General features: G+C 30.6%; 14 protein-coding genes and 1 non-coding gene across 24 annotated transcripts; 8 read left to right on the top strand and 7 right to left on the bottom strand.

Moving 5' to 3' along the window:
• Positions 1-45,447: 45,447 nt before the first annotated feature.
• On the bottom strand, positions 45,448-52,349 carry LOC108567930 (AT-rich interactive domain-containing protein 4B). Its single transcript, XM_017928740.1, has 14 exons — positions 51,932-52,349; positions 51,751-51,861; positions 51,528-51,687; positions 51,299-51,467; positions 51,021-51,239; positions 50,768-50,963; positions 49,490-50,713; positions 49,255-49,429; positions 49,025-49,191; positions 46,789-48,965; positions 46,605-46,729; positions 45,842-46,111; positions 45,645-45,785; positions 45,448-45,580 (listed from the first exon to the last, which is right to left on the bottom strand). Exons 1-14 carry the CDS (start codon positions 51,932-51,934, stop codon positions 45,546-45,548), a joined length of 5,172 nt encoding a protein of 1,723 aa, XP_017784229.1. The 5' UTR covers positions 51,935-52,349; the 3' UTR covers positions 45,448-45,545.
• Positions 52,350-52,935: 586 nt separating this feature from the next.
• LOC108567934 (diphthine methyl ester synthase) lies at positions 52,936-54,003 on the top strand. Its single transcript, XM_017928746.1, has 4 exons — positions 52,936-53,131; positions 53,192-53,546; positions 53,599-53,727; positions 53,790-54,003. Exons 1-4 carry the CDS (start codon positions 52,997-52,999, stop codon positions 53,972-53,974), a joined length of 804 nt encoding a protein of 267 aa, XP_017784235.1. The 5' UTR covers positions 52,936-52,996; the 3' UTR covers positions 53,975-54,003.
• A 465-nt stretch (positions 54,004-54,468) lies between these two features.
• LOC108567932 (synaptic vesicle 2-related protein) lies at positions 54,469-57,907 on the top strand. The gene is made up of 11 exons (XM_017928741.1): positions 54,469-54,701; positions 54,832-54,991; positions 56,101-56,197; positions 56,251-56,375; positions 56,430-56,493; positions 56,549-56,674; positions 56,732-56,946; positions 56,997-57,184; positions 57,337-57,448; positions 57,506-57,680; positions 57,740-57,907. The coding sequence occupies exons 1-11, from the start codon at positions 54,554-54,556 to the stop codon at positions 57,902-57,904; spliced, it is 1,575 nt and encodes a 524-aa protein (XP_017784230.1). The 5' UTR covers positions 54,469-54,553; the 3' UTR covers positions 57,905-57,907.
• Positions 57,908-57,960: 53 nt separating this feature from the next.
• Positions 57,961-63,397, top strand: LOC108567933 (WD repeat-containing protein 37). 3 transcript variants are annotated; one of them, XM_017928743.1, is made up of 9 exons: positions 57,961-58,038; positions 58,694-58,940; positions 58,998-59,111; positions 59,169-59,360; positions 61,487-61,659; positions 61,718-61,853; positions 61,925-62,011; positions 62,067-62,205; positions 62,886-63,397. In XM_017928743.1, exons 2-9 carry the CDS (start codon positions 58,724-58,726, stop codon positions 63,256-63,258), a joined length of 1,431 nt encoding a protein of 476 aa, XP_017784232.1. In that variant the 5' UTR covers positions 57,961-58,038; positions 58,694-58,723; the 3' UTR covers positions 63,259-63,397. The 3 variants fall into 3 exon arrangements, with proteins under 3 accessions (XP_017784232.1, XP_017784233.1, XP_017784231.1); XM_017928744.1 differs by lacking the exon at positions 57,961-58,038 and adding an exon at positions 58,110-58,567 and having other exon boundaries at positions 61,724-61,853; XM_017928742.1 differs by lacking the exon at positions 57,961-58,038 and adding an exon at positions 58,111-58,567.
• Positions 63,398-64,827: 1,430 nt separating this feature from the next.
• On the bottom strand, positions 64,828-66,470 carry LOC108567913 (E3 ubiquitin-protein ligase RNF139-like). The gene is made up of 3 exons (XM_017928700.1): positions 66,378-66,470; positions 66,198-66,316; positions 64,828-65,596 (listed from the first exon to the last, which is right to left on the bottom strand). Exons 2-3 carry the CDS (start codon positions 66,237-66,239, stop codon positions 64,838-64,840), a joined length of 801 nt encoding a protein of 266 aa, XP_017784189.1. The 5' UTR covers positions 66,240-66,316; positions 66,378-66,470; the 3' UTR covers positions 64,828-64,837.
• Positions 66,471-67,116: 646 nt separating this feature from the next.
• On the bottom strand, positions 67,117-75,716 carry LOC108567925 (ERAD-associated E3 ubiquitin-protein ligase HRD1B-like). Of its 2 annotated transcripts, none has more exons than XM_017928732.1 (4): positions 75,448-75,716; positions 73,726-73,905; positions 68,297-68,415; positions 67,117-68,236 (listed from the first exon to the last, which is right to left on the bottom strand). In XM_017928732.1, the coding sequence occupies exons 1-4, from the start codon at positions 75,542-75,544 to the stop codon at positions 67,421-67,423; spliced, it is 1,212 nt and encodes a 403-aa protein (XP_017784221.1). In that variant the 5' UTR covers positions 75,545-75,716; the 3' UTR covers positions 67,117-67,420. The 2 variants fall into 2 exon arrangements, with proteins under 2 accessions (XP_017784221.1, XP_017784222.1); XM_017928733.1 differs by lacking the exon at positions 75,448-75,716 and adding an exon at positions 75,229-75,350.
• LOC108567929 (neuroparsin-A-like) lies at positions 72,505-88,558 on the top strand. Of its 4 annotated transcripts, none has more exons than XM_017928736.1 (4): positions 72,505-72,822; positions 84,225-84,332; positions 86,481-86,607; positions 87,844-88,558. In XM_017928736.1, the coding sequence occupies exons 2-4, from the start codon at positions 84,268-84,270 to the stop codon at positions 87,991-87,993; spliced, it is 342 nt and encodes a 113-aa protein (XP_017784225.1). In that variant the 5' UTR covers positions 72,505-72,822; positions 84,225-84,267; the 3' UTR covers positions 87,994-88,558. The 4 variants fall into 4 exon arrangements, with proteins under 4 accessions (XP_017784225.1, XP_017784226.1, XP_017784227.1 ...); XM_017928737.1 differs by lacking the exon at positions 72,505-72,822 and adding an exon at positions 81,715-82,261; XM_017928738.1 differs by lacking the exon at positions 72,505-72,822 and adding an exon at positions 83,837-83,925.
• On the top strand, positions 77,763-78,898 carry LOC108567927 (uncharacterized protein C4orf22 homolog). Its single transcript, XM_017928734.1, has one exon. It carries the CDS (start codon positions 78,155-78,157, stop codon positions 78,851-78,853), a length of 699 nt encoding a protein of 232 aa, XP_017784223.1. The 5' UTR covers positions 77,763-78,154; the 3' UTR covers positions 78,854-78,898.
• Positions 78,971-80,329, top strand: LOC108567928 (uncharacterized protein C4orf22 homolog). Its single transcript, XM_017928735.1, has one exon. The coding sequence runs from the start codon at positions 78,971-78,973 to the stop codon at positions 79,664-79,666; it is 696 nt and encodes a 231-aa protein (XP_017784224.1). The 3' UTR covers positions 79,667-80,329.
• A 2,779-nt stretch (positions 88,559-91,337) lies between the features above and the next one.
• Positions 91,338-91,410, top strand: Trnaf-gaa. Its single transcript has one exon. It is a non-coding gene; the product is annotated as a tRNA-Phe (tRNA).
• Positions 91,411-92,198: 788 nt separating this feature from the next.
• Positions 92,199-108,680, bottom strand: LOC108567936. Its single transcript, XM_017928748.1, has 2 exons — positions 108,404-108,680; positions 92,199-92,777 (listed from the first exon to the last, which is right to left on the bottom strand). The coding sequence occupies exons 1-2, from the start codon at positions 108,518-108,520 to the stop codon at positions 92,592-92,594; spliced, it is 303 nt and encodes a 100-aa protein (XP_017784237.1). The 5' UTR covers positions 108,521-108,680; the 3' UTR covers positions 92,199-92,591.
• On the bottom strand, positions 108,637-113,106 carry LOC108567935. Its single transcript, XM_017928747.1, has 2 exons — positions 112,027-113,106; positions 108,637-108,708 (listed from the first exon to the last, which is right to left on the bottom strand). The coding sequence occupies exons 1-2, from the start codon at positions 112,948-112,950 to the stop codon at positions 108,691-108,693; spliced, it is 942 nt and encodes a 313-aa protein (XP_017784236.1). The 5' UTR covers positions 112,951-113,106; the 3' UTR covers positions 108,637-108,690.
• Positions 113,107-113,648: 542 nt separating this feature from the next.
• On the bottom strand, positions 113,649-121,407 carry LOC108567888 (protein PFC0760c). Its single transcript, XM_017928606.1, has 8 exons — positions 121,269-121,407; positions 120,279-121,007; positions 119,955-120,008; positions 118,794-119,912; positions 116,262-118,673; positions 114,378-116,192; positions 113,913-114,167; positions 113,649-113,680 (listed from the first exon to the last, which is right to left on the bottom strand). Exons 1-8 carry the CDS (start codon positions 121,405-121,407, stop codon positions 113,649-113,651), a joined length of 6,555 nt encoding a protein of 2,184 aa, XP_017784095.1.
• A 224-nt stretch (positions 121,408-121,631) lies between these two features.
• LOC108567887 (putative leucine-rich repeat-containing protein DDB_G0290503) lies at positions 121,632-127,258 on the bottom strand. The gene is made up of 5 exons (XM_017928605.1): positions 126,482-127,258; positions 123,885-126,431; positions 122,791-123,644; positions 121,717-122,736; positions 121,632-121,658 (listed from the first exon to the last, which is right to left on the bottom strand). The coding sequence occupies exons 1-5, from the start codon at positions 126,672-126,674 to the stop codon at positions 121,632-121,634; spliced, it is 4,641 nt and encodes a 1,546-aa protein (XP_017784094.1). The 5' UTR covers positions 126,675-127,258.
• A 936-nt stretch (positions 127,259-128,194) lies between these two features.
• On the top strand, positions 128,195-132,914 carry LOC108567948 (claspin). 4 transcript variants are annotated; one of them, XM_017928768.1, is made up of 16 exons: positions 128,195-128,402; positions 128,508-128,758; positions 128,815-128,961; positions 129,016-129,242; positions 129,297-129,962; positions 130,024-130,238; positions 130,292-130,440; positions 130,492-130,672; positions 130,727-131,473; positions 131,524-131,658; positions 131,718-131,898; positions 131,952-132,067; positions 132,125-132,252; positions 132,310-132,468; positions 132,522-132,668; positions 132,726-132,914. In XM_017928768.1, exons 1-16 carry the CDS (start codon positions 128,276-128,278, stop codon positions 132,846-132,848), a joined length of 3,699 nt encoding a protein of 1,232 aa, XP_017784257.1. In that variant the 5' UTR covers positions 128,195-128,275; the 3' UTR covers positions 132,849-132,914. The 4 variants fall into 4 exon arrangements, with proteins under 4 accessions (XP_017784257.1, XP_017784256.1, XP_017784255.1 ...); XM_017928767.1 differs by having other exon boundaries at positions 128,457-128,758; XM_017928766.1 differs by having other exon boundaries at positions 128,195-128,453; positions 128,505-128,758.
• Positions 132,915-144,179: the final 11,265 nt, after the last annotated feature.

Raw genomic sequence — 144,179 nt, 5'->3', positions numbered from 1 at the left:
TTAAACAGAAGACCATTATCTATTTATAATGCGGTTTTTAGCAGTAGCCGACCAGCCCAGGTATACACACACATACACCATATCTCCTACTACTACCACTACTACTACAAAATGGAATCACGTAGTAACTCTCCAGTCCCCCCATTATATTTTTGGTTTTATTGCGTTTTCATTCATAAAAGTCTGCTGTTGTTCTCTCGCCGCGTGCAACTCCATTGGACACTTCATAAACACTCGAGTAAACATACCTACTACTACTACTATTACTACGACTACTACTATACCGCTGCCACTGTTTACAACTGCCATTACGTATGTGTATTTAAAAAAATATATATGTAATATAATGTAAATGCCGTTTAAGTATTAATATCTTCGAGTTTAATGAGTGTCAATGTCATTAAAACTTCGGCGGCAAATTGCGTTTACAATCTAAGCACTTTTATTTATTATTCAACGTTGCATTCTTTTTTTATTTTTCATTATTTATTTACTTACTTTTTCCCTATATTACGGCTCGTTTACATAATAGCGCGATTTGATTTTTGTATCGTAATATTTATTAAGTGCAGTTATGAATAACAGATTAAACGATGCGATAATTGCTTAAATACATATGTTAAATGTATCGTTTCATGTATGATTTACAACCGACAAAAGAAAGTAAAAAAAAGTAGTAATAATAATATTACATTTCCAATTATCATTGTTTTTTTAGATTCTTAATTGAATAATTCTAAGTTTGTATCATTGCTAATTCAATTATCATAGATAATAAAAGAAAACTTTTCAAAAGTTTTCTTTAAATTGATTTTATTTATATCGCGGTATAAATAAATATTTCGTTTTTAAAGTAAATCCACAAGTAAGCCAACATTAGTTTCATCAAGGTAGACATAGCTAAGGTCAGCACAAGATACCACCACAGGCTAGAGAATCAATGTTTGTTATTTTATATGTGAAGTGTGGTTGCTGGATCATCTCTTCATTACGTCCTTTTAATTGTCCTTTTTCTCTCTCTGTCTCTTATTAACCAATTTGTAAAGCTTGATATTTATGAAAGATTGCTTTAATAATACACTCGTACAAATTTTCTTCTAATTATTATAATAATTAGCGTAATTTGCATTGAAAATGTAAAAAAAAAGCAAACAAAATTTATGAAAGTAAAATAATTGCAAACATTAAAACAATTATGTAGATATGCAATTTGTGCAGTAAATCAATAAAAATTATTTTTATTTTACGATTTTCTACATTATCTTTCATATTATCTAAAAAAATCTTAGAACATTTGTGAGAAACCTGAAAAAATTAAGTATTTCTTTTATATCAGAGTTGAAAAGACCTTAATGGGGAAAATATTGTATACATTATACTTTTAAATATAAACCGCATAAAAAAAACGCACAATTTTTTTTTCGAAATTTTCATAAATTCTTAAAAAATACGTCAAAGATTTACGAAATACATTTTAAAAACATTTAATTTCTCATATGGAGAAATTTTCAAAATACATAATTTACTGCTACTCGTGATAATCCATCTTCTTGTGATGAATTGGTTCAAAATCGACTACCATAATCGTTTGAGCAGGCTGTACATATGCACACTGATAGAATGCATTACAATGGTACCAACGCCGTTGGAATTGGTTGGATTTCATATACCGTAAAAAAAAAGACCGCACAAAAAAAGGTTTTACTGCAATTAGCAAAAAAATCATGCAAATATTAGTTGGAAACACAACAATTTAATTAATTTAACACAACATATGCTTTGATTTTAATTTATTTTATATAAAAAAATAAACTTTGGAAATTTTTGTAAAGTGATATTTTTTTAACTAATTGTTTAAAAAATATTTTATTTCATTTGATTATTTGCTTCGTATATCTCGAAATTCTGTATTCCAGTCAAAATCAAACAACCAGCATTTTTTTTGTTGTTTCAATATAGAATATCACTAAAATTTGTATACAACTTTGTTTTATATAAACAATAATTTTATATAAAAATGTTGAAAAAAAAATGTGGAACCCTTTTATTTGTTATTTAATTTCTAGTAACATTTAATAACACTTACATTTCTTTAGAAATATGATTTTTTTAAATCCAATTGTAATTATTTTCTTTATAATTAATAGTAGTAAAGTAACATTTATTGTGTGCATATAAAAACGAATGTACAGTGGAATCTCGCATAACGAGCATTAAAGAACTGATGACAGTAGTCATTCTAATTCCATCTTAGTGTTGTTTGTGATCACACACATTTTCAAACATGTGTTCGGTCATGTTATTTGTGATTGCATGTCTCCGAATAAAAAGCCAAAGAATTAAAATAACAATAGAAATGAAAAGCAAAATAATTAAAATGCTTCAGCATTAGTTTATATGGGAAAAATTGTTTCATACGAGTAAAAATCTGAAAATTTTGGAACGGATTATGCTTGTTAAGCGAGGTTCCACTGTATATTTAAAATATTGTATAAATAAATATAATTACAATACAATTATCATAATATTTACATTTGTACTTTTAAATGTAGGAATATGCGGTGCCAGACTGAGGAACGCTGAAATAATGTGACCTTGAAATAAATAAATAAACAAACAAAATAAATAAAAAAACATACACACACACAATTACGAGAATCTAAAAATACGGCTTTTGGTTTCATTCATAAATGCGTTCGAGCGAGCGAAAGACATAATATATTGTGTATATTTCGGGTGTTCATAAATAACGCATTATGCAAATGCCGAAAATAAAATATCGCGCTGTGAATGGGAAGAGGCAACAGAGGTAAACTAATTTCAGGAATTTGTAACGGATATAAAGAGAGAGTATGTATGTGTGTGTGTGTACATACGTGTTTGTAGTGTGTGTGTGGGTGTTCTTTTTTTTTCATTGTTACTTTACAATATTAAGATTATGTTTTGATGGACGTAAACTGCTTTATGCAGTCTTTAAGGAACAGGCAAGTATCACTTGTAGGGGCGTTAAAGTGGGCATTAAAAATTGTGTAAGGTTATGAAAATAAATTCGCCCTTTACGCTTTATTTGCGCGGCAATGTTGACTTCTTCGTTCTCTGCTCGTTCTTGGTTTTTATTTTCATCGCGTTTAGAAGAAGAAAAAAAGGGGTAAGTTGGGTCGAGGGTTAATATAAAAGTTGAGAGTGAAAGTGTCGAGGAAAGCGCCACCACCTTCCTCCTCATTTCCATTGTTGCTCTCTCGCCTCGTCCTTCCTCCATCCACTCTTTCTCTCTCCTCTGTTTTGCTCGTTTCATTCATCCCTGGCCCAGCTGAAATGTCGCTTCAGTTTAAAAAATATGTTTTCACGTTCAAGCGCGTCCGGGCTTTAAAAATATATTGCACTTTTTATTGTTGCTCGAAAAGCTCGGCTGTAGTGAAACAAAAACAAAATAAAAGAAAGTAAAAACAAAATATGGAATGTATAACAAAAGCAATGTGGATGCATGTCCTGTACGTAGTGAGTGGATTAAGTGTACCAGTTTCGCTCTCACTCCATCGCGCTTTATCTTTACGATCCAGCTCTCTCATTATCTTCACCGTATATTAAATCTGCATAAATCATCGTTCGCCACTTACCAACATCATTTAAACAAATTTCATAAGCTTTCGTGAGATCAATTTAAGTACCACTTTTCTTTCTACAAAATAAAACACTTTTAACAACTTATTACATAATTATTAAAAAAAACTTTTATGTAGTCAATATTTTAAGGATAATTAACAAAACTCATTACGTAGATATTTATTTATGAAGTTATTTTTATTTCCAAATAAATAGCTTCAATATATTTATGATATGTCAGTTATTAAGAACGAATGTCTTATATACATATTTCCTTGAATATAAATCAGACTTGCTTAACCTGTTTCTCGTTGCGATCGATTTTTATATTAAGGTACGTACTCACTAAATAAAACTTATACTTCCTGTACCACTGATGCACAATGTGATTTGATAAGTTAAGTAGCAAATCGTCTATAGTGTGTACGCACCTTTATATAAATAACGGTGAAACGGAGATAAATATTTATAGTATTCACAAAAAAAACAATTGAATTAAGTCTATCAATTTGAAACGTTTAATAATAGAAAAGTATAAAATGAAAAATCTGTATTTTATACAGTTAAAAAAAAAGAAAAATAGAGATTTGAGAAGAAAATTGTTACTAGTTTTAATATTTCTTATATTATTCATAAATAACATATATATTTTTATACAATATCAATTTATATGAGAAATCTCATTACTAGTCATTGAGTTCTTGGAAGAAATTATGATAGGCTTTTAATTTAAAACAAATAGAAAAAAAAATCTAAATCCGTGTTCCGATTCAATATAGTCCTGTTTGAAATTTAAAATCAAACTAATTTTAATTAAGGAAAATTATCCTCAAGATTTTGAATATATAAATATTTTTTTTTTCTCCTATAATCAAATCTCTTTCTGTAAGGTTCTGTAAGTCCAAGATATTGGCGAAAGCGTTTACCCAGACTATGCGGGGTATTACTGTATTACAAAATATCTTCGACTAAAGTCTTTCAGTTTGAAACAATATGATGAATTTTTATTTCAACCGTTTTACAAAATTTTTCGTAGAAAATTGTCTATAAATTTAAGTTTATTTATTATTTATTTGAAGCAAGTGTGCTTCTTGATGTGTAAAGGAAAAAAACTGAGTCATTAATGACTGAGAATTAGTCAATTTTTTGTTGTCCATGTCATAACGACATCAAAGATAATCGAACTGTACCAAGTCTTATAAAAATATATATTTTGATCGATTTTTTCCTTCTTTACAATCAAGTCTCTCTTTGTGGAATTATTATTGTATGTATTTAGTTCCTCGATTAGTCCGGTTTCAAACAGTGACGGAACCGAGTACCCGATTTTCCATATATGTATAAAATGTCAGTAAATATGTAACAATATCCTGTACATAATTATTTTATTAAAAAAATGAAGGTTGTTTGACCTGTTTTTCGTAACAATTATTTTTTATATTATTGTATAAACAGATCAGTTTTATTTAAATTTTTGGTAGAGGGTTATTACCGATGGTTATGTTACAATCAACAAAATTAGGAAGATCAATGATCAATGTGCTTTGTCAAAGGCTCCAAGTGCTGCACGTGATGTCTGTGTCCCAGTTTGAATTGGCTAATTATTATTGTATTAACTAGATTGCATATGGGGATGTTCGGAATGTAGATCATCTCATGGTCCCTGGGCAGCTAATATTCTAAACAGGGAATTGCTGCAAGTCATTTCATCTATAAATTAAAAAAATCTATGTACTGTAATAATACCTCGCATAGTGCGGCTTCGATTAGTCCGGATTCAAATTAATTGAGCTAAATAAAAATAAAATCTATAAAAGTATACAAAATGATATTTAGTTCCTTCATTAGTCTGGTTTCAGATTTGCAGAAGTTATTACCCGCACTATGCGAGTTATTGCTATATAATATATATGCAGTAATTGTAACGATTCAATCACTAAATTATTAGATTTATGGTTACATAATCATATATTCAGCGTTAAAATTTCATAGAAAAATAATTTAAATAAAAAAAAACTTGTATTTAAATTATTAATGAAAATTAACATTTCAAAAAGAAGTAAATAAAAAGTTGTTTCTTTATATACTTATGCTATCATTAATTTACGTCTAGTAGATAGGAAATAAAAGTTCATTAATTATTTTAACTTTTGTCGGATTACACCGAAAGTTATGTAATCCTATATTTAACGGTTAAAGAAAAATCTCCTTAACCTAATTCAAATCGCCTTGGCATAAATGAACACAGCCAGAACCTAACCTATTTTTACACAAATTTCACGCATTATTTTCGTCTTACACAGAAGCCGTGTGTTAAAAGAAAACAGTGTAAAAGTTTATAATTGTATTTATTTCCTCAAAGTCCAGGTAATTTCAGTAATACAGAAACCGTATCTGATGACATTGACAACTGTCAGAGTTCTTCGTGTTCAGGTGCATGTCAACAATAGAAGAGCATTTGTTTGTTATTGTCGTGCTTTTGTGATTCTCCCATTGATGTACGTTTATTGTCGAAGAGTTTCGCGCGCGAATTTCGACCGTGACCCAAAGAACCGTCTCGTTCGCCGTAAACTTGAGGTCTCTGACGTTAATGTAAAACGCGTCAATCAAAATCCATAATTTCGCATCTGTCGCCGCAGAGAGCATCGAGATTTAAATCTTTACAGCATAAAGCGTATTGTCATTGCGTGCATTCTCCAGTCACGACGACCTCAACATTGAAAACAATTATGAAAGTGAATTGTAATTGGAATAACAAGTTTTAAGAGATGCTTAAAAACAATATTTTCTTTGTAAATACTAATTACGAAAAGAATTTAATTGAATAAGGAATATCGATGGAAGATTGTATAGAACAGTGATTTTTTGTTAAGAACGCGAGCCAAAATTGGATCACGTCATATTTTTTTTGGGTCGCGAAATGACAGCTGTCACCTTACGTCAAAGCGAACAACTGCTGAAATACTCTTAACAATGGGATCACAGTACAATTACAAACAAATAAGTCTGGTCGTATGGCAAAAAAGTTGAGAAACGCTGGTACGAATCATGTACAACTATTTTTAATATGAATAATAATCAAATAAAACTTTTGCATTGTTTTAATATATAAAGTAATTATTTATAATTATATTTTTTTAAATATATTGTATTTAATTAATTATTTGAATATTAATAATAGGTTTCATAACTAGTAAAACATATTTTGTTTATTTTTAAATTCACAAGACAAATGTTTCAAATTCAATTAAGAAAAAAATTTGATAAAAGGTTACCTTTTACCTCGCATAGTGGTTCCGCCTACATCCTGAACTGTTTGAAACCGCACTAATCGAGGATTGGTTTATATACAAAAAAGAGTCTGTACAATATTTTAAACAAAAACAATATTTTATATATAATAAATACTATATGTGTGTACTAATTTTTGAAAATTCGTTTATATTTTTCTCAATTACAAATCCATTTCATTTGAAATTTTCAAATCGTACTGTAGTAAATCCATACTGATCCATACATGTCGCATTATGAGAGGTATTATTTAGTTTTTTTATTAGTCCGGTTTCAAACAGTCCCACACAATGCGAGATAATGCTGAATTTTGGGAATCTGGGAATAATATATTTTTATTTAATTTCTTTAAATGATATTTTAGCTCTTTGCATATGTATTTTTTTTAATTTGTAGCGAATTAATGATATACATGATATAACTAGAGCCCCACGTTGTGCGCCAAACTACATTTTATCAAGATACAATTGATGCAATAACAGTGATAATGTATGTAAAATAAATAAGGAAATAATGGAACGTGCTTCAGGGATAGATGCAAATGAAGTTAAGATGCCGAATTGTTTGGCTGTGCATTGAATAAGGTATATATAGTAAGTATAGTATAGTAGAATTTTTGTGCGTCGTGGTGAGATGAAAGGAAGTGTGATAAATAGCGGAGATAAAAGTAGCAGCACACAAATTAATTATTCAGTGTTTATCTGAACTATCCTGACCTAAATTACCTTGGCCAAACAAACAAAATGCCCCCGACCTAACCTAAGCCGATGCACCTTGACGCAATCGGAGCGCAATCTCAGAAAACCTAACATTCCATTCCGCCTGTCAAAACACAATCTACCGATTTATCACAAAACGTCGGGCGCGAAAGTCCAACTGGCCGGAATGAATGAAACCGTTTCCGTGCCGGGACCGTGCGAATATGCAACCATCGCTGAATCTGAAGTCCATCTCTGAAGCTGAAATTGAAGAGCTAAAGCTGAAGCACGAGATATTAAAGAGGCAGTGGAGAAGCAAGCGAACGTTTCCGGATTCATCAAGAAATTTGAATACTCCGATTTTTTCTTATATAGATGCAATTTTATCTTCCCGAAAAGGAATAAATGCAAAGTGCAAGTGGAACATTGCATAATTGTTCCTGGTCGCAGGAACGAAGATTAATGACACGATAATATTTTGATCCGCACAGTTTAGCGCGTTTCGCTCGCAATGAAAACACATATGCACACACACACACACCTCCGGCCGCCGTCGAAACCGAAAATAAAAACGATAAAACCGAGAGTGAAAATGATACAAATATAATTCAGCAAAATTTACATTTGGATTTTATGCATATTTATGATCCCGGTTCACGTACATATTTTAACGTTGAAACATCGTCGCGCGCGCGCTTTTTTTTTTCGTGTCACAGCAGTTACACCTTTTTTATTTGTTCACTCTTTCTGCTTCATTGTCGACACTTGATTATTGACTTAATTTGACATGATTTGTCATTTTTTTTATTGCAAATTTGCGATATGCTGTATAACATTTAGTGTCACAATGTGTCAGCATTCATTTGCCAAATCGACAAGTATTTATTGCCACAACCCACCATTGCCATAAATACACCAGTTGCGTTCTTAAGAAACAATTCTTGAAACAAAAAATTACATAAATAAAAAACAAACACTTTATAAAATTTTAAATCAAATTTATATGAAATTACGTAAGTACAATAATATGAAATGTTTGTAAATGTGTTGAATTCGAGATATTTTGCATTTAAATAGAATATTGATTTTTATCATGTACGATATAAAATATGTTTTATATATTTATTAAAGCAGATTAAAGATCATTTGTTCTGAAATAATATTTATGTTATGTACAATTATTTTATAAATTTTCAGAAAGCTCATGATTTATAAATATATATAAACCATAATCTTGTATATATAATAAATTAGTTTTGCACTAATAAAAATATATTTAAAAACATGATAAACTTTAGTTTGATCTGTTCAAATTCACTATAGTGTGGTTTAAAATTTTCAAAACAAACTCAATTTAAATTGAGCAAAATATAAATAAATTAGTATACAATTTTTATTATACAACAATTATTGTTTTTATCTCTTTATACAGTCAAGCCTCTTCTTGTGCTTTATTTACTTTCAAGTTTATAAAAAAATATTAATAATTTTTTTTTCTTGCACAAATTTCTCGAAATTTTATATTTTTTAGAATATTTTTCCGACGGTCTGATAACGAAACTTCGATATAACGATGTCAGTAATTGTCAGGAAATATTGAAATTTATTGGAAAGAAGTTACTAGGAAATCTTCAAAAGAAGTTTGGCGAAAAATATGGCCAGAAAATGAAAATAACTCCTACAAATTAAATTATCCCTTCAGCTCAATCAATAGGTTTATAAAATGACGATCAAGAGGATGGTAACAAGTTGTTCAATGCAGAAGATGATGTGTTTATAGTGGAAGATTCAGAAAACCTTGTTAGCAAGGAAGATAAAGAAAATTTTAGCATTTTTTTATTGTTAAACAATCAGCGTTAAATTAAAATACAGTATTATTTTAAATATTTAATAAATAAATTCAGAATTTACAATGAATTATACTGATTATCCGATTGCAGCTTTAATTTCCTAAATATGAGATGAATTACACAAAGTAATGTATTTTTATTTAAAATCATGTAATTAAAACGAATTTATAAATAAAATAGTCGAGTATCAATTGTTGATTTGTTAACAAATACTTTTGTATGTGAATTGAGTCTCATGTTATAATTTATAAATAATTTAATGATTCGATGAATATCAATGAATTAAATACAGGTATCCATCCCCCGGCTTACTAACTAATTCCGTTGCAAGTCGAATTTCTTCGTAAGTCGGGGGAATTTTAATAATTTCAAAATATACCTATCGTTTATCATGGTTTTTACTTGTATATATGTTAATTTCCGTATTACTGACTCCATAAATTTGAAAAAATATATTAAAATAAACAAAATACATACTTTTTATTGTAGACATCATAATTATTTAACAAAAAACGACAAAACAGATAGTACATCTTCCAAAAATATTATATTTTATTAAAAAAATTATCAATTTTTTTTTGGACAGTTAATTTTCTATCACTATATGTAATAAGTTAGACTCCTTGTAATAAGTTAGAGCTTTTATAATTTTGTTCGTAAGTCCTGGTGTTCGTAAGTCGGTGGATACCTGTACTTGTTCAGATTAGATTAAATATATTTAAACATATTTATTGGCTCAGGACTATCGACCGACGTCTTTCCACCAGAAAACTAATAATTTATTGGAAAAAGTCATAAATAAACAAGTAAAAAGTTAAAATAAAAAATATATTTATGTTACAAAGATCTATTGATCATAGGTCTTTATTCCCGTTAATTATTTTTTTAATCCATTCGGTTGTTAGCTAATGGCTAGTTCTTAATTATTTTTTTCTTATAATTATAGTTTTATTACTAGAACTAATATTGTGATTCAATTGAAAATCTACAAATTGAATCTTAATAAGCAAAAAAAAAACAATTTATTTAAAGTTCAAGAGATACTTAACAAATCATAATGGGATTAGATGAGGAATCAACTAATGTAAAGAATTTAGGTAAGCTTGGAAACATCTGTTTTAACAGAAAAGAGAATAACAACAAATCGTTTGATAAAATTTACAAATTATTCTGAAAAAAAAATGATTTAAATAAAATAAAATGACAATTTAAAGTTATTAATCATTGAAATTTTCCTTTTTGACCAATTGCTCAAACCTTAATTTTTCATTTTAATCTTGTCATGTCTTATTTCGATATAAATTTAGAAATTCTAGTTTTATGAGTTATTAATCTAAAGTAAATCAATATGATAACTTTAATAAAGATATATACAGCAATACCTCGCATAGTATAGCTTTGTTCAGTCCGGATTCACTATAGTGAATAGTGAATTTGAATTGAGCATAATAAAAATATATTAGAATACAAAATTCTATATAAATTATCGTATTTCTTATTCTATTTTTTTTAAGTTAATTTCGTCTTTTTGTGTTTTATTCTTAATGTTTTATTCTTAACAGTTTGTTTAATACCGGATTGTGTTGATATCGTTGAAACCGATTATCCGCACTATGAGAGGTATTCCTTTATTTACTTTTATGTTATGAATATTAAGAAATAGTAATTTTCAATGTATTGAAAAAACTGTAAAATTTGAAATAATTTTACTGTTATTGAAAAGCAATGTAAAAGTTTTCTAATAAATTATAGTCTAATTATGAGAGATACAAATTTGGGAATATAATTATAAGTAAATCCACGATTATTATATGAAGGATAAAACACTTAAACTTCTATTAATGATTGGAAATAATAACCAGAACTTTTTTACGTTTTATTTGATTATGTGTTTTATTGAAAATGTATTAAAATTTTCATTTTGTTTACGATAACTTAAGTATATTAGGAATAAATGGATTTGACTTGGTGATTAAATATTACAAAATATTTAAGACTTCTTACAATAGTTAAGCAGAGCGCATCGCGAATTCCACTTGAATTAAAAACTTCTTTTCCATACTCTAATCAAGCGTATGTGAATTTACTATATCTATAAGTCTTCACATATGCGATATTACTTAAGAATGTTTTTGGTTAACTGTCATTCGATGAAACGAAACAAAAAATCGTATTCAAGGCTTCTTTCCATCGCGTTGCGGTATTAAGACAATCCAACAAAGGCTTCATTGTTGGATTTGTATATATTTACAAGCGTAACGTTCGGTGCATTTTCAAGTTTCTTTTTTATTTTTTTAAATAAACGAAAAGTAACGTCAGTCGACAAATCGAATATGTTAGAAAGAACATCAGTCAGTTTGGCAATAGGAATGATAGGATGGATACGAGACAGTCTACCTCGTAACACATTCGGTTCCGTGCATGTAACGCTTTTCGAAAATCCGCCGTATGACGACTCACGTCACAAAATTCGTAACGTTCTTGGGAATTTCGTTTCTAACGATGTAGAAAGTTTGAGGTTACAGTTATATAGCGTTCACGCCTTCGTAGAATTCAATACGTATACAATTCACAATGGAAATATTTCGAACTCGCTTAGTAGTGTAGCGTCGATGTTCCTTTCTTTTTGTTGCTAGCTCTTTATTTAGCCCCTCTCTTTTATTCTAAATTAAATTGACCAATCGAAATAAACATATGAGAATTATTTGTTGTGTGCATATTTCATAATTAAATTTTGAAAATTATCCAAAAACTATATTTTTATTATATTTACAGTCTTAGTTCGTAAGTGAACATAATACAAAAAATTGTACATCTATACCTTGTATAGTCCAGCTAATCGATTGCGCCAATATCCTGGCCTGTTTGAAACCGGACTAATCGAGTAACTACATACATACAAAAACTAACAACGCAGAAAGAGACTTGCCTGTATAATAGGCAAAAACCCAATTAAAATATAGTTTAGATATCATATTTTCAAACCGGACTAATTGAAGCCGCAGTATCACGCTTAATAGCGTCTATGTTCCTTTCTTTTTGTTGCTAGCTTTTTACTCAGGCCCCTTTCCAAATTAAGTTAACCAATAGAAATAAATATATGAGAATTATTTGGCGTTTGCATATTTCATAATTAAACTTTGAAATTTATTGAAAAACTATATTTTTATTATATTTACAGTCTTACTTCATAAGTGAACATAATACAGCTATACCTCGCATAGTCCGGGTAATCGATTATGCCAATATCCCGGACTGTTTGAAACCGAACTAATCGAGGAATTACATATATACAAATATAATCCACACAGAAAGATATGTCTGTATAAAATGTAAAAACTCAATTAAAATTTAGCTTAGATATCATATTTTCAAACCGGACTGATAGAAGCCACGGTATCTCGCTTAGTAGCGTCTATGTTCCATTCTTTTTGTTTCTATCTTTTTTATTCAGCGACTTTCTTTCCAACTAATACTAACCAATCGAAATAAAATATGGCAATTATTTCATAATTAAATTTATCGAAAAACTATATTTTTACTATATTTACAGTCTTAGTTCATAAGTGAACATAATAAAAAAAATGTACAGATATACCTCGCATAGTCCGGATAATCGATTACGCCAATATAATCTTTTAAACCGGCCTAATCAAGGAACTATCTGCATATAAAAATAAACAACACAAAAGAAGTCTTGACTGTATAAAAGGCGAAACTGATTACTTATGTATAAAACTAATATTTTATATACTCATGTTTAGAATTTATTTTTATTTTTCTCAATTAAAATTTAGTTTAATTTTCAAACCGTACTGATGGAAGCTCAAGTGTAATACCATATTACTATTCATTTACATTTAATTTCATTTGAATAAATTTGTTACTAAATTATTTAGGAAATATTTCGAGTGTTTCGATTTTTTTATTATTACAATAACAAACAAAATGTAATAATCATGACTTAAGATTTTTGTATTAAGATTTAGTGTGGTATGATTTTGTGCAATTAAAATAATTAATTGGATGCGAAGGGCGCCTAAGATGCGGGCTAAATGATTAAAGCAAAATATGTACATTATTGGTTGAGTACAGTTTATTTAACTAACGAAATTTCAATATTTTGGTGTTTTTTTAGAGTGATATCGATAGTTGTTTACAACAAAACCTCGCATAGTGCGGCTTCGATCATCCATACTGATCGAAGCCGCACTAGTATAGTCCGGTTAAAAAAATAGTACACAAAATTATTTATTTATACCATTTACGGTATTAATTCTCTTTTTGTATGGTTTTTATATTCATTTAGATTAGGCCGGTTTCGAACAGTCCAGAATATTGGCTATATATTGGCAATAGCTTTTGTTTCAATATAACGAATTTTAATTTTTTAACATAGTGTGTTTTAATATAATTTCACGTTCAAATTAATTAAATGGTTTAACGAATTCAACTCTATTATTTCCATTTGAAAAAGCAACCTAATAATTTATAATTGTTATTATTAAATGCTAGTGATTAAAAAAAACATAATTTGATGTACTTTACTTCTTTCTTTGTTCAAACTTATGTACTTTTTATATGCAATAATTATTTCTATTAATTATTTATGTTATTATTTTACTGTATACATTTTTTTTTATCAAAACTATCACTTCGGTTTATTAAGCTAATAAGATACATTTTTGAAGATGAAAAGAAATAAAATGTAATTCATGCTTTTATTTGGTATAATAGCTCATGCTACTTTAGTGTGAAAGTTAGAGTAAAAAATAACCATAGTCATACTTCAGTTACCTCTGATAACAGAGCTCCAATATAACGAAGTTAGTAATTTTAATTAAATTTAATTGAACTAGAGGAAATTACAGCTATTTTTTTTGGAAAACATATACCATTAAAAACATTGATAGCTTTTGGAAAGAAGTCAGTAAGACATGATTAAATGAAGTTTAACAAAATATGATCATACGTTTTAATAAAACACGAAAATAATATCCAAGAAATTAAGTTATCCAGATGGCTCAATCAATAAATTTCGAAAATGCCAATGAAGAAGATGTCAGACATTTATTGAATGCAAAAGTTGATGGTTTATCAGTAGAAGAATTGGAATACCTTGTTAGCAACGAAGACAAAGAAATTCTTGCTGAAAAATGTGAACAACCAATGATTTGTAAAGGTTTTTTAATTACATTGAGAACGTTTTATTTTTTTAGTTAAAATAGGAAGAATTGTTAATGTTTAACGATGAATAACTCCGTAGCCAATTGTTAAATGAAAGAGAAAAAAGCACAAATGATAAACTTTAGACACATACTTTAAAATGTGACTGCATTTAATAAAACGTATATTTGTATAAAAGTAAGTTTCGCTTAACTCAGTAAGACTCTTGAAATGCAACCTATTCGTTAATCAAGGTAAAGCTGTATAGTAAAATATTTTTTGAGTATGACTTAACAAAATATATATGAAAAACTGTATATTAATCACAATTTGTAATATAGAGATTGATCACATTCTTGGAATATGTTTTTTAATGAAAAACCCTCTTTCATTCAAAAAATTCTTTTAACCAGTACAAACCCAATCTTTGCATCATAACACTTCTAAGAAATTGTTGATTTCATCCAAAAATATCTAAAAACAGATATGAATTGAAATTTATTACATACTCTTCATTAACCAAAATCACAAAACTATCAATTTGAAATTAATTTTATAAATTTCTATTGTCAATTCTGAAATCTATATAGATTTACAAATTTTAAAATGTATTAGCAAAGTCAACATAAACTGTATCGAAGATTAGGGGAAAACGGAAGACTATAATATTACATAATAAACTATAGTAGGCTTTAAAAAAGGATGTAACAGAAGAAGGTATCGAAATAAACAGTAGTAGATAACAAGATATTCTTGATTGGTACATAAATGTTGTAGCCATAAATCTACTTGACAACAACTTAACAACCCAAAGACTGAAACATTTCTAACCGCTGGATCTACCTTTAAACTTCCTTTCATCAAGATCTACCCTGTACATTAATATTATGTAACTAAATGAAATTAAGTAATGGAATGTTTCTACCATTATCATAATAATTTACAGCCTCGTGTAGTGCGTGTAATCCAATATCTCAGACTGTATAAAACCGGACTAATCCAGGTACTAAATACATGCAAATGAATTAACTATTAATTGAATGTATTATTTTTTTAGATTTTATTTTTCTCAACTAAAATTTAGTTTATTTGGAAAATTTTAAACTGATCTAAACCGCACTATGAAAGGTATTGAGAATAAATCATTTTTTGTATATAATAATAACGTGATGATCAAGAAATATGAGATATTAAACATCGGCAACATTTGTATTTAGTAAATGCATTTATTAAAACTAAGTTATTACTCTTTAAATCTAGATAATGACAACAATTTCTGTTGTTTCTGTACATTACAAATTAAAGATCAAATTGAGATGTATTATTCAAAATATTACATCAATTATCATATGCATAACTAATGGGATATTTGTATGTTCATTTCACGAATTTTTATTTTTGTTAATAAAAAAAAATCAATAATTTTCATAATAGTAAAATTTAACAAGAATCAGAAAGTATATATTATTAGAATATACTGGAATATACATTACTTTCGTGGACGTGGGTTTAGGAATAGAATAATTCTAAAAAACAACGTTTTTCTCTCTACAAATCTGAATATGTTTATGGTAACAAGGACACAAGTTGAATGAGTTTCAATCAAGCAAATGCAGTATTTTTCGTTTGCGAATAAGTTTTAATAATATGTCGATGATGATCCGTGGAAGGGAAAATGAATGAGTTGCTTGCAGCGAACCGGATATAACGAGGTATTAAACATTCCACGAAATAAACCACAGATTTTGTGGCTTCTCAGGGCATAAGCAAGAGGTAGTGTGTATGAAATTTTTATAATTCATGAAATTCGTTGAAGTACCAATAAACAAAACGACGCTCGACTTTATCTTGAATGTCAAAAAAAAACGTCATCAAAGTTTTGCTGGAATCGAAAGCGGTGTTTCGAACCGGAAATCGATAGTACAGCTTTCTAGTCTTGACATTATTCAAAGCAATTAGACAACATTACTTTGAAAAGGAAATTCATTATCAAGATATTATATAGTAATCACAATATAAAAATGTTAATTAATTAATTAATAATAAACAATTAATGTAATAATTGCAATTTTAAATATTTGGGATAAACAAAAACGTTTTCCATGATATATCTCATCATGAATATTACTATCAAAATTGGATAATTTTGTATTCATAATTTTCCAATGTAAAATAAATAATATTTATTTTCGTAAACTGTCCAGAAAAAATACTAAGATTTGACATAATTATTATTTATATCACAAATGAATGATTGATAATTACCGAAAGAGTGACAGGAAAGGGCTATTAACATAAAAAATAAAAATCATTTAATTGGTATATTTTTAAGAAAAGAGTTTGACAGAAGGAAGAAGACAAAATTACAATAAATAAACAAATGTAATAATATAGTAAATACACTTACATGTCGTTTTTAATAATTAATTGATATTAATTAATAGTGCTGGACACTTGAGATAATCATAATTTTATTTATGATAACTTTTATTCACAATACGACTACTGAATAACTAATGAATTGATATTGATTTAGTAGTATACGACTTTTCAAAAGAAATGTCATTTTTAAAGTTGACAGTAAATTTACTTGTTTATAGCAAATATCAATGTCAATTGCAACAAATGAATGTCCGATGTTACTTGTTATAAATATAATGTGATTTGATTCAAATAAAAAATGTCAAAAGCAAATAACAAATGGAGTCCGATTCTCAATTTATTAAATATTTTTATTGGACACAATTATGACCAAAGGGATATCGATCAAAATCTTTGCGTCCTCAATTTATTCATTTATATTCATATTTTTAACACAAAATATATCATTCTTTTATGGACTTTGCAAATGTTTTGAATTTGTTTAAAAATAATAGGAATAATACAACATTTTTTTTTAAATGTAAATAATTTGAAAGAATATTATAGAAATTTTTAAAAATCTGTAAAAAAAAAAGCATAAATAAATTGGATATAAATTAAATAAGTTGATGAAATTTAGAAATGAATTATTATTTATTGTGTCTCTTAAGGAATATACTAATAAAATTGATTAAAAAATGTGATTGTAGATTAAATTTAGAAATTTATTTGTTTATAGTTTTTTTATTAAATGGTAAAAATAAGGATGAAAAAATTGAAATGAATATATTGTTATTTATAATGTTGTTTAAAGAGTTTTGGTGGCGTGTGAACGAAGAAGGTTCTTTGAATCACATTCCTGTATGAGTGAGTATTGATTTCGTAGTTCCAATTTGATAATTCGACCAATTTTTTTGAATTCGTTAGAAATTGTCGAAAATTGTGTTTGGTTATTGGCGATCTTAATGTCGCGTTAAATTCGAGAGGGAAAAAAAAGAAGACAATTGATGGGTTATTTGGGAGGGCTGATGGAGTGGGTGGTGGTGGTTGTGATGTTGGTCAGGTGGAGGTGGGCTGTGTTGGGTTGTAGGTTCGGTTGGTCGGTGGAAGTTGTTCTCGGTACCAGCGTTGGTTAATCAATGTTAACAAAATCCATAAAAGTTGCGCTAACGTAGAGAGCAATCGCTAACTTATTATCAATTACTGTGACTCAGCCGTTCTGGGCCGGCTCAGTATTCAACGGCGCGCCGTCTGTCTCGTTCCCGGCCGACCTCTCCCTCTATTCCGGCATTCGGGTTGAATATTGATCCGGCCCAAGTGTGGTAACGCCGGGTCGTTCGCTATCCCCACCGGCGGCGCGTCCAACACACCGAACGCCGCCCCCGCCGTCCCGCCTCGCCACCGCCGCCGCCACCGCTCTGACGCTCCGCATCCAGCGCTCTTCGTTCCCTCTCCGTCGCACCATCGTCCAACATCCATGCTTTCCGTCTCTGTCGCACCCGCTCCGGTGACGTCACCGTGCGCGCGCTAGGCTACACTGCACTGCTTTCACGGAAACCTACCGTCGTCCCTAGTCTATTTCTCTCGCACAGTCGGCCAGACTGAGTCGTCGTGACGCTCGTCGCTGCAAACAAAGCGGACGACGACCGCCGCTTCGACGGACCGCTGCGCTAGTTACATATAACCATGGAATGGATAATTTCGAAACTTCTACTCTGTATTTCAAGCATAATAATGGAAATAAGATAATCAAAATTTGCGCGTTCATAAAGCCCGCCTAAACATCCAACCGGCATCCCTCAAAATACCAACGGCCGGCCCAAAAATACCCCAAAAAAGTGGTGCCACCCCGACGAAAAAAAAAAGAAGATTTTTTTATTCTTTTTTTTGCTCTCTTCTACAATTCTCCCCGAGGCCTTCCCCCTCGTGCATTTCTACCCGCTGCTCGTTTTTACTCTCTTCCTCTTCTCTCGCTCTCGCCCTTTCTCACGGTTATGCTTTTTTCCTCCTCATTCCAAATAAACGCGTGTATTACGTCGTCCTCTCTTATATATATACATACACATACCTACAAACAAATACTTTAGAATGGTCAATTCTAGTTCTGGTCATTTTATTTACTACTTTATTTAGTAATAAATTTACAAATACGGTTTTTAATAAATAATTACTATGAAATATTAACAAATCATTAATTTCATATATGAAGCATCAAAATATTTTTAATAAATTATAACAAAAATATCAACTTTTTTTTAATTATATTAATTTCACTCACTTGTTTATTTTGTGTCAAATTTACAAATACGGTTTTTAGTAAATAATTACTATGAAATATTAACAAATTTATAGTTTCATTCATGTATGAACAAAAATATAAACTATTTTTTTGCATTTTTCATATAGTTATTTTTTTCTTCCTAATTTCAAATAAACACTACTTACTTTATTTCGTCCTCTTTTATACATACACATAACTCACACACAAATACTTAACGAGTAATGGAAACATAAGAATGTCAAATTTAGTTTTGACAATTTTCTTCTGTATTTGTACCAAATTAAAAAAAATATATAAAATAATTACTAAGAATATTAATAATTTGTTTATGTCATACAAAGAATATCATTTGAAAATTAAAAAATATCTTTGTAAATGTAAATTATTATAATACAAATATAAACTATATTCTTTCATATGGTTATATAACAATAACTCACATAGTGGAACGGATCCAGATACATTTCAAATAAACTAAATTTTAATTGACAATTTCATTTTCTGCTGTTTTTAAATCCGCGATTTGTCCAGTTTCAAACAGCCCGAGAAAAGATTATGCGAGGTATTACTGTATATTTTCTTCCTAATTTCAAATAAACGCGTGTATACTACGTACTCTGTTATATTTACATATCCCGCAACGGGTAATGGAAACTTAAGAATAATCATTTCTAGTTTTGGTCAGTTTTTTTATACTTTAATTCTCTTTTTAAAACAATAATTATTAAGGAAAATTAACATTTATAATATTCAAAATATGAATATAAAGTTTATTTAATTGAAGGAATTAGAATTATCTACATTTACCAAAGTGAAATACATATATTAGTTAAATAAATAAAAAAAAAATACATATTTATAATTGTTAAAAAAATATTGCAAAGGGCTACTGTCCATAGGTTTGCCTATTTGTAGTATAGTTAAATTTTCTTTTTTAGGTGTCCTACATTTGGACGTTCGTCTATAACGAATCCACGTGTATGTTTGTTATCACTCAACATTCTAATTAAAGTTTACACACATTTATCAAAATCTACTTTCCACACTTTTTCAAGTAGTAGTTGATTAAAGTATGTTTTTTAATTAAAATATTTCTAAAAAAAAGATTGTTACTACATGAAAAATATTGTTAATACATGAAAAATAATGAAACTACAGATCTTAAAAGTTTGTATAACAATATTGTAATTATCATTGAAATAAGTTTTTGTCTCATTTTCAAAGAATGATATATTCTGAATGAAAACTGTTCCGAAGTTAAACTCGCTCGACTAAGTGCATACATACATATTTAAATAAGTTTTCAAGTTACAGCGACATTGAACTTGCAGTTTTGGCTTAATGTAAAAATTGTATAATAAATTTCCGATTTCAAAATAATATTCATTTGCATATTACTCTCTGTAAAATAAACAAATATTATGATTAATGTTCAAATTAGCATTAAAATAAATTTTCTTTTCATTCAATTTCTTCTATACTTCTAGTTAAAAATATAAATTGTGAATATTTGTTGCTAAAAAAATGAAAGTATTAATAAAAGTAACTTAAAAAAATCTTGAATAATTTAAAGAATTATTAATAGTAGTACTTCAAGAAATCTTAAATAACAATTTAGATTCCATAATTTATTGCTAAAAAGATGCGTAAACACTACACGACATGGCAAGAAGAAGGTAATGCGCGCGCATATCTCATTTACCTCAAACTTACAATGTTTTCATTCTTTTATATATCGTTAAAAATAATCAAATCATCGATATTTAGCAATTACTAAAATCTATGATTTTTATTTAATATGAAAGTTATAAATAATACTAGCGTGAGTGTCAGTGTTAATGACACAATTAGACACTTCAGTAAAACGAAAATGATGTGCAAATGGTAACCTAGCATAAATACAAATAGTATTTCTACTGTTTCATTAATTAGTAAATATTGGATCGATTATGTGAGATTGCCCCAAATAAAAATCGCTTAAAAATAATTTGGATCGATCACGTTTAATCACAGAAAAACATATTGCTAATAATAATCTATATACATATACTATATATTTATTTTCTAATATAGTTGCCGTAGAAAATTAAATATATTGACATAAATTTATTTAAGTTGTTATACAAGGACATACATTGCATATGTCACCGAAATATTTGATAACCAACGACTACCAACTGTAAATGAAAGCACTAGATATTAGTTGGTACACCTTACATACATTAATGTCTCATGAGACACATGGTGCGGATGCTGTATTAAGTAGATGCAATATGCAAGACCTATGTATAAATGCGTGATTTAAAAGAGAAGATAACCGAGTGTTGTAGCTGTAGACAAAAAAAACATAGTGCGCACAGTAGTAGCTATGGTCACTTTGAATATAATCCTGGTCACGCGGCGTATGCGCACACCGAAATTAATTACAATAATTACACCGTTCCTCTTTCCCTCTCACTCCAAACAGCGCGAATCTCTCCATCCTCATTCGACAACATATTTTTAAATATTGTAATTCCCGTTTATCGGGGATGTACGCGGGAAAACACCAACAAAAGAAAACGGGAACAACAACAAAAAAAAGTCCAATGATCAAAGTGGCCACAAATCAAATAATGTCAAAAGTTCATTTCATTTTGTTTTGCGTATCCTCGCTCTATCCCTTTTCCTCTCTGTTTGTCCCGCTCTCTTCTCTCGTTCCTTCCCTCTCTCTATTTCTCTCGCACACACACATACACGCTCGAATCTATCGCTCTTTGAAACAAACAAACTCGTTCTCTCTCGTTTCGCTCTCTCAGTCGCATGCATTCGAACGCTTTGACTGAACACCGCTCATTACATTTCTGTTTTCGAACTGTCAAATTTATTATAATCACAGCCTACAAAGTATTTACTAACAATAATGCCCCATGTATTTGGTGCGTTTGAAAAGTAATTGATGATTTTCTATAGAATATTACCAATTATTTATTTCTCATTTTACAATTTTCATTGTTATTCACCTACCGAAAGGCTACTGTCTACATCATTCGGTTCTTCCATTAATGATGAATTAAATAAAATGCAAATACTTCGCAAATTTACAAAACCTCGCATAGTCCGGGTAATGCGTTTCGTCAATATCCCAGACTATTTGATCTAAATACATACTAAGTTGTCAAATGGATCTATAGTGAATCCGGACTATGCGAGGGTTTGCTGTATTATTGACCGCAGTCATAGTAAATTTATCATCAAAATATACAAATTCATAAACCCAAAAAAAGTAACAATAGTTCTAAATAAATAACAGATGGACAACGTTATTTATTATTTTAATTTATTTAATTAAAAATGATAATTTATTGAAGTAACCCTCGATTTGGAAACCCACGATTTACGTATAAAATATAAAAATAGAAATTATTTGTAAATTCAGAAGTACTTCACATAGTCCGAGTAATCGGTTTCATCAATATCCCGGACTATTTAAAACAGGATTAATCAACAACAAAAATTTAGTATGTTTTGACAATTTCAAACCGGACTATAATGAATCCGGACTAATCGAAGCCGAGTAATTGCTGTATTTTGTGTTTTATATCTTCGAGATACATCTTGAAACGATATATAAAACATGTGTATATATCATATATGAACCGGATACCAATTGTATCTTACTTTTGTATACTCAAATAACATTAATATTTGAGTGAGCTAATAAATAAATCAAATGACTGAAAAGTGCAGTTTGATGCATATTTTAATCAATAAACATATATTTATGGCATTATATTTTAATTTTTTAGGGTTTAAACATGCATATTTCATTAAACAAAAGTGTTATAGTAAAAGCGTGTACATAGAAATTGGAATCAACAAATATCAACAAAATATTTATTTGTATTGTTTTAATGTTCGTTTCATTCAATATTTTATAGATTTGTCAAATAATGTAAATGAAAAAAAAATGGCATTAAACAAATATTATTGTGAAATGAAATGTTTGGATGTAGTGGCATAAGTATTATTAAAAAAAAAAATTAAAAATCTATTTGTTACATTTTGCTGTTTTAGTTATTAGTGAGAGACTTTTGTTACCTATACATAAAAGAATCAGTATAAGTAAGTAAGTATAAGTAATAAAACTTTAATGACAATATAATAATTAACAGTAACTTTTGTAACTTTATTCATTTTAATTATAATATTTTTCATATGTTCGAATTGTAATATTTCTTCTTTGATTCATAATTGGATTATAATATAAAAAAAAAGCTTAATTAACTTATTTTTCCCAATAATAATGTTTATAATTACATTTTTGGACAATCAAGTTGAAATTATTTCTTCTTGCGTTAATGCACAATAATTTCAATTTCATTACACGTACATAAAACGTATTTTTCATAAATAATTACTACACACATTTCATTCTCAATATACAGCAGATTAACTATAGTTTAGTAACTAGACTAAAGAAAATTGAATAAAATATAAATAAATTCTAAAAAAGTTAGTAGACAAATTATTTTAAATGACTGTTTTTGTTTTCTACTTGAGTTCAAACATTCTGTATATATTTATTAATATTATTGATATTTGAAACTGCATTCAAATGTCAATTATTCTAGGCTTTATGCAATTACGCACCGAAACGTAAGCCAATTATTCCTAGTCGAATCTTTGGGGCTTTTCTTTAAGCGCTAACAACGAAATAATGTCAAAAGTTCAATTCATTTTCCTACACATAAATGTGTATAGCTACGTAACGAAATGATAGATGATGTCGGTTATAATCAAATGATATTTTGAGTCATAGCGTGTTACAATTCTTCATTTGTCTTCAACTTATTTGATAAATAGTCAGAACACGCATTTTTAATATTAGTATTATTTAGAGTTTCTTGAATTTTATTTTCAAATTATTTATACAATTCTATTAATAATAATTATTTATTAACAAATTGATTTAAAGAAATAAATATGGATTATAAAAAGTAAAAAAAAAACAATAATTCTATATAATTAACTATGTATATTGATTATTCGGAAAATTGGTGATCATCCTCATTTCAGTAAAAACAATAAAAAATATGTTCATCGTAGTTCTTTGGAAACATTTTAAATATTGCAAGGTTTTTGTTAGTAGTCAGTGCTGTCCGGCGAGGTCATTCATAAGAAAACAAAAAAATAACATGTTTCGGACACATGTTGTTTACGTTGCCAGACGAAGTAGGTAGGAGGTGCTAAAATCTCTATTCCTTGTACTTTTAACATGTTGTCCATTATTTAAGTACACGTTAAAGTTTCTCGTGTTTTGTTGGAACCTCCCTTAACGAGCACCTCGGATAACGAGCATTTCGCTTAACGAGCAAAATGAATTGTAAGAAAAATGATTCGATAAAGGAGTGACGATGAGAATAGAAGTACCGGATTGCGCGTCTGCTACATCATTTTTAAAACTTTTGAACACATATTATGTGTATTTTTGAATATGTTCCACTATACGAGAAATCCAGAAATTTTGGAACGGATTAAACTCGTTAAGAGAGGTTCCACTCTAGTTTGTTTTTTATATAATTTATTGAATTTATTGAGCAATATGAAATGATGTAGTTAAGTAAATATTTTTTTTATGTCGTATAATTATATTCACAATCTATTAATCAATGTCAACATTGAGTAAATTGAAGATCGCGGTTGACATGAGGTAGGTAATCTTTCCTGGTAGATAGTTACCATTATGATGATTTTTAACTTTTAACTTGTCGGTTAGCTGTCGTCTTGTAGGTTAACTTCAGTAGTATATTGATGCTCTGCGATTCAACTATTTCCTTTGACTGTGAATCTGCTGCTATCCTTAATACTGTCATTGTCCATCGACTTAGCTGAAGGACCATATGCTGAAACTCATTCATTTCACTGTTCATCTGTGATGAACGATGGCCCTATTGCTCAAGCAACGAGAGGGCTTACAAATGGCCTGGCTTGACCAGGATTCGAACCATTCGGCTATTAGTCGCCCTAAGTAAATAATTCTAATAATAATTATTATATACACACGATTAATTAATCAAATAACTAATAACACTTTAAACCAAAATAATTTTGCATTTGTAAAACTGAATAAAGATCAGTTAACGAACAGTTTGGATTGCGAACAAATCGGACAACGAACACTTTTCTGATTTGTTATGGTAACTGTCATCTTATTGACGTTACTATTGGAAGAAAGTTGAACAATTCTGAGCGTAATTCAACGAAAATTTATATATCTTAAATTGTATTCCAAATCAATACAGTTATGTGACTTTTGATCAAATCAATGAATTAAAAAAGTAAGAATACTGTTGAGAAGTTGGGTTAATCATTTCTTTTTATAAATTAAAGTAAAAATTACTTCAATAGAAGTTGAAAACACTATATGGTTACTTCGTGCACAACCGTCGACTCATGTTGCAAATACTTTCGTACAGATAATTGTACTTTACCTCGCACATAATCATGTACGTATTATCGAACTTACGTTAAAATGATGTAAATTTACTGAAAATTGGATATATTCCAATTTCGAAAAGAATGTTGTTGAATCGACTGCAACAGTTATTATCAATTTGTTATGAGTTTACCCTTTCGATTGACCATTGATCAAATAGGTTAGTATTGTTTTAGTAACAATTCTATTTTCTTTGTATTATATGAAAAGTAAATTATTCCACCATATTGTTTTTATATGTGTTACATATGTACTGTTACTAAATTATTTATTTTTATACCAATCCCCTCAATGCCAACATTACAAAACCACACGACAACATGTATTGACAGCATTGAATCATATATTGCAGAAAGTGCTTGATCATAAACTAGAGTTGTCATATCTATCGACTTAGATGACAGTTGATGTGTCAAAAGTTTTGAAGAACAATAAACGAATCGATCGTATTATGTGTCTGGGTTACATAACTACTAAATTATTTATTTTTATAGCGATGCCCCTCAATAGTAGCATTACAAAACTACACGACAACATTTAATATATCAGAATTTTTGCGCGGCGCAAGTCAAAAGATTGGTCTTGCTAATAGTAGTTTTTCTTCAATTTTTGCGATGTCGCGCGGAGCACACTGAGTTTATGTGTCAAAAGCTGCGAAGAAAAATAAATGACTAAGATATTATTGTTATTTATGTGCGTTGCAAAATTACGTATTTATTTATTTTTACAGAGATAGCTACAAGATAGAACAAGAATTGCTAGAATTGAATTATAAACAAAATAAAAACGAATGCTTGATCATGAATTAGAGATATCAGATCTATAAACATAGTCAATGAAGATGTCAGTTGATGTGTCAAAAGCTGCTAATTTATTGTTAACTGCATATAATTACCGCATACCGATGATGAAGATTAATGATACGAAAAACATTCTCAAAAGAAAACTGAAAAAAAATAAACCTCGGTATTTCTACTACTACGAAAGAGTGCTTTCCACACCATCCTTATTAACATCACCTCAAATTCATACACATACAACTATTTTTTTCGCTATTCTCCGTCTATACTCTTTACCATCCTTCAGTTTTCTCTTTCTCTCTATGTTTATTACATTCTAATTCCTTATGTTAATTAAATGATAAAATGCAAATCGGTTTTAATTCGCCTGGGAATGCCGGGAACGCGTAGAATGGGGAATATCAATGGTGTTCAGTTAAAGGTCGAAATAGTGGAAAGGGAAATTGTTAAGAAATCAGAGATGAGAGCGAAGTTCGCTCCAGATAACGCCGGCTAATTAATTTACGAACAGGTCTCTCGCATATCCTCACGCATGCGAAGCAAATAACACGACCCGATGTGCCCTTCCGGCATTTTTACCCGTGCAACAGCAGCAGCAGCAAGCAACCTTTCATCAACGTCAAAACATTGTCAAAACTTTCTGTTAACTTATCAAAACAATAATTATATTTATCGGGCCACGTTCCGACGAACATCATTCACTTAACAATTCAAAATCAAGCAGACAATAACTTTAAACTTCTCTTTTTTTTTAGAAAACTTGAAATGTCCATTCGCTTTATGACCTAAATAAACCAATTATTTTTATTTAACGTAACACAATAAATAAAAATATCTACAAACACTTCTTAGAATCGAAGACAATGAAAAGTCATATTCTAAGGATTCTTATTATTGAAAAACGACGATTTTTTCTAAAAAAAACTAATAGAAATCTTAAAAAAAACAAACGTATACTTATTGGTGTTGGCATTTTTCTCTGAGAACGAAGATTTACATAACAAAGTAGATAATTCAATGTAACGAAGTCCGAAATTGTTCTTGGAAACAAGCCACAAAGAAATGAAGTTAGGCGAAGAATATGACCGGAAGTTGTACTAGAAAAAGACAATAACATCCAAAACATTAGATGTCTAGATATCTCAGTCGATTGGTTTCAAAAATGATAAATGAAATGTATCAATTACGCCATCTACATTAAATGTCAGTAAACTTATTGCATAATAATTTACTAAGCAAAGTTAATATTATATTAGATAATACTCAAACGGATGACCATTCCTTTTTGACATTTTGAAACTATAAATATATGAATATTTCAATAAGATAATTATAATAATGTTGTATTATTTAATTTTACTAAATTTGTACATTTTTGTTTATGTCACTAACATGATAATATTGATTCTACGCAGTACTTGCCAAGTAACATCTAGCATACTAGTCGCATTGTGTGAGTTGTAAAAATAGACAAATTTCTCAGTTTAGTACATTTTTGTATTAGTAAGTAAGTTTCTAAGATAGTGTCATTCTATTTAGACCTAGTTAATCCATACCAGTCATCCATTCACGGTTTGCTCTTAACCTACGTTACTTAAGTTATCAATAATCAGTTACACGTTAGTCGTAATTGAATAATTTTGGAATAAATATAAATGATGGCAATTATTCATATCAAAAAAAAATACAGTTCGAACATACTATTAACATAAAGTTCAAAAATTGTAAATAAATATTATTTTATTGATGTATACATTTGGTAACTGAAACCATTGTACATGTACATACAAAGTATTCATTTGCCAGAGCTCACATACCCTCTATCCTCGCATGCGGTCCACTAGCTTTGAAGTTCGGTAAAATCAAAGCTTTGGTGCACGTGCCGACATCAAATTTGTAAAACGTATCAATTAGGATAATGAACGAAATACCGAATAAGTTAATAATTAGGAACGTTTATTATTAAGTTACGCAAAAGTACTGCGAGATTTATTATTAATCATTAGAAAAGCGAATTTTAATATAATTAAAATTAATGTTAATGTTAATACCCAAAATGTCAGAACTTTTTAACATCAACATAATTATGAACATTCATAATTTAAGTGAATCTTAATCATGTATAATGTAATTTAATAATATTTCAAATATTTTTAAATTTTGTAAAATAAATGTTGATAAAACTTAATTGGATTTTAATTGATGTACATAGTTTAATTAATATATTGTAGTTTATAGTTATATAAGAATAGCTTAATTCTACACGTTACCATAGAGATAATAAATCAGTCGATTTGAACTACTTCAGAGTGAAACAAAACGTGTAGTGTGTATTACTTATATTTAGTTCACTTTCTCCGAAGAAAGTATCGCAGATATTTGGATCTCGGCTGAACGAGGAATTTGCAATGCATGAATGAAATCCACTGTATATACACTAAATATAAATATATATGTGAGTATTTCGATGTACCCATTCATTTCCTTTCCGCCGGTCCCCAAGGGTATATCTACATGTTAATCAAATTTTCTTTGCGTGTTGTACACGCATTGATTAAATGTTACATAAAAGCGAAACCGCCCCCATTCAATTCCGAACATTATTGGAGTGCATTTCGCCAATTCAAAAGATGACACAGATCATGATTATATAACAATTTTGCTTTCCAAATATTATTTTGCTCAAGTATTGTTGAAAACTTAATTGCCTTAACTTACTGAACTAAATTAATCGAGTGTAACTGACTCATAGAAACCCTACTTAATATGATGTATATTTACATTATAAAGTACATGCAATTAGAAATCGTTTCTAAGTTAAATGTTAATAATTACGGAATGTTGCTTCGCAATTTTCAAATTTCTTTTTAATATTAAATTGGCGTTTTCAAAGTCTAATGGGAATGAATAATTTTGAATAAATTGGGGAAGTATATTAGCTGAAAGATTAAGTTAATTGATACAAAATTATGGTAGATATCAGAATATTGACTTTTTGTTGTTTATATCTTAACTTCTCTAAAGATTAAATTATATTTTTAAGAAGACTTATCGGGTTAAAGAACTGTAACTGTCTCGAATATTCATGTCAACGAATCTATCGAAACGGATATATTCACTGAATACTTCCTGCCTATACCTCAACAAATTGATTAATCGCCTATCTTTGACATCGAATCAAACCGCATTCCAATCCAAATATTATACGATCCTCGCGCGCGCTTCATCATAACCGCCCCGAGTATTTGCACAGAATTAACTGCGACGATTAAAAATTAACGGACGATACACTAGTACTTTTGTTCATCCTCACCTTGCCTTCGACGTTCTCTCTTTATTTTCGCTTTGGTCTCGCTCCGTTCTTCGCTAATTAGTGAAGAATTTAATATAAGCCAGTTAATGGGTTAGGCCGGAAATCGAACCCAGTACTCCGGGGTTCCTGTTCCATTAACCGTCCGACCAAGACAGTTGTGTCGATTTTATCGTCGCGGGGTGAGAAACTGAATTCCCCCGACGAACGCATGAAAGGAAGAAGGAAAAAAAAATAATAAGAAAATTCCCGAAGCGGAAAATGTCTCACGCAGAAAATATTAATATTTAAAAAAAGTTATACACTAGAATCCTTTAATAGGTTAATTGGCACTTAAATATTACTTACATTTATCTGGAAGATCAATTAAGATTAGTATAACCAAACTTGCGATAATGGTACAATCTCCAATTCACATTCGAATTGCTCAATTAAGTATGCAGTGAGCGCCATAAAATTATATTGTATATTATTATTTACGATCCTTGTTCAAAGTAACGTACACATATTCATACGAACGTACAACGATGCCAAGTGACATTATTTCTTTGTGTGACATATGTTCTAGTTATTTCTTTATAATGTTTATATATTGTTTTAGGAAACAATAAATAACATCGTAGTCTCATTGATATATTAATCTATATTGTTAAGTATATTTCAGACAAAGAGTACTTCATGTATATTGTTCAACAATATGGTTTATTATTTAAGTTTTCGTCCGAAGTAAAGTACGAAAATGAATATGTACGTACAAAGATATCGAGCTATATGACATATTTGCTAATCATTTGTATTATTATTTCTATGTCGTTTTAGAAAACAATAAATAACACTGTAGTCTCGTTGATATATGAATCTATATTGTTAAGCATATTTCAAACAAAGAGTACGTTCTTATGAACTTCAAATATATTGTTCAACAACATGATATATTAATTAAATGTTTGTCCGAAGTAAAGTACAAAAATGCAAACGAACGTACAAAGATATCAAGCTTCATGATATATGTGCTAGTCATTTGTTTTATTATTTCTATATATCGTTTTAGGAAATAATAAATAACATCGCACTTTCTCTCAAATATAAATGAAATGTGTATATGAACATAATTCTGAAATAGTGTACGTTCATGTGAACGTCAAATATATTTGTTGGTAATATTATATGCTTATTTACGGTCTTTGTCTGGTGTAACGTACAAAAATTTGTACAAACATACAAAAATGTCAAGCGACAATTTATTATTTATATTTCTCATTTTACATATCGCAAGCTTTTGACAAAGTTTGGCATCTCGGAATACTATACAAAATAAAGAAGAACTTGCAATATAATTATTTTAAAACAATAAAATCATACCTCGATAGTAGAACAAACGTTCTATTATGTTCTATTAGGTAAAAATGGAAAATACATTACTTATATACAAAGTAATACTGAAACCAATATGGACGTTTGGTATTCAATTACGGGGAGAGACCAGTAAATCAAAAATACAAATTATACAAAGGTTCCAATCACAATGCCTAAGAAATATTATTACGACTCCATGGTTTGTCAGGAATAAACAAATACACGAAGATCTTCATATAGATATGGTCGAGGGTGCAATACCAACATTTAGTAGTAGATACCAAGATAGACTGGAGTCACATACATAATGTTCTGGCTATTGGCCTACTCGACAACAGTGAAACCACAAACAGGTTGAAGCGTTGCAAACCTCTAGATTTAGTATATAGATTTAAGTAATTATTAATGTTCAAATCATCATAATGTCAACCGCGATCTTAAATCTCATTTTAGGGCAATAAATCAATAAATAATATTACAGTCTCAAATTATGTATAAGCATATGATTCTGACAAAGTGTACGTTCATATGAACTTCAAGTATATTTGTTATGAACGGTATTTACAAACAATATGATGATGGGAGTGCACTGTCCGGTTAACGTACTTTCGCCTAGGATTCATAAATATGTCTTACTATACGCATAGTATATGTTAACTGACTAGTACTGATAAAGTTTGTTACCTTCTTATAAAATTAATTATTTATTTTATATTTTACATTATTTATTATATAAATTAAATGAAATAATAAAATTTAGGAGTGATGGTAGGCGCATCAGAGATTTATTTTACTGACAAAACATTTCTAACCTATTTGAACATGTCCATCAATCAAAATGCTCTTGAAACTATCTCCAAAGTGATGTCTAACAAAGTTGTTCTTGGTTTACTTAGAGGTAGTAAGACCAGTGCGGAATATTTACTGCACGCTCCAATACATCTGAAACTTTTGTAACGCACGTGATTGGATATGCGTTTAACTTGCATCTAACGTGTATATGGAATGCGTTGCACACGCGTTAAGTTCTATGTAAATGATGCTACCATTTAATAAGCATCGGTAATATGTCAACAAAAGAGAACCAACGTCTTAATTTGGAATGTATGTTTTGACCAAGCAATTGGTGATAAAAGCTATAGTTATAACAAGCGACAATAATAGATTAATCAAGCGTGAGTGTTATTTGCTATATGACAAATTGTGAAACATTTTTATTGTTGTTCAACAGCTAATTAATTAATTAGGTAGCGGTTTTGGTGCATAACGTCAAAAAATATTTTAGCTCTATAATGATAGAATTTAGCGTTAAAGAGGCTTCGCGAATTGGCTTAAACCGTGCTGCATTTAAATAGGCATTTCTGTATTGTATGGTGAATAATTTAATGTATAATATTTCTCATAAGAAAAGTGACTTTAAAAATTACTATAAACTGGAAGAAAACAAGTTTACTACTGCTCCGGCAATGAGCCCGTCTCTCTCCATCCTGTTGAACCGGCTGCAGAAACTCGTATATATAGAAATATACACACATATACATGCATGCATATACACTCATACTAAAAATAAACGCAATGAGCGGGAAAGACCGAGGGGACCGAATGAAAATAAGTAGCCGAAGCAAGCAGGTCGAGTGAGAACGCATCGCGAGCCGAATTCGAATTTGCCGCGAGAAAAACGACGAAGAATGCACACACATCGAGTTGGCGGATGCATCATAGATAGGACATGTCCTCTAGGGTGGATTGCGACAGTAGTTGGTTGGTAGGTTTGGAGTGGAGCCCAGGTTGCGCTCTCTCAATACAGAGGGCGGTTATTGGGTTAATCTATTTATAGGCGGTTTCTGTCCGTCCTCTACGTCGTTGCAGTCGTTTTCGAGAAACAAGAAAAGAAAAAAAAACGGGAAGGATAAGAAAAAAAAATCGAGAAAACAAGAAAATTCCGCTCGCAATTGCATGTATTTATTCTTGTTCCTTCGGTGTTATTATCATCAGCGTAGCTGAAAAATTATTGTTTCATAATGTATCTCTCTGTGTATCGCATTCCAGATTCTTGTTTTAAATGTTACCGAGCTGCCGCCTCTCGCTTCCATTTGGTTTGTTGTACAACAACACCTTGCATTTTCATAGATCAATCGTATAATAATTATATTACAACTACATTTTTTTGGTATTTATACGTTCGTGATATACGTTAACTTCTCACTCTTAAATAATAAAAGAAATATAGTTACCAGTGACCATGCTTCAATGTCAAGCTTTATTTCAAATGACCTAAAAGTAAATTCGAAAAAGAGATTTATTTATACTTCATTTTGTTGAATTTTTGTTTACTAATATAATAATGTAATTATTGCAATAAATATAATTATTATTTATATGTACCATACACAACAGATTTCATACTACAAAAGGAGTATCAATATAAATTACAAGTTACAAATAATAAAAACTATTACGAAATTTTTTTGTATATATTCCTCGATTAGTTCGGTTTCTATCACTAATTTCAATACTATACGAACTATTACTGTATTTTCTTCTTTAAAATATTTTTACACATAATAGATTAAACCAGATCATTTTTGATACATTAATATTTGAATAAAAACAAACAATTTGTTAGTTATAAAAATTAAATTAAACTACAATTCATATAAAATTGTTTAGCGAATGTACGTTAATCGAACTGTGAATGCATGCCGACTTTTTGTACAGAAGTTAGCTTCGTTCGCACGAACGTACTCACCTTTCATATCAACGTACTCTCATAAGAAATAACATTTACTTTTTAATAACGTCACATTACTTTTAAAGAAGTCAAATGTACAATAAAAATATTTCGTGTTTTAAAAAATATAGTTGATATATTAAAGTTTATATGATAAACTGTAACATATCAATGTAATCTTACATATTTTTAATTGTAAATTTTGTAGTATGATATTGAAGTTTTAGGCCACCCAGTATACTGAACAAAACAAGGGTGTATCCATCGAGTTCAACGAGAGTGGGAGAGGTATAATCGCAGCCCCCTATTCCTCACTTGAAATCGTCAATGATACATACATATACAGGGTTGTTCGCAAATGAACTCCACTCATTTCCAGATAATTATGGAACAAATTTAATCAAATTACAATACAATAATTTAATTTTTTAAACGACACTAAATAAAAACGAATTATATTGTACATATTTATTTATTTATGACTTGAAAGCGAAAGAAAAATGTATCAATTTAACTTTTTTATTATTGTAATTTCATATATTTAATATATATATATGCAAAGTATTTTTTTATTCGTTTGGTAACCTGATTAAGGGTTAATTATTTTGCAAGCTAGAGAAAATTGAATTATACTATCTCTTTACTTTGATGCTATGCTTTTAAACATGAAATACAATTACATGGAACTTTGTCATTAAAATATAAGACAGAAAAGATTTGATGGATCTTACAACGAAAAAAATGTTTTTTTTTTATTATAAATATGAATTAGGAGGTTTTCCACTCTTCTGACTATTTGAGCCTTAAAACGTGTATAAATATAAATTTAAGGATTTATTTCCATTTATATTTATTGTTTAATAATATTATAAATACTTATGCTATACATTTTTCAAATTTTATTCACGCAATAATATATACACTGAAATACCTCACATTTACGGGTTACGCCAATATTCTGGATCATACTATTTAAAACCGCACAAAAAAAGACTTGAAAAAATAAATGATTTTTGGGTATGTTTTTCATTTTTCATAATTAAAATTTAGTTTAGAAATTATCATACCGGTTTGTAGTGAATCCGGACTGATCGAAGCCGCACAACAATTATAACAAAAACATAAATAAAATATATTTATTAATATATATGTTAAGTTTATTTAGAAAACTGCGACTTATTTATTATTTTTACTAATAAACTTTTTTTCAAAAAATAATACTGCAAATTACATTTAATTTATATATTTCTAAAGTATTTGTTTTTAATTTTAGTTACATAATGATGAACATATATTTAGTAAACTTCTTTTTGTTATGTATTACTTTTATTAATGATTTAAAATATATCTGTGACTTAGAAATAATAATAAGAAGAACAATAATTAAAAATTTGATAAAAATATTATTTTTTGTTAATAATCAGAATTTTATTATTATTGTCTTTTGTTATTGCATGTGTTTTTAAAATCTATAATGTTTTGAGTACAAAGCGCACTTTGATAAAAAAAAAGTCAATTCATGTGATTACCAACAATACCTTCTATATTACGTTTAACTATAATATTACTGTCATTATTGAAATGTCACTATTTTTATTTCTTATGACAAATATTGACCTTCTTTCATTTTTTAAAGTGGTTTTATTTTAATGTTTTCTGTTGAAACAAGAACGAAGATTTTCAAATTTATAAATAAATAGAACTATGAATTTAAAATTATGAATATTATGAGGATAAGCAACTAAAACATAGTCTTTAATATATTTTTTTATAGAGTTATACATTTATTGTATAATTAAAAGAAATGTTTTTGTAGGTTAGAGAAAATTTAACGTATAATTTCGTAATGTTTGAGAATGAGAGTGTGGGGTTGAGGAAGAGGGTTGGGGTTGCGATGGTTGGAGCGATGCGGCGCGGCGAGCAGGGGTGGTCGGCAGCGGCGGAGGAACGAAAAGAGGGTGAAAATATAGATTTTCGGAGGGGGCCCGGTGCTGCTGCTGCCGCTGCTTCTCCTCCTGCCTTCGCCTCACTTCAGCCATCCACGAAGCCGCCCCCTCACCGAAAGCGCGTAATTTGCGCGCCAAAAAAAAAGTCGGCGTCTCGTAATTCTCGAAATGCGTTGTGGTGCCTCTTCTACGATGATGTTTTTTTTTATTACTATTATTTTGTATATATTTTTCATCGCGCGAATAAGAATGAACATTGCTTTCGCACCAGAAGCATCGCATTTTGATGATGTTTTTACTAGTTGAGGAAGAAATAAAATAAAATACGCGCCAAAACGCATGTGAGCGTACACGGAGGAGAAGGAGGTCTTCGAGTCCTTCGCAATGGTCCTTGCATGTACCAGCATCATCGTCGTCCTCCAGTCCAAGCTGCCCCTCTACAACCTCCTGATTACCATCCTCCTCCTGTTATGACTCTACCTTTCCTTTCCTTCTGCTTCTGCCACACAGGTTTTTGTCGGCGCGTCTTTTCTGTGCCAAGCGGTAAGCATGGAACGGTCGAATGAACAACAGATGCCGAGCGGCGTGAGAAAGAGGAAGACGACCATACCAACGCTCACACACTTCAACAACCGGCTGTGCTGCACACCATCAAGGCAGACCTCTCGTACACTTATGTTAGACTTTCAAAAACACAACCAAAATACAATAATATTTACGAAACCATTCATTATTTAAACAATATTAAGACTTTTATGTGAACTACTATAATAATATCCATCTACAAAACAATAATAACTTCTAAATAAGTTACTTCAACATATAAATTATAAATTTGCCTAATTGAAATGAAAATAATAAACAAATCTTGACTTATTTTCTGATTTAGTCTATATTATTGGTAACGCAATAAAAATTATATTCCATAATTAATACAAATTTTTAATTTTTAAAATGTTTTTAATTGTATTGAAATAATATTAAAATGCTATTGGTAACTTCATTACTACCTCATGACGTCTATAGAAGACTCCTTAAAATATTATCAAATAAGTGCGGTTTTAAAACCGGGTTATATTGAATCCGCACTAATCGAAGACGCTATATGCGAGATATTGCTGTACATTGATATCATTTTTTGATTGCTATACATTTTGCAGATAATAAATATGCGACTATAAACCACACCACAAACTTATGAGACAAGTTCTAAGAAAAATGTATTATTATAGATAAAAAAAACATAAGATGCACCCCAATTCTAAGCCTTATGATTCGAAAAATATGGTATAAATATTAAAACATTACATATTTTCTAAATTGATTAAATAAGTCCTAAATAAAATCTAACATTGAAAACATTTTACATATTTAAAGTTATCACTAGGATTTGTATTTTAGTTTTTATTAAATTTAACCAAAATTGATCATTTTATAATTACAATAAATAAATCATTAAAAACGCAAAATTTTAATATTTAAAAGATCTCATTGTCTAATTGTCTAATTGATAAATATTAAAATAGAAAATTCGTAATTGCAATATGAATAATTAATTAATAATGTATCGAAAAAAATAAAATTAATTAAGTTTTCAGACGTAGAATTTGTTTATAAAAAGAGATCCGATATCTATAGAACTCTCTCGTATGTTGACTTATCAATTAACATGATAACTGTTACTTTAATTGTAACAAAGTAAATCCTAAATATCATTACAGAAGAAGTAACAAACAATAATAAAAGTCATTACTGGTTTTGACGTTAAGTTTCTACGTTGGATTTATTGTTATACGCTTTGTCAAAAAAATAATATTTTTTTAAGTGCAGTGAAATATAATTTTTTTGTTGAAAGTCTTGTTATTGCAAAAATATGGATACACATTTTCCAAAATTTGATATATTTGTGGGTCCGGTGTTGTTTTCGAGCGAAAATATAAAAGTTTGGTGCGGTGCCAGAGGCTGGTCTATGAAACATTTGAGCGATAGCAGCTATTTTTGTACGTCCCTTCACAACTACAGCTGACGTCAGCCGAGTGAGACGGGTTGATGGGGGGCGGCGAGGAGTGGAAACGAGAGGGGGCGGCGCATCGGCCCCGGTCACATTGTGAGCCTGTGCGCGCGGTATAGCAGCGAGTATATAGCAATCGACCAAGTACATAGTGGACCAGCGAAATCGAGACTCGTGGTTCGCCTCTTTCGGCGGAGCATGAGAGCGCAACCGCGCGGTCTTTGATTTGTTCCTAGGGGTTGTTGTAGTATTGGGTAGTATTTTTATAACGCAACCTAAGTCTTCGCTCAGCCTCATCGGACTATGACGATGACTGCGATGATGATGATGATTGCATAACAGACGTCAAGTTCTTCAGCATTCTGCTGTCCTCTGCTCCTCTCCATCCCGTTTTAATTCCGTCGATGTGTATGCTTGTATGTGTGTGCGTCTTCTTTCTTTTTCTTTTTTTATTTTCCGATCTGGCCTTTCCTCATCGCCAGTTCGGAGAATCGTCGCGCGGTGCGGTGTGTATGCATGGATGCATGCTCTCACCATCTATGTAGTATGTATTTTAATAAACGCTGGTCGCAGCGGTTTCCTAATCATATCAAAAACGACTTAGCCATGCACTTTTGCCGCCACTCGTCCGCAATTCATACGTCCGCTGTATGCCCTTTTCTACACACATTCATTTCCAACTCAAGGAAACTATACTCGACCGACCGTCCAACCCCTCTGCGAATCATTCGAAACGTATTCAGCGTTTTCCAATAGCATTCGAGAATTGGGTTAGCCATCTCGCCAATGCAGGCTCAGGTTTTATCTGAAGTAGGTTATCCACCAATCACAGATAACCCAAGATACCTGACTTAACCCATCTACTTAAGCTTATTTAAAGCACATTCTTATACCAAACAACAAACAATACTTTTATACAATTATTACTCTTTAACATTTATAGTTTTCGAATAATATATATATGAGATGGTACAAAATAGTAAAATAATTGATTATTAATAATTATGTGATTACTTATTTTACCAATTGATTATCATAAAGATGACTTGTTAGATTATTTACTGAATACATTTTTTTACAGGTTTTTGTAATATATATTAAATAATAAAGTATAATCGCAGAATTGATTTCAAATAATAGAACATTATTTCATTTTCAATGTATTTCTTTGAAAATAATAGGTCCAAGAAAACGTACAATTTTTAACGTGCAAATATGAGCTATAGTTAAATAATTTACAAATACTTAGATTATTTAACCAATATAACATAACTTCATTATTACGTTTGTTTACCAATTGTTATTTAGTTATTTCTTTGCTTGCCACCTAAGTATATTTGTATTTTAACTAAATAATACAATAAGAATATGTAAAAATAAATATATTTTTAAATGTTTCTTATCATTCTAATAACCCTTTCCATTTTATGCTTTATAAAAGCACTTTTTTAATTACAAAAAAAAAAACATCTTAACTGATTTTTTTTTTCATTATTCAGCATTACCTGCTGTTGAAAATACATCTAGCTTCAATTAACATTAGTTGATGCCAACAGTTTTAATAGTCGAAAGACAAAGTTGAATTTAGTATTATTGATTGCAATTGGAATCACAGGGATGAAAAGGGTTTTATTATTTATATTCTAGTGAAGATTGTTTGAATGTCATTTTATCTCGACGGATTTTAATGATCAATAAGTTATTCAATTTAATTAATTTGGATTCTAGATTAACTTATTCATTGTTAGATATTATTATATGTCTGTTTAGGTGTATTAAATTTAAATTGTAATTAAATAAATAAATATAACTCAAATACCTACATTTTGATGAATTAGATAATTATATAAAACAAATGTGAATTTTACATACTCATAAATAATATTAACAAATATTTGTTGATCGATCCAAACAACTATAGTATTAAATATTATATTTATTCTGATGAATGATAGAAAACTTATAAATTATTTGAACAAGTCTTTGAATATATATTATATATTATGCAATTAATACAAGTTTATATAATATTGTATTTCTAGATATTGTTATCTTATTTTTGCAATGGTTTCTTAGAGATACGTGTATTCTGTACACTTTTTTTTATTATTCCCTTCTTACCATAAAACGTAAGAACGAAATGAAATATAATTAAAACTCTGAATTGAATGTGTGTGAATGTGAAACTACTGAACGGGCCAACAAAGAGGAATCTTAGCGATGCTTTTTCCCATAGGCGAAGAGGAGCGCGCTACTGGATCATCACATATGCTCTTATCCACTAGTCAGAGCCATAGAGGAGAGTTTGGTCGACGCAACAAAACGCTCTCTCGTCGTCGTCGCTCGTTCTGGTTGGTTCTGGTTTGCAGCACACTTGGAAGGAATGTGTCTGTACGCTGTGTGGAAGAGGAGAGAAGCGTTCGACTCTACGAGGCTTTTTCTTCTTCTGACTGGCTTTCTACAAACTGGTGACGCAGCTGCTAACGGTACGCCCGGTACGACCAGAGAGACTGGCTGCTTAGGTCGCAACTTGGAACACCAAGTAAAAAGCTACCAATAATATATATATGTATATGCATGCTTATGTGTATACACACTGGCAAACGGAAAACACACTAATGCACGTACGGACTACATCTAGAATAATGAAAAATATCCACGGAGAAACAAGCCTTTTTATTTTCTTGTTGTTGTTATTGCAAATTTCGCGTTGCGTAACTATCCTCTATCCTTCGCGTCGGTACAGAAGTGGATGAAGGAGGTGGTGGCTCGACACTAATTCACCAAAGCACGTTGCTGCTCCCCTTTGATGCACACATAGGAGCATTGATTGCTTTCGACATTTTCCACACATCGAAAATACAGATGGAACTTGTCCAAACCATTGACCATTTATTATAAAATTCCATGTAAAAGCTTCCGCCTCTGTACACTATCGAATTACGATCATTGCGCCAATTAGTTTTAATCAAACCCAACAAAAAGAAAATCGATAACCACTATCAAGTATTTTTAAATACTCACTGTTGCTCACTATTCCAAGGATTGTTCAGTGTATTGCATATAATATATCTATTTATATGCAATAATAATCGCTTTTCATTAAACCTTAGCACTAACTTAAAAAATATGTATTGTTCTATACATATTAGTCTGTTCACATTCTAACAATTAGAAATACTTTTTATTTTAAGTCACATGATAAATATTTATAATTTAATTCACTTTTATAAAATGCAATATTGAAAAAAAATTACATAATATTATGGATATTTATCAAAATGTTATATTTTGACAAACATTACATATATATAATATTTAAAAAAATATTGTAGTAAGTTTTCAATTATTTTGCTTTATTATAATATTAAATGTATTAGTGATATAAATAATTATATTTGTACGAAAGTTATTTCTGTATGTAAATATACATCAACTGAATTATAAATGTAAGGGTTGGCAGTAAACAAAAATACTTAATTTAAAAGTAATGTTATGAATGAAACGGAAATTTTATTCTCTACTTTAATTAAGAGACACGAGTAAATTAAAAAATATAATAAACTTATATTTCTGTAAATTATTACATAATTCTAAAAATACTCTAAATATTTACAGTATTATTGTTAAAGAATAGTAATTGGATCATTGGTACTTAATAATATTAAATAATATTAAATAATACATCATAAACTTTTGCATATACTAATTGCACTATTGAAGAAGTTGTCAAAAGACACAGCAGTTGATATCAAGATGAGTTTGATTTCCTGTAAATATTTAGACTAATACGCGTGTCTTATAGTCATAAACCAATTTATAATCGATTCTAAACTCGTACATATTAATGAAAAGATAAACATTTTTATATACTTCTTAAACTAAATTCAATTTTAATATTCATATATTTAATGTAATTTAAAAACGTACATTACATCAAATATTGGTGATTGGTAGTTTATTCTTAATTTGATTTAAAATAATTCAGTTAACAGTAAATTAAAAATATGGTGTCGATATATAGGCAACCAAATATACTTTATTTTACTAATCATTAGATATTGCTAAATGTCTCAATATCAAAGATTTATTAAAGATAAACTTAGATTTATTTTACAGATATTAATTGAATATAGTGGAACCTTGTTTAATAAGCACCTCGCATAACAAGCATTTCTCTTAACGAGCAAAATGACTCTTAATGACTCATAACGAGTGATGATGAGAAGAGAAGTCCCGGATTGCGGGCCTGCTATATCATTTTTTAAACTTTTGTTTGTATTTCACTATACGAGTAAAAATCCGGAAATTTTTCAACGGATTAAACTCGTTAAGCGAGGTATTACATTCTGAAGTCAACAACTAACTAATTCGATCTATTAATATGGTTTGCGGTCGAGCTGGATGTTAAATTTTGTCTTGATGTAGAAATGGATTAACAGCGCAACACGAGCATTTGCATTAATGTTAATTGACAATACGTATTATCCGTAATATTCCGATGATTGCTAGATTTCCTTTCAGTTACGTATTGAGTGATGATTTCGAACATTAATAATATAAATCAACGATCAAATTTGTATTGAATTCAATATAAATACTATAAAATCTTAGGAGAGGAAGTACTTTTGTAATATATACACCAATTAATTAATTTAATATTTTATTAATATAATTAACTGTGAATTAATTGAAAAATAATACACATTCATTCATGTTTAATTATTTTCATCAATATATGTTTTCAGAGTACACTCGGTCCTCTTTTTATGCGTTTTTGAAGTTATGCGGTTTTTATTTCAAGAAGCATTTTTTTAAATAACTATTTTAGGCTATTTTGACACGTTTTGACACAAATTGGCAAATTCAAGTTTCAACGCGAGCTTCAGAATTGCATTTCTGGATATCAGGAATTGTACAATAAAATAGCAAAGCCATTGTAAAGTTTAATGACTGATTATATTGTCAAAGAGAAAAAATCAACATGCCAAGTTAAGACTAATTTTACTTGTGAAGAATCATTAACTTAAGGGCATAGATCTGATATGCTGACTATCTCTTCTAGTGATGAAAGTGATTTCGAACCAGTTCGAAAATTATGCCGAAACCTCTCATATAGCGACGATAATTCTAAAGAAAAAAATGTGAAGAAAGATTAACTTTCATAAAAAATTTCTGTATTTTTTTTGTAAAATTTTTCCGTATAATTGTTAAGGTTTTTTTTAAATTATGTATAAACATTTCAGAAAGAATGTAGTAAGACTAATTATTTTTCTGAAATTTAATAAACCCTTTTTATGCGATTTTCGGTATATTTTAACTCATTGATTTAGTTTTATGCGGTTTTAAAAAAATATGGAACGTATCCTTTATTTTTATACGTGTGTCTAGTCCTTTTTTGTGCGATTTATTTTTATGCGTTTTCCTGTGGAACGTATCTACCGCATAAAAAGAGAACCAAGTGTATTATAGATGACGACTATATTTTGCGCTCATATGCAATACGAGCGTATATATCGCAAGTCCGACAACCGCAAGACCGTCTATTGAAATCCCGACGTTCTAAATCCCGACTATATCAAAATCTCGATAACCATAATCCCGACTGTATCAGAATCTCGACAACCATAATCCCGACTATATCAAAATCCCGACTATATTGAAAATCGAATAATTTAAAAATGTTATTGAAGAGATTTTTGATACAGTCGAGATTATGGTTGTCGGGATTTTAATATAGTCGGGATTATGGTTGTCGGGATTTCGATACAGTTGAGATTTCAAATTGAATTATTTAGAACAAAGATACAACTCTTTACTGGATGTCAGAGTTCTACTACAATAATGTTATAGTTTTCTGTCTTAGAATTTCAATTCTGTTACAATAAATTACACAAACAATACGATTGCAGAATAATTAACCCTTTATTTTAAGGTTAGCGAAATGTATTTGTATCATTTTGTATAATTAAACTATGATTTTTGCAATAATTGGGGATGAAGGTAACTAGAGCTGCCGGCGACAAATAATTATTATGTTTGTTGAACTATAGAGCAAGCAAACAATGCTACCGCAATTCAATGTGACGCTAATAAACTTTGACTATTTATTGGTATGGCCTGGTATCCCTCATTTACATACCAAAATTTATCTGTGCAATGCATTCATTATCAAACACTATCTACCCTTCATTGAATCTATTCTTTATTAACTAATTGGGAAAATAATCGCAAAATAGAACTAATTATCAACATCAAAACGGAAAATCGATTGAAAGCTATTTCTTGTTTTTTCTTTTATAACAATCGGTTTTCAGTATATACAGCAGTTTATACATTATTTTACGAGTTAACGTACATAATGCGTGCAGAAACAAAAGGACTGCGAATTCCTCCGATATATTGATTTTGTACATTGATGTAATAATTAACTACTAATGGAATATGAATTGAAAAGTCACAAAGACCTATGGTAAATAGCTCTTGAATTCATTTTATTTCTTGTTATTCTCTTTTTTTAATATGTACAGTAATATTATGTACGTTAATTCAACAATACATAATAAGTATACAAACTGCAGTACGTTAATCGGAACATTATAAATATGAGATGCACAATATTAATGCGTGATAAATATATAAAATTTGGAAGATAAGTTGAATTTTTTACTTTTAATGGATTTCGACGGTACTGAGTTTAGTTATAATTTATAAAAATACCGTTTTTTAAGAGTATTGTCTATATTAAAAATAAATGATTCAGGAAAAATTGAATGATGTTGTTGAATTACTTTAGAAATATTTATTTTTTTTATAGATTTGTACACTATATAAATATTAATTCTCTCTCGCTTTCACATACGTTTTATATATATATATATATGTATATAAATATGAACTAAATTGACATCTTTATAGAAATGTATTTAATTCATTTTTTTTTCTATTTTCGATTTACAATAAATAAGGATCAGTCTTAAAATATTTATCAAACCAAAACCAAACATAACATATTATTAACAATATAGTGAAAATGACTTTAATGGTCCTTTTGTCTTTTTGAAAATAAAATAGAATATACATTAAATACATTGTTGCTTGATAGATCATATATTTTATAGATAGCCACAAATTTAAAATTGAGAAAGAGAAAAACAATTACTGAACAAACAAACAAAAATAACTAATAGGAAAATAATTGCGATAAATATGATTTCTTTGATGTGTTCTTATTTTAATCATTAAAATGTACAGAATATAATCAATCGATTGATGAAAAAAATAATCATTCATATAATATTTATCATTCTTTTTAACAAGTAATATACATAAATTGACTTAAAATATGTAGGTTTACGTTTATATGAACAAAAATAATTATTATATATTAAAAGAAAAGTATCGTAGAATCAATGGGAAAACAAAATATCACAAAGAATAATTTTCTTTTAAATTTGAAATACCAAAAAAATCATATGCTTGAATTAATTGTCTTAATTTAATTACTGTTCATACAAATTAAAAATTAATATATGTATATATAAAAACATATTGATTTACTTTTTACAATCTACAGTATATTATTGAATGTCTATTATTAAAATTATCAATTGCTTCTGTTTGCATTTTGTTTACTCTAGAATGAGATCAAGCTAGACCTGGATCATGAGCAGGATTCCTGCTTCGCTGCTCGTAATGCTGAAAACAAATAATTTTATATTAAGTTAAGAGATTCATTAAACAAAATATGATTTATAAATACCCTCTCGTTCTCTTCGTCGAAGTTTCTTCCGTCTCTTCTCGATTAACTGGAGTTCGGCCTTAACGCCAGTATACGTTTTCTTCAAGTCGCTTAACTTTTGTAGAATTAATGCTATTCTACTTGATCTATCCATACTGGCATCTTTAAAATTATATTAGTTACTAACAATTAATAAAGATTTTTTTCAATGTACTTACCAAATTCTACAAAGAAATTGTACTTTGATGGTCTCGGTGACCTGTTGATCCTAGTTGGTTCTACTAAATTATTAGCAATGTCTTGCAAAGAATGTTCCGAGGTGTCATCACTGTCACTATTGTGGCGTGAACGATTGGGTTTTCTTCCTCTTTTAATTGGAACATTTTCGGAATCTCCTTTGCACGATCGTCGTCTTTTCTTACAAGGTGAAGGCACCTCCTCTCTCGTTTTTCTTGAACTTAGCGGTGGTTCAACGTTCAGCAAAGAATCTTAAATAATTTCAATTAGTTTTTCAAAAACGATAAAGCAAAACTATTTATACCAAAAGCTTTTCTCTTTTTCCTATGGTGTTGTTTGTGCTTATGTGACTTATGTGTATGTTTATGCTTATGCGATTTTTGTTTATGATTTTTCTTATGCTTTTTGTTATTATCCATATCTTTTTACGAAACACTAATAATATAGTAGAAAGCATTGAATTTTAAATAGTTCGCTTGAAATACATAAAATAAGCTATACGATCAACAAGTTAAAATGAAAAGAACGTTAAATCAAAGTTAACTGTTAAAACACGTTTCATACTTATAAAAAACATCTGCTTTATCAATAGCAAAAAAATTGTCATTTTTTTGATGAATAAAATTATATTTAGAAATGTGCAATAAAGTATAATTTAAATCTAGTTTGAAAAGTAGTTTATCTCGAGATGTGATCTGATATTTTGATAAACAAAACATAAATAGATAATTAAATAAAACTTACCATCTTCGCTATAATTGGTAACTTTTGTAGTAGCAGAACGTCGCGAATTCGTGTATTCAACGTCGGTTTCCGTCGACTTACAACTCTCGTTATCCCCGTTGTTCGGTGATAATCCGCCGATTTCACTAAACATGCATAAACATTAGTATTAGTTAATCATCACCGGTGAACTTAAATATCTTACCCTCTAGGTGATAAATTGCTAATTGTACTTTCTGGAGTGGTTGGCGGAGTGTTATCTAGAACGGCGGAGGCTTCACGAATATTTTCTCGATTTTCCAGCGGCAATACGTGTGGTACAGGAGATGGTTGATTTTCTTTGGCTTTCTCCTGTTGGATCAACAGATTCTTGTTATTGCTACTGCTTCCACTAGGTGCACTTGCAAATGGCATTTCGAGGACATTGTTTTTAGACTTTTTAGGTTCATTCTGAGGCGCCGGTGCCGGACTTCCAGGTATTGTCTCCTCGCAGAACAACATTGAATGAAGATTAGAGTCTGGTTCATCGTCCTTGTTCGTTTCCGTTTCATCAGTCTTCTCCTCTTCCTCCTGCTCCACCTCCATTGTAACGATAACGTCCTCTTTCGCGGCAAGTTTTATATTATCAAAATTAAAATTGCGTTCTTCTACTTGACAAGTTGTATTTTCAATGGGCGTTGGTTCTGTGGGAACACTTTCCGTTTCCTTAGTTTTGTTATCCACAGATGTACTTGTTTGCGAGTCATCATCGGAAGGTACAATGACTAAACGTTGTTCGGAATCTGAATCGCTTTCTGTGTCCGTATCAATTATATATTTCTTGCTAACAAATTTCCTGGTATATCTTTTCTTAAAATCTTGCACTACAGGTTTACTTTCTTCCACTTGTGGTTTTTCCTCAATCTCATTTTTAATTTCAATTTTAGGCTCTATTTCGATAATCGGTTTCTCTTCTTTAACTTCGGGTTCCGTCTTAGGTTCGATCTTCAGTTCCACCTTCTTCTCTTCTTTTTCTTCTTCTTCTTCCTCCTCCTCCTCAGACGGTTCTAACTCCATATCGGAATTATTTTCATTGTTCTTTAACTTTTGAAGAATAGTATCAGCTATTGTCGTTCCAATTTTGAGATTGATATCCTTAAGATCATCAATTTTACTTGTATATTGCGGCGTAGAACACAAATCTTCTAATAGAGAACTATCTGTTTCTTGAAAAACGGCAGCTAATTGTTTTGGAAGTACTATCTTCTTTTCTTCTACAACCTCTTCTTTAATATCATCTTCTGCTTCAATTCTATTTAACGTTGTTGTAGATGCACTCGCTGAAGACAAATTAGTTTTGTTTTCAAACTTGGGTTCACTTTCTAAAACCATATCACTAGTATCATCGTCGGTGACTGTATTCTGTTCAACGTCTTTTAAAGTGTTATCTATTGCTTCCGTCACTTCTTCTATATTCTTCTTATTATCTTCAGTTTTAGAAGTAAAATTTTCGCAAGCAGCATCGATCATATGGTCCGGCGAAGGTTTTCCAAAATTTTCTTGAAAAAATGACGTAGAATGAGTAAAAGTCAATTCTCCTGAATGAGCATCGTTATCAGAAAGGTCCAATCTATCTTCACTATTTTCTTCGAGATTTTCAGCAAGTTCAAATATACTTAATGATTCATCCATATTTAACGCTTTAACTACACTGGGCTTTTCTAAAGGTTTTTCAGTTGTTGAAGATTTTCCAATATGGAAAGAAGGTGATTCTACTAACTTATCGAAGGGATCATCAGATTTTTTCGGCACTTCTTTCTTCTCAACTTCTTCTTCAACAACCTCCTCCTGTTTTTTCACTGGTGTACGCCTGAACCGTTTCTTTTCAGCTTCAGGTTCTTTGGTTTCTGTTTTAGCAGGAGATTTTGGACTTTTCTTTTTAGGAGGAGATTTCTCAACGTCATCGTAAAGCCTCGGGATTCGTTTCTTTCCTTTATCTTCGGTGCTGCTTTTCCTAACTTCGAATTCGAAAGGTTCCGGTTCTTTAAACTCGTATATATCTTCGGAGCTTGATGATTTTTCGACGACTTTCTCTTTCTTCTCGTCTGTTTCAGTTTCGGAATTGTCTTTGGGTTCAGGTACTGTAGTAGATTCATCAGATGATACTGTTTCTTTTTCACTAGTGTCAGTGCTGGTAACTTTAATGGCTTTACCAAAGCCCTTAAGCTCGGATCGAATTTGATTTAAATCGAATTCTCGACCCTTCGGTTGATTGGAACCTTCATCGTCACTATCCACCAAAGCTTTCACATCAGAAGCTTTCTTTAATTTCCTTGAACGTTTTGGACGCTCTATTTCCTCTTCCTTTTCTGTATCTTCGTCGTCCTTTCTCTTATCTCCTTTCTGCAAAAGATACTTGTATTTACTTTTTATTTTTAAATGATTAAAAATTAATATTTTACCGTTTTAATTAGTTTCCTTCGATATGTTTTCGTTTCAGAGTCATCCTTTGATCCGCTCCTGGTACGTGTCAATTCAGATTCACTCTCCGATCGCTCATCGCTTTCCGATTCTGATTGCACTGAAATATCGGTTTGAGCCGATGTTCTTCGACTTCGTCTATTGGAATCTAAAGAGGAAAATAAAATTCATTTAATACAAGTTGGTCATTATGTTGTGAACTAATTTATACCTTGTCTTGTAACTCGATTAGCGCTGGTCTTCGATACCGGCGTGGCAGGGCTTTTTGTTCTACTTGAAGTTGAAGTAATACTGGAAGGAGTCGTGGACCTTGGAGGCTCTGGTACAGTACTTCGTCCGGTAATGGACATACCGCGTCCCCTTTTAGCCGGAGTTTTGTTTGCAGACTAAAAATAATAATTCAATGTTAATAATATTATAAAGCAAAATATTAAAATATGATTTACTTTAGATCCAGCTGAAGAACTTTGCTTTAATCTTTTTGCCTTTGTTGTGGCGCTCAAATTTTCTGCTATTCTACTAAAGGTTATACGCTCATCATATCTGGTATTCCAACCAGTGTAGTGAACTAGATAAACGTATTGCCCGTTATGGTCTTTTTCAATTTTTAAAACTTTAGCTTCATATGTGACTTTTGATTCGTGGGTAGGCCCATAATATACTTTTAATTTATCACCAATACATACTGAAGATGCTGATGACGATGGAGGAGACGTGGACGTTGGTGGCGGTACTGATGATAATTCGTTAACACTACTATCAGAATTAGACGTCTTGTCATCAGTATTATTTCTTTTCCGGCCTCGTTTCTTGTCTTTATCGTCCTCTCCAGGCTTTTTACTCATGGATTTTGAAGGTTTTTGGGGTGGTTCACGATTTGGTGTTTTCGTGTCACGAATTTTACGTTCCGGGGAAGTAACTTCTTTGCTTCGCGGAACTTGCGATTTTGACCGAGTTTGCTGTATTTTATCATCATCGGCATGCTTCTTCGAGTGATCTTCAAACTTCTCCACCAGGCTCTTAACTTTTTCACCAGGTGTAGGTTTCACCTTCTTCTCCTTCGGTTTAGGTTCATTACGTTTGGATTTATTTATGTCTTTAGATGTACTGGGAGCTTCAGACTGATCTGTTGCATCACTGCTGTTGTCACTACTCTCCACTTGTGCTTCTTTACGTTTCTTTTCTTCCTCTACTTTTTTACTATCCGCTTTCTTTGTTTTAGTTTTCTCCTCCTCTTCCTTTTTCTGTTCAGTGTCATCCTCCTTTTCAGGTCTCGGACTTTGCACTGGTGTCATTCTATCTTTATCGCGAATAAGAGGACGACCTCTGTTTTTCTTTGCGTTTCTTGTGGGATTTAACATTGTGCATCCCAATGTACGATAAAAAGACTCGTAACTCAATAACCATTTTTTGTACACTTGTTTTACATGATTATAGTTCGCTTGATTCTGATTAAACTTTAATCGCGCTGTAATAGTTTTCCATTTGTTCTGATTTGTTACGCGATTATAACCACCAAACTTTTCGACCAACCTAAACAGTTTGTATAAATCTACATCTTTATTACCGATCGTTGGTGTTTTATTTAGCGGCGTACCACTGTCATCCATAAATTTATAGAGCTGAGCCACAAAATGGTCTTTTTCCTCTGTAGGTTCATCGTCAGAGCTCTGAACAAAAATTATTTTTCATAAAAATGTTTAAAACATTTAGAATATACTTACATCTGAAACGCTTTCATCGCCATCCGAAAAATGAGACTGCAGATTGAATAATGAATTCTTTTCCCAATGAGCAGGTAATTCGTCATTGTCTAAAAATTTTATTGCTTTATCTACAGCCTCTGCCAATGTAGAACTCTCCACGCGAGATCCCATTTCACGTTTAAACTCGTTCACTTCCTTTTTGGGCACTGTATAACTATATAGAAACATTATTTAATATATTTTCTTTTATTTTTTTTTCAAATAAACTTACTATCTTCCATCCTTGAAGGATCTTATCAAAAATTCATCTTTCATATTAATCCTAACTGTTGGTTGTGCTGAAGGCATTACTATTAAACCAGGAAACCAATTGTCCTTGTTTCTCTTCTTGTCACCAGCTTCAACACTAACAACTTTTCCTGTGTCAACACTATACAGCTCCAGATCTGGTTCATTTTCCTCCTCTGCTTCACCTTCACTACTGTCTTCCCTAATTGTATTTCATTATATTAGTAAAACTCATTGCAAAGTTTATTATTATAAACTTACTTCAGTTGTCTGCTACGCCTTCCTCTGCCTCTTACCATTACTGGATTTCCAAAATGTTCTGGATGTGTCAGTGGAAGTTGGTCTAATGTTTCACTCTCATTAAAATGTTTGCCACCTTTCAAACACAATGCAGTCCTTCTCAAAGTCATTATATCACCATCATCAAAAACTATAAAAAAAAATGAAATGTTTTATAAGAAGTCCAAAATAAAATTGATTTATAAATTACCAACTGTATATTGACTACAATCTTGTATTTTCATAATAGTTGCTTCAACATAGTCATTGTTGTCTGGATGCTTGGCTTGAACCAATTGTCCTACCCTTAAAGTTCCATTGATGTGTTCATCAGTTACTGTTGCTGTACCCAAGCCCATTTTGTATGAAACCTAAAAGCATTACACAACATTTAATTGGTTTTCTTATTAGTTTAATATAATGTGAATAAATACCTTGCATTTTACAATATGGACCACTTTACTGACTTTCGCTTCGCAAAAAGCTCCTTTGTATTTTGCACTGACTGCAGTTCCTACAGATAAGTAAGGAGGATCGTCTCCTTGCTACATACACCAAATATGAACAAATGATTAAAAGGGTTGTCATAACAATTTTGTAACAAAGATCACTTACCATTTTATGATTAAAATAAAACAGCCCACTATTAACTTATATCAGTCCAATAAATGAACTGGATTAAAAAGGGGGAAAAAGATGTAAATATTATGCATTCACAACGTCGCTAGGGTGAACGCATCGTTATTAGCACTGCACCACCGCGAAAGAAAACAGATTTGTACCAATTAATTAGGAAAATAATAGAACGAAAAGAAAAAGGAAAACAGAAATTGTGATGGTCTCCAATTGTTTGTGGCTTTGGTGAGCACTCCACATGTAACTATTGAAAAGTCATCTTTTCCCAATATACACACGCACATCCACTATGCTCACTCACAAACTCATCTGTGGAGAAACACTTCTTCTTTGATTAGAAAAAAGAAACGATTCCAGTCTAGGTGACATTCTGTCTTTGTCAAGTAACAGTCCTGAACAGGTTTGCCAGATTTTCCCAAATATGGAAAGCGTTGCAACGTCGCTTTCATAACAATATTTAGCGCCAGGCTCAATACCAATTCAACGAATTTATGCACTTTCACACTGTTCAATAAGGGTTAATATCGCTCACAGTATTACTTAGTCAGATATTTTTAATGGCACAGAAACAAACATAAACATCGGGTCACAGAGCTACCAACAAAACACTTGCTTATACCACTACAAAATTCCAAGTTAATTATAGATCATGATATATTGGTAAAATCATTATATATAACAGTAACAAACTTAATACCAACCTGTTTTAATACATTTTGAAATAAATTTACAAGTAGCAAAACTTAAAATTTTACTTTATCGATCAGAAAAACTAAAACTCAATTAAATAACAAATTATAATATTGATTAATAATATCAATTGCATTAACTTATTGCCCTTTCACATATCATAAAACAATTGTAAGAATATTATATAATATTCATACATCAATTTAAACTTTGTTAATAACAAAAATTGGATTTTTATTAATATAAAACTGAAAACTGTTATAGCTTATCTACAATTTATATAATGAGAATATAATATTTTCAATCTCTTAGTTTAGTTTATTCCACCAGTGTTACAAATAAAGTACGCATAAAATGTTTTATATCATTGGTTTAGGACTCGGTGATTGCAAAGACGTTACAGTTAAAGGTTTAGAAATAATAAAGAAATGTGAACGAGTTTATTTGGAGGCTTACACATCGATTCTAACGTGCGGCACCGAAGCTCTTGTAAATACGAACCTAACCTATAATATTGCACATGATCATTTGTTTACTTATTTTTTTCAGGAAGCTTTTTACGGAAGGAAGCTGATTGTAGCTGACAGGGATTTGGTAGAGCAAGGGGCAGATGAAATTTTACAAGGAGCAGCAACTGAAGATGTTGCTTTGCTGGTTGTTGGTGATCCATTTGGGGCAACCACTCATACAGATTTCATTTTGAGAGCCAAAGAAAAGGGCATTCCATTTCATGTGGTTCACAACGCTTCCATTTTAAACGCTATTGGTTGCTGTGGATTGCAGTTGTATAGCTTTGGTGAAACTGTATCTATTCCATATTGGACAGATTCTTGGCAACCAGACAGTTTCTATGAAAAGATTATGTCCAACTATGAGAGAAAATTGCACACCTTATGTTTATTAGGTATACATTTGTGATTCATTAAACAAATCACTAAATTATACATGTTTTGTAGATATCAAAGTGAAAGAACCAACTTTAGAGAGTTTAACAAAGAAGAAAATTGAATATATGCCACCTAGGTTCATGTCAGTTAGTGAAGCTTCTCAACAACTATTGCAAATTATTGAAAGAAAAGGCTGTGGTACATAAGAAAAAAATAACATTTTAATTATCATCATCACATTAAATATTATGTAATTTTAGGTTTAACGAAAGATTCGTTTTGCATTGGTTTGGCTCGCGTTGGTTCGGAAACGCAAGGTATAGTTGCTTGTTCCTTAGAAAAAATGTCCAGCTATGATTTGGGAGGACCTTTGCATTCCTTGATCATTCCGGGGACCGAGTTACATCCACTCGAACTTGAATACATTGATCAGTTTAAAGTGTAATTTGCAAATACGAATAAATATTTGAAACAGATGCGCTTCCTTCATTCATTCATAATATTACAAATTATAGTGTTAAAAAATGTCACGTTTGTTCAGGAAACGAATCATTTGCTCCAATTTCTAAAATAATTATACTTAAATTATTTCCTGTTTACTGAAAAAATATACAACCAAACAGTGTTGAATTCAGAACATGCAGATATATTTAATAAAAATAACCGGTATTCTTAAATCAATATTGTAAATAATCAATATTGGTAGAATGGTTTCATTCTTATAAGTTAAAGTTTAAATTAAGTTGAAAATGTAAAACTTGTTTTTTTTTTAAAGAAGTCAATAATTATATAGCACCAATAATAATTAAATATACCGGACTATTAAAAAAAATAATAAAAAAGAAAAACAAACTGTATATTTTATTGAAGAAATATTTTTTAACAGGTAGTTCTTCAAACAACAGCTGATTTTGACAAGCATTTAGTTACCTAAACAAACACCTGTTGGTTATGTTTGTCCACGTAGAAAAAAAAAGCACAGTTAATTTGGTTTCGTTTTCTAGTCTTTAGTTTCTAATGGACAATGGCGTTAAGAAGGTCGCGTGGTTACCAAGATATTGACGGTACAAGTGAAGCGGGTTCGACTATCACTCGAAATGAGGTATCGCAGGACACAGATACAAATCTCCCGCAGGAGATTGAAATGGCTTCAGTCTCTGTAGTTCCAGATGGTAATAATTCAGTATTTGTTAAGGAAATGAAGTCAATATGATAATTTTAAATTGTTTTTTTTTATAGTTGCTTGATTACTTCAAATATTTATACTGCTATGTTTACAATTATATCGTTCGATAATTACAGATACGTTTACCGTAAGTCAAGCAGTCAATGCCTTGGGATTCGGATGGTTTCAAGTGAAATTATCGTTATGGACAGGATTATGTTGGATGGCGGATAGTATGGAAATGACAATTTTATCCATTCTTTCGCCGGCTCTCCATTGTCATTGGCATATATCCAGGTATATTTTTTAATAAATAAATATTTGTTTATTTACATTTATACAAATGTATACAAATTTGGATAATTATATATATGCTAATTCGGTAGTTATATAATCTGTAACGCAACCCTACGTTACAAGCTATGATAGATTCAAGAAGTATATAAACATTTTATCAACAAGTAAAATTAAAGATAATACGAATTGAATAGATTATAAATGTGTGCATAGTGTATTTATTGCTTCATGTTTCTATACAATTCAGTTATTGATTTAATATATTAACAATAAATTTATTGACTTAGTGTGTTCAACTGCCGTTAAATATTATTAATATGTTGTATACTGTTGTTGTAATAGATCAGGGGAGGTCAACTTTTGTGTACATAAGATCTACCTTTTATCTTAAAAATATGTCGCGATTGACTTGTTGTCATAGTTGTTTAAGTGGGGGGATTTGTGAAATACATGCTATGTTTATATATCTACCTACGTAAAAACTAACGTAATTATTTAGTATACAGGGTGGCCCAATTGAACTGCAACCAACTTAAAACGCTGACAATCTTGTGTGACAAGCTTTATATTTTGGCCGAAAACCAAAACCAAAAGTGGCTATTGTTAGAGCCCTCATCACCTTAATGTGAATAAGTCTTTCGTATCTCGAACCATAACACGTTATAACGAAGCTAGTAGTATTATAAAATGCTATTTTGGTGGTCGGAAAAAAACTAGATCTGTGGCAGTAGTGGTCCGGAAATTTAAGGCTCAAATTTCCGAACTACTTCTGCCACTCAATGAAATCCGCGTCGCAGTGGAAGACAAAAGGCTACTCAGCTCAACATATCCAAAATAACAATGCAACAAATAGTCAATAACGAACTCAAAAATTAGGCTCGATAGAGACTAACCCGGTGGGTTAGCACGAACGCAACCAATTTCCAAATATCGTCTTGTCTGATGAGACAAAATACAGGGTTCTGAAAAATTGCAGTTTAATTGGACCGGTCGATCGCGATCGATTAGTTGGCCGCCCCTGTAATAGATCATCTATAATTTACATTGCAGTTTGAAATTATATAACGTTTTAAATGTAAGTATAAATTATAATTTATTTTGTTCATCAGGTATCAACAAGCATTAACAACAACTGTGGTGTTTTTGGGAATGATGTTATCTTCAACGTTTTGGGGAAATTTGAGTGATAGATATGGACGTAAACACGTATGAAAATCAAATCAAAATTAAAACAACTTTATTAACAAACATCATTTTAGGCTTTGAGTTTGTGCGCCGTATTGCTCTTTTACTACGGATTACTTAGCGCTATAGCCCCTAGTTTCATGTGGGTATTATTGCTACGAGGCGTGGTTGGATTTGCAATTGGATGTACTCCACAATCGTAAGTATATGATCTCACAAATTCGATTAATGTTGAATAACTGTTGTTTTGTAGTGTTACGCTTTATGCAGAATTTCTACCTACTAAGCAAAGGGCTAAGTGTGTTGTTTTGTTAGACGTAAGCTGTTCGTTTCTCACGTTGTCATTGTTAGTTTAAAGATTTGCATTTTTAGTGTTTCTGGGCTTTGGGTGCATGCTTCGAAGTAGCCTTAGCTTTAGTTGTCATGCCTACGTTAGGATGGCAATGGCTTCTAGCGTTGTCAACGGGTCCTCTCTTAGCGTTTGCTCTAATCTGTCCGGTAAGTATTTACTTCACTTATAATCATTCACTCTTAATCATTATTTTTAAATTCAAGTGGCTTCCGGAATCCGCACGATTTCACGTTGCCAGCGGCCAAACGGACAAGGCTCTGGAAACTTTGGAAAAGATCGCTAAAGACAATGGAAAACCAATGTTACTAGGAAGATTAGTGGTTGATGATGCTATGACCGATTCACCACATAGGGGTCGCATTAGGGATTTATTGGTACCTTCCCTAAGACGCACAAGTTTATTACTCTGGTTCATTTGGTATGTAATCATGAAAATTATTGTATAATGTATTAATATTGATGTTTAAGGATGTCTTGCGCTTTCTGTTACTACGGTTTGGTTCTGATGACGACCGAACTTTTCGAGACATCTTCGAACAACTGCTCGGATAATCTCAGGCCTCATTCCAGGATAGAAACTTGCGCTGCTGAATGCAGGCAATTGCAGACTAAAGATTACATGGATCTGTTATGGACTACTTTAGCAGAATTCCCAGGTTCTTATTTCTCCACAAGTATAAAATGCCCCCTTTTTCGAAAAAAATGGGTTCTAAAAACTTAAATTCCGAAAATTAAGTTGCGTCTTATGGGAGAATCTTATACTTGGTGCAATTTGGTAAATTATATTTATATATGATTTTTTGTACAGGTATCTTCGCTACGATATTTACTATTGAAAAATTCGGAAGGAAGAAGACTATGGCCGTCCAGTTTGTCATTTACGCAGTTTGTGTATGCTTCTTGGTAGTCTGCACGGAAAAGTAATTAGTTAATTAAGATTTTTATTTAAATTTATTAATTGTTTTAATCAATTTTAGGAGAGCTTTCTTGACTTTCATGCTATTTTTGGCCCGAGGAATAATCGCTGGAGTTTTCCAAGCAGCTTATGTTTATACGCCGGAAGTTTATCCAACGTCTTTAAGAGCAGTCGGCGTTGGTTCTTGCAGTGCTATGGCAAGATTAGGAGCGATGGTTACACCTTATGTAGCGCAGGTTGGTCGAAGGAATTCTCTACTTTAGCGTGTGTAATTGATGTATAATTTTGTTATTAGGTTCTATTAAAGACGTCCGTGAGCTTCGCGACATCAGTGTATGCTGTGGCAGCTTTATTAGCTGCAGTGGCTTGTATAGTTCTACCAATAGAGACTCAAGGAAAGGAGATGTCGGAAAATATTCATCAGCATGAACGATCTAATAATCAATCAACGAACAACTAAGAAGTGATCAGCGACACGAGACTACTACAGTATTAAGATTTTAATTTATTTGTTTTTGTTAATACCAAAGTGAATGAAATTCATTTTCGACAATACCAATATTTATATGTTTGTTTACGTGATGTTTATACAAGGTGCTGGTTTTTTATATGTTTTATTAATTTATTAAAAAAAAATACGTAATAACAAGTTTACTAGTAATATTTTAACAGACTTTAGCCAAATAAGTTGGAATTTTTGAAGGATGTATAAGAGTTTAATTTGCAAATTACGAAACAATACACGCGAATTGCAAATAATGGAAATCGTTTTATATTAATATTAATGGGAAATTAAGCAAGAAGGTACACGCAAAGAAGAAAATCGATTCAATAAAGTTCAATTTGTGTGTGTCTTTCTTATTGTTCGGTCGAGTCAGGTCGAGTGTATTCATTTAGCGGCAGTTTGGGAATACCCCCCACCACGAAACGGCGCGTGATGACTGTCATCGAATGTCAAAGCGAATGTCATTGTGTGAAAACTGTCAAATAACGCGGAACAGTTGAAAAGAGTTAGTAAACATTATGCGTGTTTTGCTGAGTAAATAAATGCAGACACAATTTCGTTAATAACATTGACATTGTTCAGGAGACCTTGGACTGGAATACCTGCATTTTTTCTCAGGTTATTAATTTACCTCCACATGTAAATCCAAATAGCATGTATTCACTATTGATTATAATTCATGTTGAATAATTAATATATATATATATGTGTTTGTTTGTTTTTTGTCTCATTCTTTTCTTTCAGTTAATGTAATAGTTTGTTCCCACCGTCAGGATGTCAGTGAATCAAATAACTCAGAGCAGTAAGGGTCAGAAAGGCAAGAGAACATCCATGAATCGACCACAGAGCACTGTCGATGGAGACATTTACATTGGCTTCAGGTCAGACTTTGATAATGAAGCTAACACTCCAACATGCAGAGTCAGGTTGCACAATCTGTTCAGGCAAATCGAGAAGGAATTTGATTTGCTTTACCAAGAGAATCAAAACTGTAATGTTACATTTTCATAGTTGTGGATCATTTAATTAATCCTTATGTATTTTTTAGTACATGATAAAATTGAACTGCTGAATGAAAAAATTGAAAGTGCTAGCTATGATAAGCAGACCTACGACTGTATGGATTTTGATAATAATTTTCCAAAGTTACTCAACAAAAAATGTAAGTTAATATTATTTACATTTATTATAAATTTATTGTCAATGCTATTATTTATAGTAAGTACAACATCATCGCAAAAGTTGAAAACAGCACACAAATTGAAAGCACAAACTAGTAAAATTGTGTCCAGTTTCAAGGCCCCACATATGAATTGCAACTTGCTTAAGGAATATATTGGACACAAGGATGGTGTTTGGGAAGTCTCTGTGGCTAGACCAGGCCAACCCATTATTGGTACAGCATCTGCAGGTAACATTTACTTTATTTAATTAAGCAAATATCAATATAAAAAGAGTAATGTAATTACATTTACACTAATGTTAATAGTTTAAGAAACAAAAATAAGTATAAAGTTTCAGACATTTAAATATTGAGATTAATAACATCAAAATATTTACTACTGTAAATAACTGATACGAAATTGTTTGAGTCCATCAAATCAAAGTAAACAATCTAAAAATTCAACAAAATCGAGTCTTGCTATGGACAGAAATTATTACAAAAAGAAAGTATAATTTAATTTTAGATATTTTATATAAATATTTTCTGAGTATTATCAAACATTATTAAATATTTAGAATAATATAAGAATAGTATGCTGCTTTTGTATAAAAACTGCTTGTTTATAAATTTCCATTAAACTGAAAATAACTTTTAGGCAAAATAATGGTGGTAATATAAAATCTATTTTCTTTCTGGAATGAAGGAAATGACATTGAACCTTAACATACGCTTACATTGCATTGGAAATATGAACATGTAAGACTACGTATGTAAATTGCTCATTGTTGGTGCCACTTTAAAATAAATCATTTAGTAATGGAATTTTAATTGAACTCTATTTATGGCCCTAATGTATGGAGTAATACGCACGAAAACGTAAACGAGTTCAAACAAATTAAGGCAAAATTGGGCCAAAGTCGAGCGAAGTATTTACTCCGTGTTTTGTACATTATATACCCTTAAAATGGATTAAATGACCATTTATGCTTGCACGTCAGAAAATAATATTAAATATTGAATAAAGGTTACATCATTGGCAGAAGCGATATTGTTTTGGAGAGAGGGGGTAGCTAGTAATGGAATTACGGGATTTTTTTTAGATCGCGAGGGGCTGGACCTTGAACTCACGTGTCTGTGGTTGCATTACGTATGATCGTCCAGGCAAAGTGGTGCGAACTCAATATGCCATATTTACATAATTAATAGTAACGACAGTGAACCTCATGTCCAATCTATCGATTGAGAAAATAATTCTATTGCCGATCGCTTGCGTGCATACATTACGTGTCTTTTATAGAAGATCACTAAATTGCAAAGCAATTTATCTCTAATTAAAATAGTTACCATCTATCGTTAATTGTCGCTGTTCCTATTAAAAACTTGAATATTTGAATATCAGAATTTGATCTAATATATATTTTTGTTATTATTCTATGTGAAATAAATTATTTAATTACAGTAATTTATTTTTGTAATTAAACAGTTTTAGAATATGTTTAGTAACAATATTAATTAAAAAAAAACAATTTGAAAATAAGTAATGTTTGTTCTACAATCAAATATCTTTTTGTCATGTATTTATAAATGTTACTAAATGTATATAGTCAAGAAACGCGTGCGGCTCCGTTTGCCGACCTCAGGGTTAGATTATAAATTGTCACTAGAAGTGTAAATACCTGCGAAATTATATATGAAACTACGTAATACTTGGCAAGTATTTAAAAGATACTTCTCAAGTATATATTCTGGATATACATAGTTTTTCTCAATTACCAAATACCATACTTGTATTTATTCAAATACATTTTAACATATTAATTATTGCAATGGATCATTGAATAAGTAAAGACAAACTATTAATTTTATGATGATGTAAATAAAATGAGATTCATCGTAAATTTCTCACAGAAAAACAGTTATTAAATTTATTATGAACGACACTTAAAGTGAGCGAATTTAATAGATGATAAAATAAGTATAGCATACTTCTCATAGTGCGGATTCATTATCATACGGTTTGAAAATTTCAAAACAAATTATATATTAATTAAATAGATATAAATTCTTAACAACTTTATTTATTTTCCATGTATACTAAAGTCCTCGATTAGTCGGGTTACAAACATTGCGATTTATTGGCGGAACCGATAGTTGTAAAATCGCGTATCACTTGATAATTTTCTATTTTTTATTTCTATTTCGAGTTGTTTCTTTCATTGTACGTTTCTTAGTTTTCAATCTATATTGTTTATTTGATTTTGATGCATTTTATGATTCATTGACTACAAATGATAAATTATAATATATTAATAATAAGTGCTTTTAAATTTTATCTTTTTTTTATTAAATATTATATTTTTTTTTCTACTTAGATCATACGGCATGTGTTTGGAGCATGGATACAACCCGGTGTCTTCTTCAATATCAGGGACACAGTGGATCAGTAAACTCGATTAGGTTTCATCCCTTGAAGGATTTGGTTTTAACAGCTAGCGGTGATGGATCTGCGCACATATGGCAAGCTGTCGTTAATTGGGATTTGCCGGTAAACTATACAATTATTACTATAAATTATATTGTTCCTTAATGATTTAATATTAAAGGGGCAGTCGTCAGAGGAGGAATTGGAAGGCGACGAATGCGATGATCGTTCGGATACGAGGGTATCGACATTGAGAACACCGGTGTGCGAATTGGGTGGTCACATGGGAGCTATTTCAGCAGCTGAATGGTTGGCAGGTAAAGTCAATATTATTTTTTTTTGTAATATTTCAAGTATCAATTGATAACGCAATTGGTTTATGTTGCAGGGGCGGATCAAGTTATCACTGCTGCATGGGATAGATTAGCTGTGCTGCACGACGTTGAAACTGGGTTAGTTCTAACAACATTATCAGGTGATTTATTATAGAATTTAGTAAGTAGTAAGAATAACTAACTGTTATTCTACAGGACATGATTTGGAATTGACTCACACTGCAACGCATCCCATTCAAAAGTTGGCTGTGACTTCATCAAGAGATACAACCTTCAGGCTGTGGGATTTCCGAGATAACGTCAATTCCGTTTCCGTATTTCAAGGACATACAGAGTAAGAAAAGTTTTTATTAATATATTTTAGATGAATATCTTTCTCTTTTGCGCGATATAATATAGTTGCCGCATTTGGACCACATATTTTTATTTAAATTTAAAAGTGGATGGAAGAAGACTTCTTCTTAGTTTTTTCACATACAACTACAAAAAGTGTTCGTTTTTATTTTTGGAAATTATTCTTGTTCAATTATTTTCGTATCTGGATTTATAGGAATTGTTTGTTATAGCAACAACAGACTATTTTCTAATTGGATTGGTCCAATGCAGGCAACATAAAATGTGGTCCAAAAAAACTGCTCTTCAACTGCGTATACAACGCGCTCAGTCAAAGAAATTATTGCAACAATCAACTTAAAGTTTAGGCAACTTATGTTGGTTACTACATGATTCAAATTCTATATCCAAGTAGGGTTGCCAGATTTGTTGGTAGTCAAACCGGGACAATAATGGCTGATCGTTGTCCCGGTTTGACAATCTCGGACAAAAACAAAAAATCACACATATGATGTCACGAAAGTCTTGAAAGATATAGCTCACACATGATTTCAGACTCATAATCGGGACACCTGGCAACCCTATATCTAGGTAAAGTAACCTAGACGCCGATCGATCTTATGCAACTCTTATTTTGTATCGTTTTGAAATCTACATAAGCTAATCTTTTAATTATAATAGGAGCGTAACATCGACAGTTTTTACAAGAGAAGACAAAGTGGTCTCTAGTTCTGACGATCGCAGCGTGAAAGTTTGGGATCTGAGGAACATGAGGTCTCCTGTGGCAACAATCCGTGCCGATTCCGCCGTAAACCGGATATCCGTGTCAAACACAGGTGTAATCGCGATACCACACGATAACAGACAGGTTCGATTGTTCGATCTGACTGGTCAAAGGTTGGCAAGGTTGCCTAGGTCCAGCAGACAAGGACACAACAGGATGGTGGCTGGAACCGCTTGGGCCGAGGACAATGCGAGCGGGGCGAATCTCTTCACTTGCGGTTTTGATAGGAGGGTGATCGGCTGGTCCGTCCAATCCCTCAAAGATATATAATTGCTGCTCCTCAGAAACAGCAAAGTATTATTTTAAGGAATAAAGAAACATTGTACTCGTGTTTATTATGTACATAGTTTAAAAACAATCTACTTTTTTTTATGCAACCAAAAAAAAAACAGAAATGAAAAAATAACTTTGAAATTATTTTTATGTTTAACTAATTAAGGAGTAATTATATTATAGTTTAAAATGAATGCTCCTGAAAGGAGTTGTTATGTTTCTGAAAATTGAATGTTTCTTTATTCTTTCCTCCTTTAGGCTCAATATTTATAATCTCGTAAATCCTTTCCGAGAACGAACGAAACTGAATTTGAACGAAACATAAAATAATGTATGTATATCATAATAATGTTAGTTACTAAGAATAGCTTGAAATCTTGTGATATAATATTTTATCTAGTATATTCTACTTCCAATATTCTATTATAAATTATGACGTTTTTTTCTTCTTTAAATCTATATCATTAAAATATTGTAAAAAAAGATAAGGGATATCTAGTCAATCAGAGTTTAAAAATTATTATTTTCAAATATATTTACACAAAATAAAAAATTAAATAACTACATAGATATAAGGAAAATATATTTCTTTAATAGAAGAAGTTTATTATGAAACTTGATTAGAAGAGATTAGTATTACAAATTGTTTATGAATGTAGCTAGTGTTGCAAATCCGCACTTACTAACTCGCATTGATATGTACTCGTTTTCAACCTATTTCACCGAAGGTTACATCATGGGTCAGTAAAAAGAAAACATGTTTGGAATGTAACTTAGTGCCATTGTTTTCCCACCCCCTCATCGCCATCATTATTTGTTTATATAATGTGATTTTCGATTAAGATTTAGCAATATGACGAAATGCTCTTCTAATTCTACTCTAGACGAGCATTCAAAATGCCGCCATTAATAATTGAAGCATATCAAGATTTGATCGCTCATATAAGGATTAGGGGATTTTTTTCTTATACTTTTGAACAAATTATTATTTTGACCTAATATTTCTATTTTTATGATCGCTTGAAAAGGTGATTTAATAATTTTTAATTATATTAATATGCAAATAAAAATAATGTTATCGCATTCATGTTTAGATAGATTATGGGTATTTTCTGCATTTGGAAAATCACTTTTTTTTACACTATTTTAGATTGCAATGCTACAGTTGGCAGTTAATTGATGTAGAAGAGCATTTTAGCAAACGCAGAAGTATATATTATTTTATATGGATTTGGCAATACTTTGGTAAAACTTTCCTTGTTTTTTTTCTGTTTCCGTTTATTTTCTTGAAATGTTCGATGTAGTAATAGGTATAGTTTATCGGGTTTCGTTTTTATGAAATGTACTGGCTTGAAAGATATTTCGAAATTTGTTTCGTAACTAATAATTACTATTATATGTATTAAGAAAACAAAATAAAGTTGATTATATTACAGCAGTCGTATTTTTGTTTGATTTTAAATGATTTTCAGCTTAATATTTATTGTAGAAAAAGGTGTAAAAAAGTAGATTAACTTTGTTTTTAAATTATTTTATAAAACTAAACTATCTTATACATATTCAATTTATTTTAAACCTAGAGAAAATCCTTTTTGCATAGAGGACAAGTCATCGATGATTGCAAACATCTCTTCAGACAATGTGGATGGAATAGATGGCTGCATGGAGTTATCCTCGCTTTGCTCATCCTCTCCAAGCAAACAGCGCAAATATCGTCCCATTTGTTAATATCCTTCTCATCCGCTATCCTGAAACTTGCGAAAGTTTTCCTCTCCAGTTGCAGAGGTTGCACGTAGTTCCAGATCAGGTTTTTTGTCGACAAATAGATCGTGAGGTAAGCGGATACGAACACGAAACCCAGGTATTTTCTGAGACACAGAATATACGATATTACGGCCACATTCAAAGCGATTCCGATGACGTGCAGGATGATGGGCACTATCAAATGTTCCAATGAATCGAAGCGAACGTAATTCAATAGTCGCGTGATTGCGACGAAGGTGTCGACGTACAATTTCTCGGTGCACAGGTAATACGTAAATGTTACAGACGAGTACAGAACGTCGAAATGATACTCGAAGCCTTGCTCCCTCATGCACAGTACAACTATTGCTGCTTTCGCGAATTCCAATACCACTTTCATAAAGTTGAATAGGCTTCCATGTCTTGTCAGCCTCCCGGTTGACGTTTGGTAAGTGTCTCTGATTTTCGTTGCGAAGTAGGTAAATATCAAGTATAGGAGTAGAGTGGTCAGACCGGAAACGATTTTACCACTTTTTGGCTTGGAAATTTCTTGTTTCAGCAGTGCAATATCACAAAGAGTGAAGAAGAAAAACTGAAAATAAATATAATTTTTTTTAATAATGGTGGAAGCGCCAGGAATAAGAACATTTACAATGGCTCACATCCATTATCTTATTGCTGTTTATAATTATTATAACTAGTTACTTATAATTGTTGACTATTCTACATTTTAACTAGTTAATTCATCAACTACGATATAGATATTATATTTTTTACCTGTATTTATTTCATTTTATATAATAACAACAATAACAGTTATTATATTATGTAACTACAAAGTATTAAAAAATGAAATGTAAATTAACTTTGAAAAACCAGTATTTCATAAAATACTTAATTGCTATACAAAGTATAGGTATTATAAACTTTAACTGTATAATATACAGGCCCCACCGGTATTTGTAGAAATAATCCAATAATTCATGAATTTGTTTAAAAAAAATAGATACACTTTAAAAAAATGTTTTTGGCCCCTCCTGTTGTTATAGTCACCAGCCGCTACTGATAAATTATCAGTGGCGGCTGTGGCAGTGATAATAAACATATCTAAGATTTAATATAAAATGTAAATTGTTACCTCATGTAGTAATTTACTAGAATACTTATCTACAAAAGATATTCATAAAACATACCTGGCACATAAAGGTATATAGACCAGACATCATGAGGAACATGCGTTCAGCAGCAATTATCTCTTGCACCGTTCGTTCAAGGACAATGTAAATGATTCCACATATTAAAAGTGTCACGTCTAAAACAAATAATGTAAGAAGTAAAAGTATAATTGATCTTCGATTTGCGCAAATATTTACGGGAAAAATCTGTACGCGAGACTAAATTAAATGCATGTTTGTTCACCTATGAATAGTGTTGTTGTGATGGAGAGGATGGCTCCAATCCAAGTTTGCCGGGCATCGCTTGGAGCATCTTCGTGCATTTTCTATTAACCAATTTTTGTTTTCTTTAAATTTTGTTGCTCACAGAAATTTGGACGATGATACCATTAAAACGTCATTTTGAAGAAGCACATGTCATTTTTGATATATACACAAAAGGTTTTCAATGGATGACGTTTTGTTCATAAATAAGATTTTCAATAATAAATATTTTGATTGCACAAATTTGCAATTTATTAAAAACAAGCTTTGCATGTATTATAATTGATTGAATGAATGAATGTATTAAATAATAAATATTTTTGGCTCGTATTTGGAAAATAATGAATTACATAAATTTATACTATTTTGAAAAAAAAAATGCGTTACACGTTGTAATTTATTAAATATATTACATAATAAATGTTCTTGGCTCGAACTTGGAAAATATTATAATAAACAATTTAATGTTTTGGAGAGGACACAAAAATATGTATTAAAAATAGTACAACTTAGATTGTAATAATGGAAATGAAAAATTTAAAACTTTTTTTTGTAAATAATAATTCAAGTAATTGTTGGATACAATAAATTGAGAGTCATTATGAAATAAATAAAATTCTTACGTTGTTGCGTTTTGGTTTGGGTGGGATTTGATAATGAATGTAAAAATACATTTAGTAAATATTTTTATTATATATCACAAACATATAAAAATGCATCACATATAAAACACAAAGGTGAATAAATAAATCGATATAAACTTATATACTAAGTACTGTTGACTAGAGACATATGTAGTATAGTAAGTAAAACAATTCGTTTCGATAATTGTCGTTGCAAACATAGAGTTCTCTTTTGAAAGAGGTTTTTTTTATATAAATTAGGTTTCTACAACTACATTGTGAAAAAAATATAATATATGTATATGAAATCTAAAACAAATAAGTCAGTCAAGTAGTTAACACGATGATATTAAGTTAGTAGATGAAGATGTACTCCCTTTTGCAGATTGGACAGTTGTAGGAGTTGTTCAGGCATTGCCTCAAACATTCTGCGTGGAAGAGATGTTGGCAAGGAGTAATACGTGCTCTCTTCATCGGACTAAGACAAACGGCGCATACGTCATCGCAATTTTCGATTTCCTCGAGACTGGCTTTCCGAAATTTGCCCAAAACTTCTTGCTCTTTACGCAAATTCTTCAAGCTATTCAACACCATATCCTTACCCCTCAGATAAACAGTCAGATACAAAGCTATGAAACCGAACCTAAGTTGACCATAGAATAACAGAACTAGTGCAAGCAAACATGATATGGAAATAGTGTAATATCTTAAGATAACAGGCGCGTAAAGGTGTTCCAATGCTTCTAATCGCTGGGAACGTAAGAGCCTCAAGAGACTTGGAAATATTTCAACGAAAACACGCTCCGTGCACATGTAATAGGTCCAAGTGATGAAAGTGTAGATAGGCGTCGGTTGGTAATGTTCCAAACCCTGCTCCAATCCGAAAACCAGGAGCGTGAATGTTACAGTTATTATGAAAGTGATGGCTTTGGTCCATTCCAAGACGATTTTCGTGGCAGACATCGCTACGTGTTTGATGTTACTGTGAGTGGTCATATTCACGTAAGGTGACCAATCTTCCTTTTCAATCAGCTCTTTTATGTACGAAACGCAGTACGCGATCACGTTATAAAACATCAACGAATATAAACCGGTTATTCTCTTCTGAGGACACAATAGTCCTCCGAAATTGCACAGAAGGACTCTGTCACAGCTCATGAAGAACACCAACTGCGAAAGGAAAATACAAAGTTATTAATCTAAAAGATTATTTAGAAATTATAAATGTACCTGTATTGCTAAATTGGATATATTTTTCATCATCATGAAAATTCTCTCGCAACGATCCAACGGCGAATATAGCTTCAGCATTACTCTCCAAATCGGCCCGGATATCTTTTTCAATAAACCTGAAAACAAGTTTTTTTTGTTTGTTTTTCAATACAAATTTGTACATTTACAATCAGAGCAAATATGTAGTAATCGTGTAAGTTGTTCTGTGTATAATTAAAATAAACATAGTTTCATAGTGAACAGAAATTCTTTTGTTATCAATCCAACTATTAATTACGTTTCTAATCACGTCTAGCCTATCTGAAGCCGTCTAAAAATAGATGAGGCAGTGCTATTTTCAGAAAACAATATATCTATATAATTATTAATCGGCTATGGATTGCCGCCGATGATCGGTTTTGAGGAATTGTATTCGGAATTCCAAGAAAACGTCGAAAACATTTCGGGGATCTCGATAAGACTTCAATGGACCTTTTATCTGTACGAGTCGACGATAACGTGGTCAACAGGAGTACACGTCCAAGTCATGGAACTTAGCATAGTAACAAGCATCTCGGGCACGAATGGAAATAATAACATCGCTTCTTGTTTTTCTTCTCTTTTTTTTCGATTGCTTCCATTTCTAATGTCTCTTTGCTGACATGCCGCTGATTTTAATTGTGTGCTCGTTGATGGGTGATGAAATTAAGAGTTGCATCTGATCACACGCTTCGGTGGTCGGAAAAAGAGGGCTTTCTTATAATTCTCAATTTAGTTGCGCATCAATTAGAAGAGTGTCAGTTTGCAATTGACAGCTCGATTAAAAATTTTAAACACGTTACAAACAAACAAAATAATATCCAATACTTCTGAAAGTATTGTATAACTATTATTATTATTATACAAACTAATGCACCAAAATAATTATTGCAACTACTACGAATACAGTGATAATTGGAATCAATTATATAATTACATGCATTTGTCTCTCAATTAATAAAACGACCTATAATAATGATATAAATATACACATTTGGAACATGAACTCAATTATTTTTTATGTTTATTTAACTCTTTGAAGCACATTTTATCAAAAGTGTACATAGTTAATAAAAATTAAGTGTTTAATTATAAAGGACATTAATTAACCCTTTGATATATAATGACGTATCCCAGCCTTCCAAAGTTTATTACGCAATAAAAATAAGAAAGTTTTATAAAAACAATAAATCTAACGGTATTATATAACGAAGTGTTGTAATTCAAGCAAACTATATTTCTCGTTGTGCCCTCAAACAAGTACTAAATAATGTTTTTTTTTGGAATGATAGTAAAAGAAACAAAAAGATATGTTGCAGATTAAGTAGTCTTTAGTATTTCTTAATTTACTAATAAAAAAAGGCCGATGAACCTGTAAGAAATAAACAGAAAAACTTTATTTTACTGCTTCAAGTTTAAAAAATATAATTCCATGTACATTTTGGTATGAAAAGTTCCACTTATTAATGATTTTAACTTTGCAGCACTTCAACTTTAATTAGTTAATTAATTGAGGTTTTTGTATTAGTGATTTGGTATTGTTTGTAAAAAAAATATATCTAAACGGAAAGATTTATGGTAATATTATTATTATCAAAAATATGATTGATTAATATAGATAAATTTACATGCACAAATTTGTTTATAATTTCAATTTCTATAACAAATTGATAATTTACTAAAAAATTAGATTAATTTTGGATCGATTTGATTCAGTCGAAATATAGTATTTCTAATTTGTAAATAAACAAGACGGAAGTGCCAAACAAGTTAAAGAAAAAGTATGAAAGTTCACGCACTGATAGACAGTGCAATGCGTATATGTGGACATGCATCATCATAATAATAAAAACATGATATAATATTATCAATTGTCTGCAAAACTAGACTGCTTAGCTATAGTGCTATAAATACAGACGGCTATAAATAAAAATAATGCGCTGGATCATATTACCGAGTTTGGAGAACTGAATAAGGTCAAATTTTCCTTCCAAAAAGTCAGTTAATAATTACAGTAATACCAATATTTGAAACCAGACTAATCGAGGAACTAAATACATACTAAAAATAAACCGCACAAAAAGAGACTGATCATATGTAATAATCTTCAAACCAGACTGTAGTGAATCCGGACTATGCTGTATGTCTTTCGTTATGTCTATACCGAAACATATATAACTAGTTTATTTTTTTGCTATGTCTGTACCAAAACATATACAGCAAGTAGTTGGCATGAAATGGAAGAGACTTGGCAAATAACTATATATTTGTTTGGATTGAAGCACTCGAAAATATATTTAGTAAACTATCTTATTTTTTTTTTAAACAATTGAAACCTTTCAAAATATTTAGTATATAGTATTTTTAACTCTGTTTAAACTAGCAAGTGTTTATATTACGTTATAATAATTAGATATGTAAGTTATTTAAGGAAAGAAGTACTAATTATAGTATTTTTTCCATTATAAGACGCACAAATAAAATTTCTTAGAAACGAGGTACGTCTTATGATTTAAAGATTTGTTCTATTTTCCAAAAAGCTTCTATTCTGAATAGATCTTTGTTTATGTTAAGTCTTTTAATAAAATAGCCTGTTCACATCATTCAAGATTTTTGGGAAAGACCACATACAATATAAGTACAGGTATAGCAAAACAAAAAATTAAGAATACTATACAACATTAAGAAACATTCGAAAATGCAATCATTCACAAGATCACAACAGAGCGGAAAGACCAAAACAACCTATTAATACCAGAATGATACTGAAAGAAGATGAAATACAAACGAATACCGACATGAATAAAAGAAACCCACTTTTAACTTGTAGAAAGGGAAAAATGACCTGCGTCAAGTATCAAATAAGAAATATATAATGGAAAGAAGTGTTGTGGTCAAGGTAGCACAATGAGTAACTTGCAGAAAAGAAAGTGGAACTAAATACAGTAAAATATGAAAAAAAGGTAAAAGAATTCTACAAAAAAAAAGATACATAAGATAACATAATTTCCCATCGATACTAAGAAACCCGCTTTGTCGATAGTCCTTTGCGCTGGTTATTAATTGTTAACTCTTTCTATAACATTGTGCAATACATTTTGTTTCTTATAATTTTTGTAATGAAATTAAACTATTTAAGACATACTTAGATCAATTGTTCTATTTTTTGGTTGTATTATAAGTTTTGTCATTCAAATATCATTCTATCTATCTATTCAAGATTTTCTTCATTTTTTTTTTAGATTTAGCACTTAGAAATTAAAACACTGGCTAATATAATAATTTGGTTTCGACGAGATTTGCATATAATTTATAATTAGAATAATTCTTTCAATGTTACTCCTAGTCTATAGATTCTGCTTTAAAAAAATAATAAATATAAAGATAGTTTTAATTTAAAAATTCATTTACTACAATCTTTTTGTTGCTCTTAAATCTTAAAAACTATAGTCTAGACAGCGTTTTTCAACCTTTTTGCCGCGTGACCATACATATTTGTTTTTAGTTGTTCAGCGACCCAATTGATAAGAAGTATTTCAGCAGTTCCTTGCTTTGACAGAAGGTGACAGTAGACATTTTCATAGATTGAGAAACGATGATTTAGTATATTTGAAGTATTAATTATATCATCAAGAAAAACTAGTCAGAAGCAAAATATGTTTTGTTCAGTTATTGTTTTTAAAAATTTAGTTTATAGCCATTATTTTAAAAAAATATATTGACGAAATTAAATTACAGAAATAAACTCCAAAAAGGCAAAAATTCCCTCGCCGTTTTTCTTCTCTCTTTAAATGATTAATATAGAAACCGAAATTATGCAACAACGTGCAGATGTTCTTTTCTTGTCGTTGTTTACACAATAAAATTGTTCGCGGATAATGATAGGTTTCACTGTATTGGCTCAAAATATAATAATCGTTGCATCATCGTGTCACTGTTATATGGTGTTTCGTGTCTGCATTCGTTATTTCAACTCAATCATGCACATGTGAATCCACGAAAAGGAAATTAATTAAAGACATACCACAAGACAAAGATATTTGAATAATGAAATAATAATAATAATGATGACAATAATAAAAAAAATGGAAGGAATCTATGCCGCATTAATCATTGATAAACCAGCTGGGAATAAATATTTATTATCACATTTGTAAAGAAGGAGGTATAGTTTGATGAAGCGCGTTCTCGATCGAAAGTTTTGTTATTATTATTTGATTCCAAAACTGTGTTTCGTTTAGTTTTTGTGCATTGATTGTGTATATTAATTGGTCGATGTGTAATAGCAGTTTGTGCGTGTTGTGTTGTGCTCTTCTTATTTTTTTGCACGTCACTGGCAATTTGCATCAAAGAGGAGATTAAGTGACGCGGATTATTGGCGTTCAATCTAAAAGCAAAGGGTGGCGTTTTGGTATAAAAAGTGCACCCTTGCGGTGTATTCCTCACAGTTCCGACTTCATCCACCGTCGTCCAACACCACCAGATTTCGATCTCTCCTGCTTTTGGTGAGTTCCTCAAGTAACTATTCTCGGTACATCATTTAACAACATTCACATAAAACATGTATTATTCACATTTTTTTTTTTTAAATATCATCAACATTTGAAAAACAAATTACTTTAAACATTATATTCAACACAACAAACATTAGAAATGCTTTTGTTACCATTTTTAAATAATATTTTTTTGACAATATTAAATTTTCTAATTGAATTATAAACAAATAAGTTTAGAAAAATTAAACTAATTATCATTACAATCATTAGTACCAATTATAAAATATAATAAATTTCAAATAATTTCATAAATATCTTATTGGTACAAGCTACTTTGAATGAAATATACTGAAAATAACTCATTTCAATTGTAGCGCCATCTCTCGGGTGGAAACAAATACATTAAATGGCGGTGATAATCCAACAATCGGATGCACCAATTGTTCAAACATTCCTCTGATTGGTTTAGAAACAAATTGTGGTTCATTTTCTTAAACCTATGAATGACTATATTCAACCTTCGCCAAAATCTTGGCACAAGAACAACATTCGAAATTGACGATTCGTCGAAACGCTTGCAAACAAGACAAAGCACATTTACGTCTTCAATTTTTCTTTATTCGGATCAGTCATTTCATGTGTTTCTATAGTTAAATTATCACGTATTTAAGTTTGATAGTTAATTGTAAACTCTAAATTCTGAATGTTTATTTTAGATTAAATTAGATAATTGAAGTAAAATTTGTTACTATATTTATATTTGATATTAGTATTTGTAAAGTAATGTGAATTCTTAGCTTTTTTTTTAATTTAAAGAAATTTAATGATTTGATTATTTTTATACACTTAAGCGATTAAATGTAGTCTTTGTTTAACTATCGCTATAATTCAAAGTTCAAGTTGAAATATTACCTGGAAGTTTGTAGAATACATTTTTCAACCATCTTGTAGGATACTTGTAGTTGGCAGAAATTAATAGAGGTATAACCAGGCAAGAGTAGGTAGCCACGCACCATCCTCCAAGACTCAACAATAGTGGAGCATGTCCTCTCGAACAATAAGGCAACAAGAATAGAACGGACAGCAAACAAACTAAAACAAAATATTAGAATCAAATTTGCGAACAATAACACACTTCAACAATATTCTTTTATTTCTGAAAAATGTACCGATAAATTACTCAGAATGTTGCAAAGATAACGATATTTGTCTATTTCTATATTTATCACACACTTATTATGCCAATCCTAAAATCGAATGATTCATCATAGAACTTCTAAAATAATCCAACATCAACAAAATATTTACTTCGATAAAAAGAAATATTTATAATTAATCGAAAACCAATACAAAGATTTAGATTAATATTGTTTTCAATCTAATAATATTGAATAAAACAGTAAAAGTTTCTTGAATTTCCACAAAAAAAAACGAAAGTATTATTTGTTTTTCTGCAGCAAATGTCCTCGACTGTATTTATAATTCATATCCGTAGTATTTTTAGAGAGTGCACCGGATCAAAATCAAATTTTCGAATCATATTTTCGTCTACACGTTCTTTTTATTCCTATTCGATGCGGCATAAAAATAGCTGCGGTTTTGTATTCGCGGAATTTCCAAAATGTAAATAAACTAAAGGAGGCAAAGGACGAATCAGTAAATATTCGCTGCTTGATCTCACTGCAAATATGTCTTTCGTTCACTAAAACGTTGCTGAAAAATATGTTTTCCAGATTACAATAATCTCAATTGATTCTTAAAATAAATTTAACATAAATATTTTCTATTAGATGATTCTGCGATTATTCATGTTGGTAACATTTTCAGTATATTAAACGCAAATATAAAGATATTTGTATAAATTTTCAATAAGTGAATTATGTAGTGTGAAATAAATTCAATTAATGCTTGATTTTCGTATTTATCAATGAATGTAAAACACAGTAAATCGAATATAAACATACGGAATAATATTTTTCTTTATCGTAGAAAGGCGAGTGATTTCGTATTAAACATCAATTATCAGTTACATGTGAACCTGCGAATATAAATGGTTAAAACTAGAAACAATTAAAATACAAATTTAATCAAATAAAACGTAAGTGATTTCCATTGAAATTCATAATTATTTCATTTTCTGTATTCTAACGAAATTTTATTTTTTTTTGTAAAGAAATTATATAACAGTAATTTCAAAGTATTGTTATCTTCAACTGTAAAAATTATTCATTTTGTAATCACATGTTACAGTTACTATTTTGTATAAACGGTTTTTACTGTTCAATAGTTAAAATACTAATATTTGTATTGTGAGAATTAAATTTTACATAATCATCTTTAAATGCAGATTCGGTTCTATAGAATCAGGATTAGTTTTATAAGTTGAAGATGTTGAGATTTGAAGAACTGTATTACCTTTTGTATGAATTCTCACGTAAGTTGAAACACCCATAGTACCAGAATCCCTAACATTTGAAACGTTAAGCATTTCTCTGGCTCTGAACTAAAACTGGGATAGACTAAGTTGCGCGTGGCGCGAAAATCGTATGATTCCAAGACTGCTAACGTTAAGTAATTCAGTCGGATATATTTAAAATTTGGCGCAAGTCGAACATCAGATCGTTAAGTGCTTACCTGTTTCCGCAATCTTCTCATCCCTGAGCTTAGGATCGAGCTTGGGGATGGTATGTTCGCTCCTTAATCTGCCGCGGAATCTCGTCAACATTCCCATGTTGTCGGTAAACTGTTTGAAATCTGAAGGACCGCTTGTATCTATCGTCCGAATGATCACTGGAGGAATTCCAAAAGAAGTACGAAAAGTTATGTCTAGGTAGATTGTATGCACGTGGCTTTTTGGCAGAGAGGATTTTTGCGAATGAATCCACAGAACGGCGTGTTTCTTTTTTATTTATACACACACGCACACGCCGACACCAACACCGACACAGAGCGCACCACGAAAACTTAGAATAAATGTTTATTTTAAATAATGTAAACATGTTTGTGCTCCATCTCCGTGTTTTTGTTTTCAATCAGAAATCAATATCAAGGATGAATCCTAGAAAGAGAGAAGAAAATAATATTTTTAAATAACGAGTGCAAGGCTCTTCGAATTGAGGTGCTCAGGATTATTTTCGTAGTCCATTCAAATGAACTGCAGCTTCGAACTTCAATTTAAAATCAAAAAAATATAAACTTAAGAAACTTATCACCAGATCCGTGTTACGCAGTGGCACCGCATCTCGTGATATTTTTACGTTTGCTTAACAAAAACAAGTTTCATAGTTTTGATCAAATGTTTCACAAAATTCGTTAATTTTCAATGATCGTTTTTTATATTTATCAAGAGTATATTTCAATAAGATTTTTTACCAAATTAATTGCAAAACAATACATTTGTTGACGAATATATTTAATTATACTTTAAATAAATCTACTAAATATTTCAAATTATCAATAACTTTAATGAATTGTACTTTTTTAGATTAAATTAAAAGTCACAAATAATAAATGATTTTTAAGTCATCACATAAACACATACACGAAATCTTAAAAACCATATAAATCCTTGTTTTCCAAGAAGCATCGATATCAAAAAAAAAATAAAATAAAAATAGAACAAACACATTAATTAACTTGTACTGTATGGGCCAATAGTAGCTTATTAATAGCTATTGCTGTTCGAAAATCATATAATCTACGAGTAGGTTTATCTGGACAGTTTTATTTAGATTTTTTTTATCTGCCCGATAAAACAAACAAACTTTGCTGGAGTCCTCAAATGAATCTTTGATCTGAAATCGTCGTCGATAGTGAAACGGTTTCAATTACATTATTGCGGAGCCTTGGCTTTTGCAAATGGGATCATTAAACCTTATCGTTAATCGCAGCCGCATTATTTTTATATTCACACTCTTCTTAGTTTTTTCCCTCATTTCATCATTCTTTTGTTTTATTGAAATTACCAGAAAACACCAGATCGGATCTTATTACATCTTTTATACTTTAATAGTTCGACTAATGCTATGGTGAGATCGTGATGTATTAGCGAAATAAAACTGTCAAATTGTCTAGTTTGCTAAATTTTATTGTTTTATGTCTGTTGTGTCCGTACTTATTTATTTTGACCACTTTAAATCACGTCGGTCTCCTCTCCGGAGAAGCCGACTGTTTGCTTTGTAGTATTCATAATTGTTATGAGAGTGTGAGAGAGAGAGAGAAAAGGAAGAGGGCGCGGGGTGCGGTTAAATCCATTATGTCTGCATTTCTTTCTTTCTTTTTTTGGGGGGGAACAATAATTTCATTGGTGTGCGTCTACAGGGGTAGAAAAATACGCTCTCAGTTGTCAGTCTCGCACCAAGTCGCGCCAATTGTTATGTAAGCCAGTATGCCTCCTCGTTCACTATGTAAATTCATCTTCCGGGCAGTATTGCAGGTCATACACATCCAGACATTTTCTGGCGGGTAAGAGATTATTTTTTACTATTGCATTTTCACTTCAAAGAGAGAGAGAGATAAAAAAACAAATTATATTTTATAAACAATGTTACGAGAAGAATATTTTGATTGAAAGTAAACAGATTTTAGATTAATAATCAGCGATAGTATTATGCAAAGAAGTCCAACTCAGAGACTAACAAATATTATTCAATATTAATCAAAGTGTCAACACATATCAATAACAGGATAAAATCAAATTCCCTCATTCTGGAGATTAGTATGCATTGATTTTCGTTGAAATTAAAATTAAAACCGTAAAAAAATATAAAGAAACGATATTTTTACATATAAAAACACAGGGTTGATGGACCGCGATTTTATTTATAATATAATGCAAGTAGAAAAATAAAGAAATTCTTGTAAAAGTAAATATCTCCATTTACAGGAAATGATTATCAATTGAAGACAATAACAATAAATGGTTTCGCGTTAAATATATGGATGTATTTTATTTCTGAAATAAATACGATCGTGAATGTGAGTATTCGAATCGTGTTTTCAGTTTTTATTTTGAAGTTGTAGTTGTTGAACTCGAATTGAAAAAGTGAATAATTATTTAGCGCGTAAATGTTTTCAAACACGTCCGCACGTGCCAATCACAGCGAGAGAATTAAGTAAATACCAGTCAACAATTATTACAACATGTTATTCTTGTCGTTGCTTTTGGTCAAGGATCAAGGTGCGCTGTGCGTTTTACGCAATACCGCCAACTTGCGACAGTTTGGCGTTCTGTCAACGGTTGACACTTGCATAGTAGTTATTATGTTCTTTATTCATCGGTAATTTTTGTATATGTAAATGTTTTATTTTGAATTCGCAAAACGATTGTAAGAATCGGTGAATGGAAACGACACCCCAAATCGAAGCGGACAGACGTCTGCTGAAATTCAAGACATACGAGGAGTACCTCGATTCATTGGTGAATAAAAGCGACGTGTGCTATCTGCAGAGCGTTTCGGCTTCGAGGACTATTGCTGAATTGGGTTATAGAAGCACCGGAGAGACGTTGAGTAGGGATCAATTCCAGACTAGATTGGCAGCTGTTATAAGTTACCTTTTTCCAACGTTCAAACCGTACGAGTTGGCCAGCGAGAGGATGCCGGCGAAGGATCCTCTGCAGAAGGAACTTGCACTTAGGGAACGTGTCAATAGGCTCGGTATCATCTCCACGATAATTTTCTTGAGAAACTTTACAAGAGGCGGGTTCGAGGTGTCCGGATATATTGACTATGGGGATCGGCTGCAGAACGAGGATTGGAAACCGTTTTTCAGGGGGAAAAAGAAACTTTGGCCGCGTTCTTCGGATTTGGGATATTACCATTGGAGGTTAGGTAAAAGCATATCAAACGAATCGTTCAATTATAAGGTGATGGTCGACATGCAGAAAGGTTTGATATTTCAAAACAGATTCGATAGGAAAATCATTTACGTTGATCCGAACTTGTTAAGTCCTGGAAGCAATACTACGAGAACACGAATAGAGAGTTCAACTTACGAACACATCGTCCTATATGATCACGTCGTTATCCAGCGTATATAGAAAATTACGTTTTCTTTTATTATCTTTCATTCGCTGACGATGTCAGATTTGACATTCTCTTCATGTTTCTTATAGTAGATGTTTCATAAAAGGTAAAGCTAGAAAAATTCAAGTGATATGGAGACGACCCCTCAGATCGAAGCAGACCGTCGTTTGCTGCAGTTCGAAACTTACGAAGATTATCTGGATTCCTTGGTGACGCCAAGCGATTTGTGCTATCTGCAGAGCGTGGGATCATCTAGGGTGTTGGCGGAATTGGGGTACAGAAGCACCGGTGAGACTTTGAGCAGGGAACAGTTCCAGAAGAGATTGTCCACTGTCGTAGCATACCTCTTCCCCACGTTCAAACCCTACGAATTGGCCAGTGAGCGAATGCCAGCAACTGATCCTTTGCAGAAGGAGTTGGCTTTAAGAGAACGTGCGAACAGGCTGGGCATTCTCTCAACGATAATTTTCCTTAGAAATTTTACTGTCGGCGGATTTGAAGTGTCCGGATACATTGATTATGGGGATAGGTTGAAGCACGAGGATTGGAAACCGTTTTTTAAAGGTAAAAGAAAGATATGGCCGAGACCTTCGGATTTGGGCTACTACCATTGGAGGATGGGTCAGAGCATATCCAACGAATCGTTTAATTACAAGGTTCTCGTGGACCCGAGGCGCGGACTCATATTCCAAAACAGATTCGACAGGAAGACGATTTGCGTCGATCCCAATATGATTCCAGGGAGCAACAGTACGAGGATACGCGTAGAAACGCCTTGCTACGAGCACGTCGTACTCTACGACCACGTCGTGATCCAACGTATATAAACACGAAAATATGCCAAATATTCAAAATAAAACAGGGACGATAACAACTGAATCTTTATTTTGTCTAAGAAAGTTCGGGAACATTTTCTAAACTTCTCAATGAATAGAATCTATAGGTAAGAGAATCGGAACGTGTGTAGTAAATTTAGAGAGCAAACGCGTTTATTTTTCCGGGAAGTTGTTGATCACATGCGGCACTTTTTTTAATTGGAATTCAGCATTCGATGACACGGTTATCTGTAAATAGTATGTATGTTTTTATTTAATACCACGACCCATTGCTCCGGTACTTATATTTAGTAAGTTGTGCTTTATAATTAGAATATTGTTAACGTGCGAATGACAAACGCGTGAGGTTCTCTACGTTCGAATCTGTGATTCGCACAACGTACATACGCGAAAGAACCTACGCGATTTTCAAAAATATCAAAATTAATCCACTTGTTGATTTGGCGCTTCTTCCGGTTTTTCCCAACCGATATTATTTTTCTACGCTCTTGTCCTCTGTTGATCCCATGAAGACAAAGCAAGCAATTTCTAGTATTGATAATCTCTTATTAATATACATGTTTTATTCCTATTCTTGTTCAGGAATGTTTATATCGGCTGATATGCACATATCCAAGTGAAGGAAAAGAAAGTAGCAAAGTCTGGTAGATTTGCAAAGCGTGAATGTTATCCACCTTAACACGTAGATACGTTATGCAAATATACCGCTCTCTTGTTATTATGCTTGCCTATTTACGTTATAATTTAAATTAGAAACCAATAATTAATAGTAGAAAAAATATGATAATACACAAAACATTTTTTTTTAAATATAACATTCTAATGATAAATCACAAAAAAAATATATTAAATGAAATTCATTTTATGTACAATAATATGTGTGATACTCAGTTAGAAACAAATTAATAATTTGATAAACAATATTAGTAACCTAATTAATGAAGACTAAAAAATCACAAAATAATTTTAAAACTATGACTTCCAATTTTGATACACCATATACCTTGAAAACTTATTTTTTTTTTAATTATAGAGATTACAACAAAGTTTACTATTACAAAAAAAGCTTAGTAACCTTATTATGAAGGCTCAGAAGTTACAGCGCATGTGCGGGGTTCTTCCTCCATTGCGTGGCGTTACACTTACATTCACTTCCTAAATTTGCTCAATTCATTTTCATTTTAAATTAATTGAAAATAATTGTTTCTTTTCTGAAACCCACATACGTTACTGCGGAATACTCATAATGCACTACCAATTAAACTACACTGCAATCCACGACACATATAAATTGTTTATAAATTATTTGAGAACATCATACAATTATCTTCAATATCGGTGTTTTCGCTATTGGTTTCTTAATTTACAATAAATAATATTTAGAATTATTTCATTTTCTCTTTACGTTCATCTCAGTAGCGAAATAAATTGTTTTATAAAATAAGCACTAGCAAATTGTTTTCAGCGTGGTCCAGTTCTTGATTTAATGTTAGAAATGAAGACAAATGAAATTTTGATTGCGTAATTTAGCAACCCATACAAATATTATTTTCTATCTTATTATTGAGATAACCCACAGTATGTTAGCTGAAGCGTGTATTATTATGTTTCGTTTTTTTTTCCTCATTGCTTCATATGCCCTTACTTAAAATAGACCTATTATCTAATTGATATGATTAATGTCTTTAAAAATAGTACAACAACCGATATAGAATGCTGCTAGAATTAAGTAGTAAAAATTGTGACCAATAGGGTTCGGTAGATGGAAACATCATAAAAAAGGAAATACAAATAGACGAAGTTAGAATCGGGACATATCAAAAGAAACTTAGTTCGAGCAGCGACTGTTTCGGTAGGGCTTAATTATGGCTGTTGGATGTTAATTAATATCCGTACCGAATTAATAAATCGGCAACATCGTGTTCAGTATTGTGCGTGTATGCGTATGTATGTATTTATTTTTTTCTCTCTTCTAACAGTGTATGTAATCAACGGTTTATTCTTTGATAAGAGCGTCCCGAGGCAGTGGCTCGAGATTTCAGTCTTTGGACAACCATAGACTCGGTGATACGACTGTGTGCTGTGGCGGTGGTTGGTGCGCTCGCAATTTACCAAAGAAAGAATAGTGTTCCTAAGATCTCGTTGCGGCTTCCTTGCATAATGACCGCGAAATGGATGCGAGCCTGAAGTATTGCGCCCGTTAATTGCAGCTGCATCAACATTATCAGCAAAAAAACAACAGCGCTTCACAGAAAAAACAAGAAACAACAAAAGAAAGTTACAAACAACAACAAGACACACAAAAAAACAACAGCAACAAAAGAATCGACGATCACGGAGTAGGGCACATACACTCAAACTCGCACATGTACACACTCACACTAATATACAAACACAAGTTGTAGACACAGGAGAAAAGTTCCGCGTTACGGTCTTCGTGATATAATATTGATGTATTGTTACATAATACCATCGGCTGTGTTGAATAGGTGGTTTGTTGATGACTCGAAAGTTGTTTTTAATTGTTGGAAGTTTCCTATCGGTACACCGAAATACCGATATACGGGCCGCAGGAGATTGGTCCAGGTAATTACAATAACTTGATGTATTTTCGCAAAGATGCAACCTCCAGCTTCACTTGGAGCGATTTCCTTATATATACCAGGGACGATCACATTTATAAATAATGCCTAGAACGAGCGATTCACATTAATTAATTGTTGTGTGGTTCGCTGCAATGGATTCGAACTAGGGACTTTTGTTATTCATAGAATATCTTGTATTTCTAATAAAAAAAAAGATAAGGACGTACAAGTATATAATCGACGATCACATTTGCAATTAAAAGTTATTCATCGAATAGGCACGGTAACAAAAATTTTCTTTTGCATGAAACTTATATTTTTCTATAATAATTTTAAGTCATTAATATAATTCTTTAAAGTTTTTATTTTCTAAATGGATGATAAATGAATTTTCTGTAATTTGATTTTAACTTTACTTTTTGTTGCACCGATTCACTGAGCATCTAAACTGACTTCTTTCCCATCCGGTATTGGTTGTGCAAAAGCTTTGATATAGTGTTATTATGTAAATGATTTTTTTAAAATAATTTCAGAGTTTCACTTACAGCTCGAGAGCGTTCTAATAATAGCTCGTTCGAATGCACGCTCTTAGCGGAATTATAAATAGATCAGGTATTGAAATTGCTTTCCAATCACACTTAGCACCTGGATGTAGTATTGGCAAGACAGGCAATAATAGTAAAGTAGGCAGCACGGAGAAGCAGGAGTTTGTTTCGTATTCATTTGCAGAGTTTCGTCGCGCATCAACACAGTTCGCAAATTAACAAAACTTACGATGTGTTCGAGTTTGATAGCAGTGGTACTGGCAGTTTTTATTTTTCGAATATTTGCAGCTAATCTCCGAGTTTGCGAATTTATTGATTGTGTCGAAGGGAAATAAATGCACGCGGTTTCTCATTATTTTAATTGCGTTTGCATAAATAGTCACAACATGGGATAAGATGTATCCTTCTCTGCTTAATTCGCGGTCCAAACTTAATTTAATGAACGTACAAACAAAATAAGTGATTACAGCAAATGGTCGCATTCCGAGCGGCATCGCTATATTATTGGCCTCTTCTCCCGGCTCGTAAAATAACAATAAAATATTATGATTCACGTGTTGCTAGCTGGTAATGATGCCACAAAATGCAATTCGCGGAACGTTTCGTTCGCCGTACCCTCACTGTTCATTACTTGCTTAATTAAGTCGAAAGCGATTGTGCCTTTTTATTTCAAATATTTTAGTGCTGTGTCTGTCTGTTGCCTTTCTCATTTGCCGATCACCATTACCAACCACTATGGGACATCGATGCAGTTGCATCGTGTTGCCAACAGGAATTGGGTTTAAAATTGTTGCGAGTGTATTTTCCCCGGTAGTGGTGTTATATATTATACGTAAACAGTGGGGAAGGCCTCAGATTGTGCTGTAAATAGTGAGCAGGACCTTTTTTGCTCTCTAGACGCATGCAAACGATGGATGCGATATATTTTTGTTCTAGAGCAAGTAAATACCCAGCATTGATTATAATTTTCCATGAAGTGCCAATTAAATGTGAATTTTGATCTGTTTATGCACAACATCCACCGCACGGAATGCGAAGTGTAAATGGGTCTCGTGGATCGGAGGCAACAATGAATTTAAAAAAAGTCCGAAAGCGGCGTAAACAAAAGTTCATTGCTTGGGTGAATATATTTTCCAAATACGATTAATCGTGCTTTTATCGGCGTTATTATTATTATTAATTGTCAGCCATCTCTGATATCTGGCATTTCAAGCGTCTCTCACGCTCGAGATCCGGCGCAAGATGCAACCACTGTTGTGGTGTCTTAGCATCACGAGGTTGGCAACGCCGAGGTTGGTAACCGAAGCATAAGCTCATCATCATCATCACCACCTTCAAAATTACTTATTATTTTTTTACGCGAATTATCTCTCCTTCATACGTAGCAATTAACAATGCCTTATTGTCTTTGTTTTTCAGTATATCCGAGAGTGCGACCCCGTGAGCGCATTTCGCCATTGCCATGCAGACCATTTCGATTATTTCCCTCCTGTTCGCCGTCACCCTGTCGTTCGTCATTACAAACATGTGAGTATATCCAAAATGATGCACACGCATTCCCGATCCGGATCCGCATGTCTCCTCTCTAGACAATATTCCGCTGTTGCGTAACACTCCGCCACTGGTAAATATGTTTGTTGTCGTGCGAGTATTTAGTTCACGGACGCTGTTGGGTTCCTTCAATAATCGTTTTGCTGCTTTTCAGCTTCGAGAAACGAGTCAAAATAGAAAAGACACTTAATTTAACTCCACTCACTCGATTTTATAAGCCAAAAAAATACATGAAATACATTTTTTTCGATTTCAGTTCCTTCAATAAGATTAGATAAGAAATTTCTTAAAAAATTTCATTGAATTTCAGAGATTGGCGCACTTGTTTATAAAATATTAATTCACAATTTTAAAAAAATATATAAATTAAAACATTATTTTTTCATGGAAAAGAATATTAAGTATAGTTAAAATCAATTAATAAATTAAAATACAAAAAATATTTATTTAGTTTTAATATCAGTAAATTTTAATATAGAAAACAGCAGCATTATTTATAAACACTTTAATATTTAATTAAATACATAAACGGATAGATGTAAACGGTCGTATTAACTGTATGTAAATTATCAATATTTATGTGGTATTACATTGAATATCTCAATTACATGATAATCGCAAAGCAATTCTATATTCAATTTAAAGCGAAGCAAATAATGAAAAAAAAGATAGTAATAAATTAAAAATAAACAAACATTGCAAAAGTGTCTTCATTGAATCCATAATAAAACAATGATAAATGATCGTCTGTAACTGTTTACGTTCTATAATTATAACCGAGGCAGCCGATGTTTCTAGGAAGGAATCGTTGTGTTTAAAATAGTTTACACGCATTGGCGAATGCAACATCAATAAATTGTTAATCACCAATCGACACTCAATATAATAGTGAACCGTGAACGACTTCGACTTGTTCGGCAAAAAAAAATCAAATGAAAAGTGCTACCGAAGATGAGTAACTTCAAACGAATGCTCCTTGATTTTGATAAAGCAGTGATTGAGGAACGAGAGAAGAAAAAGAGACGAGGATGGATGTAGGAGCGTCTCCTGATAAGTCAACGAAAACAGTTACATCGAGAAAAGCATATTGTGTAACTGGCTCAAGTTGACGATTGTTTTTATTTTTCTGTTTCTGGGTATAATTTATATATTCGAAAAGAAAGAAAGAAGATCCATTATATAAGTGGATTTTTATCGCTTCAAGCGAAGCGATGAAAGATATAATCGGGCCGGTTTTTTTTTTCATATGTAAGACGCGATAATTGCAGCTATTTTATTTACCTAAAAAAAATATAGTTCATCGAATGATAAGATGCTTGTGGTTATCAAGGAAGAACTAAAGTGATGTTCATGTCTAGTTCCTAGAGGCGAGCGGAAAGGAAGAATGAGTTTCGCCATGTCAACGGTGACAAATTGATCATAGTAGATCATAGCAATGATCGCAATAATTGGCACGTGTCCCCATTTTTGCGATTAAACCTCATTGAAACTAGTTGCTCACTTTCTTTCTGCTCGCAAACTCGTTTTGCTTTTGAGACCGCAACTCGCTATTTATAGAAGAAGCGCACTCTCGGTTTTGTATGCACATTAACCCATTACGACCATTATCGTTATTACCGTTGTTAGAACGGGGGGACAGATTACGCAGTGATGTAACGCGTTTGTATTGTTCAGGAAGTTTTATGCAGGTTCGACGATCCCTGCCTTTGTGTCTACGCCAATTTAAAATTTCAAAACTTGAATTGATCTGCAAAGCGGGACATCATCTCTTCGTGCAACTGGTTGCAGATAATTTATTACCATGCATAACCCATTCAGAATCCCGTAGATTTCCGTTCTAGTACAATGGAGATGATTTGTTTCATGCATTAGACAATAATATTAATGTCCTGTGCGCGTGGCTGTAAGGAAGAAAAAAGAAAACAAACTTCATAACAATGTAACAGTAAAAACCACATCCTTCGTTTTCTATTGCAATTAACAATTGTGACCATGAAATATTTATAATGTTGCAAAATACTACCGCAATTGAACGGAACACGCATTGTGCTCCATTTTCGAATTATTATTTAATGCACTCTTATTGAGCGCGTGTTGATAATTATTTCTGTTTTGATTCTTTAGGGCTGAAGCTAGAGCGCCATGGATTTGCCAACCTTGTGATATGTTCGAAGAATGCAACAAAGAACCGGAGAGCTACTGCATGTGGGGTGAAACTAGAAACTCTTGCAACAGGAGAGTTTGTGCCAAGGTATGATTATATTAAAAACAAATAGTTTAACTACACCAACATCATATTTAAACCGATTTCGAGAAGAGTATAGATTACCCATCTGTTTCAAATGTTGCTTAACTTTCGTGAGATCAACGCCACCAAATTAAAATAATGCATTGACAATGATTAACTACATTTGTTGTTGGATATAACTAGAATAAATAGGACAGCAAAAAAAAGTTTGCAACATGAAACATATGGACGTATATTTTCAGATTGAGATGATACATGCATGTATATTTGTATAATACAATTGGAAACAGCGAAGAGTAGAATCCACTTGGGATTACAATAAGTAATTAAACTAAAATGTGTAATCTAGTTGCAATTCCGACCAGACAAACAACTAATAAATCAGATGAGCTTAATTAGTGGAGAATAGTGCCCGAGATATTGCGGGATCAAAAGTATCCTTCCACGATACATTGTAATGTTATTTCGAGCACACTCACTTGTAGATATTTATTGATTATTGTTGATCCATTACAAGAGGGACTAAGGAGGTTTTATGCACGAAACAACTTCTGTTTTCATGAATCAGTTTAAAGGTGAATCGATTATCGAATGCGAAGCTAAAAAAAACTAGTTGATTGATTAGTTCATTTGAAATCCTTGATCCACATTGTAGGTGAATATGAATTACGAACCTTCGTTCTCTCTTGCATCATCTCTGATAAACATCAAGCTTATTTTTCTGTGTTGACTGAATTTTATTTTCTATATATTCAGTAAGACCAAAGACAAATGTTATTTTTGGTATTGTTAATAAAATTCCTAACACTGTAAATATTTATATAGTGATGGCTTTGTTCCTGGATAAGGACGAAGTTCAATTATTTGGTATGTTTTCGTCTTAGGAACACGAATTTAGATCGGTTTCGCGTGAGAAATACAAATTCTGTTCACACGGATATTCGTTGATGTTATATGTACTGAAGATATAACTGTGAAAATAGTTCATTTGATTCGAAAAATTCTATCGTCGACCGAGAAAAAAAGTTGATAAAGCAAAGTTAAATATTTTAATAGTTTTTGTTTGATCCTACTTATTATCTCCAAGAAACTACTCTCAATAAACATGTTGACGTCGATTACCGTGTTCAATAGTTTTTATTTGACAATCAATGATTATGAATGTTTCTTCATTGATAACAATCAAGTTTTTCTATGTTGTAACAAGTGTAATAAATGTTTTTCTTTGTGCTTTTGCAGGGTCCAGGTGAAAGGTGCGGTGGACTCCGTGATATTTTCGGAAGGTGCGGTACTGGAATGTGGTGCCAGAAGGAAGACGAATCCAACACTTACACTTGCCATGGATGCTATGACAACAGCTTGGAGTGCCACCAAAGTACAAGATACTAAGAAGATCTCAGACGGTTGACGAAAAACTGACGTGAAGAAAGACAAGAATGCCGCTTCAGTATTACTACAGCATTTAGGCCACTTATTATTATTATTAAGAGTTTGTTTTTGTTTCCTATTCTTTATATTCTTCTCATTTTCGAAAGCTTCGTCTCCCTGTGTTTGCTCGGAGCCAGTCCGAAAATTGCTCTCTAAAATCTTTTCTATTTTACTTTATTTTACTGATACATACCATTCGTGCGTTCGCTAAGGACGCGCACATTCCAGAAATTCCCTCAAACACACATGCACACAAACACAAGCATAGACACACAAATACACCAAAACAGTTTCAATCAACAAATTCCCGTTTCTCACTTGACGACTCAAATTGAATCGTCAAACAGAAGCTTAATTTATGTGATTTTATTATTATTATTATGTTATACTAAATGATGTTGTAATTAATTAATTAATTTGTACATATTTATTGAAGAGTGAAAAACATGAAAAATATATGAAAAAAGCGATTAAATTGATCTCGACAAATTGACAAATTATCTATAAATACAATATTTAAAATCCATATAATGTGTTTTATCTTAATCCCACTTCTCTTAAATTGCAAATCCATCAACAATACCTCTGATGTTACTAATAATTATTAGATTTGTATTCCCATTCTCAAAGTATTAGAATTGAAACAAATCTTAAAAATTAAACCCAGTTACTAAAATTATCTATTGTCCTTCGTTTTTATAAATACGTATTAATTTTATGTTTTCTATAATTATGCATTACCATCTTCACCCTACTTCTCTTAAATTGCAAATCCATCAACACAATCCAACACTTCATAAATAAACTGATGTTACTAACAATTATTAGATTTGTTTAACTGTTCTTAAAGCAACAGAATTTAAACAAATCCTTTATTTTTATAAATTCGTATTCAAAAATAATTTAATTGTTTTTATTTTTCAGTTGCACTATGAACATTACAGATTAAATTAGTCGATTGTAAATAATGATATAATTCTCAGTAATTTCAATAAAAGAGGTCGTGTCCTTGTCATTAAATAAGTTCCTATTATATGTAATAGGTTTAAAAAACATATAATCATAACAGAATATTTATCATTAATAAACGGAATAAAGCGTTATATAAACGTTAATCAAATAATGTGGAAGTTGAGATATATTAAACGAATTGTCCTTTGGTCCAAATTAGAGTCAATACAATTTTCTAATGAATGGTACTGATGATAGTTTATTTTTAAATTTAATTTCCTGAATATTTTACGTGAGAAATATGACTATTTGCTGTGTCTGAACCAAATACATTATTAATATGAGAAAACCTTGTGTAAAATATTGATTTAAAAATAATTAATTTTCATACAAATTTACTTAAATGTACAAAGCTTTCCTTTTGTATGTATACAAGTTAGTTAACTTGTAATCGTTTTGTTCAGAAGATTATGAAAAAAGATGTATGTTGAGCGGAAAGACACAGATTGTGTCCAATATTTATTATTTAAATAAAAGGATAAAAGTAATTTAAAAGAATTTATATATTTTTTCATTATTTTATAGTAATATGAACATAATTCCCATAGTATCTTTTATTATTTGATAGAGACGTAACAAATGAAATTCTCAACTTTTTTTCATTAGCATACCCCTTGACATGCAATTTCTCTAGATTGTATGTTAATTTTATTTTTTTCTGTACTTCATCTTTAGTTAAAGATATCTTAAGTTGGTACAATTTCTGTAAGAATAAACAAATATATATTCAAACTATAATTTAAGTAAAACATTTTGATGTTGTTACCCCATATATGAGTTCGAATACTGTCACACTTGAAACGATAATCTTGCACCTAGAGCAAGGAACCAATTGAAGATAGATAAGCAAAGGTCGGGAAACTCGAGAGGTACACTTTTTTAACTGGTTCGCCATTAAAAATGCACTAATTGTGTAAGAATTTAATGGACGAAATACGATGGATTTTTAATATAAAATTTAATTTTAATAAACCAGCGTATGGTAAATCAAGTGTTCTGGTATTCTGTATGAAACAGGTGAAACCTGGTAAAGGTTATATGGAAAACGATCTTGAATCATTTTAGAGACTATGTTTTGCGCTTATATTGATACCTTGTTATCATCTTCAAGAGAAGATAATATACCTTTTGCACTTGAGGATGCGACCACGTGGAAGTCGCAGCTCTCACTCACAGAAAATGAGAGCAAACGCGAAAATAGGAAACATTTAGGATAGAAGGAAATGTGACATGACATACAACATAATTAAATTAATCTCGAAACAGAACACAAAAAAATAACAACACACCCGATATAAAACATGAACGAAATATACGTTTACATAATCTATAATATTGTATTAAAAAATACTATATACATTTATAATTACAATAAAAATAAAATTGCATTGCACATTGAACATCATTATAATATTATTCAAACATCAATATTAATATTAATAATATTAATTATTTTGCACTGAAACAAACTCTTCATATTAATACATTCTTCGAGTTTAATGTGTGCATGTATTTTATTAGTCACTCACTCACAACTCATCGATTAGATAGTTTTAGAACATTGATTATTTTTCCGAGTCCGATTTGGCATTAATTTACATCACATATTAGCAGGTACACCTAATGATATGAATAGTTATAAAATAAGCCACACAGTTTGACAGACACTCTTCTAGATCAACGAGTCAGTGGATAACTCATCGTTACAAGCATTCACCGACAATATTCAATAAAATCAGTAAAACACATTACATTCTTCAGCAAATACAGGGCTAGTTATCCAAGTCAGCGTTGTTCAAAGCATCTATGGCGATCCATTTCCTCCGTCTCACTCTCAATTCTGAATGCCAATCAATCTCATTCGACTAGCAAATCACTTTCTTCCCTAAAGTTCCTGAACGTGTGCATGCCTCGATACAAATATATTCGTCCACGTGCTCCAAAGTGCGGACAATGGTATTTGGCCACACGTCATTGTACATACATTTGCAAAAAATGGAATCAGAAGATAATAAAAACATAATTTTTAATATATTCAAACTACTATGAGGAACACTGGAATTTTCTCGCGGTCCACCAATTCTATGCTTATATAATTTTATGCAATCTAATTAAACAAATAAATATGACGCATTAACAAAGTTGAATGAGGATTACCAAAATCCGCTAAAATGTTCGGGATTTTGATATAGATCTATTATATAGAGCTTAGTTTTTTATTGTTACGTCACTGATTGATTAGTCTAAAAATATATTTTGTTGATAAAGGAATGTGCCATTACAAATTCATATCAGCCGAAATAGCTCAGTTGGGAGAGCGTTAGACTGAAGATCTAAAGGTCCCTGGTTCGATCCCTGGTTTCGGCAATTACTTTTGTTGTACAAGCCAGTTGGTAGAAAATATTTTATAAATAAAAGGTATTCGGTTAACGAACATAATCCATTTAAATACAAAGTACGCCAATCGTAATTTTTAAATTTACGTTTTATTATAATGTAGATATACAGAAAAGTATGTTATCTAATTGTTTATTTATTAGATAATGTCTCATAATTAAATCAATTTATTTTGTAAAAAATATAATTAAAATTGTTAATTATTTTTGCGTATTGATTTGAATTTTATAATTTGAATAAAAAAACGGTAAATTATTAATGTTAACTAAAAAGTACAGTAATGGTCGGACTTTAGTGAAGTCAAATTTGAAAATTTCAAAAGAAACTAAATTTGAAATGAACAAAATGATTTATTACATAAATCGCCGTTTTTGATTCTCGATTAATTCTAAACAGTTTGGGATATTATCAGGACTAAGAGAGGTATTGCTTTACTTGTTAAATAAGCTATGAAAAATGTATCTAATATACAAAATAATACTCGACAAGTATCTTACAAGTTAATTGGAAGGTTAGACTTCCCGTTATATTTAACTGTTATAAAATATAGCTTCTTTAAAAAACACATGTAGTATGATATTGAGTGAAGATTGTTTCAAATATGTCCTGTTAATAACATTTATCTGCGAGATACTTAAATTAATTATCAAAAAAAAATTAAGAGTGCTTTTCGTAAGCACAACAACTAAAAGCACATAACCAAATCGCATCTGTAATTATTTTTAATAATAGGTTTCATAAATAAGTATTGTTCTCTGTAGGTTTTCAAGTATTTTATTGTACTAATTAATACACTTTGCTAAAGCGAAATGCAAATAATAAAGTAGTAAGAAAAGAGAAACGAAAAAAACAACTAACAAATATTCATAATAAAATTCATTTATAAATAAATACACTAACAACTATGGAAATACGTATATAATGAACAAAATTACTCTAAAAAAAATAGTAATGATTAGTTTCGATTAGACGAGAATTACACGTATATATTTATATAATGCAAATACTTGGTATAATATTATGTAGAAACTAGATGCATATCAACTACACTAGACTTAGGCTAAAACGTATGTAGTCATAGAGGAATTTGTATTGGTGATTAAAATAAAATAATATATATAAATGTGCGAGAAGAAACGCCGTGTTAATTATTAATCGTGCTTCTTGCTGTTCTTCTGGTGTCTTCTGCGTACGAGGAAACCGCGGATGCCGGCTTGAATTTTGGTTGCGGATCGCTCTTCTAGTTCGGATGTGTCTCTCTTCATCATTTTTCCGGATTCGATCAGTTTGCCGGAACTTTTCCTTCTCGGTGACCGTTTAGAATTTTTGATGTCACTCTGGAAAATGACATAGAAAATACATTAAAAATTTATAGAAAATTGCATGAATTATAGTGTTACTTTTTACATAATAAATCAAAATTAGCATAGCGCATAGCGACCACAAGTTTTTTGGGCACACAAAAAATAACTGAATGAGAATTCAATCCAGACAACATTTTAACCCGTTGCGATCTTTTTAACTAATATCTAGGACTCACGACAACCTTAATGCGGGTTGTGGTTTTGATAAGACGTTAGTCATTTTTTTTCTACTAAATTTAGTATTTTTGTCACTTCAACATTCTATTTGTTCTTTGTTACCAAAACGATGTTATAAGTTTATTATTTCTTCAAACTTATATTAAAGATCATATTTTGAATAATTAATATAAGGGACTTTAGTTTTTGTGATGGTATTTTATTCGTAACTGAATCAAAGAGTTTCAATAGAAATCAATATTTTTGCAAAATTATTCAAAATTATAAAAAATAAAGGTGGGCATCTGAATCTCACCTAAATAAATAACGAATGTTTGCTGTGCAATGCGCATATTATTATAGAATAATTCAGTGCCAAATGATTTCAATTTCTGGGATATTAGCCAAATAAAAATTCATTCCTTATTTAAATATTACTATTAGTAAATATCTATATTTTTTTTTATAAAAATTCCTATTTATATATATTGGGTGAAGTAAAAAGTTTTAAGCGTTTTTCGTTAGATTGCGTTGCATCTTGTCATTCTATAATGTGACTTAAAGGAGACATAACGCTTTAAAAAAAAGTTCTTTGACAATTTTGTGTTTAGTGAATTTTAGAGCGTTCCAAAATGGAGGTAAAAAAAGAGAAAATTCGATAGATTCTTCAGTACCACTACGACCAAGGGAAAATGGGGAAAATTGTGTTGTTTATGGACCAAATACAGTATCGAATGCAAGAGAGAAGAGTTGGAACCGTTCTGGAAATATGGACGTCGAAGAGGAGACACACTCTGGTAGGCTAATCGTCGAAAATGTTGATAAAATTATGGAAACGCTCAGAACTTTTTGAAGAATATAATTCAAATTTCTTATCATGCTGACGTTAACATTAGTTACTTTCATTAGAAAATTTATGTTTGTGAGGTATACAAAACACATTCATGTATTACAAAGGAATGTGTGATATTACCCACAGATTTTCGACTATGGCTTTATAGAATACGGTCAGAATTAAAGAAATAACGTCCAAGAATGTCCGTACGAACGTACACTGATATATATGTAAAAAAAATCGTAAATGTATACATTCTTCTGCTCCTCTCTCGCTATTACATTTAGCAGGAGAATAAATGTATTTATATGAACATTTTTAGTTCGATTAACATACATTCGCTTAACGTATAACTACACTTGGTTCTCTTATTATGTGGTAGATACGTTCCACAAGAAAGCGCATAAAAATAAATCGCACAAAAAAGGACTAGACACACGTATAAAAATAAAGGATACGTTCCATAATTTTTTAAAACCGCATAAAACTAAATAAATGAGTTACAATATACCGAAAATCGCATAAAAAAGGGTTTATTAAATTTCAGAAAAATATAATCTTAACTATTCCTTCTAAATTTATACGAAAAAAATTTACAAAAAAAATCACTTTCATCACTACAAGAGATAGTCAGCATATCAGATCAGATGTCTTAACTTCGCATGTTGTTTTTTTCCCTTTGACAATGTAATCAGTGATTAAACTTTGCGATGACTGTCCTTTTTTTTGTACAATTCTTGATATCCAGAAATGCAATTCTGAATCTCGCGTTGAAACTTGAATGCTCGTTCAGAATTTTTATCTTATTCGATTAAATGGTTTGCCAATTTGTGTCAAAATGGCCTAAAATAGTTATTAAAAAAAATGCTTCTTGAAATAAAAACCGCATAAAAAGAGTACGCATAAAAAGAGGACCGATTGTATTTGTGTATCTTTGTACATTAACTGAGCGCTGATTCTAATCATTTTAAAAAATCAATAACTCTTTGTTTGAACGTGAAATATTTGACATTGTCATTTTGACATTAGTATTTATAAGTAAAATAGCAAATTCTACTTAACTTGGATTCCGTTGAATTAGAATTGAAAATGAATCACCGTTTGGCTTATAAGTAATAGATCAGTTTTCGCATGGCATCAACCCACATCAATCGCTGCGAATTGGCTGAACTGTTTGGATTGTAATCGATTTTGGCACGTTTTGATTCGACCGCCCTCCGAAAATAGTTTAGATGCGAGAGCGAAAATTCCGAAGCCATCGAATTGACTGACGTCCATACAATCATTATTATTATTATTATTATAATTTTTAATAATAACATAAACGGCACTAAAGTGCTCCGGAATCTTTGCAGTTTGATGCATCGAAAGTGAAATTCGTGTCAAGACCGTGATTTCTTCAAAATGCAGCAGCTTTCAACGCGCGAAATCGAAGACGAGCGAACATCTTTATGTCCGTGCCACCTCTTAAATCTCTTCGTTAACCCAAATTGCCCTGGCACATTAAGTCGAATGCAATAATAATACAGACGGCACGAGGCCGCCTTCAATTGCTCCAACAACGAACAAAAAAAATGTAATGGACGTCACATGTCCAGTACGTAATTGCGATGACAATTGAATGAAGACGTCAGCAGTTTGCGTCAAATGGACAGGACCTTCATTAATGAACCCTCACGTTACAATAATCGCACATAACATTAAAACAATAGGAGAGGAATTCAGGAATTCGCTTCAATAAAAATGTCGACACGTTTACTTGTTTAAATTTCCATTGGGTCGCATAAATATTTGATATACATTCGTGCAATAATATCTTTAATTAGAAATGATTTATGGACTGAGGCAAGAGGAAAATCACAGTGGAAATTTGGGTGTCGAAATGTGCCGGTCCTGAAAATATGAAAGGAATTCTGCATCTACCCTTGAAATTTTATAATAATTCTTATGGGAGAGTAGATATTTTTAGAGTCGCTATTTAAATAGAAATAAAAGCAGATGCGCTCCTATCGAGAGGAAGAGAGATGCTCTCTCACTATACAAGCCATTCTAGTGGCCGATCCTAAATTAATTCATCTACTCTACTAAACAAAAATCTCATCTCCGAAGAGAGCACATGTCCTATTACTGACTGATTCATTACGTCTGCAACATACAAGTACTCCGCTGCTGTTGCAGTTATTTCCGAACCATACTTGATGCAGCAGTCCTATTTATGCACATTCCTCAATCATTTATTTTTCCTATCTTCAGAAACATAGTTGATCCATTATATTAATATGCACAAACATTTGTTATTTGTTACTTATTTTTCGGAAAATTTATCTAACTATTTTTCTCTTAAACGTCAACTTCTATTGCAAATTCAGTTTGTTTTGACATTTTAAAACTGTACTATAGTGAATCCGTACTGATAGAAGTCGCACTATGCGAGGTATTGCTGTATTTCCATTAAAATATTATTATTGTATCTCTTATATATTTATTTCATACTTTATATTGAACAACAATGCAATATAAAATGTGTCTTAAAATTAAAGCAAGATTAGAAAACAACAATATTAGAAAATTATGGGACACCCTTTATATTGAATAATATAACTATTCTAGAAATTAAGTTTTTATGAAAATATTAATAATATCTAAAAAATATTTTAATCAAATGTATTTTTCGGACTATAAGACGAACTTTAGTATTAAGTCGCTTTCTCTACCAAAAAAGTGCATCTTGTAGTCCATGTTTTGTATATTATAAATTTAACAGAATAAATAACTTTGGGGCGATAAGTTGTCTATAATCCTTTGTAATTTGTTTTTGTATATATTCAAATTTATTTATTTATTACAAAAAATATTATTATTGCCTTTAATTGTACCTTTTTTTAAATTAAAAGAAACATGTTTTGGTTTGTGTCAACTAAAATAGATTAATTAATATAAACACGGTTCCTAAGTTTTCAAAATATGTTGAGAAATAAATGTGGAAACATTCGCTGTATTCGCATCTAAGGAAATCATATTATTTTTGGAAGTCAATGTCAGAACATGTCCTCTGCGATTTTTCAAGTACAGAAACGTTGGGACAATATAACAAATGAGTTAATGAATCCACCAATTAGTCGAATAAAAAGGACCGAAATGACAAATATCCAAAGAACTTTAGAGAGAGAGAGAGGCAAACATATCCTTGACGTAAATTTAGACTAAATGCTATAATTATAAAAATTTGAAAATTACTGAAACACTCGGATGCAATAACTTTGTTTACGCGATGTTCGGCATTCCGCGCTTTCTTTCCGAGCCGACTTTCCGGCATAAAAATAAATAGCTTGGCCATATCATCCTTTTGATATGATGGCAAAAGGCTAATTCCAGAGGAACGGCAAAGAAATGCATCAACGAGATGTATTTATGGAAATGTTGTTTATTGAGACAACTCATAGGAACGCCAAGAACGAAAGCTTTTGGCAATCGTTTTGAGATTTACTTTTTTTTGATAGGTTGCATCTGTTTGTTGCTGTCGCTGTTGTTATCGGACAAACTTTGAGATTTACTTAAGACGCGCCTGGTTCTATTGTTGATGCGATAGGTGGCAAATATTTGGACTTCTGCGCTTTGTAAATAATTCCAACCCGCAAGAGATAATTGATCGGATTCGAAGGATCTGGTCTTTATTCGTCGGCAATGTGCACCGGCGGTGCACCAAGAGCAGTGAATAAATAGAATACCCGAGGGCATTTTGCAACGGTTTATTTCCCCGGTCTATTTACGCTTCCAGTGTTTCCAAAATAAATAGAGGACGGGTGTTATGGTCATCATCTGGTGGCGCTGTTCATTCCCGTTATGCATCGCACCTCTTCTAAATGCCTCTTAAGTCAATAACGAAACTAATCAATGTCATAAACATCCATCCGGTTTTATGGTGATTATGTTTGCATTTTATTATAACGCCGTGTGTATGTATGTGTATGTATGAACGCTGTTCAAGTTTACGGCACGATTTGCGAAAACAACTGCCCAATTTTCTGTTTTTGCAGCACATCTTGCATCACAAATAGAGCCTGGCATATACATACGTTACTCTCTGTCCTTTGGAAACGTTTTAAAAATTATTTTTAAAAGAAAGGTAGTACTAACCATTAACTCACGAATTCAACGTTGCGTAATGCATTTCAATATCCTCACTAACTAACAAACATATTTTACAATCATCAACTAATTCTTTAATAATCCAAGCTTTACCAAGCTTGTTTATTATTTAATGGGTTTTTACATCTATTTTTCTAAAAAATATTTCAAAAGTTTTAAAGTTAACCGGATTAATCGAAGATTTTAAAGCGTATACAAATAAACTGCACACAAAAGACTATTATCAAGTATAGAAAAATAAAGTATGATTTCTGTTTAAAAAAAAATTGTATCAATTTTATTAGAATTATTTTTAAACTTTAGTTTGTTTTAAAAATTTTAAGCCAGACTATGCGAGGTATAATAAAATAATATAAAAAATGTTAAAATTATGTATGCATTTCACAACGACCAATATGAATGAAGGACAATTCTTTTTTTCAAGGAAATTTCAACAACCTTCTTCAAAACCCTCTACTCTTTGACAATCAATTAGTATCAGGAGCATAGCAAAGGATTGAAGTTTTTTGTTACCTGTCACTAATAGAAGCAAATAATGTTTTATGGCACGTATAAATATGTCAAGCATTGTTGAGAAATGGTTGTTCTTCAATCATATGTTTGGTTCAACTTCAAGAAAAACAACTTTAAATCAAGAACTCTCTTTTTAGTTTCAAGTAGAAAATTACAATTGTTAGAGTCAACTCTAGACATTTGATTTATGGCAACACTAAATTTTGACTATTACAAGGATATTTATAATATATCCAAGTAATTATCCTTTTTTCAATGTTACCTTTCTGTACAATTTTGCTAGAAGTATGCGGGATCTGAGCGAAATACATGTAATTTAGTATCAAATGAACAGTGTTTTTATAATGAATTAAAACACGGCCATGAAACAAAATAGAATCGGAAGGACGGATCATTTTTTTGTATAGGTGAAACCAATTTATTTTAAACTCAATTTAGTTAAACTCTAATGAATTTTTGTTTACAAACTAAACGATTTAGTTTTCCATTTCATGAGATAAAAAATCTCTTACTAATTCCAAGTAATGTAAACACAATATGCATAGACCGGATAATCAGTTCTGCTAATATCCCGGACTGTTTGAAACCGGACTAATCAAGGACTTAAAGTGAAAAAAATGATTTCAAATAATTTTCTGTATTAATATTTCTAATTTATTTTTTTTTTGCTTAATTAATATTTAGCTTGTGAATGCGGACTGATCAAAGCCGGACTGTACGAGGTACTAAATTCAATCATGTAGATAATTAAATAATTAAGTTACATAAATAATTAGAGACAAAAACGTATGAAATAACAAAATCCTCAATATCATACATTTATTGATACAAAAAATGTAATGTTTATTTTATTTCATTAAACAAAGTGCCGAGAAAGATTAATAGGAATTTCAAGTATTCCGTATACACAAATACACTTCATATTTATTTACATTTGCAAACACGTCTATTTTCTGCATAAACAAAATTATGAATAATGTATCCAATCTTAATTAATTGCTACATACATTTTTTTCTTCTTCTCTATTAATACCGTTTTTTTTTTCTGTATTGAATATTGAATCTTAAAAAGAAGTGTTAATTTTAGCCCAATGTTTTCGCTTCAGTTTCTATAAATAAATATTTGGGGAAACCAATGTTATTCCAATGTATCGATTACACCCGCACTTGCAACCGCGTTCCTGCATATTTTATATACACAGCGTACCGAAATTAGAAACGTATACATTTTTCCCCCTCGAAGAAGAAAGGAATCCGATTCATTCATTCATAAGTTGCCGTTTATTTATAACTGTACGCAACGCAGCACACACGACTTCCATTTGCATACGGAGGTCTCGAAGCAAATTGCATTATTTTTTCGCAACTGGAAATTAGCAATGATTATCGATTACAAGTAATTAATGAGACATATATAATTGCGTTTTCTAGTAACAAAGTAACATAAAAACAGATACGAAATTGTAATGCATTAACTGTTGCACGTAGAAACATTAAAATAAACGCTTCAAATAAATGACTAATTAGGATTTTTTCACGAAAACCTATTAATTATTTTCTATGATAATAGATATAAATAGATTTACAACCACAAACTTAAAACATAGGCGAATCTTCTAGCTTTTCAAAATTTCGCCATAAGATTCTTTAAAAGTTGTCAATATATAAAAATGTATGTGCTTAAAACATAAATAATTTAAAAATATGTATAGTTACTTAATACATACATAAAAAATATAAACTATAGTTTTCTTAAATTTACAATTTTTTATTTCGACTTGTTGAGAGATGTTCTTTATTAATTTTATTTGAAATTATTGAAGACAATTCTGTCTATTTTTCATATTTAAATAGAGACCACATGTTTTTGTTTTGTTTAACTTTTCATTATTTGTTAGAGTTTGAAAATCGGATTTTCCTGTAATTTTTCTTCAAGATTCAAGTAGTAAAAATATCAAACCCTTCGAAATTCTAGGAATTATGGTATTTCTACTATTCGTTAATGAAATAATAAAATATAGTGAGAAATCAATAGTTTTTCATTCGGAACTTCAATCATCATTTTAGAATACGATTCGATAAAATTTCCCATAAGATATATTTCAAATAGGTTTTACGTTAAAGACACTTGTGTTTATTTTTTCAAATTCAAATAAAGAGACTATGACTACGTTTATGTTACTTAATCTTCATTTTTTTTGTTCAAGTATGAAAACGGGATTGTCCTCCAATTTTTGTTCGAGTTTCAAGTAGTGAAAATATCAAACCCTTTGTAATTCTAGGAATTATGGTATTTCTACTATTCGTTAGTGAAATTATGAAATATAGTGAGAAATCAATAGTTTTTACATTCGGAACTTCAATCATCATTCTAGAATATGATTCAACTTTTAAATTATTTGACTTTCGAGTTTTTTTGTTGAAGACAATTATGCTTATTATTTCAAATAAAGAGACAATGAATATTTTTTTATTTAACTTTTTTTTATTTAACATTTTCTGTTCGAGTATGAAAACCGGATTTTCCTCCAATTTTTGTTCGAGTTTCAAGTAGCAAAAATATCAAATCAGTTTAACGTTATTTCTAATATTCGTTAATGAAATGATGAAATTCCACTATGGAAATCAATAGTTTTTACATTCGGAAGCCTCGCGTGGTGACAATGATATTCATTTCGCGAAATCATTATCTAACCGCCCACTAAAATAACGATTGATAACGTCTAATTAATTATATGCAGTGAGATTTTTTTGGATTATTATTAGTTAGTATATATGTTAGCTTCGAAAGCAAAATAAATTTATTTATAGGAGCAAATAAAATAAATACGCGCACTGTAATTTTATTTTTTTGAAAAATGATATAAAATACGTAACATTAGACTTAGGTGCACATATAATTTATATACTCATATAGTCACGAAAATATATGAAGTAAAAAATAAACTAATGTTAAAAACTTTCAATTTGTTTGAAATGTTTCCATAAGAAATAGCGAAAATTTAATTAATCCAATCAAAATTGCCAAAATTAACTGAATATTTATGTGTAACTAATATTAGTACTAGTTATAAAAGTCTCTCTAATGCATTTGATACATTTGAAATTAAAGCAGAAACGCTACGATTTTCAAGAGCGAAAACCAAATTTTCATTATTGTTTTGTTCGATTTTCGAATAGTTGGAAGTTCGAGACTACTCATATTTAATAAATTAAAAAATAAAACAGTATTTTGTCTTTATCTATTTTATAAATTGAAAATTTAATAAGTTTGCAAACGCTTTGATTTTCGAGATATAAAAAAAGTTTTTATTTTTATTTTTTTGGTATAGGTTCAAATTGATACAATATCAAACACTCATTAATTGATTGATTCATTAATTGAAAAACCAGTCTATTGTCTTAGATTATCCCCCATTCTTAAATTAAAGAAATATGCTTTGATTTTTTTTTTCAAGTTTCAAATTATTCGAACTTCAAACCCTTCAAAGTTAGAAAATCCTTCATCATTCAGTAATTGAAATCTAATACATTTTAAAGTTGTTTTCTGTTCGAGTTTCAAAACTTCAAACTGTTCAAAGGTAGATAATATTTTATTATTATATATTGTATTATTATACAGTGAAACCTCGCTTAATGAGTACCTTGCATAGCGAGCATTTCGCTTAACGAGCAAAATGAATTGTACGAAAAATGTATCGCTTAACAAGCAACGTTTCGCATAACGAGTGACGATGAGAAGAAAAGTCCCGGATTGCGCATCTGTTACATCATTTTTAAAACGTCTGTACACATATTGTGTGTATTTTTGATTATGTTTCACTATACGAGTAAAAATCTGGAAATTTTGGAACGGATTAAACTCGATAAGCGAGATTCCACTGTAATTGGAAAATCTAATGTCTTATATTTTTGACTATTTTTTTATTTAAGAACACACAAAAACTTCTAATTTCTAGATTCTGTTAGAGTTAGAAAAACAGATTTTATTCAATTTTTAATGATAAAAATAAGTCAGTTAACACTTCCAATTCCAATTTGTTTAAACAATCTTATTATTTATTAATTCGAAAATCTGTATAATATTTTATGTTTTTACCTAACTTTAAATTTAAAGAAGAAATAAGACATTATTCTATTAGATTTTCAAACTTATTTTGTTTGAGTTTCAAGTTATTCGAACATAAAACCATCAATAGTTTGATGATAATTCATTGTTCATTATTTAACAATTAATTACCATCAAACTTTTGATCAATTAATTACTTCTTGTATCAATACAGTTTTTGCATAACTGTTTTCGCTTAGACCAAATGTTATTGACATAAAAATCCGAGCGTACTTTATTCCGACGCAAAGGTTAAGTTAATACGACGCATCCTGACGTTTTAATCCTGTGACTATTGATTTTGTATTAATAAAATTAGTGCTTTATCAGATATAAAAAAAATCTGGTTTGTGATTAACTTTATAAGTTATGTACAAAAACTTATAAAGTCCATCCAAGTTTACTGCTTGTATTTTTCAATTGCATACTTATAAATAATATACCGAATATAAACGAGATCTGTCTATGTGAATTAATTAAATGTAATTGAAAACAATTAATATTTTGTTATTATTTTGAACATTTAATTAAAACTAATTAATGACTGAGACAGTGCGGAGCCAAGTTGCGAATGTCAGTGCATTTATTCCGAGATCGCGATGCACGATAATGATGTTTATTAATTGGCTGAGACGACATGTTCCTAGCATGTTTTGGCACCGAACATCAGCGCTCTTCATATTTCAAATGGAAATATAAAAGAAAAGTTGCGTAACACAAGCGAACGTTTCAATTTATTTCGCCGCACCCCCCACCGATTGTTCGGACATTAATTAACACAATTTATGTGCGTTGCGTAAAATCGAGAATCTTATTAAATATTTTCCTCCCTTGATCTGCGAAATCGAACACATAATTTATCTATTTTTATTTGACAAGCAGATCAAACATCCTTTTCATCTCATACACCTACGCTCAGCTAAATCAGACTTGACATTACATCAATTGTCAAATCTTAGAGATTTAGACTTATATAAGAAATGTTTATCAAGTAAAATAGTCAAAGCTTTAACTAATTACATAAGTTGGTATAAAAATCGATTTACTGAAAATTTTAATTGTAGAAACTAATTCATTAATTCAATTTTCTATTGAATTTAGAGACGTAGATCTGTTCGTCAGATGATTTTTCAGAATTATGAATATGGAATACACGTGTGCCAACAAACGTGGCTAATGAAATGTGTCTTTCTTCCTTCATTCTGTTCTTGTTCATTTATTTTATTACATTTTACCTTTTCCCATGTCGTAGGTATATTTGAAATATTTATTTTTGAAGGAGTTGCAAAAATTGGCATTGGTTATTAGATTTTCAGATAAAAGCGCATTCCATTTATACTTTTCATTCTGTGCGTGCGTGTCTGTTTTTTTTTTCGCTTACAAAAAATTATTGCGCTTCGAGATTTATACTTTTTTAAATGTGTTGGGTACAACATTTATATATATATTTAGCTGCAGTATTCATTAATTGAAAAACCAGTTTTAATGTCTTAAATTTTAGTGTTTTCCAGTTTCAAATCAGCAGTTTCCTCAATTTCTTTGTTAGAGTTTCAAGATATTTTAAATCGTTCGAAGGTAATTAATCTTCTTAATTATTTTTTTTATTCCTACTATTTCTTCCCTCTAGGAAGAATCTCTATCATTTAGCTACGTCCTGTCGATTAATTAATTAGAAAATCAATTATTTGATTATTTCATAACCACTGTTGGGTGGTTATGAAAAGTGGCAAGAATGTACACCATGAAGTTATCGAGGAACGCTCGGAGGAGTTAAGCATGGAGAAGATCATTATTCGTTAAGTAGTTTAAGTGAGAGTGTTAAGAATTGTATTAAGTATAGAAGTGTAAGATGTAGTCATCTTTGAAACCCCAAAACAATTTTTTCCATTTATCTGCGGAACTTGGTCATTCCTTCAAAACACCAATCTAATGTCACTGTTATTAAATTGAAGTAGAAATATCATAGAAATCGCTTCTGTTCAAGTTTTAAAACCGATCATTTTTTTGTTCGCGTTTAAAATTGTTCAAATATCGTTTATAAGATCGATATTTTGTTTGTAGTTTCAGCGACCCAATTCCAAAGTATATTTCAGCAATTTTTCGATATAACAAAACATGACATCTGAAGAAACGCCAATCTATTGATAATTACGAAACGACTTTTGAATCATTCATATACTTAAAGAGTAAACATATTTCAACTTCTATTTCTTCAATTTATAATATTTTTCATATTAAAATGTTTATTATAAATACACAGTAATATAAATTACATATAACTTTTTATATCTTTTTAGTCTTTTCGATTAGACATTTTTAATAATTGTTATATTAGATTTTTTAAATTATATAACGTGGATCAAAATTGTGATATCTCTCCTATGCCGCGTCTCTTATAACGTTGTTTCTATATATTCCAACTTAATTAGCTTAGTAGCTATTACGGAAAAAGGATAAAGTTTTGATCAGTGATTCCCAAAGTGGGCGCTATCGCCCCAAGATGGCTGCTGCAGCGATCCAGTGGGGGGCGGTAGAAACATTAATACATACATAAACTTTCTGTTTTATTGCTATTAAATTAAAAAGAAATTCCATGGGGCGCTGAATAATATATTTTCTGGAAAGGGGGCGGTAAGCCAAATAAGTTTGGGAACCACTGGTTTAGATGAAGAGGAATTGATGGCATTGCATTAGTTGATAGATATACATAAGTAATGGATTGACAGATTTAAATTAAAAAATGTGAAAAGGGGTCTTAATTTTAATTTTTTCCATAAAACGCGGTACGAATTAATCTGATTTTATTAATTCTGAGCTTGTTTCCGTATGAATCATTCGTGTTAGAGTAGGATTGACTGTATTATTTTAATTTTGTCATATACATATGTTTACTATAGGAATGAAACAATAAATTATAGTTTTTTTTTTATAAAAAATTAACAAATACAAAAACAAAAATACTAATTTAAATTTAATATGCATATTCTAAATGTAAAGCTGTTATTTTTTAATATTGATAGGTTGGAATAGTTAAACTGAAATAAACAATGTTTATTTACACGCAAAATATAGATGTACAGTTGCAAAGTTGGGAAAGGGCAATTCACATTTGACACGTGTGTCTCTCGATATATATGCGTGCGTGTTTAAAAAAGAAATGTTAGATGTGTTTCTGTACTAATCATTGCCGTCAGCCGCCACCGGAAACCAGTAAACAAACATTAAACTTTCAATTATATAAGGCAGCTACTGCTGCCGCTGGAACGGATTTTCTCTATAAATATTTGTAAAGCAAAACTCTTTATATATTTTCTACATTTCAAGTTTGTTCCAATGTGCAGACCGAAATAATCTACTATAAAAGACACTTTTTATATTCGCTAATTTTAAATGAGAATTCAAAATTTGAAGAATCAAAAACACTTTTACAGCAATACCTCGCACATTGCGGGTAATCGGTATCGCCAATATTCCCCACTAGTTAAGAATTTTAAAGCAGAACAAAAAATATGATTGTATCAATAAAAAAAATGTTTAAATTTGTTTTTATTTTGCTCATTTAAAATTTCGTTTGTTTGAAGTGAATCCGCACTGATCGAAGCTGCACTATGCGAAGTATTGATGTATTTATATAGATAATTTAATAAAATGGAAATAATTGCTCAGAATTATATAAATAATGTAATTATAATAATTACTTAATAAATTAAATTATTAATAAATAATTAAAGAAAATTTCAATTACACAATTGCTTCAAAAAATTCAATATTTACTAGTTATTTTATCATCATACTATCTGCTAAAGTCATTGATTGTATAAAACCGGACTAATCTAATACAATAAAATGTACATAGTTTTTTTTAGATATTTTAAGAATGACAAGTCGCAGAATCTGACAGTGAAATACTCCAGAGTTTCTTATATATTAATAATTACTCTATTAAAAGTTTGAGTTATTTTTTTTGTAATTACTACAAAATAGAGTTTACATTAAATTGATTGCCTATTTAAAACGTATTAATAACAACTTGACATCAATTCTGTACGTTATACCCAAACAAGGATTTGCTGGTGATCTTATGCAACAAATATCTGGTTATGGAAGTACTTTCAAATCTCCTAGCACAAAACTCGTTTAATTAAAAAAAACAACAACAACAAATAAACACATGATTGCGGTATTTTAGCATTAAAAATATTGTAAATGTCATTATGAATAAATCATCAACAGAACCAAAGTGACATGCTAACCATAAATATAAAGATGTTTACACGAATTCAATGCCATTACGTTTTGTTTTATGCTGAAAAGTAAATAGTGCAAAACGTGTTGGATTAATTTAATCTGGAAAAAAACGGAGATTATATTATACTTTTGCTTGTGTTCTACTTTTATTTAAAATGGCTTTGGGTTGCAGATTACTGCAAAAAGAGGAAAATATCAAGTAAGACAATTGTGATTTTATTGTACAGCAAACATTTGCAATTACATCTTTTATTCATATTGCAATATGAGTTTGATGATAATATTATATAATAGTATAATTATTGCATTTTTTTTGTATTTCACTTAAGGATGAAATGTACAAATAATTAATTAACATTTAACATTGGTTATCTGCTTTTGTATTTAGAGTAAAATTACATTTTTTTTCTTGTTTATTATTTTAATATCAATTCATAGAATTTGAAAAGTTAGTAATAAATGTTATTGACATAAATCGATATATTTCTACTAATATCTTAGAGTGGATTCATTAATAAATAAAGCAACAATGAATTAATTATTTTACTTCACTGAGAACTAAAATATTTACATGTTTTGTTATCAACTTTTTCATTTATTGTATAATTATATCATTTTATTTCTTTCTTAAATTTATTAATAAACGTAATAATAATTTATTTTTGAGGACGGAAATTTATTTTTTTAAATTGATTTCTCTTCAATTAAAAATATTATAATTTGAATTAAATCTATTTTAAGTAATAATTGCAAAAAAAAACTGTTTGTAAAAAGACTAGTTGTTCTATTGATAAATAATTACAATAATCATTATGATAATTATATAATAATTATTTTACATCATTTAAAACTAAAGTATATAGAACATCATTGTTTGCCAACTTATTGAAACTACTAATACAAATTACAATTAATATAATATTTGTTTTAATTGTAATTCGTTTATTCTAAAATGTTATCTTTGAAGAAAATGTAATAATTAAGAAACTTTAATAAAAACAAATAATGGTAGTAGATTTTAATATTTTAAATATATTGCAGAAGTTTAATGCAAGTATATGTCATGAACGAGAAATGATTCAAATCATCAATGGAATAAATTGTAAAGTGTGTTGTCACAGTTGTTTTAAGTATTGGTTAGTTGGACAATACAATCAATATATAATTGATTAATTATGTTAATACTGCTGCAATAGTGCGGTTTCGATCATTATAGTCCGGTTTGAAATTTCAAAACAAACTAAATTTTAATTGAGCAAAATAAAAACAAAAACCGGTTTCAAACAGTGCTATTCACTAAGAACTGTGCAAGGTATTGTTTATATATTTATGATTAAAATATTTTAAGGGAAATGTGTAAAAAAAAACAACGACTAATCAATTGTATAAATTTTATGTATTAATGCTAAACTTATTGTGCAATTATAAATACAAGAAACAAATGAATGTTTGAATTATCATAGCGAATAGACTACACTTATTATTAAGTTATATTTTTTTTCAATTGAATTGTCACCATAGTTAAGTCTTTGTTTATGGAATAATGTTTTCAATATTTGATAATTTTATTGGTTTGTGTGTTATTCTTACCTTAGTTTTGAGTTGTTTTCTAACTTGGTAGCCGCGGAAGCTGGCTTGAATCTTGGTAGCGGCCGCCGATTCCATGTTCTTCTCGGTGATTGTAGCGTTGTTGCGTTTACCGTCCATTTCAGGTGGAGATTCTTGTTGTACTGAGCCGCAGTCACTGCCTGCTGCTGCTGCCGTCGCTTTTGATCCTGCTGCTTCGTTATCTGCAGCAGAAGGCGCTGAGGCGGCTTTATCTGACGCTTGCGCGACGTCCGCGCCACTTCCATCACCGCTGATGATGATGTCCGACGTCACTGCCTTAGCACCTGCTATGTAAAACACATAAATAACACCATAATCAGAAAGCGACAACGATGTAAAGAGACATTATCAAAAGTAACAACATGATAACAACAATTGCCGAAGAGGTGTGTGAGGATGAGTGTGAGGATGAGATTGCCTTGGAATGCTGATTCCGTATGTTACAGAAGATATGATGCATTTACAGTTTGTTTCCCATTTTCATTGTCATTGTCAATTCTCTTTATTTTCAGAAACGTTCGTGACAAACATATTTACTTGTTTGTTGTTTTTTTTAAATTTTAGAATAGAAACATTTGTAGCGTAAACAAAGCAGTATAATACAAAATGAGTATACATATACTTATTTAACGACTTCAATCTTAATTAGTATAAACACGTTTTAGAGTAATAATATTTTTATTAACATCCTCGATTTTCATTTTGAATATTTATATGGGATTTTCAACTATATCCAATAATAGAATTAATAGTGATAATATATTAAATAAATGTTTCCCAAACTATATATAATTTTATAAGTAAAAAAAATGTAATTTCTTATAAAAGAAAAATATACAATTGAAGTATTATTGTAACATTTTAATTATAAATATTTAAGATAAATTGACTAATATTAACGTTTCTCAATATTGGGTCGCGTTAAATTTTTAATGGGTCGCGAAATGACAGCCATTTGTCAAAGCAAGGAAGATGTGAAATACTTTTAGCAATTGGCCACAACTACAAACAAATACGTTAGATAGTGCGGCGAAAAGGTTGAGAAACGCTGATTTACATGCTGTTAAAAAGAAAATCTATTGGTAATATTAAATTTAAATAAACGAAAATAATTTTGTCTTAAATTATTAAATCCATTTTTTTCATAAATATTTTTTTTTTGTCTTAATTTTTATGACTCATTCAACCGTTTTGTCCCAATTATTCACAATATAAAATTATTGACGTTTTGACACAAGGTGACAGCTGTCATTTAGAAATATAAGTTGAGAATAAGATATTTCTTTACTTTTTTCTTCTAAAGTTATAATGTTTCTTCAATGAATTTGTAAATAAAATTTTACTTATATAATTGTCAATGCATATTTCTATTCTTTTTTAAAACTGCACTACAGTAAACCTTCATATAACGCCAATTAATAGTTAGTATTTTGCAATTATTTAAATTCATTTAAATGATCAGTAAAAGTTTATTAAACAATGATAATTTTCAATTACTTAAAAACCAATGTGAAAGTTTTTGAAATATGTTCACAAAAATATGATCAACGACATTTGTATGAAGCAATTTAAAACGTTATGAGGAAAGTATATCTATTTACATCTTTCCAATCACGTCAATAACTCGTATATTTTATAGGGAAATCAATAACGCAGCGATAGATGTATAAACATTACAATAATAATTTTGGTGCAGAGTATAAAAAATAGAAGCAGCGTGCCAAGTGCCTCGATTGACGTTCAAACGTGAAATAATCTGATTTCTTCTATTTTCTATTTTTTTCTGTATTTCTGTTGTGTTTAATTTCCGAAACGTAAACGTTTCTGACGGACGTTACCATCGTGAGTTTACCTTACTCTTAAAAATACTTTCGATCTGTTTATTGTACACGCAAATCCACCTTCAAATCGAATTCATTATCTGAAGTACATGAAATCAAATATCCTATATAATAATATAATAGGTTTTATTAAAAAAAAACTTGGTATTAATGATAATATCTTCTATTTTTACTGTTATTTTTGCATAAAATTTACTTGAAACCACTTTAACAATTCTATTAGCATTTACGTTTTCTTACGTATAAAATGTTAAATATTAAAAAAAAAGATGTAACAAAGATATCATGTAATATAAAATTGCATATTAATTCGTTAATACTTTAACGAAATGCATTTTATAACTTAACGATTTTTTGTGTGTGTGTTAGTAATAATTTATATTCTGATATTGAAGCATAAAACTAAAAGCAAATTTGGAGAAAGTTGTTTGTGTAACTTTTTTGTAAAGTAAAATATAACTTTACAACGCAAAAAACTCAAACATTATTTGATCAATATTATCATTTGCTTGAAAACTTGCATAACAATTTTTACTGACTACATTATGCAATAATCATTGCAATTGATATTGGTCTTTACAGAATATAATAAACATGAAATTGTAACAATACCTCGTATAATGCGAGAAATCGCTACCGCCAATATCCTGGACCGGACCAATCGAAGAAATGTATGTATACAAATAATTTTTTTCTACTAATTTTTATTTTGATCAATTTAGTTTATTTTGAAATTTTAAAATTTGACTATAGTAAATCCGGACTAATCGATACGGGACTATGCGAAGTATTGATGTACTTGAAAGATTTAAAGTATTTTTTTTATTATAAATCAATTGAATTATTAAATATTGTATCTTATATAAAAACAATTGTTTTAATATACGGAAATTCCTATTATTTTGTTATTTCTTATGAAAAAAAACTTACTTAATATTAAACATGATTGTTTTCTATAGATTTCATAACTAGACAATTCAGTGTTTTAAGTGTACTACAGTATTTTAAATTTCGTTTCAATCTCAATATTAGTAGACATTAAAGCTTTCTAAAATTTTAGTTTCATTATATCTAACTTATTTTCGTTACTTGTATTTATTCAAAAGTAGTGTTATAAATGAAATATTTCACTTATCTTGTCAAGTGGAGATTGGAGTACATGAATGATTATCCATCACTCTATATTAAGTTACTCGCGTAGTTTCGGGACAAAGAAGAACTGAGTTATATAAAAAAAAGAGGCTTATGTTAAGTATATATATTTTTTGGCAAAAATAATTGCGATGACGCAACCTGGTCCAACTTTGCATCCATCATCGTAACTATCCACGGCCCCGTTTTTCCGTGTATCTCAGTGAGTGTGTGTGTGTGTATGTGTGTGTCTTTTCGGAAAGGAATAAAAAATTCGAAGTGCTTATTTATAAACGCAAAAGTGTACCTTCACTCCCCGGTTTTTGTTGTAAAGGATCGCGTAATTTAAATAGAACACCGTTTCCGTTGCCAGAAAATCGGCAAAAAAAAAAGAGTGAGAAAGAACCCGGCGGGAGCGAGGATTCAAAAGTTGAGAAGAAAAGAAAAAATAAAAAAATTAAAATCGTATACGTGAATATCTTTCAATCGGTCCGGCGTTGTATTTGTTTATACTTTCGTGTTTTTGCATTTGCTGATACGCCTCGGATAATTGCCTTCCTCGCATTTACTAACGCATTTGAAAAATATTTATCCGAGGTGTCTACTATGCCGTCAAGTGCGATGATCACTTACTATTATTACAAATACTTGACCTGGAGCGTCGTTGGCCTGGAAGGTCAAACCGTCCTGACTTTGGATGGATTGAACGGATGTCGGCGAATTTCCCCTTTGATCCTGAACTACAACCTGAATATTAGTTGGCGAATAATTACCAACTTGTGGCGAGGCTCGGAACGCTGCCGAGATCGGAGTGTCCAGCTTCTTCTTGCTCGGTTCGTGAAGGTAAAACGGCTCGGCTTTCTTCTCTTCATTCTCGATCTCCTTGCTCAAATTTTCCAGATCTTCGATGGACGACTTCACCTGCTTCTCTATCTCATCTGATTTCACTTTCAACTTATCCAAATTCGGCTCTTCTAGTTCTTTGTTATTGATTTTGTTGATCGTCGGTTTAGCCAAATTTTGGAAGAACTGCCCTAAACTCGGTTTAACTTTCGGCTGCTCTTCAATCAGCGAGTTGATGTACTCATCCACGCTCTTATTATTACTCTGGATCTTTGGACTCGCAATCTTCTCCAACTCCTCTTTCTGCTTCGCTTCAATCTTCGCGATAACATCATTAATCACTTCATTCTTATTCTTATGATCCTCTTTATTATTATTATCAGCGATTTCTCCAACGTTGGATACAGGTTCATCTTTATTTTTCCTTACTTTATATCCTCTAAATGTACTTTGAATTTTGATTGCGGCTTCCGCAAGATTCTTGTCACTTCCAATCAAATTATTCTCCGGAATTTTAACGAAATTCTTAACTGGCTCTGAAGGAATATTTGCATCGGACCTCCTATTATTTTCCTTTACAACTTGCACATTTTCCGTTGGAGAAATATCAGACGTTACGGGCCTGGTTGGAGCATTCTCATAAATATCATTATGCAACGATTCAGTTTCTTTCGTTTCCTCATCAATCATTCCATTTTCGATTAAATTCTTCATATCTTCCAAATCGTTTTTGATTTGGTTAATGATCTCATCCTCGTCTTCTCCAAGTTTTGAGACGGATTTCTTCACAAACGTTTCTTCGTCGACTTCACTCTCATCGCGTTTCAAAATTACATTAGATTTATTAACCGGATTTTCATTTTGCTTTTCTGGGATATTTGTTTTGTTGATATTGATTTCAATATTATTATCATCAATCTTTTCTGCATCACTATTTTCCAATTGTTTGGAATTATTAACACTTTCAGCACCACAAAACGTAGTAGAATTATTTGTTTCTTTGCATTTATTGTTATCGTCCAAATGATCATCAAACTGATCACCTTTATTTGTTAAATCATCGAGGTTTTCTTTATCATTTTTCGAAAAGATTTCGGAAATATTTTCTTCAGATTTTGATTGACAGTCAATTTCCTTTACATTTGGATGTGCTTTCAAACTATCATCAATTTTAATATCCACTCCTTTTTTTGAATCCTTATCCTCTGAATTTTCAATATGTTCATCAAGTTTTGATGATTTATTTTCATCAGAATTAATTGAATTCGTTTTATCGCCTTGCGAATCTTCAATATTCTTTAAGTTTTTATCATCATTTATACTTATATTATCCCCAGAATCTTTATTTTTTTCTGTCTGAATATTATCATTGCTTAAGGACCTTTTCTTTCTTAGTAAATTGTCTTCATTATCTACTTCTTTAGCTGATTGATCTTCCAAACCACTTTTAATTAGATTTTCAGTATTTAAATCTTTATCAGACTCAGTAGAAACTTTGTCAACTGATATATTTTTTATTACTTTCTCGGATTTGTCAATCAACGGATCATTCTTTACCAATTTCGTATTTTCAGTTTCCACTTTAAATCCATTCTTGTTTTCATCAATTATAACATTCTTGAAATTATCATCTTTATTATTTGAGTCAATGGAATCATCATCTTTCAATTTCTTGCTCGTATTATTGTTATCTTCATGTTCTTCAACACTATCCAATGCATTAATTTTTAAATCTTCAGATTTATTTTCATTTTTCACTTCAACATGTTCTTCTTGTTTGATATTTAGATCATCTTCATCATGTGCTAACTTATCTTGTGATAGATTTAATACTCCTTCAGTCACACCAGTAGATTTATTTTCCTCTTCTACTTTTGCAGTATCTTTTACCTCAGTCACTGTACCATCAGTTTCTTCATTTTTAGCATTTTCTATAATATCATTGTAAACTTCTGAATTTTCAGTGATACATCCAAATTCAGATTTTTTGACAGAGTCACTTTGATCATTTATTTCTTTCCCAGGATTATTTTCTTCTGACACTTGATTAATAATATTTGATTTATCCTCTATTATATCATCAGATTTGTGAATATTATTTGCAATATCTTTAGAGTCATTTATATTATCTGTATGTATGCCATTATTTGGAACATACTCAGCAGAATCAGGAATAATATTCAATTTATCAATGATATCTTCTACATCTTCAGTTTTATGTCCTTTTTCTAAAAGTTTAATAGCAGAATCTATATTTTTATCTGTTTGTTTATTATCTAATTTATGAACTGGGTCAATAATCTCATTGTTTTTATGTTCAACGTATGAATTATCGATCATTACATCTTTAGGTTTATTTTCTTTCATTACTTCATGAACATTCTCATATTTTTCAGTTGTCATATTAGATGATTTCTGTTCTTTATCTTTACACGTTTCATCACTCACCAAATTATTGTTATGTTCCTGGTTTCTTGACTTATCATCAATTACATCTTCAGGTTTTGTTTCTGTCTTATTTGCTGAAAAATTAGATGATTTATCAACGTCAATATCTTCAGAATTTGTATTGCTCTCAACTTTCACATTTTCTACTTCTTTATTATCTTTATCATCAATTGATTTATGTTCATTTTCTAATACATTAACGTTATCTGTATTGTCATTTATTATATCGTCTGATTTATCATTGGTTTTCACGTTTTTGTCAATTGATTCGGATTCATTTTTATTAACCTGATCTGTAACTTCGCCTGTTAACTTATTCTCTTGATCAATAGTTTTTGATTTATCGCTTGTACAATCTTCAGATTTCTTTTCAGAACATTTTTCTTCAGATTTTTGATTAATTTTATCATTTTCACCATCAGACGGAAGATCTGATATATTTGCATTTGTTGCATCACTCGTGCTTGTGCTAGGTTTGACTTTTTCATTATTTTGAACTTCATCATTTAACTTATTCTCGTCACTTTCTTGAGTAACAATATTTGATTTGTTGCTTGAAGAATCTGCAGAATACGTATCAAGAACTTCAGATTTCTTATCAGAGACATCCATATTGGCCAAAACTTCTGATACATTTTCATTAGTTGATTCGCTTATACTTGGTAATTTATCTTTTTCCATATCATCTGATTTATCATTTAATTCTTTATTAAGATCATCGTTATTACCTGATTTTTGTTCTTCTGTTCCTGTAGGTAAATCTATTAACTTTTCTGTTGAAAATGTTTGATTATTTTCTACTTCATCAATTATCGAATCAATTGACTTACTCTTAATATTTTTTTCAACAATAACGCCTGCTAAATCATTTGAACTATCATCATTTTTATTTTCAGCAACTTCCTTCTTATGATCCACAGATTCATCGGTCAATACATTTTCGTTTTCAATAGTTTCTACTAAATTCTTCATTGAATCATTTGACTTATTTTTCGCCTGAGCATTTTCTGTTGTTAATGAATAAACCACATCAGATTGATCTATTGATTTCATTTGACTAATTTCATCTTTATCGGTATTCTTTGTATTCTCTTGAGTACTAATGCTTGAAATATCTTGAGTTTTACTGTCAATTACTTGTACATCAGGTTCTGATATATTTTCAGTTTTTAATTGCGATACATTAACAGACTTATCTGTTATCGTTTTGTCCTGTTCATTATTTTTTACTTCATCAATTGTTAAATCATTTGTGTTATTCTCAAAATTATCTGGAGCAATAATGTTCGATTTGCCGCTTAATACATCTTCAGAATTACTTTTTTCAGCATCCTCGTCAGATTTAAGATTTAATTTTTCATCATCTGTTTGATCGCTAAGCAGAAATTCCGATTTACTACTTGAAATATGAGCAGGTTTAACTTCATCGTTTGTTAAGTCATTTGATTTATTCTCAACATTGTCTTGTGATTTATCTTCAGACTTTTTACTTGAAACTTCTTGAGATTCTTCAATTTTATCATTATTTGAAAATTCTGAAATATTTTCATTGGTTGCATCATTCATACTTTTATTACTTTTAACTTCATCACTTGATAAGTCTTCAGATATAATATTCTGCTCTTGAGCAATAACTTTTGGTTTATCGCTTGAATTATCTTCAGATTTCTTTTCAGAAACGTGATCTTCGGATTTTGCATTAATTTTATCACTTCCTATTATATCTTCTGACATATTTGCATTGGTTGTATCGCTTACATTTTTTACTTCATCATTTATCACATCAGTAGGTTCTTCCTTCTTATTAGATTCATCTTCAGCAGTTGTTAAGTTATTAGACTCAACAGTCTGCTCTTGAGCATTAACTTTTGGTTTATCGCTTGAATTATCTTCAGATTTCTTTTCAGAAACGTGATCTTCAGATTCTTCATTAGTTTTATCATTTCCTGTTATATCTAGTGAAATATTTGCATTGGTTTTATCACTTACACTTTTTACTTCATCTTTTATCTCATCAGTAAGTTCTTCCTTCTTATTACATTCATCTTCAGCAGTTGTTAAGTTATTAGACTCAACAGTCTGCTCTTGAGCATTAACTTTTGGTTTATCGCTTGAATTATCTTCAGATTTCTTTTCAGAAACGTGATCTTCGGATTTTTCATTAATTTTATCACTTCCTATTATATCTTCTGACATATTTGCATTGGTTGTATCGTTTACATTTTTTACTTCATCTATTTTCACATCAGTAGGTTCTACCTTCTTATTAGATTCATCTTCAGCAGTTGTTAAGTTATTTGACTCAACAGTCTGCTCTTGAACAATAAATTTTGGTTTATCAATTGAACTATCTTCAGATTTCTTTTCAGAAACGTGATCTTCGGATTCTTCATTAGTTTTATCATTTCCTGTTATATCTGCTGAAATATTTGCATTGGTTGTATCTCTTACACTTTTTACTTCATCATTTATCAAATCAGTAGGTTCATCCTTCTGATTATTTTCATCTGCAGCAGTTGTTAAGTTATTAGACTCAACAGTGTGCTCTTGAGCAATAACTTTTGGTTTATCGCTTGAACTATCTTCAGATTTCTTTTCAGAAACGTGATCTTCAGATTCTTCATTAATTTTAGCTCTTCCTATTATATCTTCTGACATATTTGCATTGGTTGTATCGCTTACATTTTTTACTTCATCTTTTATCACATCAGTAGGTTCTTCCTTCTTATTAGATTCATCTTCAGCAGTTGTTAAGTTATTTGACTCAACAGTCTGCTCTTGAACAATAACTTTTGGTTTATCAATTGAACTATCTTCAGATTTCTTTTCAGAAACGTGATCTTCGGATTCTTCATTAGTTTTATCATTTCCTGTTATATCTGCTGAAATATTTGCATTGGTTGTATCTCTTACACTTTTTACTTCATGATTTATCACATCAGTAGGTTCTTCCTTCTGATTATTTTCATCTGCAGCAGTTGTTAAGTTATTAGACTCAACAGTCTGCTCTTGAGCAATAACTTTTGGTTTATCACTTAAACTATCTGATTTCTTTTCAGAAACGTGATCTTCGGATTTTTCATTAATTTTATCATTTCCTCTTTTATCTTCTGAAATATTTGCATTGGTTGTATCGCTTACACTTTTTACTTCATCATTTATCACATCAGTAGGTTCTTCCTTCTGATTATTTTCATCTTCAGCATTTGTTAAGATATTAGAATCAACAGTCTGCTCTTCAGCAATAACTTTTGGTTTATCGCTTGAACTATCTTCAGTTTTCTTTTCAGAAACGTGATTTTTGGATTCTTCATTAGTTTTATCATTTCCTGTTTTATCTTCTGAAATATTTGCATTGGTTGTATCGCTTACACTTTTTACTTCATCTTTTATCACATCAGTAGAATCTTCATTTTTATTACTTTCATCTTCAGCAGTTACTAAGTTATTTGACTCAACAGTGTGCTCTTGAGCAATAACTTTTGGTTTATCTCTTGAACTATCTTCAGTTTTCTTTTCAGAAACGTGATCTTCGGTTTTTTCATTAATTTTATTATCTCCTGTTATATCTTCTGAAATATTTGCATTGGTTGTATCGCTTACACTTTTCACTTCATCATTTATCACATCAGTAGGTTCTTCCTTCTGATTATTTTCATCTTCAGCAGTTGTTATGATATTAGAATCAACAGTCTGCTCTTCAGCAATAACTTTTGGTTTATCACTTGAACTATCTTCAGATTTCTTTTCAGAAACGTGATCTTCGGATTTTTCATTAATTTTATCATTTTCTGTTTTATCTTCTGAAATATTTGCATTGGTTGTATCGCTTACACTTTTTACTTCATCTTTTATCACATCAGTAAGTTCTTCTTTATTACTTTCAACTTCAGCAGTTGTTAAGTTATTTGACTCAACAGTCTGGTCTTGAGAAATATCTTTTGGTATATTACTTGAACTATCTTCAGATTTCATTTCAGAAACATGATCTTCGGATTGTTCATTAATTTTATTATTTCCTGCTATATCTACAAAAATATTTTCATTTATATCGCTTACACTTTTTACATCATCTTTTATCATATGTGTAGATTCTTCCTTTTTATTACTTTCAACTTCATCAGTTATTAATTTATTTGACTCAACCTTCTGTTCTTGAGCAATAACATTTGATTTATCACTTGAATTATGTTCAGAAACCTCCACTTCAGAATCTTTATTGGTTTTCACATTTTCACTATCACTGTAAGGCGGAACAGCTGTAATGTTTTCATGTGTTGTAGAATTCATTTTCAATTCATCATTAATCACATCAGCAGGTTTCTCTATTTTATTATTTTCAATCTCATCAGTCGTTAACTTCTTCGATTCAATATTCTGATGTTGAGGAGTAACATTTGATTTATCTTGTGTACTATCTTCAGATTTCCTTTCAGAAACTTTTTCATCAGATTCTTGACTGCTTTTATCATTTTCAATTTTATCAGGACTCTCAACTTCTGATATATTTTCATTTAAAGCATCGTTCATACTTGATTGATCAGTCAGTAAGTCATTTGGCTTAATATTCTGGTCTTCAGCATTAACACTTGATTTATCTTCAACTTTATTTTCAGACGGAACTGCTGAAATACTTTCATGTGTTCTATTTTGAATACTTTTTATTTCAGTTTTATTATCTGTTAAGTTATTTAACTCAACATTCTGCTCTTCAGTATTAACATTTATTTTATAACTTGGACTATCTTCAGAAGCTTCATTATTAATTCCATTTTCCGTTTTATCATGAGACTTATCATCTTTTAATTCGTCATTTATTACATCATTTGCTTTATCAATAGTTGATATTTCTTTAACAACATCTACGTGACCATTGTTTGCATCTTCCGACTCATTTTTAATTTCTGATTTTTTGTTATCATCAGATTTATCATCAATTGTCGATGATTCCGTTTTATTGTCTTCTACTTTATCATGCGTTGGGCCATTTGTTTTATTCTGAATAATCTCTTGAGAATCAGAAACATCTGCTGGTTTACTTTCAGAAGTTTTCACATTTTGTTCTAGATTTAATTCAACATTATCATTCTCTTCACTAGGTAAAATTTCTGATTTATTTTCTGTCGTAGAATCATCATCTTTCGTTTGATTATTCTTCGATTCGCCAGTTGTTAAGTCATTTGTATTATTCTCAACTTTTTCTCGATTATTCTTATTTTCAATATACTCTGAAGCAACAATATTACTAATTAAAACATCACCAGAATTACCTTTACCAACATCTTCATCAGTTTTATGCAGATCATCTGATTTGTTATTTGTTTCTATAGATGAGACAACTGGAGATTTATCTATTGACGTTTCCGTTGTATTATTTTCTACGTCATCATTTATTAAATCTGTTGTTTTATTTTTATCATTAGATGTTTTTTCAGAGGCATCTTGTTTTATATCTAATTCGACATTTTTTATATCATTAGTTGTTACAGTTTGATTATTATGTACTTCTTCATTTATTAAGTTATTTGTCTTATGATCAATAACCTCATGAATGTTTGAAACATTTTCATCAAGTTTATTTTTTTCCATTTTGCTATTAGTTGATACATCTGAAGTATTTTCATTTGTGGTTTCAGCTGTATTATTTATTTTATCATTTCCTATTTCATCTTGATTATTGTTAATTTCCGCTTCTTTAAGATTTTCGGAATTAATATTATTTACATCTTCTGGTGTATTGACTTCAGTAGATATAACATTATCAGTTTTATCAGATTTTCCAGTTGTAATATCAACTTGTGATTTTTGATCCTCATTATTCGGTGTACCTTCAGATATGTTTTCATTTATTTCCTTATTTTCACTTAACTTTGCATCTTTATCTTGATTATTAGTTTCAAATTTAACGTCACTGTTGTTACTTATAGCATTTGTATGTTCCCCATCTTTAGCATTTGTTGGATCTTCTGGGGAATCTTCCTTTTCTGTTTCTGAAACATTACTAATTGACATGTTAACGGATTTATCGTTTTCACTTTCTACAAATTTATTTTCAGTTGCGAGCGTTTCAAGACTTGCTGTTTGCTGAGGAGTTACGTCAGCAGATGTATCATTAAGCAAAATTTCTGATTTATTTTCAGACTCTTTCATAGCGTTCAAATTAACATTAGTTTCTACATCTTTATTAATTTTTGAGACATTTGTCTTTAATAAATCTACTTCATCTCTCTGATCTTCAACTTTTTCTAGCATACCATCACTTTCATTATTATGTAATTTATCAATTGTTGCATCATCTGATACATTCTCTGTATTACTATTATCTGATTTTTCAGTTTTCAAATCATCATACTTATTTTTAATTAGTAGTTCTTTATTTATTGAAGGATCATCTTTAATGTTTTCATGTATATTATTATCAGTAATACTTTCACTTTCTAAAGGTTTATTTTTGATTATTAGATCATTATTATCGGATTTGTCAGTTGTTTCAGTGTTTCCTTCAATTGTAGTAGTAGGTTCATCTTCCAATTTAGTTTCAATAGTTTTGTTGTCTTTAATTAAATCTTCGGTATTATTATTACTTCCTTGAACTTTTACAATATCATCAGACATAGTTGGTGCAGTAACATTTTCTTGATCTTCCACATTTTCAGATTTATCTTCGGATATAGTGTCTGTTAAATTATTATTTTCTTGTATTGGATTGTCATTGTTTACCATTTTATTAGATATATTTACTGGAATAGAATGTTCTTGATCTTTTAAATTATCTTTAGAATTATTATCAGTTGTCTTCAAATTATTAGTTTCAACATTTTTATTATTTTCTTCCAATTTAATATTTTCATCGTGTATCGATAAATCTGATTGGTCACTTTGTAAATTATATTTAATTTCGTCATCTTCTTTAGGTTCCATCGTGATTTCTTTAACTTTTTTATTTGTTATCGAAGCTTCTGAAGTTTCTTTTCCTTGAACAATATTATCCTTAGATTTATAACTTTTGGTATCATTTTCCTTATTTACTACTTTGTCTGAAGAAGTATCTTTAATATTTTTATCAGATGATAGCTTAGTATCAGCTTTTAGATCATTTACAGTTTCATCAACTAATTTAACAGAGTTGATAATTTCACTCTTATTAGTTATAGAACCTGATATATTTTTATTTATGTCGTTAGAATCTTCTGGTTTATCACCGTTTTTGGAAATTATTTCTGAATCCACAGATTGTTGTAAATTATCTATGAATTCCTCAGATTTAGTTTTATTTTTTGTATTTACTGGATCAACTTCGATTTTATCTTTGTTTGTATTATTAGTTGATGTTGGTGTTGTTATTTCATTATTCTTTGATAAATCTTCTGTTTTAGTTCCAGATGTTACTTCATTAGGTGTTTCTGATACACTTACAGCATGTTCTTGCTTAATGTTATCTGTAGAAGAAACCATAGCTGATTCTGACAACTTGTCAATCGAATCTAAATCTTTATCATTGCGCAAAATATTGTAAGTCAGAGGTTCTGTATTACTTTCAGAATCAGTTTCTGTTATATTATCAATAGTAGGTTGTTCTGGTTCATCATTTATACTTGAATGTTTATTTTCTAATGTTTGATCATGTTTAAGAAGTGGTAAATCTGAATCAACATTTGTATCCGATGGTTCTTTAGATAAATCATCATCCTCTAAAGACCTATATTCACCAATCACTGTCTCTTTCTCACTGCTTTTATTCTTTGGATCTTTTTCGGGATGATCTTTGTCTGACTGAAAAAAATTCTTAATTCCGCTCATTTTCTCCGAAATATTGTTCATGATAGACTTTTTCGACGAGTCCGAACTATCGTCCGCAATCGATCGTTTCCCACGAACTTTTGGTTCATCACTTGGAACCTCCAAGGTATTCAATTGTTCCATTGCCTTAGCAACGTGCTCGTCGGATAACTGATTTTCTTCACTTAAAGGATTCAAACTTACTGTATTCGCTATTCCACGGTGATGCGGCAACTCGTCGCAGTCTGCAGGTTCTTGAATAGACTTCAGGGACTAAAATAAATATATATATAACAAAATATTTTCATTGCAAAATAAAACTATTACCTTTGAGGGTTGCATTGATTTTCTTGTGGAATGTCCTCTCCAAACTGACTGGATTTTGGTAGCTGCTGATATTTCTTCAGTTTTTGGTATATTCGGTTGAACGCTGTGACCAAACATATCAGATTTTATACTTTCTTCAGTCGATGTAATAGAATCGACTTGATCTTCAGTATTATCCTCTGAATAATCTCTTAACGGTATGTAAGTAGATTTAGTTTCAGTATCTTCTTTGAATTTCTTGGGTCTCTTTTTGTGTACATCAAAATCATTGGGTTTCGATTCATGCTTATTTTCATTGGTTAACAGACTTTTAGTTAAGGCCTTTGTATCAATTGAATCTTTTTCTTTTTCTCTCTCATTTCCGTTTGACGAATTTAGGTCAGCGTTTTCATGTTTATTTGCGTTTACAGATTCTACATTATTATGTAAATCTACATTTTCATCAATCACGTTCTTAGATTCTTTGGATAAGTCAGAGCTATCTTTTGATTTATTATTGTAATTAGAATCAGATACGTAATTCGTAGTTTCATGACTCATGAAACTTCTTGTCAATGCCAATGCATCAAATGCAGATTTCTCATGTTTCTGTTCTATATCATTTAAATCATCTTTTAAATCTTTTACTGCTTCAGATACTGCATTAGGTGCCTCTTTTTCCAAAGTTTCTACTTTTTCTTCATTATTAATATCTGTATCATTTTTGATATCTTTTAGTGTTTCAGAAATCGCAGTGGGTATTTCTTTATCCAACGAATTTTCTTGACGTACTTTATGATCTTCATTATTACTGTCTTTTGATTGAATTCTCTCTTCATTTTCTTCGCATTTCAAATCATTTTCACTTTCTTCTTCTTTAGTTGTTAACATTTCTTTATTTTCTTTTATTGAATCTTTTATATCTGCGATATCAGATTTATCCTTTAATTCATCTTTTTCTGATGTAATGTCTTTCATTTCATTTTCTTTGCTATTAAAATCATTTTCACTTTCTTTATTTTCAGTTATTAACAAATCTTTATTTTCCTTTATTTCATCCGCATTTTTCACATCTGCAATAGCAGAATTATCCTTTACTTCATCTGTTTCATGACTTTCTTCTAAAGATTGTTCAGCGGATTTATTGGTATCATTTTCTTCTTCTGCATTATCTACTTTCGATTGATTCTCTTTTGCTTCATCAGAATCGACATTTTCACTTCGATTCGATAAATATTTACTTACATCTTCTAAATGTAATGGACCTGCATCATCGATAGGTGTCTTCAATTCTTCATTATCTACTACTTTCTTTTCTCCACTCGTTATATGATCTTGACCTAACAATACATCTTTGATTCTTTCATCTTCCTCCAATTTTAAATTTTCAGTCGTATCTGCCAATAACGTATTCTTAATTAACTCATCTTTAGATATATCTTCAGATTGTTTTATTCCATCTGATTTATCTGTATTTGTGTCAACTTTTTCTGTATTTGCACTCACTAAATCAAGATTATGCTCTTTCTCATCTTCGTTTTGCAAATTTGATTTACTTGAGTCTTTATTATCATCATCATCATCATCACTGGAAATTACTATAGTAATCGGTGCTGTATTATCATTACCATTTATTGGTTCCTTGTCAACAGATACTTCATTTTCTACAGTAGGTTGATCTATATTAAATGTTGCTAAATTATCCTTATTATTATTTCCAGAAACCTCATGATTTGTTCCATTATTATCACTTGATAAATTATTAGATTCTTCTTTTTCGTTACTTGATATTAAAGTCTCAGGAGTTCCGTTTCTTTCCTCTATTTTCAAATTATTAGATTCTTTTTTAAGTGTCAAACCAACATTTTGAATCTCATTTGATTTAGAATCTTCCTTTTCTTTATCATTCATATCTTCTTGACTATATTCCTTGTTTAATTCATTTGAATTAGATTTTGTCTCATCATTCGATTTCAATTCTTCATTTTGAACCTGATCTACTTTAGATTCTACTTTAGTAGTATAGCCAGATTCCTCTTTTGATTGAATATCTTCCTTTTCAATTTCTTGTACTTTTAATTCTTTAGTTTCTTCCTCATTTGATAATTCTTCTTTCTTTGAGACTTCTTTTGTTTCCGAATCTTCAATTACTACATTTTCTTTGTTGTCAATGCTGTTTACTTTGTCTTGATTTATATTACTCTCTTCTTTCTTATTATCAGATTTCAGTTCCTCGTCTAGATTTTCTTTGAGCTTAGAATCTTCAATTAATTCCTTCTCTGATATTTCATTTTCTTGAACTTTTGATTCTTCAGTTTGTTCCTGATTTAATGCATCTATTTTCTCCTTATCTTCTTGATTTGTGTTACTTTCTTCATTCTTTTCATTGGTTCTCAAATCTTCATTAAGAGTACCTTTTATTTCAGATACAATACTTTCTTCTTTTTTAGACTTATCATCTTCTTCTTTTGATTTAACTTCTTCGTTTTGAAGTTGATTAATATTGGAATCTTCATTGTGTTTCTCATTTCCATCTACTTTAATAACTTCAGTTAAGTTTAATGATTCTTCATTGCTTGGTATATCCTGACAAGATTCCTTATCTTCGATTTTATCTTCATTCATTTTTTGAATTCCTATCTTATCTTCATTATTTAATTCATTAGAATGTTTAGTTTCATCTTTTTCAAATTCCTCAGACTTAGTTTTATTAACATTTTCTTCAGGTTTACTATCGTTCATTGATTCTTCTGTCAATTTATCTTCATCCACTTTCTTTTCATTTTCATCTTCTGGAATATTATCATCTTTTACTTGTTCTGCTTTAATATTTTCAGTTTCTTCTGGTTTAGATTCTTTAGCATTTTCTATAACAGAATCACCATCAGTTTTCTTCACTTTGTTTTGTGGAATATCATTATTTTCATGTATATCTTCCTGATTAACATAATTCAAATTCTCAATCACCACGCTCTCCTTATGATCTCCATCGACGAAATCACTATCAACAGCATCATCCTTAATCAGCTTAGATTTATTCATTTTAGAAGCATCAATCTGTTTCTTAGCAACTCCAGCTGTAGTTACTGTGGCAACAGCTGCTGCAGCAGCTCCAGCTACCTTCTTTTTATTGAACTTATTATTCAATCCAACTTGTGATCCATTAATCGATATTTTGTCATCCGTGGAAGGAGTTGTAACGACCCTTGATTTCATCTTATTATTTTTGTCTTTGGAAATCGATCTCTTCATCACCGGTTCCTTAATCACATCTTCTTTAGGTTTAGGTTTATTCAATGGTTTTCTAGATTTGTAATTTTCGCGGATGGTTTTTTTGCTCACATCGAGATTTATATTTTCGATGTCCTTGGGCAAGAGTGATTTCTTCACTGCGGTATCCTGCTTCATCCAACGTGCCCTGCTTGATCTGCTCTGTTTCGCGCTGTTCGTCTGTGAAGCCTCTGATGATGAGGACTTAACTTTCTCCATTCTCGGTGAAGTTTCATATCTATTTTTGATAGGGGTCGAAGAGAATGCCTTTGGAGTCTTCGGCTTCGAAGACGTTTTGGAATTCGTGAATATAATCGGAGTTGGGAGCTTATTGAATTTTGTGGCTACAGTCGCCGATCGTATTTTAACTTTTCCATTAACCGGTTTTTTATCTGCAATATTATACTGGTACCTTCTTCAATGAGAACAATAAATTACTTACCTCCAGTTTCAGCTTTGTCGCGTATTTGAAGCAATTGGGTGAAATGATCCGATGCAAAACTGTAAATATCTTTGGGTTGCTTCAAGAGAACTTGCTTAGTTAAACTCTCCATCAGCTCCTCCAAACCAAGAGGAACACTCAACCTCTTCACCACCATTCCATTGTCTCCATCGATCGTCGTTGCCACCTGCATTTTGGTTGTGATCGCAAGCACAAACTGCGTGAGACTGGCAAAGGTAACGTTCTCCGAATGATTTCGATCGAAGAACTTTCCGTGACTCGAGGTGAAAAACACCTTCGAAAGTTTCTCGCACTCCCTTAATTAAAAAAAAAATATGAAACTATAAAATTCTCTTCACCCAATTACATCTATAATGCACAGCAACCGAATTCCGAATGAATGAATAACATGCAACGGAATTTGTTTGTAACAAAAATCATGTTGACTGTGCATAGTCACACCGGTGATCAATAGTTTTTCCATAACAACCGAATCCAAACACATTGTTTCCCATATTGATTTTTCCCATGGGGACGACTCAAAATGCTAGACCTTCAAGAGGTCATCCACATACGCATGCAATTATTTTCTATTCCTTTCCGGACGTTTATTTATTTATTGTTATAATTTTCGTGTGCGTCACTTCGTGCAATTTTAATCATCGACGGAGACGCGTTCATCTACCAAACCGACTGTTTTTATATTTAGCATCAAATTGACGCAAAACGCCAAAATTAACGAAACCCATTTTTAACTTACTCGATAGAATGTTTCAAATACCGCTGAAAATTGCTTGATTATTGTATACTTTCAAATTAAAATAACGTTGTTCGACGTGATATACGTAAATAAACAGAGTAAAGTTAAATATATGAATTTTTTGTAGTACAAGTGGCCTAAGTTGCTCTAAGAACGAACTTTGTTATTGAATAAAATTCTTGGAATTATATTTTCCAATACTAAATTTTATCATATGGATAATAGAATTGATAGTTTTATTGGTAAAGTTATTTTCATCTTCGAAGTTACGTTGAAGGATGTTCCCAAATCGATGCATTACATACATGTGACGTAAATTGAGTTAAAAACAGTTCATGTACATCAATATTAAAATGATATATTAATACATTCAGTTGAATCGAAATAGTTATATTTTTGTTACAGCATAGCAATATTTTTTGTGAACATTTAAGCTTTCATTAAATACAAATAATTCAAGATTTTTCGTCTTTCGAACATCAGAAAATCAGAATGCATTGTCTAGAATTATTTACATTCTGAAAGGTAAGTAGATTTACTTTTTCTCAAGGTGTTGTCTTCGGAGACAAAAATTAACACAACTAACAGAAACTTGGTTAAATTGGGTAATTAAGTAATTTAAAACTCGATCAAACAGAACCTTCAGTGTTAACCCAGGGACTAAAGTTATCGTAATCATTGTATGCTGGTCGATAAGCATTTGAAATACGCTAAAAATAGTGCTGTTAACATTAAAATTGCTCTATGTTAAATACTTGTCGTAAAAAAGCTTAATTAATTAAATATATATTTGTTTTAAATTTTACTAATACAATGTCTTTACATATTAATCAGGGGAATCCCCATCTGTAATTTAAAAATTATGTAATTCTATAAAACTTGTGCTATTATATAGAAGATGGCGCTCATTATTTTCAATTCTGGCGGGTTTTTAACTTAACCTGTGTTTTTAGTCTTCAAGAAAGTATATTTTGTGGTCAACAGTTTAATACAATCAATTGCATTTATTTAATTTTAAATGATAAGACTGTAAAATGTTAGAAGAAACAGAGTTAAGAACAGTTGTGCAAATTAATGATATTTGTGGAACAAACGATAACGAAATTGTGCAAGAAAGCAAAATGATGAATGAAGAACATGATGTTAGTCCAAGCAAAATACGTAATAATAAACAAATTACAGTTTTGCAAGTGATTGATTGTAACAAAATTACAGCAGTAGAAAACAGTGATGATTTTGAAATTAATAAGAAAACATCTCCTCCAGTTATTGCTAATGATAGAGAGGAAGGGGGTTTAGAAAATTCTTTAAATGAAAGAGAAGATAGTTCAATTATAATTAAACCAAAGAAACTAAGAATTGTTGACAGTGATAGTGAATATGAGGGTGATAAAGATGAACTTAATATTGAAGAAACACATAAAAATGAAGCAGGTGAATGTCAGCAGAGCAATGATTCTAAAGTATACGATATTAATAATAAAGGAGAACTGGTACCAGAAGGTGATTTCAAACATGTAAGATTTTTTTTAATGTAAAGTTTAGAAATATTTATTAAATCATTTAATTTTAGAAAATTGCCTTGACCAACCTCTGTGATTCTGAATCAGAAGAAGAGATTGATAACAGAGACATAAGTAATTATACTTCTGAGAATGTAGAACCTATTAAGTACAAAAAGAAACCCAAGAAGAAGGATTCTGAGTTGGAGCCAAAAAAAGTAATTAATTAAAACGAAATTTTAATTTGTATATAATATTTATTTAATTTTCAGATGACTGCAAAGGAAGCTGCAGAACAGAGAAAAGAAATAGAGTCAGATTCACAAAGAAGAGTTAGAGAAAAACATGTTTCATTACCATACCATGTACCAAAACAAAGAACTTTAAAGGAGTTTATGAAATTTAGGAAAAGATTTGCTAGTGCTGTTCCAAAAGAAGCAATCCACAAATCTGCATCTGTGGCTATTAAAATGACAGAAGAACAGCTTAAAATTGTTTCGTAAGTTTTCTCAATGAAGTTTTTTCCTTTTAATAAAAATTTAATTGTATTTAGGAAAAATCTGAAAGAGCGAGAAAAAGAAGTTGAAGAGTTCTTCAAGTCTGAAAGTGAAGAAGAGGATGATGAGGAAGTAATTGAAACAAAGAAAGATTGTGATAAAGTTGATGGAGATAAAGCAGAAATGGAATTGAATGAGAATAGTGAAGTAAAATCATTGGAGATAATTACAGTTGAAAATCAAGATAATGAAGAAAGTGCACCTGTTGAAATACCTGTTGTTATGGATACTGAAGAAGCTCTTAAGATTACAGAAAATAACCAAGTGGAGACTAATGTAATTCTAACAGAGGATCAAATGGCAGTAAATACTAGTGAATCAAAAGATGATAATTTGAATAATTCATCAGGGAGTTCAAATTCTATGGAACTTGTGTTTAACATAGATGATGCATGTGATGATGATATGGACAATGTTGAATGTGCAATGAACGAAAACGAAATATGTAAAGAAAATGAAGAAATGGTTGTAGAAAAGGCAATGAATAAGGATTTGTTGAAGCAACAATTTGCTAACATTACACCTTGCTTAAGCGGTGGACCTAATTCGGTAATTGATTTGGACGAGGGTATAACTCGACCAGACGATGTATCTCTATTGATGGAACGATTTGCAAGGCACGCCTGCAAGAAAACGCCTCAGAAACACAAAATTCAACTGAAGTAAATAATATTTCAACTAATGAGTAAACTTAATTATAAATATTAAATAATGTGATTGCAGTATTACGAGCGTTTCCGGTGATGGTGATATACACAAAGAAAAATTGGCTGTGAAAATAGATGGACCTGACGAACCTGAGATTAATGAACGACCTGGAGTCCGAATGGAGAAGCTTAGGAATGATTTACAGATTCAAATGGCACAGAAACGGGCCGAGATGTGGAAGCAAAGGGTAAAACCGCCTACAAAAGATGAAGATATGGATACGTACGAAGGTATAAATTATATGAATTACATTACAACGGTTTATATACGTTAGTGTTTTTAGGAGAGAGAGATAGCTGTGGGGCAGATGATGACATTTTGGATGACGACGAGGAAGAGGAGTTGACTGAAACGGAAGATGAGGACGAGGAGGAAGCTTTAGCTAAAGAAGCTAAAAAGGATGTAACCAAATCAGAATTCTTTGAAGAAGAGGTGATGAAAATAACTTATATTTTATACACGTATTACAACATTTATTATTAGGCTGAAGAAAGTGATCCAGTTGAAGAAAGTGAGGAAGATGAGAGCTCTGATGAAGAGTTGCAAACGGACGAGGGTGAAAAGAAGCCTCTAAAGAGAATTATAAAACCGTTTGGTGACGATTCTGATGAAGAGGTGGCAGAAGAAATTATTGAAAAAACCGCAGCTATTTCACCACCTGTCTGTGAGTATAGAATCTTTTAAGAATTAAAATTATTTAAAAATACTAAATCTCTAGGTAACGACGATGATGACAGTCCACCAGCAGCTCAACCCAACAACAACCTAAAAACTCCAATCAGGCCAAAAATTCCACCGAAAGCAGATTTTGGTTTTCTGACGCCTGTCAATCGTATGACTTGCTTACAGAATTTCGATTCAAAACTCGCCATTGATTCCCCTGGATCGCCAGCTATAAAACTGCTAGAACCGTCCCCATTAAAGTCCATCAATTGGCACAAAAAACTATTCATCGAACCCGAAAGCCACCAAACGCAAGATAGTATTGAGGAATTGGCCACAATATGTTCAGGCAAATTCATTGCTACCCAAACTCAGCAGGTTACAGAGAAGGCTACTCATATAGAATCAACGGAAACTGAGCCAATCGTTGAAGTTGCATCAACTCAAGAATTGATGGAGTTATGTTCTGGAAAGTTTACCGGTGCTACACAGATAGTTGATGGTGCTACTAAGATTGAAAGTAGTAACGAAAAGCCATCTACTGTTGAGACTATTACCCTTGGTGTAAATAAAGAAATTAAGAATTTGGGAGATGACAACGAAGATAAATTTATATCCCAGTTGCTCGACGAAGAGGAAATGGAGCAGTTTAAGAGGAAATTGAATTCACCAGAAAAAAGTCAAGCAGCAAAAAATTATTTTAATGAAACTGAAGAGGAAAATGAGGAGGAAGATGACGATACGTTAGGGAAGAGAAAGAAGAAATTGAAGAAGCGGAAAACGAAAGCAATTGTGGATTCAGGTACTGACGACGCTTTGGAATTATTGGTTTCTATCATTTAAATTTTTTAGAAGATGACGATGATGATGAGGAAGATGTGGGTAACGAGGAGGAATGCATTGATCTTCACGATGAAGTTGATAATGAAGACATCGAAGTGGAATACGATTCTGAAGAAAATGAAATTGAAGTTGAAAGGACTAAAGGTATGTAGATAATTAAATGTTTATTTTCTTTATACTTACATTGATTTTTTTTTGTTTAGATGAACCAAAGAAAAAAATGAAGACGTCAGATTTCTTCGAAAACGAAGCTGAGTTGTCGGAGTCCGAGTGGGGAAGTGCAGATGAAGATGAGAAGGATTTAGATCAGTTTGAATTGGAACTAGGGGATAAAGAGAAATTCGATGAAAACAAAGTTCGAAGCGATCTTGAGAAAATTCACATGTAATTTGGTTATTGTTTAAGAAATTCAAAGATTTAATACAATGTTATTTTAGGCGCCGAATGCTGGATGATGATAATCGTGAAGTGAAGATATTACAAGAAATGCTTTTGGAGGATGGCGAATTGCAAGGAACAGGTCGTCAAAGGCAATTTAGGTGGAAAAATATAGGTAGAAATATAGTAAAGATAGATTTTGGATTGTTACATTAATACCATTTATTTGTAGATAATCAAACGGGTGATGAAAACGCCGAAAAAGAAGCCAATAACGAAGATGCTACAATTGACGAAGATGAAGAAAATGAGGAGCAGTGGAGAAAGAAACGTTACGAAAGAGAAGTGTTTTTAAGAAATGTAAGTATAATGCGCCATTATGAAAATAAATTGTTAATATTAAATTACATATTCTAGTCGCAAAATTCACAAGGATCTTCTAAAGAATCTGATGTAACATTGAACAGTCAAGTGCTTAAACTGGGACAAAAGGCAATCATTCGAAATCAAAATAAATCGATGCTACAAGTGAAAGAGAATGATAAAGTTAAAGTGAAGCAACCCTATTCCTTATTGGTATAACTAATAATTGATCAAATTGAACCTTGTTTTAAGTTTTATTATTTTAGAATCAACGAGGATCGTTTTTGAGCAGAGGCGCGCAGGTTTTGGCCAGAGTAGCGGAATACACAAAAGTCTCTAATCCAGTAACGGGCGGTGCGAAGAACTCGAGGAATTTTGTATTTCAAACTGTGAATAATGATCCCGATGAAGCCGTAAGATATTAACCATTACGGTATAAATCTCTGTAATAATATATTTATGGTTTTCAGGTTAAAAAGCGGAAGGCCCCAGCTGGAGAAACACCGACGGCTATAAAGAAAATTCGTTTGGAGAATTTCAGTCCCGCTGTTGGAAAGAAAGATTCGAAGAAGAAACTGTTTGGCAATTGGTAGCTGGTTAATACTTATGAAAATGTTAAACTATTTATATATGTTCTAATTTTATATTATTAAGGTAAATGTACAGATATATTTATAAAATAAAAAAAATAATTTAATGTTCTTCATACCTTTTTATTTATATTTATACCTTTTAAATACAGTTGAACCTCGCTTAACGAGTTTAATTCGTTCCAAAATTAATGAATTTTTACTCGTATAGTGAAACATTAAGAAATACACATAATATGTGTACATAAGTTTTAAAAATGATGTTGCAGGCGCGCAATCCTGGACTTCTCATCTCATCGTCACTCGATATGCGAAACGTCGATCGTTAAGCGAGGTTCCACTGTATTTCTATTAAAAACTGATCTTTTAATAAATAAATTGTTCAATAGAATTTTAAATAAATTGCTTTAATTGACGAATGCTGAAACCATTTTAAAACTGAAGAGATTATGTGCATTAAGTACATACGTTATTCACTTAACATTAACAAAACTTATTAACGTTAAGTTTTGTTAGTTGTTTGATTAGATCTCAATATTTTAGGTTACATTATTCAAAGTTTTAAACTCAATTATTTTTTCAAATTTCATTATTCAATATCTAATTATCAATGGTTATCTAAAAAATGCCTGTTTTTTGAAGTTTCTAATAGCTAATACCCATAATATATTTTTCAAGAACATTAATTTAAAATTAAAAAAAAATGTTTCCAAATGTATTTTTTAAATAAACGAATTAAATAAATATTATCAGAATGTATAGAAGCAAAAGTATAATAATATAACATGCATCTTTTAAATCATCTATTCATAAATGTATTCAGTTATTATTAGATAATTATACGATGTAGCAATGTAAATTAAATTTCGCGTTCGAAAATTAGTAGGGCCGCTTCGTGAAATACAAGAAGTAAATTACGTTTATCAATTAGTTAAATACGGCTAATTGGATCTTTATAGATAGGTGGCACGAACAGCCGAATCAACTTGAAACTTACATTCAACTAGAAATTACAGTTTCAATGGCAATAATTAAACATCCGTCCTCCCACTCCATATCTATGTGAATGTAATTGAGCAATTCAATTATTCACGAAGTCTTCCTTCCCCATTCCATCTCCGGCACTTCCATCGCGATGAAATTTTATTGCTTCTTTCTTCATATTTATTTCACGATGTTTAACATCATTTGCATTACGTTTTTATATAAATTTCAAATAAACTTTACAAGAAAAATGTAATATTTATTAAATTTTGATTTGTCAACTATGTTAAATAAAGTTAAAATGATTTATTTCAGATATGTCAAAGATGATCACTAAATGAAAATATTGAGCGAAAAATTGATACGTAATTAAAGTTCTATATAATTACAACTTATCTTTAGATGTGTGTTTTTTTAGATGTCAAGAAAATAATAAAGTACAATACAATTAACTTACATAATATGTGCATAAAATAATTAGTAGATAAATTAATGCATTTATGATTTTGTTGGTTCTTTCTTCGCATGAACGTACAAATATACATGAATATTTATATTTGTATCATGGGAACGAACACTATTATAACGTCTTCATATAAATATACATATTGTAAATTCCCTTGTAGATCCAAATATAATCAATATACATTAGTGCGAATATTTGTAAATTAATTGAGTTCTGACCCTAAAGCTGTCACCTTATATCTAAGTGAGCAACTGGTGAAATTAGCTTTGCAAGAAGCGTTGATATACATAACTATTTTGATGATAAAACTTCAAGTAATAGATGCATTTTAAAATAGTTGCTAAAAGTTTAAGCTTTCATTATAATACAATTAAGAAATAATATAATAGTATATAGTAGTCATAATTAAAATACAGAAACGCAGCTATAGATGCCGCGCTTGACTGCATAGATAATATTTGTAGGTGAACAATTACCGATGAAATTCATAAAATGAAATTAAACGTTGCGAGCGTTTAATGACTTCTGGAATTCATACCTTAATTGTCAAACGGCGGAATGCTATGTACACGTCGATATTAAACCATTGACGCGTTCCATGTTCCACACCCCTCAAATAGCTAAACCTCAGTGGTACGGGAGGAAATGCGAGGTATATATATATATAGACTACACATTATATATAAGGTAAATCCTCAATATTCTTTAGCTATTTCAGAAAGACGTACTTTCTGCTTTATTCACGGTTTCTCTGAAAAATCTCATTCAACTTACAGCAAAGAAAAGATAGTATGTGTGCGAGAAAGAGAGAACAGCAGAAATCCAATTCGTATTCAATTTTGCGAATTTGACGCGACAATAGGACCAGTAATAGGCTGAGAGTAGAAATCAATTTTTCTACTTTACTTTACTCGAAGCCTCCTGACACCACTATAATCCACATCTACTACACATTCTACTTGATGATGCAAATTGTTATGCAACGTGAATATTGTATACATATATATTTAAAATAAGCAATTAATTATTTATGAACTAAAAAAAAAGTGATGCAATTATGAAAGAATTATATAATGAAATACCTACAAGTAAATGTCTCAAATAAAAAGGACGATTGAACTATGAATAAATAAGAAGATATTTTAACTAGGATTAAACGAACTAAATTTATATACATCAATAATTGTTTTTTTATCTTTACAATCTTTAATTATTTTATAATTAATATAACTTGAAATGTTAATACAAATTTATTTTGATTTAGATAAGTAAATCTTATACCTATCAGATTACAGTTTAGTATTTCCTGGATGTTTCTTCCTCTTGAGCCCTTATTTGCATTTCGAATGATTATTTATTTTGAAAGTTTATAGTTTCGATGTATTCAGTCCGGACGTGCATAACCGATTCGGATGACGAATGGGCGTCGTAGACACACACATACATACCTAGGAAACACGAAATGTCACGATGTTTCTGATTGGTTTCTACATTATTGAGGAGCGCGCGACAATTCCAATTCCTCTATTAAAATGATTTATTAATTATTTCCGGGCACCACAGACAATAATTTTCCACTGGAACACCGTAATTGCATGTCTCTATTCCAAATGGCAAACTGCTCGGTAAAAAAAGAAAGACAACGTAAGTTACGTTACTTGTTTTGTGATAAATGTAATAATAATAATAAATATATTTATTTAATTGACATTATATATTATTATATAATTTGTACATTTACACATGATTTTTAATTAATTAACTTACATTATTTGTTATATTTGTTCGATAAACGTCGATTTTGGTACTCGAGTAAATTACTGACGAGTAGTAATGTATCCGGGTTGGACAACAAGTCAAACAAACTTAGTATTTCGAAACAAAAACATCTTTTTTTACATTCTTAAATATGCGTTCATCCTGTAGGTAGTAAAGACGATACCATGAATAGACAAGTTAGCCAATAGCGAATATTATATGGTGTTATTTGTGCGTTTGAAGGAAGAAATTGCAAAAAATCGACTACAAATGAAGACAATGCTCGTTCTCCAAGACAATGCAGACCTAAAAAGAATGCCAATTGATAAAGATTTAGCTACAATGAAGAACTGATTGCCGAAACTGAAGCGTATCGAATTGTTGGAATGTACGTATCAATCTCGAAGGAGACTATTTTGATGAATAAAGTCGAATATTGCATTAAAGTTGTTGTTTTATTAGTCATACTTACAATAAGTATGACTTGTGATTGAGGTGTTATATTCAAAATGAAGTCAAAAATAGCAAATTCTGGTCGATAAACGTATTCTATTATTATATTAATAACAATTATTACAATTTAAATATTGGATCAATTGAATTTTGAAAGATTTACATTTATATTAAAAGTCGGTACTTCAAAAAACATCTTATGATTCGAAAAATAATATATCTAAAGTTTTCAGTCACAAAATGTGTTTTCCTTTGGATTTTAACACCATACGTTGATTAGCAGCATTTTCGTACATTATTAGTGAGTGAGAAATTGGTAACGGACATTTTTCAATAAATATTGAAAAAAATGGTAATCATAAATTGTAAATAAACGTAAGATGATATAATAAAAAAAAAACTTGTAATGGTAATAGCCCAATTAGAATTTACATATTGAGGAAGGAAGGAGGCGGAGGTGGCAATCAGGGGACGAAATGATCTGTGAGTTAATGAGATGCAAAATTAGTCGAGTGCGGGTGTGAGTGTGCTAATTCCTCTTCACAGTGATTTAAATGGCTTTATCAAATGAAGGCAACGGCGCGTGAAGATAGCCGAGCAGCAAAATGTGGGGCGAGAGGAAGAATGAAAATCACATCGTAATTAAGTGACGGCCTGAAGAGTGGCCATATGGCATCATATTCAGTCTAAGCATTCTGATTTTCCCCTCCCTTATATATACACATGCAGCACACATTTATACACGCACACAAAACACATACACGTATTATGCTTCAAACGGTTTCCCCGATGCTGACCCACTGATAATTCCACGTAGATTGTTTGCCTCTCCTCTTTCTGTCGCCATGCTATTTTTTCTCTGTTTGTGTTTCATCATGTACATTGTATAATCACTCCGCATATGCTGTCATTTGTACAGATAAAAAAAATACCTGGATCACGAGTAGTCGGCGAGTATAACAAAATACAGCAAACAGGCAAATCCTTCCACCTAAATAAGTCAATGTGCGGCAGCCGATAATTGCTTCATATTATTCGATAAGCACAGCTGAAATACGTAAAATCATACTTTTTTTTTTATCTTATTACTTTTATTTGGAGCTAATTATTGTACACGATCTTTTTTTTTATCTGACCCAAAATCAATCTGAGGATTTGTCTGCAAATCCGTTGAAGCAAATCAAATATATTCAATGATACACTTTTATTAATAAAATGTCATATGTGATTAATTGGTTTTCCCAAATAATGTTAATTATTTGATGCTTCATAAAAAATGTAAAAATATAATGTAATAGAAACTCAAAAAAATGAAGAACTTTAAAAGTGTACTTAAACTAAACTTTATGATATGGTAATTGAAGTATTTTCAATATTTGAGTTACGTAATAATTACTGGATAAAAGTGCAATCATCATCACCAATAATATCTAACCAATATTGATAAATATTATATGTGTTTAAAATAAGCTATACTTCTAAATGTACTTCCTTGTGGAATATAAGAAATAATTCTACTTCTACTCATTTCCTTTCCATAATTCACTTGGCTTGCATATCTTGCACAATTTCACCAGCCAAGAAATAATAATTGAAAATGAGCAATCTTTAAAAAAGGGCTTGGAATTATTTTTTGCAGTGTCTTCGAAATTGATATAATTGTTTACTGACATTTATGTAATTGATTTTGGCCTAGAAAGTAATACAGTGAAACCTCGCTTAACGAGTTTAATCCGTTCCAAAATTTCCGGATTTACTCGTATAGTGAAACATATTCAAAAATACACATAATACGTGTACACAAGTTTTATAAATGATGTAGTAGGCGCGTAATCCGTGACTTCTCTTATCATAGTCACTCGTTATGCAAAACGTCGCTCGTTAAGCGAGTCATTTTTCTTACAATTCAGTTTGCTCGTTAAGCAAGATGCTTATTATGCGAGATTCCACTGTACTTATTCGAAGTGTAATCTAGACTTTCATTTTAATGAATATTTATTTTAATTCAATAAAATTAACATTTGACAAATTGATTAAGTGACAAAATTACTCAAGTTTCTTTTTAAAACTTAATTGTTGTAAATAAACCAGTACATATTAATATACATATTTTTAGCACTTATTAAATATTTTGTTTTAGTTTTTAAATTTTTAAGAATTCTAATCCTCAAATATTTTCTTGTGATTTTATTAGTTGTATTACTTTCTATATAATTTTAGATACTTTTTAAAACTCTTTAAAATTATAAAAATAGATTCATTATTTACTTAGAATTAACATAAATAATATTGAAAATACGTTTATTTAAAAATAAAATCTGTGTAGTGGATTGAATAAAAAATAATCAAATATAAAGTATAATTTGCTGAGGAAAATTGACTAAGCACATTGCACGAAGCAAACCAATTTGGAGAACTTCTTCCTGGAATATTTTCATCTACCTCCCCCATATAACACCGTCGGAATATTAGCTTATATATTGTCAATATACATAATTTAAAGGCGTTTAGGGGCGCGTCGTCCTAATAGAATATCCATTAAATATTCAATCAATTCCAAAACAAATTGCGTCGAAGAACTACCATCATTCGTTGCATATTTCCACGCTCGTTTCGTTTTTCTTCACCCTTTTCGTGCATTGTTTTTTTTTTCTTTCTTTTCTTTCCCGATGACCGCAGATATTTACATTTTCCATGCGTAAGGCGGATTGCGTGCGTTCGTCATTTAAATGTGTATGAATCACCGAAATGGAGTGTGCTTCTCTTTCTCTTGCACTTAGGTAATACCTGTAAAGCGTGCGAATACTTCGGGTTGTCCATCATTGGAACTTCCGGTTTTTGCTTGTAATTCGTCTAAAAATGTACACGTATATACGTTACAGAGGGTCCGAGTCCCCCCATTACACACATAGTTCGTAATTTACTTTCGCATGACAACGATAAAACTCCCCATAAAAAGTAAAAGTATCACATATATGTGTATATACGCCCCTTTGAATCATACCGATTTTTTTTTAAGTTATTTGTATGCACAATTTGCTTATCTTTATTTGATTTATATGCGTATTTAGGTTTAGGGTGCATTTTTCGTAATTTTCTAAGTAAATAAATATTTAGGAGCAAAAACTACATACATTGTTTTAACGTCGTTCGACATTCTTCAGATACTTTATATTTGACTATATACAATAGTTAAACAACTTGTGTCAATGGGTGTGGTGTAACAAGAAGCGGAAGAATCTTTGTGCTGTCAAAGTTAATTAATTGAGGGCCCCTCATAATTTTTTATTACAATTTAAAGAAAAAAATGTTACTTATGTCCCATTACTTTACTCCTGGCTTGTGGGCCTTTATGCACCGCACTTGCTACGTTACTGGTGGGTGGTATAAATTGAATTTGTAAAATTAGTATAGAAGAAACGATTTGACAGATTGACAGTCAAGTTGACTTTAATGACTTTGTTCATAAAATTCAATATTGTAATTATTATTTTTCTAAATTGTTTCAAACAGATGTGATAATATCAATGAATTAAAATATAATTGATTTAATTCGATAATATTAAATATGTAACATTTGGTTTGCGTTTGTTTTAAACTCAAAGCTACGTTTAAACGTTTTTCGGGATTATAGATTTATAATGAACGAATAATGCATATATAATTCGAATTTAATTGTTTTATAAATATCATTTGCATCCAGTTTTGCCGTTAATTGTAAACAACGAAATTAATTTTGTGCAAAATAACAGTAATATTTATACATAACTTACAATTATATTTTTCAAATAATATCTATCGATTTGACCAATGCCCCAACCTCAAACAGCGTATTATCAATCAGCGAAGTTCCAGTGTTTTAAACTATATTGATTATACCGAATTTATTTACGTATCTAGGAGTATTTCAATTAATTTATTAAATTGTATCTATGTTTATAATTAAGAGATTTACGTAATTAGAATTGTTGTATTTAAACATTAAACACATTAGAATATTTGTAATTATTGTACTATTATATAATACTTAATATTTTAATGATTTATTTGTAATTTATGATTAGTAAACATATTTTCGCACTTAACATATATTTTCTTAATACTAAATTATATAAACTTTGTTAAAATAAAAATGTTATTATTTAATTATAATTCAATAAAATGTATTAATCAATGGTAATAAAATATATATTAACATATTGAATAAGTATCGAAATTATTACAAATTTCTTAAGAAATTTGTTTTACTGTTTTGTTAAAAAAAAAGTATCAACAATTGCTATGGAAAATAAAAATTGACAGTTACATTTAGTGTCAAATTACTTTAGTCTGTTACAGATACATATCATTTGTTTTATAGAAAATAAAAATTAACAAATTGATTAAGTATCAAAATTATTAGAGTCTGTTGTCAATTGAACTTACAAATATTTTTTATTGAATAATAAATTATGTAAGTTTTCTTATACAACTTATATAAGTTTTGTACATAAAAAATAGTTTTATATTATTTTATCATTTTGTTAGAAAATTTAAATTTGACCTTGTACTCCATCTTCACAAATGTCCAAGGTGCACATACCCATCATAGATGGTCCACGTCCTATACTTCATTTTCATAGATTTTACACGTTTACTCATGTTTGATCCATCGAGTCTAAAGAAATAATTGATTAGTTGTGATTTAAATGTATTGAACAATAGATTAATTACCTCTCCAATGTTGTCCACATACTCTCTGCTCATAGATGGTTCACGTTTACTAGTGTATGATCTATCAAGTTTAAAGAAATAACATTGATTAGTAGTGATTTAAATATATTGAACAATAGATTAATTACCTCTCCAATGTTGTCCACATACTCTCGACTCATAGATAGTTCACGTTTACTAGTGTATGATCTATCGAGTTTAAAGAAATAACAATGATTAGTTGTGATTTTAATGTATTGAACAATAGATTAATTACCTCTCCAATGTTGTCCACATACATATAGATCATTCACAAATTAATATTATTGATAATAGTATTAGTGCAAGTGCTGTGTAATACATTATGGTAATTATGGAACTAATGAAATTATGAAAATAAAGAACCTAAGGATCATGCACAAGTATTTATGGTGGAAATTTCATGTATGTTACAGTTTAGTTCAAAATATAACTAAATCCTTCATCATAGTACGTTTCATCAAAGATTTGGTAACACGTTTGACAAATATTGGACCAAAGTACAAAAATCAAGAAATATATATATAAGAAAATAATGAACTTAAGGCAAACATATCAGAATAGACAATTGTGAAATTGTTCTACTATATTATATATGTCATATTATTAAATGTATGGGGAACAATTTATTAACTAAAAATTAAAATATACCAAGCGCCAATAACTTATCATTGTACTTGAGATCTGATGAAATTTTGAACATCAATGTCTATTTTTTTAAATTTTTTAACTGCTTTACATTCTGTTTAAGTTTTTTAATTCTATTTTTTAAATAACAAATTTGTTTTTGCATTTGTCTTCTGCTTAATTTTACTCTAGATGACTGCATTTGTTTATTAATTTTTAAATTACCATTCAATGTATCATCATATATTTCTATTGTTTCCCAGTTGAAGTCGTCTAAAGTACCAAGACTGTTGTCACTATCGACAACAATATCCATCTCTACATTTTCACCAATAATGCTGTTTTTATCACCAACAATATCAATTTGTTCAACCTCTTCTTCAACTATTTCCAAAATATTTTCCGTCAACATTGGAAAATCATAATGTAAAAAGAAAGGTTTTTTTCTGTATTTCTCTGTGAAATGGAGATTACAAACCAACTTTCTTTTCAATATATAGTGACTATCCTTATCTTGCAATAACTTATTCCTCGTAGCAATTTTCCATTGTTCGAACAGTGGAGAATTAACTGGAGGAAATTTTCTCATCTTTATATTCTCGCCGCTTTTAGTTTTACATCCTTGGACGCAACAACTATAACCCATTCTAATACACAATTATATTAATTAAATTGTTCTTAGACCATACATATAAAAAGAATAATAGAAATGTTACTTACTTGCTTGTGTTCTTGACAATAGCGAAATAAAAATGGGCGAAATAAAACAAACTTACGCATTATCACGGATAACTTGATAATAAAAGTTTTGTAATCGTGAAACAAACGGAAGTAAACATTTGAAATAGTCCCGAGTGGTTCCGAACGTCTCGAGCTCAACCGATTCGCTCTAAAAATCACTAAAAAAAATATTCTTCTCTCTAAACAAATATGCAAGAAGTTAATACCAACTGAAAATAAAAGTTTTACCCTGTGCATTTACATTATTTATCACTGAGTCTTATACAAATATTTAATAATAATTAATTAATAATAATAATTTATTGGCCAATACAAAAAAAAATACATTCTATAAATAAATAAATGATAATAATAAATTATCTGAATGTTCTAAATTGTTTTTATACAATTTTATTGTTTTTTTTTTGTTGGACAAAAACAACAACAATTGCTATGGAATAAGAAACAAAATTTGTCAGTAAGTGTCAAAATTTAATTTAATAAACTAGTAAATTGTAGTTATTGTTCGGGGTGTGTGTAATTAAATTAAATGATAGTGATGGATATCAATGGCACTGCGATGATGCAGTTCGTTTCCGTTAACAAATGGTTAACAAATTTGCACCCTACAAATAGGAGAGACAAGTGCGCGTGCATCGAGAGGGAGAGCAACACATTACAAATTAGGATGATGAAAAGTTTCCAGAGATTTGTCACCCGTTTATAAAGTGTAAGTGTACGAATTTCCCACCGTTCATAGGCGCAAAACACAAATATTTCCCTGGAGAGCGGAACCCCTCGACGAGGAGGTTTCTATGAGAATTCTAATGTTGTTACGAACCCCGGTATATGAAGTGCAGGGTGGGTGGAGGGTTGATTGAAAGGCGGCACCACTGTCTACATCGGCACGTGGCTTTTGTACGCACAACAGAATTATTATTACGCCTGTACGATTGGTTGGAAAGAGACGGATTGAATAGGACACAACGCGAGCCACGTGGCACTGCCGTACCAATTCCCGCGTGCATTGTAATCTTCGTGTATGGAAGCCCGGAACAGCGTTCCCACACTCTTTATGGCTTCTACAGAAGTAGCCACATTTGCTAAATTATAATTAATAAGGCAAAGCTACGCACTTTTTTTGCAGTAGCTATGGGCACGTGTCTCGGCTTAGATCTGAAGACTTATAGCTTTCAACACTTACCGAGATTACGATTTTATATACACGATACCCTTCTTTATTATAATTCAATATGTAATGCATTCTGAAAAAAATGTATCCTTCAAATTATATTAATCGCTTTCCGAAATCATCACAATTATATATAATATCAATTTTAAACAGTCATTCCTCGATTAACGAATATGATTTGTTACACAAAATTGCGAAACTTATAGATCAAAAGTAGATCATCAGTAAAACCTCGCTTAACGAGCACCTCGCATAACTAGCATTTCACTTAAAGAGCAAAATGAATTGTAAGAAAAATGACTCGTTTAACGAGTGACGTTTTGCATAACGAGAGTCGATGAGAAGAGAAGTCCCGGATTGCGCGCCTTCTACATCATTTTTAAAACTTGTGTACACATATTAT

The sequence above is a fragment of the Nicrophorus vespilloides genome, unplaced genomic scaffold, assembly GCF_001412225.1.
Source record: "Nicrophorus vespilloides isolate i.1.1-1 unplaced genomic scaffold, Nicve_v1.0, whole genome shotgun sequence".
In the NCBI taxonomy this organism is placed as follows: domain Eukaryota; kingdom Metazoa; phylum Arthropoda; class Insecta; order Coleoptera; family Silphidae; genus Nicrophorus; species Nicrophorus vespilloides.
This window is presented reverse-complemented; position numbering and strand designations above follow the sequence as displayed.

What these genes read in the sequence shown, in the direction of transcription:
- LOC108567929 (XM_017928736.1), top strand. Translation starts at nt 84,268, where the DNA reads ATGCAGACCATTTCGATTATTTCCCTCCTGTTCGCCGTCACCCTGTCG. An exon ending in TCGTTCGTCATTACAAACAT is followed by an intron (nt 84,333 to 86,480) that starts GTGAGTATATCC and finishes TTGATTCTTTAG; the next exon opens with GGCTGAAGCTAGAGCGCCAT. An exon ending in ACAGGAGAGTTTGTGCCAAG is followed by an intron (nt 86,608 to 87,843) that starts GTATGATTATAT and finishes GTGCTTTTGCAG; the next exon opens with GGTCCAGGTGAAAGGTGCGG.
- LOC108567887 (XM_017928605.1), bottom strand. Translation starts at nt 126,674, where the DNA reads ATGCAGGTGGCAACGACGATCGATGGAGACAATGGAATGGTGGTGAAG. An exon ending in CGACAAAGCTGAAACTGGAG is followed by an intron (nt 126,432 to 126,481) that starts GTAAGTAATTTA and finishes ATAATATTGCAG; the next exon opens with ATAAAAAACCGGTTAATGGA. An exon ending in AATCAATGCAACCCTCAAAG is followed by an intron (nt 122,737 to 122,790) that starts GTAATAGTTTTA and finishes TATTTATTTTAG; the next exon opens with TCCCTGAAGTCTATTCAAGA.
- LOC108567930 (XM_017928740.1), bottom strand. An exon ending in TCCTTCAAGGATGGAAGATA is followed by an intron (nt 50,964 to 51,020) that starts GTAAGTTTATTT and finishes GTTTCTATATAG; the next exon opens with TTATACAGTGCCCAAAAAGG. An exon ending in GTTCTTCAGCTGGATCTAAA is followed by an intron (nt 49,430 to 49,489) that starts GTAAATCATATT and finishes TATTATTTTTAG; the next exon opens with TCTGCAAACAAAACTCCGGC.
- LOC108567933 (XM_017928743.1), top strand. Translation starts at nt 58,724, where the DNA reads ATGTCAGTGAATCAAATAACTCAGAGCAGTAAGGGTCAGAAAGGCAAG. An exon ending in TATTGGTACAGCATCTGCAG is followed by an intron (nt 59,361 to 61,486) that starts GTAACATTTACT and finishes TTTTCTACTTAG; the next exon opens with ATCATACGGCATGTGTTTGG. An exon ending in AGTTCTAACAACATTATCAG is followed by an intron (nt 62,012 to 62,066) that starts GTGATTTATTAT and finishes GTTATTCTACAG; the next exon opens with GACATGATTTGGAATTGACT.
- LOC108567935 (XM_017928747.1), bottom strand. Translation starts at nt 112,950, where the DNA reads ATGAAGAATTTAATCGAAAATGGAATGATTGATGAGGAAACGAAAGAA.
- LOC108567927 (XM_017928734.1), top strand. Translation starts at nt 78,155, where the DNA reads ATGGAAACGACACCCCAAATCGAAGCGGACAGACGTCTGCTGAAATTC.
- LOC108567913 (XM_017928700.1), bottom strand. Translation starts at nt 66,239, where the DNA reads ATGTTCCTCATGATGTCTGGTCTATATACCTTTATGTGCCAG. An exon ending in TATATACCTTTATGTGCCAG is followed by an intron (nt 65,597 to 66,197) that starts GTATGTTTTATG and finishes ATTTATTTTCAG; the next exon opens with TTTTTCTTCTTCACTCTTTG.
- LOC108567928 (XM_017928735.1), top strand. Translation starts at nt 78,971, where the DNA reads ATGGAGACGACCCCTCAGATCGAAGCAGACCGTCGTTTGCTGCAGTTC.
- LOC108567934 (XM_017928746.1), top strand. Translation starts at nt 52,997, where the DNA reads ATGTTTTATATCATTGGTTTAGGACTCGGTGATTGCAAAGACGTTACA. An exon ending in CGTGCGGCACCGAAGCTCTT is followed by an intron (nt 53,132 to 53,191) that starts GTAAATACGAAC and finishes TATTTTTTTCAG; the next exon opens with GAAGCTTTTTACGGAAGGAA. An exon ending in TATTGAAAGAAAAGGCTGTG is followed by an intron (nt 53,728 to 53,789) that starts GTACATAAGAAA and finishes ATGTAATTTTAG; the next exon opens with GTTTAACGAAAGATTCGTTT.
- LOC108567948 (XM_017928765.1), top strand. Translation starts at nt 128,276, where the DNA reads ATGTTAGAAGAAACAGAGTTAAGAACAGTTGTGCAAATTAATGATATT. An exon ending in CAGAAGGTGATTTCAAACAT is followed by an intron (nt 128,759 to 128,814) that starts GTAAGATTTTTT and finishes ATTTAATTTTAG; the next exon opens with AAAATTGCCTTGACCAACCT. An exon ending in AAACACAAAATTCAACTGAA is followed by an intron (nt 129,963 to 130,023) that starts GTAAATAATATT and finishes ATGTGATTGCAG; the next exon opens with TATTACGAGCGTTTCCGGTG.
- LOC108567932 (XM_017928741.1), top strand. Translation starts at nt 54,554, where the DNA reads ATGGCGTTAAGAAGGTCGCGTGGTTACCAAGATATTGACGGTACAAGT. An exon ending in AGTCTCTGTAGTTCCAGATG is followed by an intron (nt 54,702 to 54,831) that starts GTAATAATTCAG and finishes CGATAATTACAG; the next exon opens with ATACGTTTACCGTAAGTCAA. An exon ending in TACTTTAGCAGAATTCCCAG is followed by an intron (nt 57,185 to 57,336) that starts GTTCTTATTTCT and finishes TTTTTTGTACAG; the next exon opens with GTATCTTCGCTACGATATTT.
- LOC108567936 (XM_017928748.1), bottom strand. Translation starts at nt 108,520, where the DNA reads ATGGACGGTAAACGCAACAACGCTACAATCACCGAGAAGAACATGGAA. An exon ending in GAAAACAACTCAAAACTAAG is followed by an intron (nt 92,778 to 108,403) that starts GTAAGAATAACA and finishes GTCATTTTCCAG; the next exon opens with AGTGACATCAAAAATTCTAA.
- LOC108567925 (XM_017928732.1), bottom strand. Translation starts at nt 75,544, where the DNA reads ATGGGAATGTTGACGAGATTCCGCGGCAGATTAAGGAGCGAACATACC. An exon ending in TGAGAAGATTGCGGAAACAG is followed by an intron (nt 73,906 to 75,447) that starts GTAAGCACTTAA and finishes ATTTTGTTTTAG; the next exon opens with TTTGTTTGCTGTCCGTTCTA. An exon ending in TATCCAATTTAGCAATACAG is followed by an intron (nt 68,237 to 68,296) that starts GTACATTTATAA and finishes TTCCTTTCGCAG; the next exon opens with TTGGTGTTCTTCATGAGCTG.
- LOC108567888 (XM_017928606.1), bottom strand. Translation starts at nt 121,407, where the DNA reads ATGGTAAACAATGACAATCCAATACAAGAAAATAATAATTTAACAGAC. An exon ending in TATTGTAAAAGTTCAAGGAA is followed by an intron (nt 121,008 to 121,268) that starts GTAATAATAATA and finishes CTGAAAAATCAG; the next exon opens with ATAATAGTAATACAGAGAAT. An exon ending in TGAAGATAACAATAATACGA is followed by an intron (nt 113,681 to 113,912) that starts GCAAGAAATTGA and finishes TCTAATTAAAAG; the next exon opens with TGGTTTGGAAGATCAATCAG.